This window comes from Drosophila nasuta, chromosome 2L (assembly GCF_023558535.2).
Source record: "Drosophila nasuta strain 15112-1781.00 chromosome 2L, ASM2355853v1, whole genome shotgun sequence".
Lineage (NCBI taxonomy): Eukaryota > Metazoa > Arthropoda > Insecta > Diptera > Drosophilidae > Drosophila > Drosophila nasuta.
Window position 1 is genome coordinate 11,854,591 of NC_083455.1, and position 121,896 is coordinate 11,976,486.

Genomic DNA, 121,896 nt, shown 5'->3' on the forward strand with positions numbered 1-121,896 from the left:
ATACATTTTTAATGGGCAACTTTTGCGTTCGTTCTTCGCTTTGTAGTTTGAGCTATAAAAACTTTACCTTTCTTATTACTCAACATTGAAACTGCTAAACAAAAAGGTAGAAAAACTCAGATATAGGAACGAGGGAGCTCGAAGGAAACATGGAAAATGACTTCAGACAAAAAAGTTGTGCTTATTTTCACACTTGTGGGTAAACGAAGTGGGAAAATAATTACAAACTTCAAGCAAGGTAGACGACGATGACGACGACAACGCCGACAAGGACATGACCAAAAGAAAAATAAAGCTGCACGAAATAAATAAGAATCATAATAGAGCAAAAGTACAACTAAACACATACCCTGTAAATATATATTTTGAACGAAAATCTATATATATCTTCGAAAAACTCGGAAAACGCTTCACCTCTAAAACAAGTGCGTTTTATCATCAATTACAGGGTATTCCAATCGTGAACTCTACTCTTTTTCTCGTTCATTCTTTAAAAAATGCATTCGTTTGAGGGGTGTGGAACACCCCAAAGATATGGCAAACAACTTGACAAAGTCATTTTAATTTAAGTTGTGCAGCATTTCAACACTTTGGTAAATAAATTTTCACAGACAGCCTTTAGGCGCTCTCATTGTCTCAGAACTGCAATTCCACACACAACAAGGTGTGCCTGTGTTGGTATATATACGTATGTATGCCAGCCACGCAGACAAATATTCCATTCGACAATTTGCATTTCGTGCCGAGTTCTTAATTTGAATGCTGCCTATTTTCGTGCCCATTTTGTGGCTTTTATTTGTAGCACTTAAGTGAATCTCGTCTATTTGAGTAGCTTCATTTATCCATTTTATGGACTGTGCAAAGCCACAATTTTCAATAAACTAGATAAAGGCATTAGTTAATTTTCGATTATTATTATCTCCTCATAACATATTTAGGCGATTTATGCAAGCAGATTTAGCTTGAATTCAATTTGCTTGTTGTTAAAGCAAATTTAGTAGACAATCGAATTGAGTTAAATTTCAATATGTCGATAAATTGTGAGTCAAATGACAATAATTTCGTATGTTCTAAATTGAAAATTTCATATGTCATCTCTAAAAATACCAACTTAATTCGTAGCATTTAGCTTTTGACACGAAGTAGCGATGGGAAAGGCATTTCTAAAATGATCATTGCATACTTTTAGGTGCAAATGACAAATGAAACCAAATGACACTATTCTACAATTATATTTAAATTCTAGCTTTTTGCGTTGGCAAACGCGGTAATTTTGGCCAATTTGCAGCAATTGGGATAAAGCTTTGCTGGTTTAGTTTGCTGTTGAAGCTGATATATGCGCTGATGGTGCCCGCATCATAATTTGAAGCTCATTAAAACACATTCGCCACCAAGTGAATGACAGCAACAGAGCAGAAGCAAAGGCAAAGGAAAAACTGCAGTACAAAGTGCAAACGCAGCATTCAAAACTATGTAACATACGGACAAACCTATATGTATGTGAGTGAACTTATACACTCATACTGATGTTTGGTATCTGCGCATTGTGCATTTTGTGAATAAAAATTTGCAGCGAACATAAAATTCGCAACGGAAGTTATTTCACGCTTGGAGCGTCCCGCAGCTCACTGTTCACAGCTCCACGTCAAAACTAACTAACGAAGTAGCAAACGAGGATAGTACATAGAATGAGCGAGGCATGGAGAGGGGAGGAGAGGCTTAACAGGGCTGAAGAAGTTGGTGAGTTGAGAGAGGAATTAAGCAGCGTAACAAACTGTCAGTATGTATGAGTCTCTCTGGGCAGCTCAGTGTGCGTATGCTTGCAACGTAATTGGTTTCAAGTAACGGCACTCACACACACATACACTCGCTACGCTACACCTGCTGCGGATAGAAGCACAACAAGTCGTTGCAACAAGTTTAATTAACATAAAATATGCAACGGCTGCAACGGCAACAACAAACAACAGAAATTGCATTTAAAATCGAATTACTGACTTTGTGTTCACTTCTTGGGAATCTTCATTTGTGTGAGTGTCCGTCTGTCTATGTGTGTGTCTGCAGTTAAATAATGCAATTTATTATAGCATACTTTTCAGGGCGCTTGGCTTTGGCAGCATACAAGCTTTTTCATAATTTCCGACGCGTACTTTTTTCTCCATCTCCGTCGCTTTTCACTCGCTTTTATTTTCGAAGCTGGCCACTACAGCTGCTGCTATTGTTGTTGTTGTTTCTGTAGACTCATTTATTAATTCCAATCCATTTGTACACATGATTTACGTGCCACATAAATACCGTAATAAATGGAGCTCTCCAAGGCTCTACAAGGCTTTTACTGGACAGCCCACTCAACCACCTAACGACTCACACCCACACCCTCTCACGCCTCCACACACACACACACACACACACACACACACACACACACAACACTCACACACTTGCACGGACATTTGAGCAATTTGCTGTTTTGCATTAATAATTGCTCTATGCTGCAGTGAAGCACAGCATTTGGCACAGTTTCATTGTGGCAGCATTCTGAAAATCAATTTCCAACTGAGATTTCTCTTTAAGTAAGCAGCTTTCAACTTCGCATCTTTGGCAAAGAGATTCTGCTTTAATCTAACATATAAACACCATATGAAGAGAATAATTTTCACTTTGAAAATTAATTTCCACTGAAGTTTTCACTTAGCATAAGCAGCTTTCAACTGATCGACTTAAGCAAACTTTTGTTTAAGCATTCATCTATTCGTTAAATACCCAACTAGTTTCTTGTTTATGAGAACACATTTGCGTGAGTTTGCAGTTCAAGAAACAGAGTTTGGCAATTAACTGAGAAAATTGTTGTCAAATGCAGCACAGAACACATTTTGGCTAACCTGATGATGCTCTATGTATTTTGTTCAACTGTCAGTTCTGTCTAATTGAGTGTACACCCACACACTGAGAAACCAAGAACACACACAGACACTTCAACACCTGAATGCATTGATGTTTTGCTTGCATAACTATGCTCCATATCCAATCCAATCAACTGTCTCTTTCGTGTGCAATCAATTTCAACTAAATACCGTCTTCATGCGTAATTGCTTGTCCATGTATGCGTACGCTTATGTGTGTGTCTGCGTGTATGTATGTGTGTGCTGTGCTGTGTACTTATATGGCGTCCTTAATACAGCAATTAAAAGATGATTCCAATTAATAGTAAACTGCGCATATTGCATGCTCGCTATCTATTTCTTCCCCTCTGCCCCTCTTGACGACTGCTTCCCAAATTGTATTACCATTTGCAACACAAAGCTGCTCCATTAATTGCCCTAATAAACTAGACCTGGCTCTTCAAATTAGTTTAATCAAGTATTGTAATACAATTTGTCGGCACAATGGGCGCTAAACAATGGCATTTAATAACGACTGTCGAAGGTTTGAATGCGCTTATAACTAGCAGATACTCTAAGTGAGATATTTTAAATAATCCTCTTTTAGAATATTCGGAAAATAATTAGGTTTTTAAGACAAAGATAATATAGGATTTCATAACCATATTAATCAATTTTATAGATAGATAATTATGTAGAAATTATTATTATTAGTCGCAATAATGTGCGCTAAGCAATAGCATCTAATAACAATTGTCAAAGGCTTGAATGCGTTTATAACAAGACAGATTTTAAAAAATCCTCTTTTAAAATATTCAGAAATTAATTAAGTTCGCTTTGGCTGGGATTTCTTAAACCTTTTAATTAGTTTCATAGACAGATTATGATCTCAAAATTATGCATTTAATAATAACAATAGAATTTGTTGACACAATGGACGCACAATCTAATATCAACAATCGAAGGCTCCACACAAGGCTTTAAATAATCCTCTTTTCGAATATTCCGAAATTAATTAGCTTTTTAAGACACTTTAGCTGTAACCCATTTAATCACTTTAACAAATAATGATCTAGATATTATGCATTGAATTCAGTAGCATGTTCCTAGTTCATGAATCGTTCATTCACAGGGTATTTAAAACTAAATACCAAATCTAATCTATAATTAAATCGTATAAACTGTCGCTAACATTTAAGCGAACACATTAATATTAATAGCTAATATTTTGGGTACCTTTTATATTGCCTAATTAAATTTCCACTTAAAATACGACGCAATGCGTTCTATTTTTTCCAGTATAAATTTAAACAAAAGCAGCGCAAGATAAATGGCAAAAAATGTGAGCAGCCGCAAAACAATTAATCAGAGCATGGCTGGGTGTAGTAAATGGGAGAAACAAGGGATTGGGAGTACTTTGGGAAGCAAACAATTTGCATAAATTAAATAAACTAAAAACGCTGTAAACATAATTAGAAATATGATACTCTCTCTCGCTTCAGCCCTCGTTGTCCGTCTCTTTCTTGCGTGCATAGAACATTCAATTGATTTATGCGAATTGCGAAACCGCAAAACAAAATGCAAATTTGTCAAACAATCGACAACAAATACAACAACAACAACAACGACAACAGGCAAAAACCACAACAAGTGCAGCAAAAAAAAAAAAATAAAATATGTGTAGTAAGTAAATAAATTAATGGGGAGTAAACGCATGTATTACAACTTTATGGACAATAATAAATAAATACTAGTACAACTTATGTGCATGTTATGTTTGTCAAGTTCTATCATGTTGCATGAAGCACATCACTTCTCCCTCTTTACATCTCCTTCTCTTTCGTTTGTGTTGACTAAATGCGACCAAGTGCAAAACCAAATCAACCAAAAATTACGTTATAAATATTAATTTCATTCAATTATTTTTTCTACTGTTTTCGTTGTCCATTTTTTTTTTTTTCATTTATTTTTATATGGAGTATTATAGTTGTTTACTGCGGCAGTTTAGCATGCCAAATTATTTACGAGCATTCAATTATGCACATATTTCGCTTTGGCATACATAATTTCGATAGTTGTTTGATTTCGATAGCCAATTGTTCGTAATAAAATAGATACCTGATAGTTGTTTCAACTACTAAATAAAATTCAAAGTTAATATTAGTCCGCCACTTATATTAAATAAAATCATATACATTCAATATATAGAGAACAAACTAAAGTGGGCGTGACAAGTATTTAAAATAAACTTTATCTCTGTGCAAACGTAGCAAGTGCTGTAGTAAAATAATTATTGCTCTAAGATTATGTGCTTCATATGGACGGACATGGCAAGTATATACATAAATACTTTATAGAATCGAAGATGACTCCTTCTTCCTGTTACATACATTTCCCTATAATTAACATTATCAACACAAAGTAGTCACAAAAGAAGTATGAATTTAGTTTGGCCTTAACACATTCACCTCTTAAGCAAATTGCTAATATCTAATAAAAGCTAATATAAATATAAATATTGATTACATTTAATACTAATTTATTTTACTCGAATAACTCATAATTCAATAAATATTAAAATAATAAATATAAATTTGAGTATTGGGTATTTAAAATTTATTTATTACAAGAAAACTAGCAGCAAAAAGTATTTTCTTTGTTTATTGACGGTTCTAATAAAAAATAAATCATTTAACTTTCTCTTTCCCAACGCGTTCTTCCGCATCTGAATTGAAATTCAGTTCACAAGCTGGTCTCTAATAAATAAAAGCCGTCACTCACCCGCGTTTTCAAGGCTTTTAATTTATAACAAGTGAATCGAGTCCACAAAGAAAATTATGCAAATTTATGTATTGCACATTTTTCATATTTTCATTCTTTTTTCAAATCTTGCTGTTGGACATTTTGAAGTCACAAGGTTACGTTATTTTTTTTCTTTTTATTTTATAATTTCTTTGTGGTTGCCACATACATTTCGAGTGCCCCATTTGGTGGCAGGCAAATATTAATTTCATAAATGTTGCGTGTATTTTAATGAGAAATGAGAACACTCGAAATTAATAACACAAAGCGCACATTTAATGCAAATTGCAGCCCCGAGACCGAAACTGTAGCTCTGCCATTTTGCTGTGCCTCAGGGGCAAAGCACAAAGTGGAAGCGGAGTCTGGGGCAGAGAGAAGAGTCGTGTACTGTCAACTCATTGGCCAGCGGAGCATCGAGCCAGCGCAGAGAACCTCAATTTCTGAGGCGTGTGTGCAGTAATTATGAGGGCATTATGTTGAATCCACAATCGTTATTGCATGGACATGCTGGGACAAGGATGCTGTCCTTCCATGGAGTTGTTGCTGCTGCTCCTTGCGGCGCTTAGCATTCCCAACATTTGCGTTATGCATGAACTGAGAACATGTAGACAGAGACTGCCCCCTCTCAGCATCTCCCTTTATCCGCTCGCTGTGTTCAGGATGTGGCAAGTGGCAGCAGGAGATGAGTGTGGTTGGTCCTGGGCTCCCTTTTTGGGGGGCAGTTGTCTGCTGTGTCTAAATTGCGACAACATTATTTAATTGAAACTAATTTGCCATTTTGTGGGCGCCATCAAAATATTTAATGCTGCTCGCATACAACCGAGCTGGAGCTGGGGCTGGGGGGCGTGGCAACAAACTGGAACAGCTGCTGAGCTGCTTGTCGTCGTCTGGTCAGCTTTTGCGGCTAATGTGGGTCAGCAGCAGTCTGCTGCCATTGAGTACTCAAAGCATTCTTGCTTAGCGACTTTAAGCAGTGCCCCAAAAAAATGTGGCAACATGTGGCAAGTGGAACATGATTGCTCATATGCTTGGGGCAAATAAGTAGAGTGCAAATTAAAGTAACATTTCCTCCCCACCTGTAAAGCTCTGCCATATTTTTCACCTTGTAGAAATTGCGCGCACGAAGAAAAAATTAAGCGCTTTATGGCATGCATGCAACTCGTGCAACGGTGGGTGGTTAGGCGAAAGGGGGGAATGAGAGGTAGCCACTGACACTGGAGTACAGCACATGCTCTGTTTACTTTTACGATTTTTCCCCAAAGAAGAAAAAACTAAAAAGGAACTGCATATAATACAGAGCAGAAGTGTGGCAGCTGCACTCATTGTTGACTAGCAGTAAAGGCTAGATTAAAGCCAACTGAAAAGCCAACCGAATATCCAACTTAACTATACTCGAAAAACTTCTAACTTTTATTCATCATATTACTATATATTATACCAAATAAAGAATAAGTTTTCCACTGAAATTAATAAAATAAATGCGTAAAAGATATATTGAAAATTAGTTTAGTTAAGTAATGCCAATTTATAAAGTCACGATGATCGCAAAAAGTAAAAAATTACATCATTTAAAAATAATCGCGAATAATGCCAAAAATTTAGCATAAAAGTACTAAGTATAATTGAAAATATAAATATACACAAATATAAAAAAAATTATGAATTCAAAATTGAATCTTAATATACAATAAAAACCGAGAAACAGAAATTTTTTTTTTATTAATTTACACATGCTTTCTATTTTTTAGTTTACAATATATAATATAATATCCCCTAATAATATAATTATTGTTGTCATCTTGATTACGCTCCATAAAAAATAGTACTTAAAATGTCTAGAAAAAATGGAACAATTGTCCTTAAAACCTTTAAACACGAATCCTTTAATTAAATAATTCTATTTGCATACATTTTAAGTTGATATCAAAAAAGTCAATAATGCCACAAAAAATAATATTTTGAATAAAATATATAGAAAAAATGCTGATTGAACAACGCCCCAAATAAAAAAGTATTTCTTTTTTCCACGAGTCTTTGAAAAATCCGAAGCAAAAAGCTAAATTACAAAGTTTTTTTAATTACCAAATTAAGCAATTCAAATTTCAAAATATTGGAAAAGCTGTGTCGAAAACCCGCTAAATTGGCAGTACTGACAGTAACAGAGCAGCACACCCACACTACTTACACGCATACACAAACACACCTAACACACACACACACATGGTGAACGACACCACCAGCTGCAGGCGTGGCAGAAAGTGAGCAAAACGCACGTGACGCTCATCAATTTGGCGCACTTTGCCTTCGCCGTTGTGTTTTTAATGCGCTCTGCCAACGACAACGATGAGAATGAGGATGAGCATGAGAATGTGGATGAGCATGTGGATGAGACAGAGCTTCAGGACAACGACAACGACAACGATGATGATGATAATCATGATGATGAGGAGACTACAACTGCCAGTGGATATTCGTTTACTGTTGCTGCACACGAACCTGAACCTGACTCTGAACCTGGCTGACTGCATCGTTCCGCACATGCTGTGCACGTCCAGCTCCTTACGCCCATACCCTACCCATCCCCATACAATGTCACGATTTTGCATATTAATTGCATTAAGTTATAGCCACCGACGGCAGCAAGCGGTGCGTCGCCTGGCGCCACATGTGCCTCATAGTCTCTCTCATAGTTTCTCTCTCTCTCTCATGGCTCCCACCTTCCACCCACACTCACACACATAAGGTTGGCTTGCGAAGTTCAGTGATAATTTCAGCTTGGTAAATCCACTTTGCTACACATGTTTGAGGCTTAGTTGTTGCCGTGTGCTTAACTGCCATTCGAACTGGGCGCCATCCTCCTCCTCGTCCTCCTCTTCTGGCTCTTGCTGTTGCTCGTACAGACTGTAAGTTCATATTTATATTATGTTTAACTAACGCACAAACATTTTGTCTGCTCGCCCACTTGAAATTTATTTATAAACACACAAATTCCAATAGATACAATGAAATGCGATACGCGAACGCATGTTAAGCAGACATCCACACATACAAACATTCATATACAGAAATACTTATCCCATGTGGAAATATTTGAAAATGTTTGCCGATCATTTCGCTATTTTTAACCTGCCAACAAAATATATGAAATATACTTATTCGAACACCCGGTACTACGTTGGTTAGCAGGGTATTATAGCTTTATGCCAACAGGAAATTTGTGTAACAGCTTAATGTATATATGTATAATATATGTATTCTTTCAGCCTTTACAGCTGTATGAACACCTAGTTAATAGACTTAAGAAATAAAACTTAGAAGTGACAAATTTTCCTTTGCTATAGGAAAAACTTGGCTATCATCCAAAAAACAACTTTATAAAAAAATTCAAATACATCTTCAAGCGATCAACTTTTTCGATTCGAAGTAATGAACAAGAGTTGTGAATTGTATTTTTTTGTTATCCGGCTGTGTTGTCTATTAACTATAACATTTTTCCTTTGAGTATAAATTGTAGTATATACATTTTTATACCTTTGCATGATTTTAGTATTGTTTTATTATTTTTAAACCACTGAGAACTATTTAAATTCAAACGTACTTCCAAGATTCCCAAAAAACTTTATACAAAATATATTTAGTTTCAGCTGTTCAACAAATTATTATTCATTACTTACAATACATTAATATATTTTGTTTCTTGTTTCGTAAAGTATAAGTTTTAGTACAAAATAAGTATTATATTTGAACCTCTTCCTACATCTCCAGAAAAGTCTCCACTTAAAGCTATTTAGTTTCAACTGTTTAACTAATTATTATTCAATACTCGATTTCAGCTTACTCCAGGGACAAGTTATCTGTTATCTTTTTTTAAATTAAAAAAAATTCGCGGAAATTTAAACAATATAATAACAATTTTAAAATAACATTATTATTTTATGTATTCGACACAATATTAAACTAAAAATAAATCCTTACTATTTAGTATTGTTAGTAGCACAACGTTTTACCGCCTCTTTGTTAATGAAAACTTAAAAATAATTGCACTTAAATACAGTTTACACACTGCACATTGCAGATTTTTATTGCTCTGTGGATTTTCATGATGTTTCGCCAGATTTCGCTCCATACTTCTTTACATTCCATATGATTGTTTATATACTATTGAATGCAAGGAAGCATGGAACTCACAAAGGCTATTTAAAAACCATTACCATTACCATAACATGCATCACATATTGTTGTTGTTATACTCCCTCTTAAATTGTTGTTGTCTGCTCTGTTCTGTTATGTTCTCTGCTGATTCACACATAAATAATGACAATGGCAAATGTAATTGCATCACAAAAAGTTGCCAAACTGTTGGCAAACCAAATGTTCCTAGTTGTCGCCTTTTTTGTCGACTGCTGGACGACAATTCTTAGCCCAAAGCTATCAGAACAAGAGTGTTTGCATTTATGGTCCTTGCATTGTTTTTGTTCATTTTATTATTTAGAACTAAATCCTTTGGATCCTCCTTTTGCATCTTGCAACCGCCATGACTCCGACTTTGCTTGTGGCTTGCAAAATTTTCCTGTTTTGCGTTGAATTTTCCGCTGGCCGTGTTGCGAGAGGGGGGGGACTCGGTGAGGTGAGTTGAGGTTTAATACTTTTTGCCGTGCGTTTTTATAGTCCAACTGCAATAAAGCAATTTTTAAGCGCACTGAAGTGTGTTTATATGTGACTGTGCGGCTGTTGAAGGGGGCGTGAAAGGGAAGCCAGGGGGCGGAAGTAGGGAACGCTGCCCTTCGTCGTGTATCTGCTTTTGTTTTTGTGTGTATTTCTTTTATTTCTCTTTATTTTTTTTGCATCTTTCACGCGCCTGCACAAAAAATTCATAAACTTTTTTGCTGCTGCTTTTTGTTGTGTTGCTCGACTTGCAGTTGCCACTACGAATGTGTGTATGTGTGTGTGTATGTGTTTGGGGCACGAAGTGGCGCCCGCAATAAAATTGCGCCCTTTTTGTTGTTGTAGTTGATGTTGTTGTTGCTCTTGTTGTTTTTCGACTTTGTTTTTTATGCGCATATTTTGCACCACATGGCCAAAGCCCGAACACCGAACACCGCGCATCGCTGCCCGCCTCCCCCCTCAAACACGCCATGGCCAGGGCTTTAGTTTTGCGCTTAAACGATTTTTTCCTTTACATTTCGAGTTTTTTGTGTGTATTTTTGATATAAGTCTTTTTTCTGGTCACATTCCGCACGCGAAATATGCGCTCAGCAAAACAAAATCCGCGACTGCAATTTCGATTTAGGAACACAACTCAAAGTCGAACTTAAAACCGATATTCACATATTCGAGATTCGAACAAAACTGTCAAAAAGACATTTGCAAATGGAAACTGAAGCTGAGCTGAGCTGCTGAGTCACAACTTAACGGCGCGCACTGACAAATGCGACTGTCATCTAAGCGCATTGTAAACAGACGTTTATATAGGTGCCTAAAATTAAATTCGAGGACCCACATGAAGCGTCGCAGTCGACCCGATCCGCTTTGCAGGTCAAGTCGCGGCCAAGCCAGGCACAATTACAACTACAATTACAACTACAACTGCCACCATGTGGTGCATCATCGCTGTAGTTTTTACCTACTTGAAGCACATTGTGGCAATACCCACGCGGACTGCAAATGCATCGCGAGTTCTCGAGTTTGAGTTCGAGTTCGACTTTGACTCTGAGTTGCAGCAGGATGTGGCACATGGATGCAATCTGCAGTCGCTGCAGGCGTTTTCCCATGTCCCCGTTGCCGCCTTAAGTGTACCAAAAGGCAGACAAACTCTGCCATGTGGTGTGCGTTCTTCTGTTTTACAACAAATAAACAGCACAGCAAGGAATGTCAAATGTTAATCATATGTGTTACAGCCCTCTCAATCCCAAAAACCGTTCGTCGCAACGGATATCAAATTGCATTCGCAATTTACACGCTTAGCACTAATTGCGACTACTTCAAGTCAAAGTTGTAAAATCTCTTAAAATATTGAATATTCGTTCTATACGTAGAAAATGTCCCCGAGATTGTCTGAAAGTATTGACAAATATTTCTGAGAAACTCTTTTATAATTTCTTTTTTTACAAATTTAATAATTTCCTACGAGTTAAATTTTAGTAAGTTATACATTTGTGATTTGTGTTCAATACTTTGCAAATGTTTACAAATATTTCTGAGAAACTATTTAAAATTTAAGTTCAGAAATATTTAATAATATCCTTTGAAACTCTTCATATAATTTTGATAATTTAATAAAGTTGAATACGCATGTAATTGGCTAAAAATATCTACAAGTATTTATGAGAAACTATTTGAATTTTTTTTTGTTAAATATATCACAAAAAAAATTATATGATTTAAATTTAATCATTTAATAAATTTTAGTATTTGTTTATTACATAGAAAATGTAACGTCCGCAAATATCTACAAATATATTTGAGAAATATTTTAAAATTTTAGTTCAGACAAATTTAATAATTTCCTATGAAACCTTTGATATCATTTCGATACGTTTAATTAATTAGAATATTTATTTTATATATAGAAATTGGCTGAAAATATCGACAAGTATTTCTGAAAAGCCATCTAAAATTTTCTATAAAATATTTTGAGATAAATTTGGTAACTTAATGGCAAACTAAATTTATAAACGATTTCTCATTTGGTTTAAATTTTTGAAGACATTCTTTAATTTATTTATTATATTTGAGACAAGTGATCTCAAGTCTTGCTTCAACTCTAAGAATATAGAAGCTGAGGAACAACAAAAGTCATTTTCATCTTTGGCAAGCAGCTCTAATTAATATTTAAATTGACAAGAAAATCAAATTGAAAATGAAATAAATTAAGTCAATTTAGGATCGGTAAGTTGTCAGTTGTTTAAAATTTTTAAAAGTATTAAATTCAAAAATGCAATCTGTTTTAAAGCTGACCAAGATCAGGTATCACAACACCGTTGTGAGTTTCAGGTCTTGGTGGTTGAGATTCAAATCGAGTGCTTTACACCAAATGTCGAGAACTAAGAGAGGAGCACATCACCAACCACAGACAACGGAGCAGCCGCCTCCGCCGCCGAAGGACAATGGCCCCATTGAAGTGTTGGTCTTTGGATCCATCAACATGGACTACATAACGTGAGTAAAGACTTGAGAGTTGATTTCATTTGCATGTTAAGCGATCGCAGTTATCTCAATGAGCTGCCCAAGCCGGGTGAAACACTCCAAGCCATGTACAGAGAGCAATGCTTTGGCGGCAAGGGGGCAAATCAATGTATGGCAGCTGCCAAATTGGGGGCCAACTGCGCTTTGATTGCCAAACTCGGACAGGATGATTTGGGCAGCATTTACTACGAGTACTTGCAACAAATGGGCATCAACACAGATTATGTAGAGCAACTGGAGGGCGTAGAGACGGGCATTGCCCAGATCAACGTGGATGACAATGCGGAGAACACAATCGTCGTGCTGCCCGGTGCTAATCAAAGGCTCAACAGTAAGGATGTCTCCGCGGCCAAGAAGCTGTTTAAGACGGCCAAAGTGTTGCTCTGTCAGCTGGAAACGAATCACAAAGCTGTGCTCTGTGCTCTGAAACTATTCAAAGGAGTTTCCATACTAAATGCAGCGCCTGCCATGAAGGATATGCCACCCGAACTGATCCAGGCAGCCAACATATTGTGTGTCAACGAGGTGGAGGCAGCCCAACTCACCGATCGCGAGGACATCAAGACGTTGCAGGATGCCAAAGCGGCAGCTGGCGAGTTGTTAGAGAAAGGTGCTCAAAGTGTCATTATAACGATGGGTGCTTTGGGTGCTGTGCATTTATCTCAAAGTGATCCGAAGTATTGCATTCATTGTCCGGCGGCACCGGTGCGCTACTTGGCGGACACTTCGGGGGCTGGAGATGCTTTTCTGGGCAGCCTGGCCTATCACATTCTTCGCTTTCCCAACCTAAATCCCGAGAGTCACATTTATGCGGCGAATATTTGTGCTGCCTACTCGGTTGGGCATCGTGGCACTCAGCCCAGTTTTCCCGGTTCGGAAATCGCACAAGATGATTTGTGTCATATTTATCCGAATTTTTGTGTGATTCCTGAAGAAACCGAAGAGGAGGCGGCGCTAAGGAAGAAACAAGAAGCAGAGACCGCAAAGGCAAAGGAAACCGAAGCGGTTGCCAAGCCAGAAGCTGCGCCTGCTCCAGTTGTTGCTGCCACTCCAGAACCAGAGCCAACTCCAGCTCCAGTGGCTGTGGCAGAGGAGCCACCAACAGCTGCCGCTCCAGTTCCCGCTCCTGCACTCGTTCCCACTCCCAATCCCATTCTTGCTGCCACCCCAGAGCAAGCGCCAATGCGCGGCTCAATCGCAACACCTCGCACCTCAAGCAATCAAACAGCGCAACCCAAACGTGTCTCACTGGATACACGAGAAGTGGCAGCAACTATGCCAGCAGCACGTGTTGCACAACGTGCCACAGAAGTGGCAGCAGCGATGGTCTCATCTCAAGCCACACAGCGGACCAAAGAGGTGACAGCTCATGAGGTGCCCGGACGCATAATGCACAAGCCTCGTAAGGTGCAAGTTCAAAAGAGACCGATCCCAAATCGTAAATGAGTCGCTGAAACATAATCATTTGGCAAAAGTATTTGGCAAATTAAATTTGTAAATCTTTTCGATTTTATCTGTCAATAAATAGACGCATAATTAAAACGACCATTTTATTGAAATGCGTCTGTCTGTGTGAATGTTTCACAATTAACGTTTTCCAGGCCCAATTTCGAATTTTCAAATGAAACTTAATCGAATTGTAATGAAAATTGTCAACGTGTTGTCAGCGCTGCGTGTTGACAAAAGGCAAAGTTGGCAAACGAGCAAAAAATGGCTTCACAATTGTGCATTTTAATTAGCAATTTGTGTGCTGTGTGAACTGTGATCATGATCAAATGAATACGCTGTAAAGGAAACAGGAATACAACAGATCAACTATCACTAGAAGACAAAAATATGAACAAATATTCACAAGTATATCTGAATTCCTTACAAGTAACTTTGAATCATGGAAATAAAGTTCGAAAGCAAAGAAACAAAAAAAAAGGATAAAAGTAGAGGCAGAAAAATTATTTATTTTTGACATATCAAATTCCAAAACACTTTTAACTTTGTTTCGATAAATGTTATTTGTATTTAAAATATCCTTTATTCGTATTATCCTTTGAAGGATAATTATCCTTATCCTAATAAAAGATATGTCATATGTAGTTCCACTACAAGGTATCTTTTAGTCTATCAAGCGCATTTATAAAACGCTCATTGCGTTTAATGTGCTTTTTTAATGCACTACGCATAAGTTATATGCTCTTTCATTAAATTATAATATCTGTATAATCGAAATGCATGAAAACTGGCAGTAAAATCGCAACATGGAAAGGGAGACTTGTGAAAAGAATATTAATAGCATTGAATTACAAAGCAAGAGATGATGCTCTGTGGTAGGGCGAGAATTCTACGGCTTGGGCCATGTAACTAATTATTTAAATGCTATTATAGCCATTAATGTGTCCATATTTTAATTGAAATTAATTAACGAGCTGTGCGCCAAATGGTTTGGTTAATGTTAACAATGCTGATAAGGCTTTTCGCATCTTCCCTATACATGGCATAAAGTTAAAACAAGGTCAACAATTAATGAGGATTTTGAAATATTTAAACAGAAAAATTAATGTCACTTGAGCTTATATAACTGATGAAAAAATACTTTCAGTTTCAGTATCAAATAAAAAAAATAAATGTGACTAGAATTTATATAATTCTGTCGGGGAACTTTCACTAAGTCACCTCCACTCAACCCGTAGCTATATTCATATATACATGAGTGTATTATATATATAGCATAAGCCGTTATATAGCTGAAGTATTTCCTATACATTTCCGCAACAAACACGAAAATAGCGATGAGCCAAGTGGGCTCCGCATTATTCACCATATGCATGCCACAGCTCTTCATATAGTATAGTCTTTCTCTTTATCCCTCTCACTCACACACACACACACTCACACACAACATATATGTATATGCATATATGCTGGCGATTTCTGTGCTGTTTTTCTGTTGTATTTATAGCAGTTTGCGGCATTCTCCATAAATAGCAACAGACGAGTTTGAAAGTGCACACCACCAAAAACTATAGCTGAACTTTTCTCAGCATTTTTATCAAGTTATTTCCATCGTTTCTCCGAATTTCCACATTGAACCGCACACTGACGCGTTTGCAATAAATTTCGGCAATGTTTTTTTTTTAAATGTACTTTTGCCTTTAATATTTATATTTTCATTTAAATTGTTTGTTGAATTTTTTCCAAATTTTTCATTTTTTTGTATCACAGAGATTGTTTTCAGTTTTATATTGCTCCTTTTTTTAGTTGTTTTTTATTGTATCAGATTGTCTTTGCTTTGCGTTGGTATTTATTATATAGTATAAACAAAGCGGCGAGCCCAGACCGAAATCGGGCGATCTGCACAGCTCGAGAACAGAATCGGTAATGCACTAAAGGATGCAAAAAATATTCTCAAATTAATTCTTGGGCTGTTTGGCGGCTGTCGAGGCGAGTCGCGATGCCCCCGGTTATAACTGTACCGGCGCTGCCCGACCGACCGAGCGAACGAACTCTATCCCAAAAAGATCCACAGAATCAAACGAAAAGAACATCTCCGCCTCCCTTCAGCCTGCCTGAGCAGAACTTTCATTTCGTACATAAACATATATGTATACATATATATATTTATTTCGTACATATTTATAGCTTTGTCTCGTCTTCTTGTCTTGCTATATACACAGATCTGTGTGTGTTGGGATATGTATATAAAGAGCATATAGCTAAAATCGGCCGCCCAAAATATACCAAAGACTTCGACGTTGTCGTCGTCGGGCTTTTGCCTCCACACTTTGCCGCAAATGATCCTCTTACGCAGGCGCATTCCACACACACACACACACACGCACATACACAGTCATAAGTAGCAACGTCTATACTTAGCCGTATATACGGAAGATCGGGCGATCGTCGAACTGTTTTAGCTGCTTCGATTCGGCCGCTTCTTCGTGCCAATGCAAACAGCATTCGTGCTATAAAAATAACATCCAGAAACACACACACACAAAACTATGTGAGAGTCTGTCTAGCCCCAAAGACGATCTAACATTACGATCACCAAACAGATCGGAGAGTTTCTGTTTCTGTTTCGGTTTCGGTTTTTTGGCAATCGAATCGAAATTGCCATATAACTGAAAACCGGCAGCAGCAGGCGGCATCAGTTTGCCATTTCGATTTGCCGATTTTCCATTTTCCGTTTTCCAAATTGTCTATAGCTCTTTTCTTTTGAGGGTTGACATATTTTTGGAAATGTCAAAATACGTTAGAATTGCTTAATTACTTTTTCTCTGCTCACAACACACATTTGGCACTGCTCCAATTTTGGCGATCGGTTTATCCCGATTTCTGTTTGGTATCGGTTCTATATACATACATATTTGTTGTTTATTGGAAAATGTGTTTTGGCCAGCCGACCAGATCGATTTCAGGCATGTAACGATCAATTTGCTCTCATGTAAAACAAGCTCAGCAACAAGGAATATTAAAGTGTGAACATCATACGTATATTTCCGTATTTATATTTGTGCTCTCTTGATTCGACATTAGCGTGGGCAATCGTCGCATTGCTCGTTTCGCATTTTCAATTTGGACTAGGCCTATTTTTAGCTAATCATTCTTATCTTGCTTCAGCTACAAATTCGATGAGTAAGCGCATGGGAATGTAATCGAATTAGCAAAATGAGCTAAGCATTCGGTGTTGTTTTTATGTACAATATGTTTCTTATATAATAACAAAACATCCGCTGAAGTAAATAAACAACTAGAATTGTGAATACGTTTTGGAATCTATTGCTAAAAAAAACTAAAAATTAATATTATATATTTGTTATTTTAATTTCTTATTTTGATTCAGGAATTATCCATAATACTTTAGAAAAATATACTAAAAACAAAATTGAATCTAATAAAACTTACTAAACTTTCTACTAATAATAAAAAGAAATTTAATATATTTAATACAAGTAACAAAGCTACAGTCGAGTAAAATATTTAATATACCACATTAATAAACCGAAAAATACTAAAATAGGACTGTATTAATATTGTATTTGGTATATTCTATTCGAAATATACCGTATTTTAGTATTTTTCAGTTTATTAGTTTCGGTATATTTGATATTTTATTCATATTATCAGAACTATTATTGTATTTGGTATATTGATATAGTACTTCATTCGAAACATACCGTAGAGTACTATACATACCAGATTGTCAGACAAAGCTGATAATATATTATATTTAGGAGTCATAAATACTGTAATAATTATTGTATGTACCGAAAATTAACTCTTGTTTCAAAATTACGCTTGTTATACGATTTCTCTGAAGCCCAGTCTTGTTATTAAAGTTGTTCGTTAAAATTACCTTATGCTATGAGTATGAGATTTAGCCAGAATGAGTTATTCCTAGAATACGTACATACGTTATATATATTCCTTTTGTCGTAACGCGTTAACAAGGCTTTTATAGACTGTGGAGCAGTCGTAACCGTAATCAGATGTACACCGCAGATCTTATTAAGCAAATGCATTTGGTTTAATCTACTTGCTCTACATTTATATGCAGAGATGCAATGCTTATTATGTGAATATATTTTTGTTAGCATCCAAAAAAATACTTGAAAAGCATTTTGCGCTTCTGCCGCATTCGTGAATTGGGCCCTTTTAAGAGCTTAGCAACATTTTGCAGTGCGAGAAAACGCACAAAACGCTCGAACACAATTCGCCTTTTAATGTGCAAATGTAAAGCTTAACTAATGCACACACACACACGCGCAGTAGATGCACACACACAATAGATGCAGCATCCAATAGATTCAACCAGCTTGAAGAAGAAGCTGCAATAGCAGAAAAGTAGAGGCAAAAGTAGAAGTACTACTCGTTGATGCCTCGTCTGCTTACATGCGAGCGAAACACACAAATGCAATTTAATTTTTTTTCTTTTTTCGTTTTTTTTTCTCAATGATTTTTTCTCTCGTTTCGAATTTTTTTGTTGTTTTGTGTGTGTTCATCTTTGGCCTGCATGAAATGTATTTTTGGGTGGCAATAATAGCTCCCAGAGACAAAGAGATGATTCTCGTCCTTGTCGTTAGGTTGATGAATTTCTCTGTTGTGGCTGTGTGCGCCATAAAAACATAGCCACCAACTGTTGTCTACAAATAAATCTCGTTAAGAAGTACATACACAAACACAAACCCCGACATACACATCTCTCTCTTATGCAGATACAAATACATTTAGCCCCAAAAGTATCGAAGGCAACATGACCATAAAAACGCATGGTCCAAATACATAATAAATAATACAAGCAAAAAAATATATATAGAAAAATAAAGATATCTTTGCCGTTTGGAATATGAAATACCCTTGAGTAATGTTGCTGTAGCTTAATCGAAAGTTGAAACTTGGTAAACAAAAGATCGCATAATCGAAATTCGCATTTGTTTTTGATTAGGTTTGATTAACAAAAGTAAGACAATTCAATCGTTCACTTCTTTACACATGAAATAAATATCAAAGAAGAGACAATGTTAAAATTAAAAAAAAAAATCTGTAAAGGGTTCTCAATGCTTAGTAACCCGATCTACTTGTCACTAATAATAACATTCAGATAATTATAAAGCCAACGACCATATCAGCACACCTAATAAGCTCTCAAAGGCATTACACAATTTTTCGCAAATATTAAAATGCCCTCGTGACAAACCCACACACCAATTTTATGAGCCAAAAAGAAACAGAGACAAAACATTGCACTTGACTGTGTTGTTGTGGCCATAAACAGCAGAGAATTAAAATACTTATAAAATCAAACGAGACCCAAAAACGAAAGAAAAAAATGTAGGCAAATTAAGAGTCGAATAGGTGACAGCGCTGCATTGATTCAAAAATCGAATCCGCGTATTCATTTTTATGAGCTTTGTACATGCCACATTCTGTGGCACTCTCTCATAATGCGGCACCCAGCCGCAAGACACGAAACGAATCCTCAGCAGTTTCTTGGAATACACTCGATTAGAGTATTGCTATTTCGAAACAAAATATGTCTGTGATGTTTTCATCTGTATTATATGTTACTTATTGTGAGATATGTAAATATGTATTGTAAATTTACTTGAACTATAAATTTGATTGAATTTCCATTATATATTCACCTATTTCTAGATCCTATGTGAAAGCTTTATCATAATGCCGTTTGAAGTGTATTAGAACTTCGTCAATTGCAACAGTATTCGGATTTTTTGTCGTATTTTGTCTTTGTTTTTTACGATGGCAATTAAATTGCAGAATTTGATTTAATTTATTTTATTGATAATAAAAAGCCAAAAACTCAAAATGCCGCCATCCTTGCCGTCTCCACCGCCCGCCTTGCATTATATAAAATTTGATTTTATTTCTCTTCACATTTGCAGAGTTTCCCGCCCCATGGCCACCCCACCCATGTCCACCCCTCGCCCCCTTCTTCTTGTGCAGAGAACCAACTTGAGTATGCAAATGGGGGAGGAGCATTGCACGCTCTTGTCACATTGGAAAATTGAAAATCCTTTTATGTGCAAAACGTGACAAACGATTTTAGATTTTATGCCCCTTGACGTCGCATAAATATCGAAACTTTAAGTGAGAACTTTAAAGTCATTGCCTGGCCCCAGAAAATGCATTAAATATATTATTGAAATGACAGCAAAATTCTGATATAATGGCAAATGTGGGAAATGTTAAAACAAAATTGTGCTGTGCTGGAGTTTACAATAGATTGGTCAAGGGTATTGCTGGATACCCAAACTTAAAATAGTTTGTATTTGAATTAAATTCAACTTTTCGTACAACTTTTGGTAACAATATATTATACAATTTTTCGCAAAGAGTTAGAGTATTAAAATTAAATTTATATTACACATTTCTCTCCTTTAAAATTTATTCAATTTTGCTACAAATATTTATGAAAAATATTTTAATTATATTCTCCTTGCTCATCAGAGTGTACACAAATTCACATATGCTCAATAATTTAATGCCACGCCCACTTGGCTAGTGTCTGCAACGGCTTACATGTGTAACACACTCATCGCTTCGGATCTGGGAAGTGGACAGCAAGCATATTGGACTTGCATTGGACTACCTACAACACAGCCCAGCTCAGTTCAGTTCAGCTCAGCTCTTCTCTCTCTCATCCAGAGCCATATGTGATATGGTGACGCAGCTCCCCATCCCAGGATTGTGTCTGCAATTGCCACAGTCGCTGCTTCTGCCTCTGCCTCTGCCTTATGTCTCTTGCCTCTACCCTTCTTGCCTTGGCCCCTCTTGCAACGTTTGTCTGGCTGTTTCGTAATTACGTGGAAGTCAGGCCCAGCAATCGGACACATGTAGAACATGCCACATGCCTCTGACTATACTTGGCATGTATTCACACTCACACTCACACTCACATTCACTTTGAATATTCGTACTCGCATTATTGCATATGGCCTTTCGAGTATGAATGAACTCAAGTGGCGGCAATTTCAATGTATTTACAATCCAAAAAAACAAGAAAAAAGTAAACGGATTTTAAAGCCAAACAAAGCAAATCTTTTAAATGCTCGCATATAAATTATAAATCAGACAAACTAAATGTATTAATATTTATAATGCGAGTTAAAAGCAGATGATGTTTACTTGAAATGCAATACCAATTAGTGCACAAAAGACTGTGCAAATAAATTATGCATATGTTCAAAAGTAAATGCAATAATAACAATAAAATAATGCATCCTCTTTGCTGTACTCTATTTTATGTAAATTTGATTGCATCGTTTGCAATATTCAAATTGCAGCTGCTAGTTGATAACAAAGTTGTCAAATTAAATAGCATGTAAATAGTTTACGTAAAATGTGAGACATGCAAATACTTTATGTATATTTTAGATACAGATACAATTACACACAGATTTACATTTATTTAGATTTAAATACATCAACAAGCAGCATAACAATGCAGGCTGATTTAATGAAAAGTTTAAAGTATTAGCAGTATTACATAAAAGGTTAAACAATTGCCTCGAGCCTTGGTGATTTAATAAGTTTGATTGCTTCACAGGTATCAATTGTAGTTGTTGGTTATTAAAACAGAAAGCAGGCTAGAAGGGTAGAAGTAGAAGAAGACATCTTGGAACCCATCTGTCTGTCTGTCCGAAGGAACATTTAGGTGTTCTCAGAGACAGTTACTCAAGAAACAATTTTATATGATAAAAAACTGCAGCTGTCGGATCCTAATTGATTGACCAAATATATAGACACATATATATGGTATATACTGTAGTCCATAGTATATTTTGCATGTACTACTGTAACTATATACCAAGCATATTTATGTATTTCTTATATTTTTATAAAATAAATATGTATATATACTAAGTACAGCATTTGCCATATTTTTGTATTTTTTCGATATTTTTATACCCGCTACCCATAGGGTAGAAGGGTATTATAACTTTGTGCCGACAGGAAATGTATGTAACAGGTAGAAGGAGGCATCTCCGACCCTATAAAGTATATATATTCTTGATCAGCGTCAACAGTCGAGACGATCTAACCATGTCCGTCTGTCCGTCTGTGTGTCTGTCCGTCTATGTGTCTGTCCGTCCGTCCGTATGAACACCTAGATCTCAGAGACTATAAGAGATAGAGCTATAATTTTTTTTCGACAGCATTTGTTATGTTTGCACGCAGATCAAGTTTGTTTCAATTTTTTGCCACGCCCACTTCCGCCCCCGCAAATCAAAAAAATCGAATAACAAGCGTAATTTTAAAGCTAAGGCTGTGAATTTTGGTATATATAATAATAACTATAGTAGTTATGATTCCTGAAAATTTGATTGCGATCAGATAAAAACTGTCGAAGTTATTAAAGAAATACTTTTGTATGGGCAAAAACCCCTTCTTACTAGGGGTATGAGTTGCTTTGGCTGACAATCTGGTATATTGAGCCGTCCATGGTATATTTTGAATGCGGTACTATATCGATATACCACATATACCATTTGGTATATTTTTAGTGTATTTGCAGTATATTTGGTATATTTTGAGAATAATACCGCAAAATATATTGGCTTTAATCAAATTGGGTAGCGGGTATCTCACAGTCGAGTACACTCGACTGTAGCTTTCTTACTTGTTTTTTTTTATACCCGCTACCCATAGGGTAGAAGGGTATTATAACTTTGTGCCGGCAGGAAATGTATGTAACAGGTAGAAGGAGGCATCTCCGACCCTATAAAGTATATATATTCTTGATCAGCGTCAACAGCCGAGACGATATAGCCATGTCCGTCTGTCCGTCTGTGTGTCTGTCCGTCTGTCCGTCTGTCCGTATGAAACACTGGATCTCAGAGACTATAAGAGATAGAGCTATAATTTTTTTTCGATAGCATTTGTTATGTTTGCACGCAGATCAAGTTTGTTTCAAATTTTTGCCACGCCCACTTCCGCCCCCGCAAATCAAAAAAATCGAATAACAAGCGTAATTTTAAAGCTAGAGTTACGAATTTTGGTATATACAATAATAACTTTAGTATTTATGATTTCTGAAAATTTGGTAGCGATCAGATAAAAATTGTCGAAGTTATTAAAGAAATACTTTTGTATGGGCAAAAACGCCTACTTACTAGGGGTCTTAGTTGCTTTGGCTGACAATCTGGTATATTGAGCCGTCTATGATATATTTTGAATGCGGTACTATATCGATATACCAAATATACCATTCGGTATATTTTTTTAGTATTTTTCAGTATATTTGGTATATTTTGATAAAATACCGCAAAATATATTTATTTTATTCAAAATGGGTAGCGGGTATCTCACAGTCGAGTACACTCGACTGTAGCTTTCTTACTTGTTTTGTTTTGCTTTTTATATCCGCTACCCATAGAGTAGAAGGGTATATATTATAACTTTATACCGGCAGGAAATGTATGTAACAGGTAGAAGGAGGCATCTCCGACCCTTTAAAGTACATACATATATTCTTGATCAGTGTCAACAGCCAAGTCGATCTAGCCATATCCGTCTGTCCGTCTGTCCGTATGAAACACTGAATCTCAGAGGCTATAATAGATAGAGCTATAATTTTTCGACAGAATTTGTTATTACAACTATACAATTGTGATTCCTAAAAATTTGGTTGCGATTAGATAAAAATTGTCGAAGTTATTAAAGACATACATTTATAAGGGCAAAAACGCCTACTTACCAAGAGTCTCAGTTAGTTTGGCTGACAATCTGGTATATTGTGCCGTCTATGGTATATTTTGAATGTGGTACTGTATCGATATACCAAATATACTGGTTTTCAGTATTTCAGTATTTTTTCAGTATTTTTGGTATACTTGCTACTCGACTATAGCTTTCTTACTTGTTTTGAAATAATTTAGTTGGTATAATGCATTCAAACATATTCACCTTACTCGATTTACTTGTTTAGTTAATGGATCTAGTTAGCTATTATTTTCTGCATATTCTTAATAGTTTTTCTATAAAATGCCAATTTGATTTTATCCCATTTTACAACGGAAGAAAACCAAGCAGACAACTTGAATGACAACTCAACTAATTTTGTTGTGCTCTTTCACAGCTTCGTTAGTTATAGCTTCCTTTACATTTTCCCACTCTTTCCAACATAAACATAATATGAAGGATATTAAAAAAAAACAACAAGAACAAAAGAATGAAAACTTTGGCGATATTTCGTGCCAGATTTTTGAGTTTTACAAAACTTTTGTGCCATATTTTGCAGAAATGTATGGGAGAGAGCGAGTGAGTGTGCACCCAATAAGCAGGCAACTCGCCAAGTATTGCAGCATAAACCCCTCACTATCTCTTCTTCTTCGTCCTCCTGCTCTTCCATCACCCACACATACATACATAAGATGCCTTCTGCTCTAGCATTGCAAACATGCTATCATCAGAGCCTCACAGCAAACATGGCACACAGCAAAAAGTTTACGCAATGTACCGTAAATTGTGTGTTAATTCAATTATGGCCAAGTTATCGCCTTCCCACTGCAGTCGTCTCACACTCACTTGCACACACACATAGGGAAGACAGCTGCGTAATTAAAATACCGAATGTTTATTCAGGTAAATAATTTCAAAGTGCAAGTTGAGAAACAACGGCAACTGCAATAACAAAATTGATACCATTTTACCAATTCTCGTTGTTCTTGTTGTTGTTGTTGTTTATAGCCAGGTTAGTGAGACGCGCTGACTTTCGGCAAACGCGCCTGCAAAAACAATCTAATGTCAAGCCCCCGCCCGCCTCCGCCCCTTTCAGCTAAAGGCAGCAGCGGTGGCGCCTTCATTCAACCGTTGAAATTTCCAGCGCGCAAAAGTTCTTAACAAAACTTTTCATTAAAGTTTGGCCAAGAGGAAGGACGACGCAACAGAGCCAAAAGACGTGAAAGCAGCGAGCGAAAAGCGCGCAAAACTTTTGCCCGCTGCTAAACGTCATTTGTGGGCGTGGCCGAAATGCAGCAGCAAAAACCAAGCAGCAAAAAAAAAATATATATATAATGTATAGTAAAAAATAAAATAAAATAGAAAAAATGTGGCTGCTAAGTATTTGTTTTTTCATCACAGTGTGTGTTTGTGTACATACGTGTGTGTGTGTTTATGTGTGTGTGTGCTAAGGTTTTTCTCAAGTTTTTAGTCGCCATCCGCAAAATGTTTTTCTCGCATTTCAATTCACCACAAAAACGTTTTGAGAAATTATTGCAAAAGTTTTTCATAAAATGAAAGCGCATAAATTTAGTAAAAAAAAAGAACCCTTTGGGATAGTTCTGGGAGGCAAAGAGGCAGCAAAATGGCTAGATAGTTGTAGAGCTGGTTAGAGCCAAATATCAAGCGGCAAGCAGGAAGTAGCAAGTAGCATTCGTTGCATGCGTCCGATATGCACACACACACACATACTTACACCGCACACTCACGTGCACTACATGTGCACCTTTGTGCGACACGTTAACAAAAACAAAAGCAACAGCAACAGCAACAGCAACGACAACAACAACAACAGCAACGACAACAACAAACAGCAGCAACAAAAGGCAACGAGTGCGAAAAAGTTTTTGGAGGGTAACGCAAAAAATGCAGCAAGCGTTTTTGGACAACAACAACGACAAGGGCTGGGCAACTTTTTATTTTGCCAGCAGAGCTGCATTTGTTAGACCCAGCAACAAATAGAGAAATAAGATACTATAACTAAAGCTAGCAGCTTAGAGCAGAAACCAACTGGAAAATGGAACCAAGGTAATGGGAAATTATTCAAGAGGAATATGTTCCTCGATTAAATTAAAAGTAAATTCATAAAATATAATGTCCAAAGTTTAAATGTATTTTGAAATCAAAAGCATTTCTAACTAAAAAAAAAAGAAATAATTCATTAAATAAAGAATAAAATATGCAAAATAATAATGTTTTAAAATACATAACTTTTAAAAGAAGCCAGTCACAATAGTTTGTATCTAAATTCTCTTTTATTAAACAAGTATTTAACTAAACGTTGCAACCCATAAACTATGCAAAACATTTTCCTAGCCAAGCGATAAATTTCATATTTTGTCCGAACTCTTCACGAATTTATTAGAATTTTGTATCCCAACTTAAAATAATGAGTATTTTGTTATTGACAACAAACCTAAAGCCAATAAATGTAATAATAAACAATTACCTAAGAATCAAAAGTAGTTATAAACTATCATATTAGTAAAATGTTGAATGAAGAGGAAAAGACTTGAACAGCTTCAGCTTGCCGAGCGAGAAATGAAAACAAATGAAGAATTGTGATTAACAAGCCGAAGGACTTTGCAGCCAGTGCTTTAGAAATAATATAACAAATAAATAAATTAGATTAAATATTCAAATAAATAATTAATTCCCTAGACAAGATCACTTTAAATGAAGCAGCTAATCTTCAAATTAAAGCGTAGTAAAAAAGTCTCTCAAGCATTTCCTTAGGGCATTCAATAGTTGCCTAGTTGCTCAACTCGCATTTATAAAATTTTCCGCATTCACACACACACACATGCTCTCTCTTTCGCACACACAGTAGCTATCTCATTCTCCTCCCTTTACACTCAGTGTGCTTGTATTTTTGTCGACTTTTCAACTTGGGCGCGACTGTGACGCGTCGGTGGCAACGGCGGTTAGAGATTGTAGAAAGCATTGGGAGGTGCTGGTCAGAGGGGGCGGCTGTGGCGGTGGCAGCGTGGCGGTGGCGGTGTGCGGTGTGCGGTGTGCATTTGAAATATGGTCGCTTGTGCCACAAATAAATAACGCTTTGAAATCGCTCGCAAGTGGATACAGGCAACATTTTGAGTGTGTGGGTGGTGCTGCTGCCTCTTCTCCTTGCCACCCCGTTGCCTCCTACTAGCGGCCATGGTGCCTTTGGTTCTGAATGTGGTTCTAAGTATGGTTAAGCACTTACATGCACACATACATAAATAGGAATTAAAATATAAAATGCTCTCGACGCTAACAGTCAGCTAGCACAGCCACTGCCAGAGATTCAGATACAAATACAACCACAGCTACACACAGATACAAATACAACAAATGCCGCTACAGATACAAATACTTAGATACAATTGCTCTCACATGGTATAGTACGCCTAGATTGTCTGTTTTCTGCGTCTGCGTTGGCAACTAATATTTATTTTTATTCTACGGGACGGAGACGGGGGCAACACCGACAGGTTGGTCAAACAAGGTGTGGAGACGGAGAAAGGGGGGTTGTGTCTTCTCTTGAATCTTCGAAGGTTAAACAGCCACAGAGGAAAAGACAAAATGATGCTAAGCTCCGCAAAAGGATGAAACTATTCATAGCCATAACTAAACTAAACTTTCAGCTTTACTTACATCGAAAGCACAAGTTTATAAGTTCATATAACTTCATATTAAAAGTATATAAATTAAGTGGTTAAAGCTTAATTTCTAAATTATAAAAAACTTGCGAGTCATAAAAATTCAAGATAATATTCAACAGTTATAAAAAAGTTAGTTTTATTTTATGTGATGTATAGTACATAATGCTTTGCGTTTTAAAACAGAACTGCTGATATAAGAAGGTGTTGCAGTTACAAACATAATTTCAATTTAATTTAAGTATACTTAAATATCATATTATTGTTGTCTTCACACGGAACACAACAACTAATTTACATTCCATTTGAGAAACACGCAGCCTGTCTCGCTATCGATATAGTCGAAACATACTGAATCAATATACCGAAAATAATATTAAAATATGCCGAAATGTACATTTGGTATATCTATATACTATTTAATATGCCGAAAATAATCAAATATATACCAAAATGTATATTTGATAGATATTCTACTACTTTTAAAATATACTAAAGAGTACGAAATATACCAGATTGTTAATCCAAGCAATTAACACCCAACAGCAACAGCATTTTTTCATATAAAATTTTGTCTTTCTACATTTTATATCTGGTCGCATCAAGAATTTCAAAATTTCATAAAAACTTAAGTTTTTATAATTTCTTTTAGCTTAAAGAAGATAAGTTTTTCAAAACTTAGAACCTTTTTTCCTTGAATATATAAACCAAACGCTCAAGTCTGCAATCTGAAAATTAAACCATATCATGGGAATCCTCAATTATTCCTAATATTCAAGGCACTCTTGCCCATCTTAAACTTAATATCTTTGTTGTTTCTAACACATTTGGAAATGCCTATTATCTAACAGCCTCCAAGGGAGCCATTTGACATGAGAGACAGAAAGAAGAGGCAACTGCCTCCCACGTTGACTGGCCACATGGCTGGCTGAAGAGCAAGTCACCAAGAGTGCTAAGCACATCCACTTTTAACAATTTGACAGGCAGCAGCATTTCAGTTGTAGACCATTTGCTACTTATTGAGCAATTAAAGTGATCTACTCAATGTTCATCGCTGAGATGCACGTGCACATGTTGGGCCTTTGAACTCGATGGTGATAAATTTGAAATCTCTTGCCTGGCAACCAAAATTGGGAGCACAAAAATATTTGTCAACGCGTTGGTAATTGAATGCCCCAGCCAACCAGCCAGCCAGACAGACAACTTGGGAGCAATAGCCTTTGTCTAGCTGAGTCGGAAGAGACCAACCCAAGGCGACATCTAATTACAGATGCAAATAGGGGGAAACGGAGAGGGAGCAGGGGATTCTGATCAACACGTAACTGAAGCTGCAACAACAACATGAAATGAAGCCGAAAAAAAATGCAACGAAAAAAAAAAACAAGACTCGTAGTATTTATAGAAACCAACGCGATGCGATCGAGCTGTGTAAGCAAAAAGCAAACGCAAAAGAGACAGACACAGAGAGAGAGAGAGAGAGAAAAGTTGTGTAGAGATCAGTTTATGATATTTTTAAACGATAAAATCGCAGCAGGCGAAGTCAAGTGCACACACTCCGAGCACACACATTGTGCATTGGCATCAAGTAACCAGCCAAGCAAGCAGCCAACGAATCGTCTGTTTGTCTGGCCTGTTCTCTGAAGTCTGATGGGGGGATAGTACCAAATGAAGCCATTAGTCTCCATCTACGTCTCCGGCCATCTATACGAAATTGTGGCCTAAAAATATAGTTTGCTTTTCTGTTGCTGCTTTTGTCTAACACTCGAATGGAGTTACTATATTTGGCCTGGCTGCCACATGGCGCTCTCGAGTTACGTTCGCTTTGGCTTTTTGGGCGTGTTTCTAATGTTTCATATTTTCTATCAAAGTGGAGGTAAAAATTCAATTGCCTAGCCCCCATTCATGTAGGCTTTGTATGGGGCCATGTGTCGCAAAAAAAAAAAGAAAAAGAAAGCAGCTGAAGTTGCAACTTTGGCTATGCAGCATTCACATATTCCAGTCACGATTTAGCATTTCTCATCAGCGCTGCGATTTTCATGTCACGTTCGCTGACAAAGTTTCTGGCCCGTAACCTTTAGCCGTGCCAAGGCGCGACAACTTTCCAACCATCGCGTCCTTTTGTGGCTATATAGTACCCATACATAGTACATACCAAAAGTATATCCCATATACACACAAACACACAGTCTTCTGTCTATCCTTTCTGATGTGCGGCATTGCTGCCGCCTTAGGCTGTCACTTCTTATGTATTTTGTTTGTTTGCTCTTCGACAAAACTTTCGCCAGTCTGATGTTTAATTGTTATTTTGTGTACCTCGCGTTGTGTGTGGCACGAAGCAACTTAAGTACGTCTGATCTCGTTTCAAAGTTGTTTCAAACTTGTCAGCCGGCATAACCAACAATTGTCCAACTCGAAGGCAAATTTAAACGACATATTTCAGTAGCAACGTTGCAAATTAGCTTGAACTTTATTTTAAACATTTGAATTCAAACATAATTTAAAATATTATTTATTTGGATTGGAAATCTTGATTTCAGATTTTTTCGATCTTCATATAAGATTTTTTGGTTGTGAAAAATTAGAACCAAGATGTTTAGGTTGTACGATTCTAATACTAAAATGTTTTGTCTAAATTTGCATTTTAAGATTAAAAACATCTTATTATAAAATTAAAATTTTGCTTCAACAATGTGTTTTTCTACAATATATTGAAAGATAGATTCCAAACTTTGATTTAAGAAATTTTCGATCGTAAAAATCTTAATGCATTTTAGGTTGAAAAAATATTAAAACAAGATTTTATTCTTGAATTATCGATTTGAAATTTAAAAATATATAAACTCTAATAAACTTTCATTCATTTTATTAATTTTATTTAATTTTTAAAGCATGTACTTAAGGATTCTATGTCAATTGTGACCAAAATTTGTAATTGGAGAGTCAAAGTTAAAGTTTCTAGTGTCTTTGTGCCATTAAAGTGAAATCAAATTATTAGTAAATTTTGGCAAATGCTGCCTCATTAAAACTAGATTTTCAGCAGAGTTTATTCAACAATTTGTTTGCAGCTTCACACATAAACTAAAGAGTAAGAACTGTATATGCATAAAATCGTAAAATATATGGAAAAGTTTCTGCAAACCGCCACTCATGGGGGCAGTGGAAACTGTTGAAGTAGTTCGTTTTATTCTATGCTTTTTGCCACTTTATTAATTTCAAAATAAAATGGTGCAACCATTAACAATGCAGCTGAGAGCAGAGAAAGCAGTCAACAGTCGACAACAGTAGCAACACAACTGTGTAAAGAAAACAACGAAATGTGAAATACACAATTTCCAGTCAAGCCACAATAAACAAGAGAAGAAGCGAGTGAAATGCAACCAAGAAATAAAAAATGTTCACTACTCGAGTACGTGTATTACATGTACTTAGAATGCGGTGGATACGCATACTTTTCCAGGGCAGTGTAAAACAGTGCGAGAGCGAGACAAAACGAATGAGCTCCGCTCTGGCAGCATCTTTGTCTAGTTCTTTTGGCTGCACGCTCCGCAGTCATTTGGAGCATATGTTTCGAACATTTTTCATAATCAAAAAGCTTTTAGTGGCGGACAGTGGCAATGATGGCCAGGACTTTAGGAGGACAACGATGCGGCTGCCACGCCCATATCCCATAGCCAGCAGCTATCACCCTCTGCTGCCTCTGCTGCTGCCGCATCCATTGGACAAAAAAGAGCTGCAAACTGACTAACTTATTGCCCACCAAGTGGAGCTTATTGTCCGTTTCATTTTCGAGTGCAGCAGCGTGTAAAATCGCAATAATGCACCAGATTCTAGATTCCACCAAAAATGTGTTGCACTGTGCCCATGTCCGCTTTCCGATGTGCGCGCAACTCGTGCTCAGTGTTTGTTACCGATTTGTGGCAGCATCAACAAAAATAAAACAACTTCAACAAATATTATCAGACTACGTTGTACAAGATGAACTATAAGATTCCCAGCAATTGAAAAACTGATAAAAATCATTAAAAAAAAATTCATAATAAACAAATATAATATTATAATTCGCAATGAAAAATAGAAATCATTCGATTTATTTAAATTTTGTCTCTTCGAATTTTTCAGCAATATTATTTTAATTTTTAAAAATATATTAGAAAAATTTGTATTTACTACAAATAATATAAAATATTGATTACCGACCAATTAAACCTATTTAAAGTCAACTTTAGAAAATATATAGAACAAATTATATGATTTATTTAAGTAAAAGGGTTTATAAGTATAAAGAACATATTATATGATTTATTTCAGTAAAAATCTTTAAAGGTACATATAAAGAACATATTATATGATTTATTTAAGTAAAAATCTTTATAAATCGAAACCAAACATTTCAAATCAAATTCCCAATTTTAAGTAAGAATAAGACAGATAAAATTATAATAATAATTCGCGTTTGTTTTCTATACTCACTTCCTACACAGAGTGAACAAAATCTAGATTGCAAATCTTGATTAAAAACAAAATCTTGAAATAAGATTTTCATGTTGAAAAAACTTAATTCAAACTTTTTATGATAAATTTCCATTTTAGCATTAAAAATTCTTATTTAAAGAGTAAAATCATGCTTCAAGAAAGTTTAATTCTTGATTTAAAAATAAATATAGCAATTTTATATATATATATTGTAATTTACTTTAATTTAATTTAATTTCATATATTAAAGAAAAACTTCTAAAAATATATAAATATAGTAATTATTATAATAATAAGCACTTTTATTTACTTTTATGTTATGTATTTTTTATAAAAACGTTTTTCTACAATTTTCACATATTCTAATACACCTCTTACCACATTTGTTTACTATACAGGGTATCTACAAAAAGCATGTTGCAACGACAAACAGCAATTGTCATGCCAATTGATTGCCGAAAACAACTAAAACCCGAAAACAAATTCAATTTAGCTTTTAACACTAAAACAAGTTGCACAATTGAATTCAATTTTCATAGGCATAAACATGTAGCCACAACACGCACACACACACACGAGCATATAACAAATTGCAATCAATTGAATAGCAACAAACGAACAGTACTTATCTATTGTTGCATGGAACACGTTACATGTTAAAGCTGGCCTGGCAGCCATCTTTACCGGCCGCAATTTAAAATTGTTTATTTATAGTTGACAGTTTTGTGCGTATCATATTTTATTTGCATTAAGCAAATAGCAGCTTCACAACAATAGCCAGCATTTAATTCTTCTTGTTGTAGCTGCTGGACATTTCGCTATGACGATGGTTGGTTGAGGCTGTGTGCACATTACGCATTTTATTACATTTCCGAATGCTTTTAATTGCCTTTCATTAATTTTTACGCAATGCCGGTCATCATATGCAAATAAATTGCGTATACGCCTCGTTGTCCGACAGCACAAGCCGAGAGAGACAGCAGCAACAAACAACACTCCGCATACAAAACAATAAAGCACAGTCGTGCACACACAGCGAGTAATGTAAAGCTACAGCTGAGCTGTCTCCCAGGCAACGGGACAACTTACTATCGTCAACTTCTCTTCTCTAAATTTACAGAATTATTTACAAACTTTATTCATTATTCAACTGTCAATAATTTTAAGGCTGTAGCAGATTTAATAATCTATTGCTATAAATCATGTCTCGCAAGTCGGCAGCCTTCAACGATGGTGTGTCCTTGTTGTGGAAAAATACAAAGTAGATCACAAGTCCAATAACTAGAAGCACTCCAACCACCGAACAAAGTATCATGCAAAGAATTTTCAGGCCACATCCCAAGCAGCTAAAAGGTTACACAGCTTTAACAAATACATAGAAGATCGTATCTATACACAGAAAGAAAAAAAATCTCAATTGAAAGGTAGATTGCAAATCTTCTTGGTTCAATTTTAAGATTTTTTCAGTCTTGAAACACGGTTGTAGTCTTGAATTTCAAGGTTGGGCAATCTAAATTTGTAGAATAATCCTTAATGGTTCAATTTTGACATCAAATAATTTTGATTCAAGGTTTTATACTTGATTTAAGCCCGTTTTTTCTTTCTGTGCATAGTAAAACACTCACCAACATATTGCATCTTTAATGGGCTTACACATTTTGCTCGAGACAAGTTAAAATTTTATTCAGAAGATGTAATTCGGAAAATGTACAGATATAAAATAAAAACAAGTAGCAAATGAGTGATATGACAAAGAACCCTTGAGCCGAATGAATTGAAATTGTCGGCAATATGTATACACAAAAGATATATAAACAAGCAGCAGGACAAGAGCATCGTCGACTTACGTCAGCGAGGATAATATGAAATTATGTCCCAGTGGCATATTTTGTGCGCTTTCAGGCAAATTATATTTTATTTTATTGTATTTTCTTTTATTTTATTTCACATTGTTGAGCAATTTTTTTATTACAACGCGTAAATTCGATTAACTTAAGCTACACCAGGCATACATTCATTCAATTGTTGTTAAGGGCTGCCTGAAAGCCAACTGTAAAGCGAATTTAAAAAACACGAAAAAAAAACAACTCACGGCACGCATAATCGAAATGTATTTTGGCTTTTTATTGCGCCAGCCAAAGCCAAGGGTATGTGGTTGTCCTGTTCTGTTCTTACCGGTTACTGAGTTTTTGAAGGGGGACTTATTTTTGGGTGGGTGGAGGAGCGATAACAACATTTTAACGCCTTATAGTCCATTTAGGTAAAAGTGCCATTTGCGTTGTGGGCTTAACAAGAAATTATGACCTCTGGGCGGCCCAGCCACCGGCTTCAAACCCAAAAGAAAGTACATAAAAAAGTGGGGCAAGCCACCAAATAAAAATGAGGCGAGCGAAAAAAAAAACAATGCCAAAAGGTGAATTCGCGGAGTCAAGGTAAGGAAACCGCAATGATTACAATTGTTAAAGAGTTGCTTTTATCGATTTCAATTGGTTGAAGTCGAGCTGCGAAAACAATCGAAATATATTTAGTTTTTTCCAATTGCCTTAATCTAGTTGGCACAAACATTTGCATCACGACTCAAGTAAAACTATTTGTAAAAATAAAAAAAAAACGGTATGAATAATTTTGAGAAACACATTTTGATCATCCTAATAACATGTGCTTACATGATCTTTTTACTATTTGTCATCAATATAGCTAGAATCATTTATCGAAGAATGCATTAAATTATTTTTTACAAAATTTTAACTATCAAAATTCGTTTGTAATTTTAACAAGATGTGCAAAATCGAAAATGCCTTTGAAAAATAGTTCGCCAATTGTGATATCTCTGTTAGCTCTTGTGATAATCGATAGTGCATTTAGCCACTGCATCGAGTCAATGCTGTTTACATCCAGCAAAGAAGGAATTTCAGAGAAAAGCCAGTCAACAAAATGTTTGGATTGAAATCAAAGGAAACGTAAAGACAATCATGCAGAAAATTAAATAAATACTATTTATAAATATCGCCAAGCGTATATAAATAAATATCAATATATTTAAAACTTGCAGTTGTACATTATTAAAATAAATTCAAAAGTTTGCCATAGTCATCGATTATAAGTACATACTATATACAGATCTTAATTTTCATTGAAGGCTGTACAAAACTTTCCAAGTACTTAAGGTTAACGATGAGCCAAAGTTATGACTGGGCCAAGAGCTGCGGCCAATCGGGCAAACTGTTGAGCTCAAATCTGTGGCTGATGGCTTTCAAGCCACGACCAAACGATGACTGCCTTCATTTTAGGCTCCCTCTCTGCCCCGATCGTCGCCCCCGCTCACACTACTTTTCTGGCGTAACATTTCAATGAAATTACCATAAGGAAACCATTTAAGAGCTGCCGAAATGCGAAGCGAAAAGAAATCTGTGAAAAACCGCAATGTCAGTGGGGGAAGAATGAGGAGAGAGTCCCGTGATTGTTGTGTGAGGCAAAACTGATGCTAGTAGTTAACGGTACTTTGTATGCAAAGTGCAAAAAACGGAAGTAAAGTGCCAAAAGCGCCGAATAGTCGAAGCAACTAGCCAAAGCCACATGAACGATGAATAGGAGAGGGGGAAAAGAGGGGGAACCCAGCTGGTGGAGGCCGCAAAGCGCTCAGCAGCTTGTGTTTGATTATTTTTTACGCTGGAGCTGCTTTTGGCTGTCTTGCTGTGTGCACTTTATTTTGTAGACTGTAAGCGTTTATACACAGCTAGCTGGACGATTGAAGAGGAGGCGGAGACAGCAGCGGCTGACAGCTGACTGAAATGTCGAAGGCAAATTCAAAATCGCTTGGGTGAAACGTTTTGGGTTCAGTTCGAAAGTACTCGAAACGTATCTTCTGCATCGACGTATCTACGTATCTATCGTGTGATTAAGAACGTTTCGTTGTATTTAAGTGTTGGCCCTAAGCTCTTTGTTACTCTTTACGCTCCATCGAGCAGCTGGGGGAGTGTTGGTCTTGCGGCTTCAAGGCTTTGCTTCTATGGCCATGGCCAGCTGTGTCTGGGTGTGTGTGCGAGTGTGGATTGAATGCTTCAGCATATCATTACCGCAGACTGTGGACCACTCGATGCCTGGGCTTTAGCTGGCAATTTGTCGATAAGCACTTAGTTTTCCAACTGATCAGAGACTTTGATTTATGCACATGCTAATTATATTATATAGTATAAAGAATAACGAGCAATCTGTTCACTGCAAAAGAATTTTGTGTACCTTAAAACTGAGAAAAAGTATCTTTTGGAAAGTAATTTGAAAAAGATTATCTTGTTGATATTCAGGTATGGAGTTTAAGATAATTTAAACTAAACTAATTTGCTAATACAAATTTAATATAAAAATAGTATTGTAATTATATTATAACTGAATGGTAATTCTTTGAAATTTCTTGAAAATTTGTTAATATTATTTCGTAAAATTTGTATCTTTTCGAAGGAATAAAATGATTGCTAAAAATAAGATTATTTCGATAAATACATATAAGAAAGAAATTCATGTAATAAGTTTATATCATTCTTCTCAAGCTACTCTTTTATTTACTAAATTTTGATTTTATAGTAAAACTTGAAATGACTTCTAAAAAATTTTTGTTTTCACTACATTAAGTAAAAACAAAGTCAAAGGAATTCTTGTGATACGTTAGTAAGATTCGAAAATTAAGATCTGCTTTGTAAAAAAGACTATACAAGTTTTATAATTGAATGCGAATAATGTCAATCTATTACCGAAATAAATCTCCAGTAAAAGTGACAAAAGATTGTCATTATGCTGGAACAAAATGATGGAAATCATTTGGGAATTCTGTAAGGAAACTGTTTTCCAGCTCTTGAGGGATATTGAGACAGTTCCGCTGTGATTGCCTATTGAGGATATCCTCGCTGCTCATAAATGAGATGAGATTTGTTTAAGAGGTAGGTGGGAAGATTGAAACTGGCAACCGAAATTCGAAAGCTCGCTGCACTCGCTGGCAACAGCATAATTTCATTAATGCCCTTTAATATGGTGCGTCGAACGCTTCAATGAATTCCATTTTGTAGGATATTCGGGTTCCTTTCTCTCTCTCTCTCTCTCATTTATTTTTTAATTTTTTCATTATGCCGATGGCTTCGCCTTCTTCAGCATCTTTTCTATAGTGGCTGCGCCCCCATCCAAACTCATTTTCTCTCTACTTTTTGATTGCCTTTTACTACATTGAACATTTGGCATTTGCTATCTACGCGCGCCTGTGGATCGAAGAGAATGAGGAAGAGCGTGGAACCATTACTTCGATTTGTTTCTTATTTAAATTTTGTATACGCTTGAAGCGACACTGAACCAGGGCAAAGCAGGGCGGTTGTTGCAGGCGACGGCAGCGACGGCAGCGGCTGCTGGCAGGGCTGCATTAAGTGCTTTTGCGGGTGCAAACGCGAATTAATGCGATCCAAAAAAAAAAAAACGCAAAACGGGGGGCAAAACAGCGAGAAAAAAAAAGAAATCGCTGTGGTTGCCAGCTGTAACGCGTTTAATTTATACGCTCGCCCTGGCAACGGCAACACAACAAAATAAAGAATTGCCAAAGAGAAGAAATAAAAATATATATTTATTTTACAGCTGCTTCTGCACTTAGAGAGGGAGCAAGCGATGTGTGTGTGTGTGTGTGTGTGGGGCAATAAAAAGCAGCAAGCGAGTGGCATTCAACACCTTTTTCTATTTTGGCCAAAAAGCTTAATAAACAAACGGCCAAATGGGGTGCGGATGCGAATGCGAATGCGAATACTCGTTGAATACTCGCCATACTAGTTGCAATGGCAGTTGGCGGTGACTCTGTGGGCTCAAACCAGCGCATAAACATTTAAGTCCACAATTTGCACAGCACGTAAAGGGCCAGAACACCACACACACCTACACACCCACACACACCACACACACATGCAACCAACCAACAGACTCACACACACACAGAGCAAGTGCTAGCCAAATGCAATTTTCACGTGCAACCACAACGAAATTTATGCCACACCAGTAACTACAGCAGCAACAGCAGCTGCTTCTGCTACTGCGACTTCAACTGCTACAGCTACAGCTACAGCTTCAGCTCTTGCAACAGCCACTGCTACATCCCCCTCGCACACACACACACACACATGCCACTGACAATGGTTGACACCGCCCGCCCGCAGCCACAGTTGCCGTTGCTGTTGCTGCTGCTTCTGATTCTGCTGCTTCTTTCAACAGCAGCATCGCATATGAGTTTGGAGTCGAAGAGTCGCCGTTGCCATTGCCGTTGCCATTGTCGTCGTCCTTGTCGTTCTCGACGTCGCGGCTTCATGCGTGCCCGGCTACGATGTGGCAACATAAACATAAAACCAACAACAGCAACAACAACGACAACTACTCCTACTTGCAACACCCAAAAGCAGCAGGCCGAATTGCCAACTTGCATGCCCTGTTGGCAATCTGTAGCTAAAGCGCAGCTTAAAGCTCCTTATGGCTGCACTTTAAGAAATTGTTGAAGAAAATTAACAAACTTCATGTTCAGTGTTAAAGAATAAATTAAGACAAAATACAGTCGTAAAAAACCTGCAACAATAGAGCATAAAGCTATAAGAAACTTTAATGAGCTTTTAATATTTTGGAGCAAAATCTAAATTAAAAACCATCTTCAGAAAAAACTACAACAATAGAGCTTAAAGCCAAAATAAACTTCAATAAGCTTTTAATATACCGGAGTAAAATCTTAATTAAAAACAACTTTCGACAAGCTATAAGAAATTGTAATGAGTTTTTAAGATTCTGGAGAAAAATCGAAATTATGAACAAGTTTCGAAAAAAAATTGGAACAATGCTTAAAGCTTATCAAGTGTTAATAAGCTTTTCAAGGAGCTTTCAAACTACGAATATTTAACAAAATTGTTACAATTTATAATGTATCCTTTTAAAATGTTAAATGAAATAAATCAATTAACTCGTAACACATAGCGAATTAGATAGAAACTCTCAAAGCATTTGAAGGCAACAAAAGCACAAAAATTATGAAAGTTTAAATGTTAACATGTAATAATGTAAATTTTTTAATTTTATTTTCTAGTAATAAAGAACATAGAAGGCAAATATTGTTTTAACAATCCCAAAACAAATTAAGGAACTACAACAAAAACAGGTTGTGAATTTAAGGAATTTATTTTTATCATATTAAATGAAACGTTACAAATCTACTAAAAACAGACCAATGTTAAATTCTGAAATATGCAAGTAATCAAAACTCTAGCACCTTTTCAATTTTGTATCACAATAGAAAGTGAGTGCAAAGATTCCTTTGAGAATCCCTGCGGATTTCTATTGCCAATGGTTGTTAACAAAAGGCCTTGCCAACATACGAATATTTCTTTTGCTGAATTGGGCATTGGTCATATGACAGTCAGCATGGCTCCACGTTTGAAGTGCTTTTGTTTTTGGCTTTGTTGTGTCTGAATTGTAATGCAGCACTATCACCTGGCGCTACATTTGCTCAGTAGCCAGCTTATTTATTGCAGTTGAATTCAAATGAAAAACGTTGCTGGGTGCTCTCAGTTCATGTTCATGAGAGAGAGCAAGAGAGAGAGAGAGAGAGAGATAGAGCGAGCGCGTCACTTGACGACAAGTCTCAATGGACGATGGCCCTCTGAGAATGCGCCGACAATGCAGCCAGCTTCCGTTTACTAACGACAATGAGGAACAGTGGGAGCAATAAGTGTGGGACCAATAAGTGTGGCAGCATCAGGAGGAGTTGACAATGTGGCCACGGTTGGACGCACAGGCAGCTCAAGCAGTCATAAGCACGTCTCCTGGACACCTGCAAGTGAGCGAGCAGCGAGCGAACTTTCAGGTTTCCGTTTCCGCTGCAATGTGTCGCCGCTATTATGCAAATGCTGCCCCTTCCCCCTCCTTCTCCACCTCTCTCTCACTCTCTGTAGTGGCCTGGGCATTCTACAGCTCATTGCAATCTGCATTTAAATGACCCAAGCTGAGATTTTACAGCGCCATCGCCTTGTCGCATCATTTGCAAAAATATTAAAGCAAAAATGTACGAGCAACTCAAACCACCAAGCTAGACTGCTTCGGCACCTGCAATTTATGCATAGAATGCGCCCTGGACCATGGCCATGACTTGAGGCCCCATCCCTCGCTTCACCCCAGGTGGCACCTCATTTTCGTTGCGTGCCTGGGACACTGAAATGAGTTTCTTGTTGGATAATTGAAATTCCTTTTTCCGTTTGATGCTAGGACTTCTCTATGACATCTGCAGCAAAGCCAGAGTCCAGTCAACTGCTCTTTTGATTGATTGGCAATTGCCAAAAGCTTTGACCATTTCGGCTCATAAATATGGCATTGCTATGTAAATCAATATTCAAATTTAAAAATATGTATGGTTTGATTTCTCCCAACAAATGATACAGCCTTGAATACTATTGAAATTCGACAACACTCAAAGATATCTTTTAATTTCGACAACTAAATGAAAGTAGGATAAAATAAAACCTCAATTTATGGGGAACGAAAACATATAAAATATTTCATTTCAAGCGAAAATAATTTATTTTAATTAAGAAAATAAAATGGAATAAATTATTGAATGCAGTCCAATTAAATATTAAAGAAAGCTGCTCCGCTACTCATTTTTAACAAAAACAAAACATATATTTCGAATGTAATAGTATCCGAATATACTCAAAAAAACCTTTGGTATATTTTAACACTTATTTTAGTATTTAATAAGGTATACTTTAAGAATAAGTGCAGTATTATTATAACAGTATTTCAATACACTATATAAGTATATAGTTATATACTGTAATTATATGTATACTATATACAGTATTGTTCTTAAAATATATGAAATAATTATTAAAACAAGTAAGAAAATTGCAAGTGAGTGTGCTCAAATGTGAAATATCCGCCACTTATTTTTAATAAAAGCAAAACATATATTTTTAATGTTATAGTATCCGAATATACTATGTAAATCTCTTTTTATATTTTAGCTCTTTTAATTCTAGTATTTAATAAGGTATACTTTAAGAATACGTGCAGTATTATTATAACAATTTTTCAATATAGTATATAAGTATAAAGTATATATAAAATATTGCATTATTATTCTTAAAATATTCCAAGTAATATACTATATTACAATATTATTATACTAATATTGTACTTATTCTAAAAACAAATTATTATTAAAAAATACTAAGATATACCAACACCTAATTGGTATATTGAAATACTATTACATAAAATATTCCAATAACTTCAACAAACATTTTTATTTGATGCAGGTGTTCAAGCGGATAGACGCCTCGGCTATTAACACTGATCAAGAATATATCGCCTATCCTGTCCTATTCTTCTGTCAGTTATTAAGGTTATAGTAGCCAGCTCCCCCATAATTAGCGGGTAGAATTAGTCAATCTCAAATGAAATACCACAAAAAAAGGAACAAATAAACCGAATGTAATAAAGTTTATTCGATTCTTACAGTTCCCCTCACTTTTTCTCATTCAACGCAATGGACAAATAGCAATTCCAAATGAGTAAAGTCAGCTGCACATACAACACCTGATAGCTGATGGGTATTAGAGTGAAATTAATCAATTGTGCCAAGGGCCACAGCATGTAGCCGCGTTGCAAGATCGTAAAATACTGTTCACGTATACGTTGCACAATATCTGCGTGCCGCTCGCCGTTCACCAATGGCACCAGATACGACAGCAACAAAGTAAATGGTGGAGCAAAGCACGTCTGATCCACAAACATTTTCTTGAGACTACGCTGCAAAGCGGGCTGATCCTTGGACACCAAAGTGTCCAGCTTGATGTACCAACGACGCAACAACGGTCCACAGACAAACAAACCAATCGCACTATAGCGAGCAGTCCTTGACAGATTGTAATCCTTGAACGATCGCTTCTCGATCGCCAGTTGCGCGATCATGTCGCTAATACCCATTATGATGGCAGCATTGAAGCCTTCGCGTGCGAGAATTGCCAGAGACATAATATAAATTGTCAATCGAACTATATTCAAAACTCTGTCACAATAACAACAAATTTAGTATTGATCGTTAAGACTTTACATTGGATTACTTTTTAAAATAATAAACTCAAAAACTAAAAGCCTTCTATATGACATACAATATATTTTCCCATTTATTAAAAGTGGATTTAATTTTATTGAATTTTCGAATTAAAGACTTAAAGTGGGATCAGCATTTTATTTGGGTGTGAGTTTGGCTTTGTTCACGTAGCCTAAACTAATTTCACACACGGCTAGATGGCATGGCATGTGGCATGTGGCATGCAGCATGTGGCACGAGAGACTGAAGAGACAGCAGGCGGTCCCCCGTCGTTTTCATAACTTTGACAAGGTAACACACAGAGCCAGGAGACTGCTAATAAAGTTACACGTGCTCACACACACACACAACGTTAGATAGTGAGATAAAGTGAGAAGGAGCGAGCGGGTTACACACACAGATTGTGTATGTAACGCGTTTTGTTACGATCCCAGCAACCAACATCAACCAACTCCACACACACATATACAGATATAGTACGATGCAAACCCAAGAGAGTTGTTAACGTTTTTTCATCGCAGTGTTTACTCTTTTTCATCTTGGCGCCAGGACTCTAATGACAGGACCCCTGTTGCAATCCTGTAAAAGAAGGCGGGCTGGCGATAAGCGACAATAAACATAAAAAAAAATGAAATACAAGCCTGCCCCTTTCCCCTCTGCTTTCTCTCTCTCTCTCTCTGCTGCTGTATTTTATGCAATGCTCGGCACAATTTTAACAACCACACGAGATTTTTGTCGAGCTTTATTGTTGCGCTCATCGTTGTTTTTTGTTTTTTTTTGCTGGATTTTCAACGCATCAACTTAATCATTTCCCTTCGTGTAGCACACGTGCAGCGACTCGCTAATGATGGGGGAATGTCGCACCTCATCCCTCTACCTTCCTTTTGGGTCTGCACAAATTAGTTCACAGCGCAAATTCATTAATTGAATTATAATTTACAAGCACAATTCCAGCGTCTACAACGAGCTCCCCGGTTGCCCCATGTGGCGGCGTCTGCTGCTGCTGCTTCGCCCTACGATTGCGGCAAATGTGGAGCAAGCAAATAATAAACATGTCATATTCATCTGCATTGTGGTGGGCGTGGCAGTGTGTGGCAGCCGTATCGGTTGTATTCAACCGCGTTGGCCTTGTTTATTCAAAAGTTGTATTCAAACAAAAATATGCCCGACATTTTTTTTCATAACCAGCTCACGAACAGCATTTCATTATACGCTTTAAATAAAATATTCACCACGGGAGGTAGCGAACAACATGTAAATGAACGAGTTTAAAACATACCTAGCCTAAATTTATTTTCTATTAATTCTTTCTCTTCTTCTGTAGATCTTATATTCTGGCATCTGGTATATTTTATACGCTATAGTAAATGTTTTATGTATTAATATTAAAAAATATAGCATTTGGTATATTTTAGTATTAGTGAAGTATAATAATTTAGTATATTTCAAAATTAAATATTTTATGTAGTACTATATCAATATTTTGCAAATATACCATTTGGTATATTTTAGTATTTTTCAGTATAATAATTTGATATATTTCAAAATTATTACCACACTGCTTTGTTTTAATACAAAATTGGTACCGGGTATCTCTTAGTCGAGCACATTCCACTGTAGCTTTCTTACTCGTTTGTTATAACAAATCGATTACAATAAACACTTCTTCACACTTCCCTTAATTGCAATTTCATTTAGTAATATGATCTATTTTTCATTTAACTAAAAGATATCTCCTAGCCATTCTTTTTCACACTGAAATGTTTTTCATATTGGTTTATATAACATTTCAAATATTTTTTATAGCAAATTTAATATAAAGAATCACCGCAAAAAACGGAATTTCGGAATTTGTTCCAAGTTTCTTGTTTGTTTTCATTTCGGGATTGAGTTTTATTAAAAATATGAAAAACTGTTTGTTATACAACTTTTTTTGTAATGCAATAAATTGCAGTTTTAACGAGGATATTGTAAAAATGTTTGATTTAATAAGGAATATGAGAGAGGACAGCAATCAAACAGAGCGAATCGCTTCATTTTTTCTCCATAAATACATAATTAATTAAAACTTGCATTAACAAATGTAAAAAAAAGATATATATATATTGCAGAGTTGTCAAACATATATTAATTTAAACGATGATTGAAATTGAATTTTTAATATTTTAACTTAAAAAAGGTTCGACGAGAAAAACCAATAAACTTTTACGTATACGGAATTTAAATAATAAAGCATAAACAGCAACATTATTTTTGCTGATGAATCAGTTGAAAGTCTTAAATTCTCAACAAGTCGTAATTAATTGAATTTATTGTGTAAGCTGACAGTTGACATTTTGCTCTCAAGGCAGAGGCTGCAGCTTCATAGATTCTAGCTAAGATTATTAATAAGTGCGTCAGATCTATTTCGATGCGTTTGTCAATTTGTCGCATCAGCAAAAGGAACAGAACGAAGGCGCAAGTTACAATCCCAATGGCATGTCAATACAATTGCAAAAAGGAATTGGCAACACGCACGCCACTCAACACACACACACACACATACAGACAACAAGACAGAGAGTCAAAGTTAACCAAGGATGTGCTGCATGCTGCGTTCTGCCTTGACTTCTGCTTCTGCTGCTGCTGCTGTTGTCATGTAGAACGTCAGCTTAACGGGCGATCAGCGACAGTGAACGACAGACACGACATGGCTGTAAGTCAGTTATATGTCTGTTCTGTGACACGCCCCACACTCCACACCCCACTTCTCATTCCCAATACTCGCTTCGAAGGCGTTGACAGCTAGCAATTTGCAATTGCTGAAAATTATTTCTCACAAATTTGTTTGTCGCCCACTTTTGACGAGAGTGTTAACTGCCAAATCAATCGATCCCAAAAACATCGTGTTGGCAAAAACGCATTGCATGCGTCGCCATTTCCATTTCCAACGCCATCTGTAGCCTTCCTTCTATCGTAGTATCGCCCATTAAAAAGCAATTTCATTTAGTAAAATACACACGCAAGCCGAAAAGTATGCTACACATTTTGAGTGCAACTAAATTTTACAGCCAGATAAATTCCAATTATTAAAATCGAATTTGCACAGCACGCATATTGATGCAGCGAGCGTGGAAGCGTTACTGCAACTAGAGATGACACCGAGACGTGTCACGCAAAAGTTAGAACTATCGTTTAAATAAAAGAGATTATTATTTATATAACAAATTAGATATAGTGGAGATGACACTAAGACGTGTCACGAGAAAGTAAATATTTTTTAATTCTTTAATATAAAATCTACAACAACAAATATTATAAATATATCGTAAATTAAGCTCACAAATATTAGATATATAGTTTAAATAAAATAAATGCTGGTAACTATTATTTATATATAGCAAATTAATAGCACTAGAGATGACATAAAACAATCAAGAGAGAGAGTAAATATTTTTCCATTCAATATAAAACATACGATAGTAAATATTATAAATATCTCACAAATTAAGTACTGCGCTTTTATGGATGCAGCAGATTTGGCATTACTTTCACTTAGTTATAATATGTACAAAATCGAGTTACGTTGGATAAATTTATAGCAAACATTCACATAAATATAAAAAAATATATAGAAGGTAATGGAAAGGACACATATCGTGTCACGGAAGTGAGATATATCGATTACATAAAATATGTGACAGAATATATTACTGTCACCTATCAAGTCGTGTCGTAAATATTTATTGCAAAAGTTCTTATATAAAAGTAATATAATTCTAGATAGTATTATTTATGTCTGATGAAAGCAAATCGTGTCACGAAGACTAAATATTTTGAAATTATAAAATATGGCAATAAATATTATTATTTATATCCCAAAATTTAGAAAAGCTCACATATTGATGCTTCAGACTCGACATCACATTCTCTTAGAGATGACATCAAGTCGTGTCACGAATGCTGAGAGTGTAGCAAATATTCAAAATACATTTTTTAACATATGAAAATATAAAGAAATTAATTTTATTTTTTATATACAAAACAGAACTTAATTCATACAGAAGAAGAATTTAATTAATCCACTATAAACGACACTAAACCATGTCACAAATTGCGATATTTATAGCAATAACTATCGATTACATACAACATGCGCATCTCTAACGCTTATATCAAACTCTAATTATGCAAATAAAGTGCAAAAAAGCAATTATTTCGGGTATTTCCGTTACCCAGCACCAAATGCTCAAATTATCAGATTGTTCGTTCTATTTTTGGTTTTTTTTTTGGTATGTGGGAGAAGTGAGAAGTGAGCATCTGTGCTGAACCAACTACGAACAACCAGTTGCAGATTGTTTTTGCAGCGTTTTCTTGATATGTTTTCCAATTAATTTCGCTGTCGTCCAGTGTTGTACAACACTGTTTGCGCATATGCAGCTGTCAAGTGTCTTGAACAAAAAATGCATAAATAAATAAAAGTAAAAATTACACAGCGGATGCTAACGTAAAACAACGCCCTCTGTCACGCCCACCGCCCGCCTTCAATGACCCAACAGCTTCCCACCAACATTTGCAGTGTCTCTGCAATAAATTTGTAAAATTGCGAATTTTCTGCTTCAATAAATTGTCAAATCTGCAAATCAACAATAACTTAATCTATGACGCTGCTAGTGCACTGTGAATACATATTGGTTGAATGTGTGTGTGAGTGTGTGTATGAGCGAGTGTGTGCACTGACTGCATGCAATACGTATACGTAATGTGTTGTTAACGGCTCATAAAATTGCACTTTAAAACGCGATACAGCAGTCGCGACTCGAGCACACACAGCAGCAGAGGACAAAACAAAAACAGGAAGTGTCAACGGGAACGTTGAGGGGGTGAAGAGCATCAACAACAACAACAACAGTGCAACAAACTGCAGAACGTTGCGGATGAGGCAACCATGTGACGTGGGGAGTTCTTTTACTTGCGATGGAGTTTTAAATGCAGCTCAAATGTGGGCCACGGAAAATGAAGCTAATAAACAAAAATAAATGGGTAAAGTGTGTGGAATATTTTGTATACCAATTATAATATAAACTACTAAATTATTTTGCTTCAATTCTCACAATAAATTCGGGTCTGTAATAAGGACCAAAATAAAATTGTTTAAATTGTGGAGTATTTTCTAAACGCATTAGTTTTCATTTTGTAGTTGAAAAGTTAAATATTTTGTATCTTAAAAAGATAATTACTAACTATAACATCTTAAATTGTGCAAAAGACTTTAAAACTGTGAAACCAACTTATAATAAAAAAGTAAACTATTTGGGAAGCTATTAATTAATTTCAATTCGAATCATTCAGAACCTGAAATTGGACCAAGGATATTGAAACAAAAGTAGCAAACTAAATTAGTAATAATAATAATAAAACAATTTAATATACAATATGCAGTTGAAATGGAAAATGTTTTGAATCCTAAATTGTACACATGAATGTTGTCCAAAATAAATTAGTATAAATTGTGGAATATATTTTATGCCAACAACAGAAAACCTATTAACTAATTTAAATGAGAATCTCTTGCTAACTGCCCTCGTACCATAAATAAACTGCAATCGAATGGCATTGTCGCTTTGTATCTGCCACAGTGTGAAATTTATTATTAAATGAAATACATGAAATGGAAAATTATGTGAAAACAATACACGAAACAAGTGCGAAACGTGTGAAACTGAGATCATCACTGTTGCTAGCCAAAAGCGTTAGTCAAGATGTATAAATCGAAAACCAATACAAAATTATTAGACATAATTGCTTTGCAATTTAATATAAATATTTCATGAAGTATTGAGTAAGCCTTTCCGCTAAATAAAAAGCATCAGGACATAAACAATAGGAATAACAAGCAACAAATTGAAGTGCTCCATTTAATTTTATACAAGCACATTTCCTCTCTTTCAATACACACACACACACACACACACATTGACAACATGGCGCATGACTCTTGGTTAAAAAAAAATCGTTGCATATGCACGGGCGCTGCGTAAAAATATTTGTTCGTCGTTGCATGTGTGCTGCAATTTTTCGCGCTGCGAACTTGTGCATAAATATAAATAAATATTTTTTAATATGTTCATAAATGGCAAATACAAAATAAGAATGAAATGAATGCAAAACAAAAATCGCTCACAGACACGGTCATAAAAACCGAGCTTTTTGAAAACAAATATAAATAATGCATAAATACAATGAGGAACGAAGCGAGACATAAAGACACGACCCATTTAAGTTAAACGCGCACTGGGGGCACATTTGTTGACGTTGCGACTGTTGTCATCCCTCGTTAACATCCCCGAATACAACAGGGTATCAACAAGTTGGGCAAACAAATGAAAAATTTGGATAAATTAAGAAGCGTTTACTTACATAGAGTGGTAAAATTTATTGAGAATACAAAGAATGATGAATACACCTCGATGTCATATTACAGGGTATTCACCAGTTGATCATACTTCCCTTGCAAGATGTTACCACATAATTGTTGATGTTTTTTTTGTTTGAAGCTTTGTCGCGTTGTCATGAAATATGCATGCCACACATTTACATGAGAGGCATTAATTTTGCAATTTCATTGGCTCTTGTTATTATTATCATTTCCCGTTATCTCTCTCTCACTTCTCTGATATGTATTTTACGTTTTTTGTGTAACGCTAAGCGATGTAAAATTGATATATGACACTCCTTCATCTCTTTCGGTCGTATGAATATGCAACAAATGGCATGGAATATCAAATGTGTTGTCTGCGAGCTAAGCTGTTGCTTAATATGAGATGTGCGCATACTTTTATCTCCCACTGCGAAATACACATATGTATATAATATAATAGACCATCAGCAGGTTTTACAACATACAAAATGTTTAAATATTTACTTTGTGTAAAATGAGCAGAAATAAAAAATAGTGATGTAAGTAAAGAGATAGTTGTAAAAAACAATTTAAACATCATGAAAGCAATCGCTTGACAAAAATTGAAAATAATTAATTAAATGGATGGCAATATCATTAAATAAACTATAAAATTCATTAATTAAAGCAATAAAATCAACTGGCTGCAATATAAAATTTCTTGCCATCAATTAATGAATTGGATTGGTATTCACAGTAAAATTCACTCAATATAAATAGAATTAACATTAAATCGATGTTAACGATTAGCAATTTCTTGTAATAATGTAAAATTCCATTCCTATTTTGTTGTATAATTTATTTTGGATATTTCTATACATTAATGAAATAATAATGATTTACGCTGATTTGTTGCCTGCATCCTGGCACAACATTTATTTATGCAATTTTAGTTCGCTTGCAACAACAACGCATAAATCAAACTGTAAAATCGGAAAAAGGCAAACGATTTTGAACGATATTTTTTGGGGCAACGCACAATTGCAATTAGTTGAATATTCCAATGCTAATTAGTTGAAGAGACCCCGGGGAATAATTATTATTGTTATTATAATTTTCTTTTACAATACTCTGCACAAGATTATTTAAATGGAAGATTACATAAAGCTATATAAATAAAAAAAAAACGAAAAAATAATATCATATAAAATAAATAAAGAATAAAACAAACATGCATCACATTCAACTCTAAATTTAAAGTTAACTTCCAAATTGTAAGCTCAACGTGCAGCTGGCGCCATCTATCGCTCATAGCTTGCAACCCGTTTTGTTATTATCTGATAATCTGTAACCTATTTACACGGTATATTCCCGTTATGCACTTTCCACATTTGCTATTCACAATTGTTCTTTTATTGCCATTTTTGCAAACGAAATCAATTAAGACCACGCACAAAATAAGCTCATCACGAGAATGATGGAACCCTGCTGATGATGATGATAATGATGATGATGATGATGATGATGATGATGATGATGATGATGATGATGATGATGATAATGATGTTGATGGATATTTGATATGTAGCCAGCTGACCAGCTCTATATATATATTTGGTAGATTATGACCTGAATGAGTTGTGGGAGGATTATGGGCAGATATTTTTGATGCTGCTTTGTTTCCGTTTCCGCTGTGAACCGCATGACATCTGCGCGTTTCAATTTATCCTTTTTTTGCTCTTTTAATATACAAAGCGCTTTTGTTATTGGCAATTGAATTGTCGAACAACATTTATTTATTGCATAAATACACATAGCGTAGCGAATTGCATTTGCTTTTTAATTTATGATCACAACAACTAACGAGAGAATTTTCATTACAATATTGCTTATAATCGCGACGTTAACAACATTAAACTAAAGACTGAAGCCCAACTCATTTCACGCGACAGTTGCGCGTAATGTTGGCATTAAAAACAGAAAACAAGGTACCCCAAAAAATACCAATTATGCATTTATGATGATGATCCACTTGAGTAGTTACCTCAAGCACACCTTATAAAGAGCAGCAAAAACACGATAGTATGACAGCTTTTATGCTGTTTCTTTTATCTTACACATGTGTGTGTGTGCGTTCAACTGGAACTGCATGTATGTGTGCATGGAAGACAACTTGTAACCAGATGGCACGCGTAAAACTTCAAATTCACTTTTGTTAATTCAGACAACAGCACCATCTATGGGACATTGCTAACAACTAGCCCAAGTTGGTTGCTTTGTAAATTGAGGGAACAGCACCATCTATGAGACATTTCTGGCAACTATCTATAAACGAGCTAAAGCTGCTTGCTACAATACTTAAAAAAAGCGCCATCTAGCTGGCTTGGTGGGCAACAGCACTGCTATAAACAATGACACTGAGCAATTTTAATATTCACCTTAGCTTTAAGTAATTGCAATATATGCAGATTTATTAAGAATTTTGAAAATTACTTACATGCAATCACAGCAGAGTTAGTGCAGAAATTAAGATATGAAATTTACTGAATTTATCATATAAACACATCGCACATTGTGGCTTTCCCAGTTTCACTAAGAACTTTTGCAATGCAGTTTTTTCCCTCTTCTTTTACTGCGTGCAAAGTACACTAGCCGAAGTTTCATTAACAGATGTATTTTAACAGCAACTATTGTAAATATTGTTCGTTCAATATAACTTGACACAATAACGAACTGTTTACCGAATTTTCTTAAACAATTTCAATAAAATAATTAAATTTCTCGAATTTCACAATGAGCGTCTAAACTTTTCAGAAAGCACCGTTACTTGTAAGCGTTGCCAGATATTTGCCATTGCAGCAAACATGGTTAACATAAGCCACAACTACAGAATTGCTCCTCAGCTGAGTGCGTCGTAATCGATGTTTTTGTAGCTCTCTCTACGACGCATTGCACTATCAGCTGTTTTCAGTTGTTTGCCGTCTGTTGTTTTTTTTTTCTTTCACGACTGATAAGAAGCGACGCAATTGTGAATTGTGAATTGTGTAAAACTATTAAAATAAAAATTGTGCATTTGCTGCGTGCAACAAAATGAGCGGCAACATACATGGCATAAGTTGGTTTCCCAACTTTCCCGACAAATTCGTCTCCTGGGGTCAGGAAATCAATTTATACGAGGTGCGCAGCAAAGAGGAAATCCAACAGACGCAACAACAAAAGAGTCGACTTCCCTACATACCCTGCAATTATCTATCCAATGAGTCGCGCTATCAATACGCACGCTGTGTGGCCGCCTCCTATCACAGTGATCAACCGATTATCGCTGTTGGTTTAGCAGATGGCAAAATTGGCATTTGCAATTTTCGCGACACTTTCGACAGCAGCTGGGAATACAGTAAGATTAGTTTATACTTCTCTTCTCTGCTGGAATTTCCCCTAACTGATTTCTTTTTTATTTTAGCGCCGCGTCAACAACGCATGTGCACTTGTCTTGCCTGGAATGAGTTGGATGCCAATATTTTGGCCATTGGCCATGACAAACATCGTTCGGACTCGTGCATCACCATCTGGGACATTGAACGCGGCGTCCCAAAGGAAACGGCGAATTTCTTTGGTCTCTCCGAGTCCGCCAATTCGCTGTGCTGGGATCACAATCATCGTGTTTTGATCGCTGGCATGAGTCAAAATCTGATTAAACTATTTGATCTGCGACGTAAATTGAATCTTACCTGAAGCTTTCTTACTTCAATTCTTTACTGACTTTCTCTCCTATTTCTAGAAAGCAACGCCACCTGCCAGTCCATCAAGACCAAGGCTGTCCAAGGCCTGGCCGTTGCCCCCAATGGCAACTATCTGTGCAGCTACGTGGACTCCATGATTATGCTGTGGGATCTGCGCGCCATTGAGCGGCCTCTGCGTCAAATCTCCTCATCGCGCAATCACATGCAGCTCGCCTGGTGTCCAACGCGCACTTCGCTGCTCTCCTCGCTGCAGCGGGACTCGCCTTATATCACTTTGTATGACATTCGCAGTGTGGACAACGAGTCGAGTCGCGAAGTCTATCATGTGAAGCGTCAGATTAGTCCGTTTCCTGCCAAGTATCAACACAGCAGCAAGTTTGCCGCCCTCAACGGATTGTCCTGGCATCCGCGTGACTTTGAGCGCATGCTGCTGCTTGCGGATGCTTTGAATATACTCGACTTTCGTCTGCCCGCCAGTTTGCATACGGCTTACAGCAATCGCCATAAGTTGCCGCTGCTCATGCAACGTCCTCTTTATACTGCTCCATCGCCAGCAATTGCTGCTGCGCCTGCCTCACCCTCAGCGCCGCCAACAAGCAGCTGCAGCACACACAGCACAGGCAGTTCTCTAACCGATTATCAAATGGGTCAAAATTCGCTGAGTTTTGATTTCCTAGAGCGTGAGTTGCTCGAAGAGGATCTGGTGGAGGAGACACGTCAACGGGCGCTGCAGGATTACGGCATGAATAAACCAGACAATAAGAGGTTCGCAGAGCTGCAGCTGACGCCGTATTTGCGCAATGTGTGGACCACGCTGGGGAATGTGTTTTGTGAGGAACGCTTGACGGGCTTGAAGTCAACGCTAGGCATTAACTTGGGACACACTTCAGAGGCGCTAATGGCGAGTTCACGCATTGAATCGCAGCTGCTCCAATGGCCGGATGGCATCAACAATTCCAACAAACTCGTGTGCTATAGGTAAGTTTGAGAAGGCTTGAGTGTGACTGAGGACTTTTTAAAGATTTTCATTCTGTGTAATTCGAAGATATCAACGCTTATTTTCTATAGGTAAAACTATCTATCCTTAATGACTTACTAAATTACTTACTGATAGTCCTAAAGTGAGCTATCAACTCACTGTCCAGACTGTAAGAGTTGGGAGGCTGTAATTCTTAGACATACTACATAGTACTCAACATTTTAACATATCCTATTCTAACTATTTAGTCCAAACAGTAAGAGCTAGGAGGCTGCAAGATGTTAGACCTACTAGTCCTTGAAACTTGAACATCCAATAATTCAGAATATTTAAGAATTCCTATTGTAAAAGTAATAAATCGTGCAATTAGTGCACACCGTAAGAGCTGGGGGGCTATAATTGTTTATTTAAAGAGAGAGCCGGATATCCTAACCCATATAATTGTTTAGAAAATTTGAGTTTAAGGAAAAGTTTCTTAAAATTCCTCTGCTCTAATATCTCATTTAAGTCGAATCGGTATAAGCTAGGAGGCTGCAATTTTGACACAAGATACATTCTGGATTTCTTAATATGTCCTTAATAAACTCACACTTAATTCTCCCTCTTTCTCCCTTATTAATTGCAGAAGCGAACAACGCGACTTGGCGCTGCAGCTGTGTGGCTGGTACTTTGACCAGGAGCTAGACAGATTCATCGAGCAACTCTATGCCAACAAGGAATTCAGTCGCGCTGCCATGATCTGTGTCTTCCACTTGAAAGTGCTGTCTGCCTGCAACATCCTCTCGCAAGCGGCGGATATGATGCGTGATCCCAGCATGTATCGCATCACAGCAATTGCGCTGTCCAGCTTCAATGCGGATCGTTGCAGTTCAACGTGGCGCAATCAACGCTCCACGGCGAATATGCAGATACAGGATCCACATTTGCGTGCCATTTTCTCGTTCCTCACCATGGAAAAGGATAACTTTGATGCCGTGCTCAAGGAAGAGGGCGTTTCTCTGGCGGATCGTGTTGCTTTCGCCTGCAAATATCTGTCGGAAACAAAGTTAGCCGACTACATAAAGCAACGCATTCAGCGTGCCATCGAATGTGGCGATTTAAATGGTCTGCTGCTCACTGGAGAATCGCTCGATGGCATCAACATATTGCAATCTTATATGGATGCCAGTTTCGATGTCCAAACTGTTGCCCTGGTGGCCATCAATTACTTTAGGAATGAGCATTTTACGGACAATCGCATACAGTACTGGATTGCCAGCTATTTGGATTATTTAAATAGCTGGGAACTGTGGGAGAAACGCGCCGAACTTGACATTAAGATTGAGAATATTCGCGCCTCATCGCGCAGTTCACGCACCGTTTATTTGAGCTGCAATTTCTGTGGCAAGTCCGTGTCGAATGCACTGCTGGATGAGCCGCGTCCCCGAAGCACAAGCACGAGTACGAATCGGTTGTCATCGTGTCCCAGCTGCCGCAAACCGTTGCCACGATGCTCGCTGTGTCTGATGCACATGGGCACCATGATCAACACAAGCGGTGGCAGCGGCGGAGCTGGAGATGCATCGACGGATCAGGCGGGCGGCTGGCAGCTGAAGCCGTTTGCCAAATGGTTCTCCTGGTGCCAGACGTGTCGTCATGGCGGTCACACCGAACACATTATGCAGTGGTTCAAGTGAGTACTCCAATCATTCATTCAATAAATAAATGTTTACTCTAATGTTTTCCGTTTGCAGACAAAATTCCGAGTGTCCCGTGTCGTCGTGCAACTGTCGCTGCTTTGACATGGATGGCACCAAACTAAACGCATTGCGTGACATTTCCTAGCTGCCTAAGGCAAGCCTTCAATGCTGCAACTGCTGCAGACTATATAGACATCCTACAACAACAACAACAAAACGCCCATGCCATATGGTTCGCCTTAAACTGAAAAGTGTTCATTGTACTTAGACAAAAACGATTAACGGTTGATGTGCCCATAGCTTTAGTTTATTATGACCTACAGCTGTTAGCTGCTCAAATTGCATTTTATACTTACAATAATTAAAATATCTACAACTACAACTTTATGACGAAATACAAAAATCAAAATTTAATTGTTTTCAAATTTCGCGCGCATGTAAATTGTCGATGTAACTTCGATAGCTTTAACAGGCACAAAAAGTTCTAACAGCGTCGATTATAGTTGAAGCTGTTAAGTTCAAATGCGCATTTATTTTTTAAGTTTCTTCGACTAACCGACATTTCGCTAGTTTAATGTTGCTAATGAAAATAGTTTTAAATAAATTAGCCTTATCAAGACGCTTTTTTATTAAAGAAAACTGAATTTATGTAAAAAAAAAAATTATTATCCAGCTGCTCAATAATCAAATATCAAAAAATGTGAAACATCGATAATGTCATCGATGTTTCTCCCTCCGCCACAACACACTACACACGTTGTTAGAAGAAGCAGCAGCGCAAAGCACACACAGCGCAGCTGAAATAAGAATTAAATTGTTTTTTATTAATTACAAAAAGACTGTGCTTCCAATTAAAAACTCATTTAAGGAACATATCTACTAAAATAAGCAAATTAAATGTACAACACAAAGTCACAAAACGTATATAACAACAAACCAAGTAAGTGAATCGAGTGCATGAGTGTGTGCAAATATTTGTGTAATAAATTGAAATGACAAAAAGGCCCAGCAGCACTTTTACTATCAGTTGCCGTTGTGTTTGCAAGTTTAGGACATAAAAAGTGAAACGTGCGTGCAACATGCGAAATAGCACTGAAATTTCAGTTCACGGTCAAATGTTGCCAAAAATACGCACAGAACAAAACTGTATATGAATATATTAATTATAGATTATAGAGTACGTTTGATGTTGTTGTTATCCAAAAAACAAATACCTGCTAAATCTATCTGCCTTTAAAATGACGTCGAAATCGTGTATTTGTTGTTTTTTGTTTCTGTTTTTGAAAATTGAAACTTTGCCAACAATTTTTGAAGTCACTTTCAGGCATTTTCACCGCGTGACCCTTTTTTGTTCATTGAATTTATGCGGAAAATGTGTGAAATATCTTTGCGTTACACAGTTTGTTTGATTAACTGCCATTCGTCTACAACTTCAAGTTTTGGAATAGTAAACACAGTCAACGAACCGCATATTATGTCATTTGACTAAATTTAGCGTTTAGCGCACGAAGCCAAGCACCATTCATTCTCTCTCCCTGTCTCTTTTGCTCTACCTCTCTCGCTCACACGTAATAATCGCATGCCGTTTTAATTGCCGTTGTTGTATTCATAATCCATTATTTCTTATGCTTCTGTGACCATTCAAAAACAGAGCCGGCAAAATAAACAAAGCAAAACGCAAGACAACTTGATGCGCCTGACAGCGCAACAAGAAAGTGAGAGAGAGAGCGAAAGTGTTCCAATCAGAGAGTGCGTCGCTTGCTCTCACAGGCGAGCGTAAAAACAGCTGACGCCATTTAACGAAGCTGATGCTCGGTAAAAATTCAAATAATTGCAACAGTTATGCACATCGAGCGAAGCGAAGCAGACGAATCGTTAGACTCACGCAGATGAATTAACAATAACTTCCCATTAAACGAAACGATTTCTCGAACGATGCAAATGAAATAATCATATAAATAAATCGCTTGATTGAGCTTAAGCGTTTGTTTATACGGCGAACAATAAAAAGATCTAATACAAGTGTAAATCGAAATCGAAGAACATTAATCACGCTCCAATATCAAGGTCGGCGGCATTATGTGAAAGTTTATTTTTATCGAAATACTGAGAATAGCTTTCTTTTTGTGATTATCAGTTGTTATTGTACAAAATAGATAACAGTGCATTGTTGTGTTTTGTTCTTGCAAGTAGCGGAAGAAGAGTAGTTAGCTTGTAAATAAACCGGTCTCATTGCTGCACACACTTAAACTTGTTTCAACTTGTCGAAGGACAAATGCAAAAAGCTTGAAACGAACTGTGATTTATGATACCAACAGAGAGAGGGAGAGCGAGCGCAGATCAAACTTCTCGGTTGAGTTTTTGTCTTAATGCGTTTTACTTTTCTTGACATTACGTGATCCATAATGTTGTAGAAGCTGAGAATATGTAGTTTTAATGAGTTTTGGGACACTGTGCTACACACTCAAAAGCAATTGCTGAAATTACAGTCATAAAGTCGCACACTTAAAAACAATACAGCAAGAGAGGGTGCAATATTTGTCTTGAAAGTTTGTAGCACGGTGTAAAATGTCTAAGCGTCACACTTTTATTTGTTTTGCTGCTGTCATTCTCAGTCGGTCTGTATATCTGTCTGCCAAAAACACAAAAAAAAAGAATTTATTTGAAATTTAAATTTGCTCTGCACATATTTTCATTAATAATTTTACGTGGACTGATAAGAGTAATAATTATTATATAAGTAGTGTGAGAGAAACAGCAATAGGTTTCTTTTAACATGACACACTTCACTTAACGCAACGACGTTCTTGTCGTTCAGCTTCATACTTAAGGGCAAACTAGCAGCAACCAGTAGAGGGAGGGAAAGAGAAAATCATATATCGATTTAAGCAGCGGTAAATCAATCCACAAAAATGCCAATAATAAATAAAGCTCTTATTTAATTTGTGATATCTTTGCAGTCTGACACAAAGCTGTATGATTCGCAGCAAAGGAGCAAGACGTTCAATTGACACAAAGCTGCATACTACGCAAGTGCAGCGCACAAGACCGAAAGGAAGAAGACACTAAATTGACTGACATAAAGCTGCGTGCTACGCAATTGCAGCGCACAAGCAAGAAGACGGTGACACAAATCAAAATAAAAACACAAATAAACAAACCCACATTGCAATGTTGCGCAATACGCCTTTCGCCGGCACGCCCACCTACAAATTGCTACTGGGCTTTGGCCTCTGCTCACTGGGCAGTGCAATGTTATATGCGTACTTTAAGTCGCGCAATGATGATAAAGATGAAAATGACAGCAACAACAAACGGCGATTAACAAATGGTGGGCAGCAACAACAACAACAGCAGCAACAGAAACAAAAGGAAATCTGCCAGAAAATCGTTGTGGACAACGACCATGTGCCATTGATAATTGGACGCGGCGGCGCCAACATTAAGCTAATTGAGGAGAAAACGGGCGCAAAGATAAGATTACGGTAATGCTGACAATAGCTTAGTCGAACCACAAATACTCTAACAATCTCTGCCATTACAGTGACAAGGACACTACACAAAAGTTCTGCGACATCAGTGGTCAACCGGATTCCGTGAAAGCGGCACGCGTCATGCTCATCAGGGAGATTGAGCGTGCGCCCATTGTGAAAGTGGAGCTGCTGGTGCCTCAACGCTTGGCCAACAAGATCAACGGACGTGGAGGTGAAATACTGCAAGACATTAGTCGCACTTCGTTGGCCAAGATCAACATCGATCCGAATGGGCGCAATGGCAAGGCAAAGGTCACAATTGTGGGCAACCAGAAGCAAGTGAACATTGCACGCAAACTGCTTGACGATCAGATCGAAGAGGATGAACAACTGCGTTTGGCTGTCGACGAGGTGGAACAACGTCGCGAACCTCGTCGATCGCCCACCAGCCTCAGTATCACCTCCTCGATGTACTCGTCACAAACGTCGCTCAGCTCGCAGCCGCCACGCGACAAATTGATGGCCGCCCGTGGTGATGACAAGCCGATGGAAGTATACGTTTCGGCGGTGGCATCACCCACCAAGTTCTGGGTGCAGCTGGTTGGGCCCCAGTCGAAGAAACTGGATGACATGGTGCAGGAAATGACCAGCTATTACAGTAGCGCAGAGAATCGCGCCAAGCATCAACTGACTACGCCGTACATAGGACAAATTGTGGCCGCCGTCTTCAAGTTTGATGAGAAATGGTATCGTGCCGAGATTGTGGACATCATGCCCAATCAGTACAATCCTAAGGAACAGGTGATTGATCTGTACTTTGTGGATTATGGAGACAGCGAGTATATATCGCCTGCCGATATCTGCGAACTGCGCACCGATTTCCTCACACTCAGGTGCGTTTTATGAGATTTGTATTTCTGATTATGCCCCGTTGACTTTTAAACGTAATATCTTTATTGAAATTATTACCGATTTGTCCCTTTAAGCTGAATTGTAATTATGCATATTTTGTTCAATAATGCATTATTTATTTTTTTTAGATTCCAAGCAGTTGAATGCTTCTTGGCTAACGTCAAGTCCACCATTACAGACGAGCCCAACACCTGGCAAAAGACATCCATCTCCAAGTTTGAGGAACTGACTGAGGGCAAGTCTTGAAATACCCGAAATCAACCTTTAAAATCTAATTATTTGCTTTTATAGTTGCACACTGGCGCAAACTGATTGCACGCGTGGTTACCTACAAGGAACGCCCGAAGATCAGTCAAAGCAAAGCTGTCAATGCCGCCACCAGGGACGGCACTCCACTTCCCGGCGTTGAGCTCTTCGATCCCACCGAGGGTATTGAACTGAATATTGCGGATCTGTTGATCACGCAGGGCTTTGCACTGCCCCTGGATGATGCATATCCTGTGCGGTCACGCTCAAGCACGCCCTCGAATCAAAGTGATTCCACCATCGAGGAGTTGTGTGCCACAAATACGCCATTGACACCCCATTCACCCATGTCCATGTCGATTATCAACGATGTGGAGGGCGCAGAGGATTCACATTTCGCGGATCAGCTGCAGCATCTGCAGCACAAACTTAATGGCAACGATTTAGCCAGCATTGATCCAATCAAACTAACCACAACGGCGGATGATTTGCAGAACAGCAATGTCTCGAGTAACTAAAAAAGAATTGAAATCATTTGTTCATCCACTTGTTTCACACTCATTTGTTAATCTTAAATGCGGCAGCTCAGCACTCTTGACATACATACATGTATGTATTCATATATATATATATATATATGTACATAATGCATATAAAAGCGTAGTCTGTAAGCAATTTACTATTTACTGTTTAGGAATTTTGCAATTGTTTAATTTATCACTAATTGCAAATTGGCTGTTTGTGGACATATCCATTGTGTGCCCTTCAACTTGAACAATTAATATATACATATATATATTGTAACTTTATGAATTCAGCATAATACTTTATTTCTTATTCCTTTTATTGTTTACTTAAAAGATATGCCATGTTACTTAAGCCGAGTTCAACTCCATGTTGATGAATGTTTCTCTCTGCTTTATTTGTTAGCTCGAAAATACAAGAAAAACACACACACTTATTAACTATTGCAGTCTCATTTTGTCTTGGGGAATTCCACAGAATATGAATCAAGGAACTCTTTTTTTTTTTTTTAGATGAGTATATCGTTGGTAGTGTTGATGGCTATTGGAGGCAGGTATATTGCACGTATTTGGCTGCGTAGACGTGCTATTTCCATATCATCGCGTTCCATTTCGCGAATTAGCTGCGAGAACTGCACGAGACCCTCGCGATTTCCAGGGGAAGCCATGCAACTTGATCACCTCCAACTGCAGCTGCATGACCAAGGGGAAAACATGCTGCATCATTAAAATCATCTCTTTGCCAGCTGATGCTTTAGCCTCGGATAGTTTCTTGGAGTTATCGGGCTGATTCACCGTACGTATGATATCCATTAGTATTTGCTTAGCGCTTTCATTATTAAAACTCGACAAATAGGACATGTCCAACAAGTTAATTGCTAATAAACAAAAGAGCACCACAAAAATGTTTCTATCTACTACACACAAACGCACCCCACACAGTCACTTAAGCAATGCCAATCACAAGGAATTAAAGCATTCACAGCGATAAGTAAAGAGCAGTGTTGCACACTGTCTGTTAACAGCTGATTGGATTGTACAATCAGATAAATGTTAAGTGTACTTTACATAAACAAAAAAATATGTTTTTTAGAATTAACTTACATAAGTTTTTAAGTCAACGACCGCAATCATGCAATAATTCTTGTATTTTTCGAGCCTTTATCGGCTGTTATTTACTATTCTGTGCTAATCGTTTTTCCATTTGACTTTCTACAAAATTGCAATTGTGTAACGAAAATCTGATCAGTTTGATGACAACACAAATAAAACGAAATAACATTTTCTAAACAACGTCTACATTTATATAAGACACCAAATAAAAAGTGTTTCTAAGAGGCGCACATATACGGACAATTTAAATGTAGAGTAACCAGATTACCCATATTGGGATTTCCCTATTATTCCATACTCATCAAATTCTGAATGGTCACACCCTAACACAGCTTTTAAAATAGAAGCAGCTTTCTGAAAGCTAATTTTAAACAATATAGACTGAATTTATGCATATGGAAATAGTTTAATAATAATGCATTTAAAATATTTTACTGCACAACAGATGTTTATGTACCTCTGACCAGTGTTAGAACATTCGCACACCACTCTATTCAATCGTGGCTTATGATTCAGTGTAGCGAACGCGACGCTTCCCAACACTAGACGGAAAATGTCACGTCGAAGAAACAGAAAAGACACAAAAAGAATACAATTATAAAGTCATCACAATAATGTGCAAGTTTTTTGAAACGCTGTAGTAATAAAACGAAAAATATGCAAATTGGGCATTTAGTCTGTGCAAACTAATTAAATTCGAGAAAATTGTCAACGTAAATTGTAAAGTTTTGAGTGCAAAAAAAAAATAATAGATTGATATAAACAACAAAAACAACGAAAGACGACGCAGTATTTTGTGTGTTGCATCTGCAAAGAGAGAAGTGGGAAAAGTGCAAAACGAGAACGAACACTCATAAGAAATAAAAAGCAGCAACACAGCAGTGTAATAATAAAACACAAAGTAACAACACACGCACACACACACTCGCAGATACACACACTCATACAGGAACATCACTGCGAGAGTTGTGTGAGAAAGAGGAGGCAGGTGGCAGAGACAGCAATTGTGCCACACATACAAAATTCTACAAAAAATAAAAATAATCTAAGAAAAAGAGCATTATAAACAAAATGAATCGCAGTGACGGCTTGGTTAGGCGCGCTGTCAAGCCTCGCGAGAACGGTGCGGAGGGCGGTGGCGGTGGCCTAAATGCAAATACGCCGGATGACAATCAGGACACGCTCGACAGCAACAAGGATCAAGAGGATAACATCGATGATGGCGACTCGAAAGAGACACGACTCACGCTCATGGAGGAAGTGTTGCTGCTGGGCCTCAAGGATAAAGAGGTTCGTTTGTCTCTGTGATAACGATAACTTTTTATCAGCTGTCAGCAGAGTTGCCAGCTAAAACAGCTATCGTTTTATCTTTAATTATTCGTATGGAACGCATGTACATGAATTCCACGTTGTATGTGTGTGTATTGGCACTCTTCGCACTTGCACAATGTACACAGAAACATACAAGCAAAGCTTAAACATTTAATAAGGAGCTTCCGTTATTGTTAGAGAGAGATGACCTGAGATCTCCAACTATCGCTCACTCATTCGCCTTAGGCAAGCATCAAATGGCCCAACAGTGCTTAACCCTAATGTTGTCGTTGTTGCTGCTGCTAGTCATTGAAGTGCATTGACGTTGCGTCGCAGCCAACGCCACCGTCAACTTTGGCTTCAGCTTCACCTTTTGCTGCTGTGCTTGTGCAATAAACCTTAAACTCACTCATCATTACAACGCCTTTGGCCAATAGAGAACGAGTTTATAATTTGTTGCTACCATAAATTCATGCTTTTGTCTTCTTCTTCACCTTGGCTGAATTTGAGCTTATCGCACTTTTTGGGTGTCTGAACACATTTAATGTTGCTTTTGTTGTGGTCAAGTGTATGAAACACTTTCATTTTTAAGTGGGGCGCATTTTAAAAACAAGCTACTCAACTTCTGATTAGTATTTCGGCTACCCAATGAAAGCTTTCTTTCTGAAAGATCAACGGCACCAAAAGCTTTTTGAAGCTGCGACTCCTGCTAAAAATAAAGGGCAGAACAAAAGCTAAGTTTACATAGAAACAAGTTTTGGCAGCACTTTGCGACGCTTTTTGCTTGCCAAGTGGCTGCTTAATTTACATAATATTGAAATACTCGTCAATCTCGCGCATGTTTGGGACACAAACTGGCGATTGCGATGGCTCTTCTCCATATGCCACATCTACGTGCCCGTATTGGGACTGCAATAGTATAATACTTTTTTCCGTCTTCTTCTTCTACTGCTGCTGCTGTATTGTGTGCTTTATCACTTGCAAGAGTATGAGTGTGTACATATTTGTTTTTATTTTTTGCCCGCAGTCTCGCGTCTGCTCCAAAACATTCCGCACTCCCCCTTGCTAAGTACATTTGCCTTGTAAAGTTTAACGTGTCATTTTTCTATTTTATTTTCGCTACGATCATTCTTCATATTGGGCTGCTTCAAATGTTCATTCTTGAGTCTTCCATTCATTTTTATCAAACGACATATTTCTCATTTAGCTAATTGTTTTGAGGAAGTTGTTCCTCCCTCCGTTGTTCTGCTTATCGTCCATAACGTCATTAACTATATTGTTTTTTATTCTCGAAAAGAAACCAAAAAAGAAAAGCGAAATGATAAGAAACAAGCAATTTTGTCAACGTAGCGTGATTCATTCGGTATTTCCAATAGGATTATCGATGATTTTACTTTATATACTCGCAGTTATATAATAAAGTTATCATTTTATGGTTCTAGTTACATTAGCTCAAGTTATCTACAGTCTTTAGACGTCATCGCGTAACGATATTCTTTTTAGCTTAAGCAAATTCAACTGTTCAAACTTTGAACAGTTGCCTGGGTCAGGTGTGAAGAATTGAACAATTCTTCGTTGTCTAGTTAAATATACCAGCTTTTAAGCTTTTCAACTAAAAGTCCATAATTTCAACATACACTAGGTAAACTATCCACGGTTTGTTGATATTCTTTTATATCTTACTTTAAAAAAGAATAAGCAATTAGTGGTGCAACGATCTTAATGTTTCATAAGCCGAAGCTTGATAAAATATGGAACACGCTATGGAAATTCTTTTCGCTTATATTTTTCTGTTAATATTTCATATGCTATTACTCATTATAAAATAATCATGTATGATTAATTTATCCTAATGTATAACCAACTGATATGAGTTAAAAATAGAAAGTGTTAAAGGGGATTTTTTGTTTATTTTAGTCGTCGTTTCGATTCGCATGTAATTATAACAATTCAGTTACATTTATTCAAATTTGTGGCATGCTATATTCCTTTTTTCTATAACTTTGTTATTATCATCAGGGATTAAACTATGTATTTTTGATTTCAGTTAAATTTTTTACGTGTTTAAAAATACTGGCGCAATAACTAATAAAATGTATTTAATTGAGAAAAGTAAATTAGAAAATCATTATATTATATATTCATCGTAATATGAATATCATTCTAAGAAAATAATCTTGTTTTATTTAGTTTTTTAAATTATACACATGAGTTTCAGTAAAAATTATGAAGAGTTCATTTATTGAATATAATTTTCATAATATTCTCGTTTCTTCGCAGGGATACACATCTTTCTGGAATGACTGCATATCAAGTGGCTTGCGAGGTTGCATCCTCATCGAGTTGGGACTGCGAGGACGTGTGATGATCGAAAAGTCGGGCATGCGACGACGTGGCTTGTGCACAAGGTGAGTGAGAACACATCGCAAGTAAATTCTAATAGAACAATATTTATTAATTATAAAAATGCAATTGTAGAAAACTGATATTGAAATCGGATCAGCAGACCGGAGATGTGCTGTTGGATGAAGCGTTGAAACACATTAAGGAAACAGATCCCCCAGAGACGGTGCAAAGTTGGATCGAATATCTCAGCGGTACTAACTACCAGACAACCCTTCAAATATGATATTAATGCATCACACACATTCATCTATTATTATAGGTGAAACTTGGAACCCATTGAAATTGCGCTACCAGCTGAAAAATGTGCGCGAACGTCTGGCCAAGAATCTGGTGGAGAAGGGTGTGCTCACAACGGAAAAGCAAAATTTTCTGCTTTTCGACATGACGACACATCCGCTCAACAACAATGTGGTCAAGTGCCGTCTGGTCAAGAAGGTAGTGAAAGAAGATTTGAATTAATATTATAAATTACTCATCATTTTGCATTGTAGATTCAGGATTCGGTGCTTTCAAAGTGGGTGAACGATCCGCAGCGCATGGACAAGCGTATGCTGGCGCTGATATTTTTGGCGCATGCCAGTGATGTCATCGAGAATGCCTTTGCGCCGCTCAACGACGATGACTACGAGGTGGCCATGAAGCGAGTGCGGGAGCTGCTCGATCTCGACTTTGAAACGGAGGCGGCCAAGCCGAATGCGAATGAAATACTTTGGGCTGTGTTTATGGCGTTTACGAAATAGATGATCATCATACCTAAACCCTCTCCTTTCCCCCTATATGCCGGCTAGCAGCACATACCACACACACACACACACACACATACACACAATCTAAGATCCATACACACACATAGTAAACTTTGGCTGCTTGTTTTAAGAAAACAAATGCGGGCAGTTTCGCAAACTCCCTTCAGTTCAACTTTGAAAAATGACAGTGTGTTGTATAGAGGCACCATTATCAGGAGGACCGCGAGATATATATGGCTCTTCATATGCATATATATTTTATATATATCTCTATATACATATGCGATAATTAAAAAACGCCGAGGCCTGATGTCAAGCAAAAGCTAAATCATTCGTTCTAATTCGTTCTTTTTATTTTACTTCAAATTCGATTCGCAATTTATTTTAAATAAACGAAATGTTAGAAAATAGTTCAATTTACAAAAAAATATACACAATAAATGCCGTATTATTCCATTAATTGTGTTCTACGTAATTTACAGCAATTTCGGCATGCGAATAAAACAATAAATCAAAATTAAATTCGATTCGATTTGTGAATGTTTAAACAATCTAAATTAAATACCAACAATAAAAATCAATGTTAAATTAAGTGCAACACGAACGCAAAAACGGATAACTATATTAAATATTTTGAACTGCGACAGGTCTTTTTTGTAATTATATAAACTAAACATTATTTATAAGAGCAAAACAGCTAAAAACAAAAAAAAAAAAAATTAATGAACTTTGATACATCCACAACAATGTTTATAAATCTGTTACACAAAACACTTAAAATGTTGAATCTGTTGATCTGTAATCAAGTATCTTGTGTGCAGTGCCGTTTGCTCAGCTCATGTTCCAACTTTTCGATTCAATTCTGCGTTTGTGATTTGCTTAAATAATTATAATAAACAAGGAAATATACACACACACACTCATACACACAGAGACAGATAGATAGAGCAAGAGAGGGGGCATCTTAGGCAATGTTTATTTAATTGTTATAAATTTCGGGAACATTGAAAAAACGAAGAAAATTTTTCTAAACGTAAAACAAAAAACAAATTAAATAAAATAAAAACAGAAAATGAAAACAATCTACAAATTTATGTAAATGTAAAATGTGCACGTCAAATAATAATAATTCTAGATATTTAAAGGCCTAATAAATACAATACAATATATATATACAAATACCTTATATACAACTGTGTTCCAATTGATTTTTAATTGACAAACCTCATGTGTAGTAATTATGACTATGCTGTCAAGTCGGGTTCGAAAATATAAATCCTTTATCCAATTATTTTTATCTATTATATCTTTTTATTTCTAATACCGACAAAGACTCCAAATTCTTAAAGACTTTCGCGGTATTATTATTAGACTCATTTGAAATAGTTTTGAAATATATAAAAAATGTATAACTTTAAATGGAAAAATCGTATTCTGAATTTTTATTTCGGAAAGCAAAACAATATACATTTCGTTTCTTTCGAAAATCCAATTAGTTGCCTATTATTGAACATATTGAATACAAAAAAACGATGCTGTTTAATTTTTTAATAAAGTTTTTTATTATTTATAATAATTAAATGATTTTGCACATGGGAGTAGTGAGGGGAGAGGGAATTGCATATACCAAATACAGTAAACATAACTCTCACAGGAAACACAAATAGTTAAGGTTACACAGGAGTAAAGTTAAGCCACAAAACTAACTTATAGTTCATGCAAATATCATTTTGTCTTGATTTTTGTTTTTTTCGTTTTCACTTTTATTATAATGATGGAATCTTTTGCTACATATCGTAAATGGGGATTGCTACAGATAAATATAGAACTTTCGACACCTTTTACAGGGTTTACAAACTTCAATGCCTCAGGCCTAATTCACTTTCGTTTTCAACTAAGGGGAATTTAATTTTTTAATTGCATTAAAAATATGTGGGAAATTTGAAGCCAAAAAGTGTGATGGAAACAAAATTGATATTGGTCTAATTGCAGTTGCTCGTTTAACAAATGTTTTCGCAGCGCAGAAATACACACAGCACACAAAGAAGAACAACAAATACACATATACTACAATATATAGAGTTTGATGATGATATCATATCGGTCAATCGAGTACTCTCAAGATTGATAGATAAAAACTAAAGAAAAAACATGCAAAATATGAAAAGTTTAATAAAAATAATGGAAGATTTGTAACGCTCGAAATGAAGTCGCAGCTATTATAAGTATGTATCTTTATAGATGTATATATATGTGTATATAATTAATTGAAGTGCTCTCTCTCCTCTCAGCTCTATCGCTCTGCACACACACAAACACACTATCTCCTTCTCTGTCTATCTTTTTCTCTGTTTTATGCTAAGAACTATGCTCATCTAAACCGCCGGCTGTTCAGCGAGAGGCGACGCATGCGTGCCCGATTCTGAGAGTAGCTCCTGGACCAGCGCTCCTCAGTGGCAGCGGCTGCTGATGTGTTTGCCGGCAGTTTGTACGTGTAGCCTACGTGCTAACTTAACAGATCCTTGATCTCCTTGTGCATGTGGCACAAGAAGTCCACATAGCTAGCCGAGCCGTCTGTGCCACGATCCTCGATCAGGAAATGACGGAATACGCTCTCCAGCTTATCGTTCTGCCTCACACAGGTAATCTGCGAAACGGTAAAATTAGTAATCAGAAATTATACAGTTCTCATCAAATCCCAAAAGCTTACCCTCATGTAGCGCGTACGCTCCTCCATAATCTGATCAATGATATCGGTAACGCGACGCGCCAACGGAGTATCGCCCGTGATGGCAAATCGCTCGGCATTAACCTGCTGCGTGCACTGGACACCAAACAGCGCCTGCACCACACTCTGCGACAGCGCTTGTCCCAGCCAGATGAACAAGTGCACACCGTTCTCTAATATGTAGGCACCATCCTCGGTTATCTTTTCGTGGGTGCAACGCACTGGCGTTGGCAACGACGTGTCGTCGGGCTCCACATTGTGGATGGGAATGAAGCGTGGATACAAATAGTTGACAGACATATTCAGATCCATGGCCAGCACAAATTGAATGACATACGAGCGATCATCCAATGTCATATCGGAGCCGCCAGAGATGGCATCGTTTTTCAGCAAACAAGACGCGTAGAGAGGCAACAGTTTGAGGCACTCGGGGAGAATCAGTTGACCCGCTGATGTGGGCGATGTGCAATGCTTGCGATAGCAGGCCAAAATCTGTGCCGAACGCTGTATCAGATTGTCCTTGACCTGTTTGGGCGTGTGCTCCATCAGTTTGAAGCACGCCTGCTTGGCAAAGAACAGCATTATGGCGTCCAGATCGCAGCTCTTGAACACATCCGCAATCGTGACTGTGACGCGCAGTGCCAGATTCAAAATACGCAATCTGCGCTGTCCGCTGCACGAGGTATACAACAGAGCAACCTGTATATAGACATTTTCCTCTGGCGGCAGCTTGTCGTCATGCTTAATCTCAATGCTGATCGATTTGGTGGCATCTAAAGTATAAAGAATGCAATTAGCATCATTTGAGAAAGGACACACTTCATTTATAACTTACCAATGCTGGCCAACTCCACGTCCGTGGTGTTTGTCATGAAGAAGTGGCCATAGAACTCAGTGGGTCGAACGCCCGCCGAGGTGCGCACTCGCATCACTGCATCGAAAGCAATGGGACGCGACACGTTCTTAATGATATCCTCGATCAGTCGCTTGCCATCAAGCTCTGCCTGGAAGTAGGTGTACTTGAAGACCTCGCCACCAGTTAGACGCGACACTTGGCCAATGGTTGCAATATCAATGTACGCGTTATTGAACAGAAACAGATCCACCGAGCAACCATGCTGCACACACTCCTGTCCCAGCGTATTGTAGGCCGTCGTCTGTGGCGTCAGCACCGTCTTTTCCTTGTCCGTGCCCAGCAATTTGCGATCATCGCGATTCTTCAGTTTGCCCGGCGCTTCGGCAATTGGCAGCGTTGAATTGAAGACCAACAGTTTGCCCGAAGTATTCGATGCCTTGAGCGCTTCGAGACCCGCCTGTATGGCCGGATAGAGTATGGTTTCTGTCTCCTTGGTGTCCACAAACATGCGTGGTATTTCCTCCATGAGTGCATCGATCACTGCTGCAGATTCCTCAGGATGGCAAAGGAAACCATCCAGCAGCGGCATAAACATCTCTTGCACATCGCCCACAACCATCATTTGAGGCTGGGCCAAGCTGCTCTTAATGTTGTAGAAATGCACGGTGCTGTTGTAGGTGATGAAACCGACGCGCACCTTTGATTTATCCTGTCCCTGATCCACCGGCAAATGCTTGAGTATATTCTTGATCTGTGAGCACAGCAAATGCACCAAACCCGATTTGATTGTATTATACGAGACGTCAATGACGAAAATAAACGCTGGCACCTCGGGAGGCACATTGTTCTACAAAGTAAATCATCAAATTAAAAGAGGGTTCTGTATATATATGCTTAAATTCACTTACGCGACAGTAATCCTTCGTGGCCAGAAATTCGTAGGTGCCCAGCAGCAGCTCTGGACGCTCCAGCTTGTCCACACGCTGTCCGGTGTGATCCAAATGCTGATAGTAGTCGGGATGAACTGCAAACAAAATTAAAAATATGTAGAAAGTTATTAAAATATTAAATTATAAAAGAAATACATTTTTTAAGCGAATATTTAAATGTAAAAAATAAACACTTGAATGGTTATTAAAATATGAAAAAATAAAATAAAACAAGAATTTTGTATCGACTAAAATTTGAAACCTACAATAGAATGTAATCGGAGGGTACAAGATAATTCTTGATGGAATATCTAAGTTATATGCATAAAAATTCTATATGAATACCAAAATTTTCAAGCAACCTATAATTTATGAACCTATTCGAAGAGTAATTCAAATTCCATATGCAACAAGGGCTATAATTTAATTCTAATTATAGAGTACTTTCAACTTTGAAACTTACCCTCAGTAGTCACCTTGCACATAAGGCACTGGAATCGTCGACCTGCGTCCACAAACTGCATGTTGGGCGACATGTAAGCCTTGCAGCGATTGCAACGAATGGGACCGATGTCACCAAAGTTGACAATCGGTGGCTCCATTTCACCCTGAGCGACAGCAGCAAACGGCGAAATGTTGAGGGTCAGCGGTAGCGCTGTTGTCTTCAGCAAATCACCCGTATTGGGTATGCAGTAGAGCGAAGAGCGCATGAAGCGTGGCGACGAGTTGCCTTGATCGTGAACCACAAACTTGGTGGTAACGAGCGGAGGCAAAAGTCCCGGCTGATTGGTGACAAATGGACCGCCTGCATTTGTTTGATTCTCGATCATCACTTGAATGGGATTCGGCATCTGATCGGGATCTAAACGACGCTGCGATGGCGCTTGTTGATAGCCACCAGGCATGGGAGGTTGCTGAAAAGTAGAGAAAAGGTAAAATGAGCAAATATTGGATGTTGTTTCAATATTAGTTGCTTACATTGTAGCCAGGACGTCCGGCACCTGGTTGGCCGGGATAGCTGCCCGGTTGTGGTGGATAACCGGGCATGGGCTGCTGTCCAGGCTGCGGCGGATAGCCCGGTATGGGCTGTTGTCCATAGCCAGGCACAAAGCCTTGAGCTTGCGGTGGTGCAGCGCCAAACTGTGACGGCGCTGGAGGCATACCAGGCTGTGGTGGCATGCCGGGCTGTGGTGGCATGCCGGGTTGTGGTGGCAGACCAGGCATACCCGGCTGTGGAGGCATTCCCGGATGGGGCGGCATGCCAGGTTGAGGCTGCATGCCTGGTAATGGAGGGAGACCAGGCTGTGGCGGTTGATGAGGCAGACCAGGCTGCGGCGGTTGATGAGGCATTCCTGGTTGAGGTGGCATGCCGGGTAATGGAGGCAGACCAGGCTGCAGGGGTTGATGAGGCTGTGGCGGCATGCCAGGTTGATGGGGCATGCCAGGTTGAGGCGGTAGACCAGGCTGTGCCGGTTGATGTGGCATGCCAGGCTGTGGTGGCAAACCAGGTTGCGTGAACGGAGTTGGGGCTCCGCTTACGGGCGGCTGCGCAGGTCTGCCAAAAGCTGCCGGAGCTGGAGGTTGTGCGCCACCTGCTGGACGTGGCAGCTGATGGTCGGGTGTCGCTGACTTTGGTGGCGGCATATGCGGCAAACCAGCCAAATTCGCGCTGTTCAATGTCATCTGGGAAATGCCACCGGGCACGCTCTGTGGCTGTAATCCGGGCGCTGCTGCTGCTGCGGACGTGGGCGGATACAGCGTAGCTGGCGGCGCAGCTGATACGGGTGGAGCCTGTGCTGGTGGAGGAGCAGCAGCCGGAGCAGGCGAGGGTGCCGTGGTTGAGCCGTTTGCATAAGCTGCCGCATAGGCATTGTTGTTGTTGTAGTTTGGCTGCGACGTTGGCGGCGGCTGCGCAGCGTTCGCATTGAATTGATTAAATGCAGCCGGCGGCGGTGGTCCTGCAACAGCAGCAGTTGCTGATCCAAGAGGCAGCGGCGGTTGTGCAGGCTTCAGGGGATTGCCACTCACACTTAAGCCGCTCATCGACGTGGCCAACTAAACAAATATACAGACAGAAAGAGATGGAGATATAGTGTACATGCTAAATCAATTCAATTATGTGTGCGTTCTTATCAGAAACATACATAACGAGTTGTCAGTTGACCTCTTTCTTATGCATAGAAAACAAAAACAAAACAATTATCAATGCTTTGGAGTTATGAATAAGATTTAGAGCGCAGCTGATAAATGACACATAAAATGAGAAACTCGATCGGGGAATTGCATTCCGTTTCCGTTGCCAAGCAGCTATATTATCCGCAGATCAATTACAATTGGACTCTCAAAGCTCTCTCGCAGGCTCAACAAATTAAGCTTTTATGTGCTCTCTCACTCACCTGCTGATAGTTGCCATTCACATAGGGCTGCTGTTGAGCGGACGTCACTGGAGCTCCATATTGTTGTTGTGGCAGCGACGTCGGCGGCTGCTGCTGTGGTGGCTGAAGCGGCGGCTGCTGCTGTTGTGGTGGCCAAGCTTGCTGCGGTGGCTGTGCATATTGTGGTTGTGGCTGCGGCTGGAATTGTTGCGTGGGCGGTGGGCCATACATATTCGGATTCATCGCTTTTGTGTTTTGTAATTTGCTTTCTCTCTCAAATTGAGCACATAAAACAACAAACGTAGCAACAACTTTCACACAACACACTCGAGATTTTGTTAGCTCAAAGTTCGGGGTTCGCCGTTTACCGTTCCCGTGTTCCCCTTGTTGCAACAAATACGAAACGATTGGCTAGCTGCACTTGTGCAATACTATTCGCTAAATGCAGTTAATTACACAAATACCAATCGCAAAACGAAAACGAACTTCCACGTCAGTCCGCTAATTCGATTTTTTTCTGCTGCTTATTTTTTTTGTTGCTTTGCCACGTAAAGTTGTCGCATATAGCGTAACCGTAGCTGCACTCTTCAAAACATACTAATTTACGACAATAAATACCGCAATATACGCACCAAGTTGATAGTTGAAGCTTTTATGAACCAAATACTTTAACTATGGTCACACAGCTTTCTTGACAAAACTGTTGTTTAAAATCAAATTTCAAAACATTTAGAAATTTAGATTGAGTTGAAGCTAAACTAAAAATGTATCTTAACTATTTAAATTGACAAACAACTCAATGCAGTTACATATATTAAAACAATTTATTAATACGATTATTTAAAAGAAAAGTTCACTCGTATGAAATTTATTATCAATATATCGATATTCTATCGAGCCCTACAGCTGAATTAACATTACGTACACTGTTAAGCAGCGCACAGTAATAACAGCGCGCGAGTTTTGTTAACAGTGTTATGTTAATATTGTTTTAAATAAAATTTATGTTTTATTTATTTTTTTATTAATTCACTTTATTTTCTTATGACTTCAGTTTGGTTTTCTTGTAGCGTTCTTGCTCGCATCTGCTCTAGAAGTGAGCTCAAAAGCTTTTTATGTGTGGTACGTGATTGAGAGAGCTTGTGATCTCTCTCTCTTGTTAGATGTCAAATGAAGAGAACGAAAGCTCTGAGTACATAACTTCCCATCGCTTAAGTTAAGACTCTCCTGAGTTTTACAAAAGAAAATATACTTAATTGTTAGGACTTAAATTAGATTACGTTACATTTGAAGTCTGATATTTCTTCTTTCTTTTTATGTTGGAGCTATGTACATTGTTTAAATTAAATTTTCTATATTTAGGTTCATTTTTGTGTCTTAACGATTTATAGTTTTTTATATATCCTTCATTTCTTGTTTCTTCAAAATTTTCTCTGGTTTGATTTAACGATGTAATGTAATTTTCCTTATATTTTAGAATGTTATCACGTATAATTTTTTTGTCACAATTTCCATATTCAATATTCATTGGCGTGTTTTGTATTGTTGAGTGATAACTGTTATTATAATATTCTATAGCTTTACTAACTTTATCTTTGATTGAGAGATCTTTGTTTTCAAGGTATATTATTCTTATCTTTTCTGTTAAAGTATTGTGGAATCTTTCAACGTCTGCATTGCCAGTGTGACTGTTCGGTTTTACAAAATGAACTTCTATATTTTCATTTCTTAAATATTCTTTTATATTTACACTATTAAATTCATTATCCGTTACTAATTTTTCAAAGTTTCCTCTTTGGGATTTGTACAAACGAATTTTTTCGATTATTGTTTGATTGTTGCGATCCTCAAGGTAGAAAGCAGTAGCAAATTTTGAAAATCGATCAATGAAAGTTAGAAAATTACACTTTGAGTTTGTATAGATATCCATATGAACAATTTTTTTTATATCGTTTGGTGTTTCTGTATACTTAAATTTTTCTTTTACCGGGTTCCTATCATATTTACATTGATTACAAATATCACAATTGTTAATATACTTTTGGATGTAATGTTGAAGTTTTGGAAAATAAATAATCTTTTTTAAGCTTTGGTAGTTTTCATTTATACCTGAATGACCAGTATCATATTTATGGAATCGTTCAATTTCTTTATACACTTCTTCTTCGTTTTCAATGTCTTTTGCGTGAAATGAGCATTTTACAAATTTTACATTTTTATTACCTTCAAAAATTTGGATAATTTTGTTTTGAAATTTATTGTACTGATGATCGTTATATTCACTGAATATTCCTACTTTGCCTTTTATGATGTGATGCTTCAAAATTTCTTCCATTTTATTATCGAGATCATTTAAACTTAAATAAATTTTCTTATTTTTATTCTTATATTCAAATTCAACTGTTTTTTTATCTGTCAGAATGATTTGTATCTTAAACCTATTAACAACTGTTTCTAAATTACCTAAAATAGTTGTGTCCACAAAGTCTTCAGCTTGTGTATGTTGTGTACCGATTTCATCAACATTGTTTTCTAAAGAGCTACAGGATTCAGCTGTATTTACGGCACAAATTTCATCGTTACTTATTCGACTTAAAAAATCAGCTACCCGGTTATCTTTTCCTTTTATGTACGATACGTTTATATTAAATTCACTGAGCCTAACAAGCCATCTATAAAGTATTTCATTTAGTTCTTTTCCGTTATACTTAATTAGCAGCCACTTAAGTGGTTGGTGATCGGACAAAATATCGAATTTAACTCCATAGAGATATGGGCGGAAATAAGCTGTTGCCCATACGATAGCTAGTAGTTCCTTTTGTATGGAAGAATAGTTTTTCTCATGATCATTCAATGTACGGCTTGCGTAACAAATTGGATGATTATCTTGTTGCAGAACCGCACCTAAAGCAATATTACTAGCATCAGTAATAAGCTGAAATTTCTTTTTGAAATCTGGATATTTAAGTACCGGTGCCTCAGTTATGATTCTTTTTAATTTTTCAAATGCAATTATGAAGTTGGGTTCGTTAACATCTATCTTGGCATCTTTTTTAAGGCATTTAATTAATGGATAAGCTACTTGAGAGAAATCCTTTATAAACTTTCTATAGTACCCTGTGATTCCTAGGAAAGCTCTAATTTGCTTAATATTTCTTGGAATTTTAATCTGAAGAATGCTGTTAACTTTTTCTGGGTTAGGCCTAACTCCTTCGGGGGTTAAAACATGACCTAAAAACTGAGTTTCTTTTGAAAAGAATTTGCATTTGTTGATTTGAATCTTAAGATTTGCTTCAGAGAGTTTTTTAAAAATTGTACGAATGTGGCCAACATGTTCTGATAAACTAGTAGAAAAAATAAGAACGTCGTCAAGATAGACTACACAAATTCTATTTATTTCTTCTTTTAAGACTGTGTTTATGAGGCGTTGAAATGTGGCAGGAGCGTTTTTGAGCCCGAATGGCATTCGATTAAACTCGTAATGCCCGTGAGGAGTAGAAAACGCTGTCTTTTCCCTGTCTTGTTCCTGAACAAGAATTTGGTGAAAGCCTTTCGCGAGATCTATGGTAGAAAAATATTGAGCTCTTCCTAACTTATCCAATATACCTTCTATATTAGGGATAGGAAACTTATCATCTACTGTGTTTTCGTTCAATTTGCGATAGTCAATAACTATACGCCACTTTTTCGTTCCACTATTATCGGCTTTTTTTGGGACAAGCCATAGAGGGGCATTATATGGAGAATTGCTCTTACGTATTATTCCTTGATGTAGCATTTCTTCAATTTGCTTATAAATTTCTTGTTCGTGTACTTGAGGATATCTATAAATCTTACAATATACAGGTTTATCAACTACTGTTTTTATCTGATGCTCGATAATGTTTGTATTGCTAAGACACTGACCTTCAAGAAATATTAATGTTTTAAATGTACTTAAAATTTTAGTTAAAGCATCGTTTTCCTCTTGATTTAAATCATTGAAAAGAAATTTTTGTATTTTATCATCTATTTCGATTGGTTCGATTTGGTTTACCTCATCAGAGTACGGTGAATTGTTTTGAAATTGGATAATATTATTATTAATTGTAATTGTATTGTGATAAAAATCAATAACAGCATTTAATGGCTTGAGAATATTCTGACCTATTATAGCATCGAACGATTTGTTATTAAATGTTGCCAATTTCCAACTCATTGTTGCATCTTCTTTGAATTCAAGAGGTAAATCCGTTATAATTTCTTGCGTTATTAGCGATTTTGAATTCAAAGATGAAAATGATATTGGATGCCGCAAAGTTCTTCGTGGATATTGTACTAATTTATTTCTATCTAATATGGAAGTTGTTGAACCAGTATCAATCAAGGCTGTGATTATTTCATTGTTTATCGTTACGTTAATTAAGGGAAGTGATTTTTCGAGGCAACTATATGAAAATTTGCATGGCAACAGCAGTTCTTTGGCTCTGACATTGATTCAGAAGTGATACTTTGATCTTCGTTATTATTTTTAAATTGGCTACAGTTAGTTTTATCTACCTCGACATGATCGATTTCCATTTTTGAAATATGGCTTTGTTGATTTGTACCGTTCTGATTTGAATTTAAATTTTGTATTCCTGATCGAAAGTTCCCTGAATAAGCTTTTACATTTTGGGAATTATTGTTGTGGTTTGCATTCTGATCTTGATTATTATAATTTACTTTGTTGAATCGGTCTCTTTGATTATTTGTATTATTTGCATTACTTTGAGAAAATTTTGTTTTAACATTTTGGGTTCTAATAAGACCTTCAGTTTCCAATAAATCAAAAGCTTCTCTTAAATTGTTTACATTTCTATTAATTATGACTGAAGCTAAATTTACATCAATATTTTTCAAGAATGTTCTTAACATAGCTTCTTCAACATTTTTGGGACTAAATTCAGAATGCTTTACGTTATCGTATTCGTATTTTTCATTAATTTTACACATTATACTTCTTAAAGACTTAAAATACTCTGTAATATTGTTATTGTTACTTAGCATAAACGCTTCTTGGTAAAGTTGATTGTAGGACTCCTTTACGCCAAAATTCCGAATAAGAATCTTCTTGATGTCATCCCACGACGGCTCGGAGTTCTCAATGGTTCTCACAACATGTAGAGCTCCGCCTTGGATTTTGTTGAGTACGACACGGTGAAACACGTAGGCTCCTGCAGTAGTTGTCGGAGGTAATACAGAAAATATCATCTCCACTTCACGAATGAATGATGATAGAGCTCTTGAATGGTCTCCTCTGTATTCGTGAATGTGGTGGGCATCCTTAAGAATATCCCCAAACGATAAAGTAAAATCGTTTGCCATTGTTCGTAGTCAAAATGAATAGCCGTTGAGTTCTTTGGAACTTATAATATTCTAACAGAATTAGTTCTGCTAGTTCTCGTCGATTATCGATACCGAAAGTTCTTATGATACGATACCAAACGTTCTTATGATACGATACCAAACGTTCTTATGATACGATACCAAACGTTCTTATGAACTTGTCATCGAACCACTTATGAACTGAATGAGTTCGCTCTGAGATGCTGGTGTGTGCAATTGTTGATTTATACATACAATCACATATACATACAAATACACGTACAGTTTCGAAATGCCGGCACGCTGCACAGAAAAAAAAAGTTGCTCCAGGTACTTTGTTGGTCTTTTTCTTTTCTGTTTCTCTTTTTGTACACACTTTTGCCAGTCTTTTTCTTTACTTTTCTTCCTTTTTTTTTTTTTTTTCTTTCTTTCTGAACACACTTTTGCCAGTCTTTCTTTACTTTTCTTCCTTTTTTTTTTTTTTTTTTCTTTCTTTCTGAACACACTTTTGCGAGTCTTTTTCTTTTCGTTAGCCGGTATGTTTTAAGAAAACGTGCCTTTTCAGGTTATGTGTCTTTTGCACAAGGTAAGTATGTATGTATGTAATTTGCACAAGCACCAATTCACTCAACACTGCACTTAAGTGGGTATTTTAATGTTTTTGGTTACTCCGTCGGCTGCGCCAGTTTTGTTAACAGTGTTATGTTAATATTGTTTTAAATAAAATTTATGTTTTATTTATTTTTTTATTAATTCACTTTATTTTCTTATGACTTCAGTTTGGTTTTCTTGTAGCGTTCTTGCTCGCATCTGCTCTAGAAGTGAGCTCAAAAGCTTTTTATGTGTGGTACGTGATTGAGAGAGCTTGTGATCTCTCTCTCTTGTTAGATGTCAAATGAAGAGAACGAAAGCTCTGAGTACATAACTCGCGCTTTTAATTTGAAGTTTTAGTTTGGAAACGACGCGTCGTGCAGCGAATCAAAAGATTCACTTAGATACTGAAATCGCGTTATCCTGTCAGCTTTACACTTTTCCTTCTCGAAACGCACTACCGACTGCATTCCCTCGAAAAATCGCAGACCCGTATGCCGCTCAATTTCCCCGATATCACACAAATGATGCTGCAGTTCGCAGCTGCTGCTCGTCGTAGTGTTCTTATTATCAATAATATAGCCCTCCATATACGGCGTACTATCCGGTATCTTGGGATCTATAATCAATATCTTGAAGAAGTGCGATGGCATTGGCAACGGTATCCAGTCGACAATTTGATATTCCAGCGACCAATTCTCTCCCGGCCGTCGAGTGGGCAAATACATTGGACCGGTGTAGGCATACACCGAATCATATTTCTCCGTCATTCGGGTGACGTGTTGTTCCAATTTGCGCCAGATCTCACGTTGAAAGGCCTTGCAATGCCGTGTACCTCCACAGCTCAGCACAAAGACATCATTGTAGCGCAGATGCAGTGAATCCCCCTCGGCATCGTCTGTGGTTAATCGGCGAAAGTTTCCCCTCAAATGCTCGCAAATCCATTTGGGAGCATTGGTACGCAGGTCCTGCGATACAATGTAATCCTTGTGCACATACAGATTCTCGTTGCTGGGCAATCCATATTTTATTAAATCCAAGAGATCAGGTGTATATACTGGTGGCTTCCTATCGAAAAGCAGTGAACTAATGCTATCATATAGCGAGAATATGAGACAATTTCGAATTTTATCCGAAACACATGTGGAACGCTTCCAGAGTCGCGCCTCATGATCGGTTCGAAATGTCGATAACTAAACAAGAAAATTTTACTTATTAAACTATTGAATATTGTTTAGCACGATGAGTACTTACAATAGGATATAGCTTTTGGCGCTGGTGAAAAATATTAGGATCGCTTCGGATCATGCCGAAGAGCTGACGTATCGACATCTCCTGTTGATAGTAGGCACCACAAACAAATCCCATAAAACCCGCCATCGCATAATAAAGACATTGCTGTGCACTCTCGTCTATTAAAGCCATTTGGTATTCATAAAACATCAATCTTAAAATAATGCAAATATATTGTCTGCTATTTATATAGTTTGAATCAAAATACCGCCTATTAACTTGTAATTTTGTCTTCAAAAGAATTTTCGCTCTTGACAAATTTCCTATAAATTAGAGATTATTAATGACATCGCCTACTTTTGGAAGCTGTTTTATATATATATATATTAATGCTCATTTAATTTAAATTTATAAACTTTAAATTATACCTATAGTATTATGTAACTAACTTAAGTATTTTAAATAACATATTTGGCTTATGATTATCAAGTTTAGTTTCATAATTTATATGACCATTTACTTCAATTAAAATTTTCCTAAACAAAAAAAAGTTGACTTAAGCTCAGTAAACTTACAATTATTTTTATTTACAACGTAGAATTCTAGGCAAAATCACGAAAGACTTGCGATTTACTGGGATAATTGCTGCCAAAGAGCATGCTCCGACGTAGCCCATCAAAGAACTTGAGTCCCGCGTAATGTTCGATCTCTCGGATGTCGCAGAGAAAAGCGCGTAACGTGAGTTGTGCCGGAATCGAAGCATTTGGGAGCACATAGGCCTCCATGTAGGGTTTGCCCAAAGGCAGACGCGACTCAATGGTGATGACTTTAAAGAAATGCGTGGGCACCGCAACCATATTGGACCCAATCATCTGATACTCCAGGCTCCACTTGCTGGAGTTCTGCGTCGGTCGTGGCTTGTACAGTGGTCCAGTACAAACGTAAACGGAGCCATAGCGCTGCGTTAATTGACGCACATAGTTCTCCAACTTGTTCCAGGCACCGCTATTGAAGCCCTGGTGTATTTGTGGTGCAATGTTGGTCAGAAAGAAAGTCTCATTGCAATGCAATTGCTGACTTCGATGATTGCCCGCTGCCGCCAGATGGCCTCGATCGAAACCCGAATGCCGATAATCGGCGAGCGAGGCGCGAAAAGTCGAAGGAACACTCAAATCAGGCCGATAGGTGGCGCTGGCGCGGCTAACACCAGGCACGCCCTCTAGTGTCGATTGCTGCAAGTGCTCGCAGACCCAGTGGGCAATGCGATTGCGACGATCGTAGGAGAGCACAAAGTCGCTATAGATGCGCACATCGTCCAGCCCTGGAAAGCCATACTTCATGATCCGTCGCACATGATGCATTTGCTCATTTTGCGTGGCAAAGAACGAGAACTGCAGTAGAAATTAAATATAATAAAAAAAGAAGGCAAGTTATGCTGCTATATCTTACTGCATCGAATATTTGGGGACTGATGTAGTAGGCGTATGCATCTTGTTGCACCAGTTGGCGCAACTGACGCGTTGCATGCCAGTGTTGAAAGTAAATGCCTGCCACAAAGCAGCCTAGAAGAGACACCGCCCATCCCAAAGTCAATCGCAGCCAAAGGCGGCTCATAAAGTTGACAAATACGATGAACTGTAATTTTAAAACGAATATTTTGAAGTGAACATCTTGCACAATGCTTGCTGGGTGGGATACAAGCAACGAACGCTAGGTGGCGCTGGGGATAGTTTCTTGTATATCTGTTGTAATTGAGTGATCCAAATTTTTTCAATTTGAATAAATGGTTAATCGGAATTTCAACTAATAAAGGATACATTAACTTGATGATTATAAGGATATTAGTGTTATTAATTAAATTCAACAATTATGAAGTGAATTGTCATCCTAATTGAAATTATAGCAGAGAATTATTCACCTAAGATTTTTTTATTTTCAATCATATTTTATAAATAATTTATAAATCCAATCAACCGAAAAGATGTTACATATAATAGCATGGCTCATAGAATAACTGATATTTTTGTTAATTTAATATTAATTATACAATTTACTTATTGCTAAAATACACACAAAATACATAAACGAGAGAATAAAAATAAAAATAATTTCATTATTATATAATATGTATTACATTTTTAGATTGCATTCAAGAGGAAAATATTAGGAAGGTAGATGTTGACTTCATTAAGATTAATAAATATCATAAGAAATAACACACAACAACTTAAATAATTGTCGAATTTATATTTGTCACTAACTTCGAGGCATTTACGAACGTTAAATAATACTAAGCTAGCGATAATAGTACGCGCAAAAAAAAAAACAATCCGCAGATCAAATAAAAATACTTAGGCGACAAACTTATGACATATCACATATCTCAGATTAATCGGTGATAGTTGCCAGGGCTGGCTCATGGCCCTGGTTGGTCACTTGCGTGTTGACAAAGTTGCGATCGAGACCCTCAAAGAATTTGAGGCCAGTTGCATTCTCGATATCACGGACATCGCTGAGCAGTGATCGCAGCTCGGTGTTATCGCTTATCGATGAATTGGGCACCACATAAGCCTCGGCATAAGGCGTGCTATGTAATTCCTTCGGATCGACAATGACGATCTTGAAGAAATGCGTGGGCACCGCAATGATGGCGTTATCTTCCGGTTGAAATTCCAAATACCAATTGTTGCTCTTCAATTCGCGCGGCAAGTAAATGGAACCAGTGTACACAAAAACATCGCCATAATTCTGTGACATCTCATGTATGTAGAGCAGTAATTTCTCCCAAACTCGTGCATTGAAGCCGCGATTTAAGAACGGTTTAATATTCGCCATGAAGAAGACACGCGCCGCCTCCGAGTGTTGAAATGACACATCCGCCATGTGATTCAAAGGTCGGGGTCGTACCGAGAGCCCGTAACGGGAGGATTGCGATAGGGGATTATTTGTATAGCTTGTGGGTTCGACACGTTCGCACATCCATTGTATGGCGGAGTTGCGACGATCAAATGAAGTCACAAAATTGTACGTCTCATTCAAGCTAATCTCATTCATGCTAGGAAATCCATACTTCATTATTCCGCCCATGCGATGGGATTCCGAGTCATCGCTTTCCTCATCGAAAAACTCAGTGCCAAATTGCACATAGAATATATCCAGCTGTAAAAGAAGGATTGCTATTGAATTTGTCGTATGATGAAGCCTAGACGACCTCTCGAGTAATTTCCCCAAATTTTGTAGCAATAGATCTTATAACCCCAGAGAGCGAAGTGTTTATATGAAAGGACAGACAGACTGGCTTCAAGGACATTTGCTTACCAACGCATACAGCTTACGCCTGATAAAATAGGCGTGTGGATTTCGCTGTTCCAACCTCTTGATGTTGCGTATCACATGCTGATGTTGATAATAAGCACCTAGGGCAAAAAAAGTTCCAGCTGTGGCTGCGACAATCGCTAATTTACCACTCAGGGGCATATCCATGTCCACATTTCCAATAGAGGTCACTCTGTAATTTTCCAATTAACTCACAAAAATTTCTATATTTTAATTTAAAAAGTATTTAAATTTGAATGAGGTTTGTTTTGTTTTGAGAACTGTGGCAAAGAAATCTTGTAAATAAACAAGAATTGAAATTAATCATAAAGAGCTTTTGATTACACTATTCTTACTGAAATAGAAAGTTTAGAAAGTTTTCAAAATTGTTCTATCATTACATTTTTATGAAATATAATTATATGTTTGTTTTCTCTGTTCTTTCAACTTTTAATTCACTATATATTAAAAATGTTGGATTAATTTTGTAATCCAGGCGCATCCACAATTTATGTATTTATTTCCATTTTAATTACGTATGTTTTTTTGACAGTTTTCTGTAACTTATTCTTTATTGCTGTTGATCTTTCAGATTTTCATATTCAGAAGCTTTCACAGAGCTTACAGTGATTAAACATTATAAAGTCTTGCTATTGTTTACATTAATTGAGTCAGTTGCTGGCAACGCGAAACACAAAACGAAAACGTTATCGCTTTTAGCCATTTTGAAAGTTTTCGTGTCTTGTGGCAAGTTCCTCGCTTCTTGCTGCGAGAATCTAGTGCCAAACACTTGCCAACTGCATTAAGTCAATAGGAAAAGTTGCAGTCATCGCTTCCTTTACCCTCCTTTCCCTTCTGCTCCCTGCTCCCTACAAAACTGACCCGACACAAGTTTATAATAAGCGCCGAGCTAGTCCAATGGCTGACTAAACCAAAAAAGCGGCGTTAAGATTTATTCGACGAAGCTCGTCGCACTTTGTTATGCTTAAAAATGTTAGTTGCGGATTTACAGTTTTCCGCTTTTCAAGTCAAAACTTTTGTGCCCATTGGGTATAGCGAGTTTCCATGAAAGTTCAGCCATTGACAACCACACAAAGCAGTCCAATTTCGAATTTTCTGGCCAGTTACAATCCGCTTGTGAGCATACTAAAAACATATCGATAGTGGATTTTGTGATCATTAGTTTATACATCAACAAACACAATTTTTGCAGTTTAAAGTTTTGATTGCCAAAATTCTGTAAGTATGAGGTATTGTTAAATTAGCGATAAAATGATTAATATTTTTAAATGTTTATTTAATTAAATCGAAAATATAATACAAAATAGGTGGAAAAATAAAAAAAATAAATGAAAAACAAAGATATTACTTTTAAATTTGTTTTAATTATATTTAGAACTTTAATTTATAGTTACATAATATTATATTTAAAACTTTTCTGAAACACTGTCTAGAAGACTTAAAAAATTAATCGATAGTAAATTACACTAGAACTTTATTAGGTACTTTTATAAAGGAATACATTTATTTCAATGTCTGGAACTTTTCGTAAAATTTCCCTTCATTCTTCCGTCAGTTTTTTTTTTTGCTTTGCTTCTCTTTCAAATTTATCGTTAGTTAATATTATATTTAAAACTTTTCTGAAATACTGCTTAGAAGACTTACAAAATTAATCGATAGTAAATTAAAATACAACTTTATTAGGTACTTTTTTAAGGTATATATTTTTTACAATGTCTGAAACTGTTCGAAAAATGTCCTTTATTCTTTCGTCAGTGTAAACTCTGCTTCTCATTCCCTTTCCCATTCATCGTTACTATCGATAGTTTTTTCAGTTAGAAAATTCGTTTTAAAACTTTTCCCCTTTCGTCATCTAGCACTTTTGCCGACATCTGTTCAAAATTTGTCGAGACTTTCTGTTTGAAAAATAAATTATAATAAAATGCCAAAATGACTTTCTTTTCGGATAAAAAGCAGTTGGGGTTAAGCTGAAGCACAAAGCTTGCAAAAAGTCCTCGGCAGTTAATTCAGAATTCTTTACCTTTAACATCCACCCCTCCTCCACATCCTTTAGAGTCCTGCTGTACTTGTCACTGGCACAAAGGAACTGTGGAAAAAGTTTTGTGACACTCGAGCGAACAAAGTTACGACTTGTCGAGCAAAATGCGCCGAAAGTGCAGTAAATTCTGCGTACGAAACAAATATTTTAATTCGCAGTTACAGAAAAATAATAGAAAGGATATAATCCACGAGTTTAAGAGGGTATTGAAGGGGGATCTGTAGGGATTGTTGTTGAGCGAGTCCTGTGAGGTCTGCCAATTAATTTCTCAACTCTAATTTGCGTTTTTGCCAATTCATTAGTGTGTGGGCGTGGCCAGCCTCCATTTTGCATATTGATTGACGTCTGCAAGAGGGGAGTGGGGACTGGAGTGGGGTGCTGTGCTCAAGGGTTTTTGCGGATTTTCTAATCAACGAGCCTCACGAAAATTTGCATAATTGAAATACCGCCTCACGTTCACATCGCCCGACTTGGCAGGTGTGGCATGCAAAGAACCCAGTGCCGACAAACTGTCAGGTGTGTGTCCGTGACCAAAGTGCTGCAAACTTGACACGCCCCAGCCTCAAAACGGGGTAGGCGGCATATCCTGGCAGCGTGTCCTGGCATCCGAGCCAGCTCCGTTAGGTGAGCGATTGACTTGCTAAGTGGCAGAAATTTGTCGCTTCATTTGGTAAACTCATAAATAAATTATGTGTTTCGGTCTGCATAATTAACTCAAGCTACAAATCCGATTTGAGCCAAGCAATTACCCGATAACTGAGCACCAACACAGCCTTTTTTTTGGTGCCTGTTGTGTCCTAATTATTACAGTTTAGCCCGCAGCTAAAAAAAACTCTTTGGACTCTTACAGGTGAATTTTAATTTGTTTGCGATTTTCGACAACGACAACGAAGGGAAACGTTAATAAATTTCTCCCAAATCAGTCGGGAATTGTCTAAATAAGAATTACAATTTGGTTAATTGGTCATGATTAATCGAGTTCCTTATTTATGTGCTAAAGTTTTGCTATGATTAACTACCGATTTTTATACCCGCTACCCATGGGGTAGAAGGGTATTATAACTTTGTGCCGGCAGGAAAGTTCAAATATGCAGAACAATAATTGATATAAGAATGATAATAGTAAAAACGATAAAAAAGCAAATGCTAACATTGATTAGCGCGTATTCCTTAAATAATCAAATAATCAACCAATAATGTAACGCAATTGTCTTTCTCAAACCAGAATGCAGCAGCAAAAGCATAATAGACATTGGGAAATCTTCCAAAGAGAACAAATTTATCTTAAAGAACACAAATTTATGCGTTACTTTGTTGCAGAAAACCCCCTTTTAGGGTATATACCAAACATATGTTCTGATAAATTACGAAGCTTTGAAGCCGTCAGCAAAATAATTAGTTGAGTGCAACATAGTTGTAATCAAATCAATAACTTATTATTTTTTAATTAAAACTCGCATTTTTTTTGAGCTGATAAACTTTCATAACAATTTAATGCAATTTTTCCGCAATGTTCCTTTTCTATAAAAACTCAAATGCTGCGGGTTTTGGTATTCACAAGACCATTGGAAATGTTGTCTACATTATTAGCCTTGCTCTCAGTGGCAACTTTCGGTTGCGCATTGCACTTGCCGGTTGACCCAGAATTTCTATTGAAAAAAGGACCAATCAACAATCGAATCATTGGCGGAATGGACACACCGATAGAGGCAATACCTTGGCAAGTGTTGCTGCTAAAACAAGGACGGCATTACTGTGGTGGCGTCGTCTACAGCAAAAACATCATTATAACAGCCGCCCACTGTGTTTGCGATAACTATGCTAATATTCTTGATCCCAAGATTTTTGATGTGCGCGTTGGCAGTAGTACGTCTAATAATGGTGGATCGGTTATTAAAGTTGCCAAGACAATCGTGCATGATCGTTTTACACTTTATCCAATAATTGAATATGACATCGCACTAATTTTGCTAAGTTCGCCCCTTGAAATGGGTCCAACTGTTAAGGCCATTCCACTAGCAGATTCAATTCCTAATGACGGAGCTTCAGCTATAGTCTCTGGATGGGGATATACGGAAACTGGAGAGGCTTCGCTCCATTTGAAAAGTGTGTCTGTGAACGTTGTCAGTCGCGAAGAGTGCGCCAGGGTTTATGGTGACAAAAGAATTACAAAAGTAACAGTCTGTGCTTCTTCCCCTGGTTCCTGTAATGGTGATTCTGGTGGCCCATTGGTTTTTAATGATGAGCTTGTAGGCATTGTTTCTTTTGGAAAAATTGGTTGTCCATCCAATTCTCCCAGTGTATATGCAAATGTTGTTGAGCTTCGAAAATGGATTGAAGAGGAAGCCAAAAACCTAAGCTCATTCTAAGACATTTGTGAATTAAATTGCAAAAATAAACGTAATAATGAACATTAAATTGATTGCATATTATTTTATTTTAAACTTATTTCTTGTAATCGTAAGAAAACTATAGTGTCTCATTGGGGAAAATAAATAAAAAAGCCGCAGTCAAACACACTCGAATGTGGAATATTCGTTACATATTTGAATAAAATCAAAACAGCGTCACATTATTCTATTATTATTATACGTTTGTACGTTTATTTCCTGCCTCCACAAAGTTTTAATATGGATAGCGGGAATAAAAACCAGCACAGTGCTGCGTAAACATTTTAGGTGCAAATATAAAAAGAAATAAATTATGTAAATTAATATTGACTAACATTAATATTGTTTTCAACTATCCAAAATACCTATGACTAACTCGTTGATTAAATTATTTAACTTTTTTCCAGTTTTCAAATTATGAAATTAAAGAAAAATACTAAAAAAGCTGAAATATACGACACAATAATTAATACTAACATTGATTAGCGCGTATTTCCTATCAAATAATCAACCATTAACCTTTTGCAAAAGCCGAAATTCTTCTTGGTCTTCGATTGAAAAAATGTATATGATACAAAAACCCCCTTTTAGGGTATATAACATACAAAGGTTCTGAGAAATTACGAAGCTTTTAAGCCGTCAGCAAAATAGTTAGTTGAGTGCAACAATAAATTATTATTTGTTATTACAACTCGCATATTTTTAACCTGATAAACTTTCGTAATTATTTGAATTTTGTTCTTATACAACTTTTCTATAAAAACTCAAATGCTTCTGGGTTTTCGTATTCACAACTAGAAATGTACTCTACATTGTTAGTCCTGCTCTCAGTGGCAACTTTAGGTTGCGCATTGCACTTGCCGATTGGACCTGAATTTCTATTGAAAAAAGGACTAATAAACAATCGCATCGTTGGAGGAAAGGACACATCAATAGAGAAAATACCTTGGCAAGTGTCGGTGCAATTACTAGGACGGCATCATTGTGGTGGCGCCATCTACAGCAAAAACATCATTATAACAGCCGCCCACTGTTTTTTCGATAAAAATGGCAATATTCTTGATCTCGAGATTTTTGATGTGCGCGTTGGCAGTAATACGTCTGAAAATGGTGGATGGGTGATTAAAGTTGACAAGAGAATCGTGCATGATCGTTATAGTCGTTATCCAATAACTCAATATGACATCGCTTTAATTTTGTTAAGTTCGCCCCTTCAAATGGGTCCAACTGTTAAGGCCATTCCACTGGCAGAATCAGTTCCTAATGAAGGGGCTGCTGTCCTTGTCTCTGGCTGGGGACAAACAGAGACCGAGCTTGATTCAAAATATCTAAAAAGTGTCTATGTGAACATTGTTAATCGCGAGGAGTGCGCCAGGATTGATGGAGTGCTTATAAAAGCAACAATATGTGCTGGTTCCCCTTGGAAAGATTCGTGCGGTGGAGATTCTGGTGGCCCATTGACTTACAGAGGTAAACTTGTGGGCATTGTTTCTTTTGGGTCTGAAAATTGCGGTACACCTGGTCAACCCGCTGTCTATACAGATGTCGTGGAGCTTCGCAAATGGATTGAAGGGGAAGCCACAAAACTAAGCTTAAATTGAGACTTTTGTGAATTAAATTGCAAAAATAAACGTACAAATGAATATTAATCTGACTGCATTATTATTTATATTTATTTCATGTGATATTTAAGAGATATTTATACTTATAATCAATATTAATTCATTGCTACACTCGATTGTGCTCGACTATGGAATCTCCGTTAAAATTTTAAATAACATATGCAAGACAATAAATAATTGTTTTCGACTAAAAAAATTTTAAGTAAATGATCAGATATTATGCCAAATAGTAAAATATGCACCTTAATTTTATAGCTGTCCTGTGAAACTCTTGTGAACTCCTTCCAAATTATTTTGAAAAAAATATATTTGAACATTTTGTTAACCTTGGAGAACTAATTTATGTTAATGAACACAAATATCTAATCCGCTTTAGAGTATACGGTATACATATGTTTTTAGAAAATACGAGGTTTTTAAGCCGTCAGCAAAATAATTAGTTGTGTGCAACATAGTTGTAATCAAAGCAATAAACATTTTGTATACTCGCTACCATAGGGTAGAAGGGTATTATAAATTTGTGCCGGCAGGAAATGTATGTAACAGGTAGAAGGAGGGATCCCTGACCCTATAAAGTATATATATTCTTGGTCAGCATAAATAGTATTTATGATTCCTAGTTGGTTGCGATCAGATAAAAATTGGGAAAGTTATTAAAGAAATACTTTTGTATGGGCAAAAACGCCAACTTACTAGGGGTCTTAGTTGCTTTGACCGTCAATCTAGTATATTGTACCGTCTTTGGTATATTTTGAATGTGGTACTATATCGATATACCAAATATATTATTTGGTATATATTTTTTTTAGTAATTTTGTAGTATTTTCGATATACTTTGAAAATAATACCGCAAGCAGGTATCTCACAGCCGAGCATACTCGACTATAGCTTTCTTACTTGTTTATAGCAGTTTTTATTTTTTTAGTTGTTTTAGTCATTAGCAACACTGTTAATTAGTTTTTGGTTTTAAATCAGAGTAATGTGTAACCGGAGGGGTCCAATGGCTCTATAACTGTTAAGAAGGATTATCAACTTTTTTAACATTCGCTTTACAGTGATGTTAATAATGTTATAGATCACATCTGTTAAGTAACACAACTTGAGAGCGAACGTTGTAAACTGTTAAGATAACATAAGAGCAAAAAAAGCTTTTTGCACAAATTGAATTTAAATATTCACATTACATTTTAAGAAAATTAATATATTTTTATTATCTTTATTTAATATTATTTTCTATCATTAAACAAAGTTAATACTTTTAATTATGTTTTACCTCAGATATCGAATTTTAATAGACTATTTTATCCAATTACATTCAATATTAAAAACTTGTTTGATTTAATTATACACTTATCATATAAGGTATTCACTTATTTTTGTTAGCTTTTATTACCCCAATTCAAGCAAATACATAATTCTATATTCAATTTAAACAATTTGTTCAATGCAATTAAGCCATTATCTGTATTCAACGCCATCCAATTAGATAGCAAATGTAATTGAATTTTATAAAATGTTATGAAATTAATTTATTGGCTCGATTAAGCCAATATCCGTATTTAATACTATGCCCATACTTCTCCATTAAATAAATAATTTAATATTTAATATATTTAATATATTTATTCTAATTCAATTAATTTTCTACAAATTTACTACGTCGTTTAACAGCAAAATAAACAAGTAAGAAAGCTACAGTCGAGTGTACTCGACTGTGAGATACCCGCTACCCATTTTGAATGAAAGCAATATATTTTGCGGTATTATTCTCAAAATATACCAAATATACTGCAAAAATACTAAAAATATATCAAATGGTATATGTGGTATATCGATAAAGTACCGCATTCAAAATATACCATAGACGGCTCAATATACCAGATTGTCAGCCAAAGTAACTAAGACCCCCCAGTAAGTAGGCGTTTTTGCCCATACAAAAGTATTTCTTTAATAACTTCGACAATTTTTGTCTGATCGCAACCAAATTTTCAGGAATTATAACTACTATAGTTATTATTATATATGCTAAAATTCGCAACTCCAGCTTTAAAACTACGCTTGTTATTCGATTTTTTTGATTTGCGGGGGCGGAAGTGGGCGTGGCAAAATTTGAAACAAACTTGATCTGCGTGCAAACATAACAAATGCTGTCGAAAAAAAAAATTATAGCTCTATCTCTTATAGTCTCTGAGATCTAGGTGTTCATACGGACAGACGGACAGACACACAGACGGACAGACGGACAGATGGACAGACAGACAGACGGACATGTCTAGATCGTCTCGGCTGTTGACGCTGATCAAGAATATATATACTTTATAGGGTCGGAGATGCCTCCTTCTACCTGTTACATACATTTCCTGCCGGCACAAAGTTATAATACCCTTCTACCCTATGGGTAGCGGGTATAAACATCAAATTAGATAAGCAATAAAAACAGAACATGCTTTCATGTGTTTTACATTCGCAAACAACAAAACCCAAGTTCAGCTATTTAGCTGAGAGATATTTTTCACATTTTGTCATGTTCTCACTCTCTCTTTTCGTCTTGCTCTCACGATCATTCTCTTGAAGATTAAATGTGTAACGGTTAATGGACATTGAATAATTAACGCCTCTGCCTAAATAGCCGGCGCCCGCGTTTTGTGGGCGCTTCTTATCGCGACTGAGCACCGAAGAGAGAGAGAGAGAGAGAGAGTGAGTAAAAGAGCGTAGACAATATGTCGCCATTGACAGATCTCAGCTGGAAGTGTCAATTCCAGTTGAATGCGCTTCGATCGTTCGTCTTGCTGTCGACAGTTAGTCAGTTGAGCACGCACCATTGAGCGAGGTGGAGTGTCTAAATTGGTTGCTGCTCCTCTGTGTGTGTTTGTTTGTGTTTGTGAGTGCGTCTTTGGGGCAACGAACGATTGGGAATCCATTAATTCAAGATGCGAATTACATACATCATTCTAGCTACGCTCAGCGTAACGCTAGGTAAGTCTATCAATTATTATTACAAAAAATTTAATATAGTATTTATTGTTTGCATTATCAGCGGCGCCTTCAACCGAAACTTCCGCTTCCTCAATGGAGGAGCTGAACAACAAATGTGATCACAAGTTGACGAAATCGAACAAATATTTGGATTATCCATTTTGGAAGAAGTTCTTCAAGCATTGGGTTCCATTCACAAGCAGCTCGCGTGTCAAAATGCAATTCTTTCTATTCAAAAAGGATTTCCCTGATTGCGGTCGTGAACTTTTCCCAGGCGACGATGAAACCTTGGAGAATTCTGGTTTCGATGCACGTCATCCCACACGGTAAGATTTCAATTTTCTATTTTTGTTATTCCCAGATCAATTCATTTTAGATTAGCAAATCAATCATTTTGGTGGTGGGAATTTATTTTGTAATTTACATATACGAAAAATTGTATAATTAAATAACACGTAATAATTATTGCTGAAAAACGGTTTGCTATATTTTTGCTGTTGTAAAAATTGAAGTTAAACATTAGTTGGGTTGTTATTGTCGATTCACATGCGAAAACTGGTTTTGTTTAAATTTTGTTTTATCAGCCGTTGTTGCCCTGTAGTACGAGAATGATAAGTGGGGTATATTGTAGCTTAGATGCAGTATGTAACAAGAGTAACGTAAAATAGAAAAATATTGAACAAAATTCAGCATCTAGAAAAATGCGTATATTAGTTATTGTTAAACTTTACTACAGGGTATTCTAAGTCAATAAGGTATATTTTACTGCTTTCTAAGTCGTTTTCGTTGTGTTCTTTATCAGCTATTCGTTAAATTAAAAAGTAGTAGGTAGTCTTAAGTCGATACGTTTTACTTCGTTAGCTTCTAAGTGGTTTCCGTTGTACTCTTTATCAATGAGTCACTTCACAATAAATACATCGTCAATGTTATGATCTTTCCAAATATTTGCCAAGCAAATTAGCAGACAACATTTGAATTTAAATAAATTTCAAGATTAGATAAGTTTACTGATCTATTTATGATATTCCAGCATTATAATACATGGCTGGATGAGTCAAGGCAAGGGATCGCTCAATCGAGACGTGAAGACCGCCTATCTGAGCTTGACAAAACCGCGACCCAAAGCTGAAGGTAATGAAGATAACGAAATTAAAATTCCTCTCTATGAAGACTTTAATATTGTTGTCTGCGATTGGAGTAAAATTTCCTCGAATGTGAATTACTTTGGGGTCGCCGATATGGTCGAAGATCTGGGATTCCTACTCGCCGAATTTGTGCGTCATCTTCACATGCGAGCGGGACTTAACTATGACGATGTCTACTTGATTGGTCATTCGCTGGGTGCCCAAATCGCCGGAAGTGCTGGAAAACAAATAAAACCCTATCGCTTCAATACGATCTATGCCCTGGATCCGGCTGGTCCTGCGTTCCGTGATCAGAGCGATGAATATCGCGTCGATGCCAGTGATGCGCACTATGTGGAATCGATACAGACGAGCACGGGATTAGGTTTTGAGCAGCCCGTCGGACATGCGTCGTTCTATCCGAACTTTGGCAAGGATCAGAAAAAGTGCTATATGTATGGCTGTTCGCATAAGCGAGCTCACGATTATTTTGCCGAGTCCATCAATAGCACCAAGGGCTTTTGGGGCATTCGCTGTGAACGCATGTCACGCAAGAATTGGATATTGCTGGATAATGACGGCGAGTTTCGCATGGGTGGCGAACCTTCGAATCCCAAGAACGGCACCTTCTATGTGAAGACCTACGATAAACCTCCTTATGCCATGGGCAAAAGAGAGGAGCTGGCCAAGGAACCGCTCAAGGAGGAAGCTACTACTATCGTTTATCATTAGGAAAGTATTACAAATAATATTTAATGTGCACAGCGAGTGAGATTGTCAGAGATATTTCTATAGATTTCTAGCCAAGCTACGAAATAGTTTCGAATATTATTCCTTTTTTTATAATTCTCAAAAATGTATAAATACATTTTAAATAAATATTATAATCAAAATCAAACATCAAAATCAAGGAATCTTTACTATCAACATTTAAATAAAATTATATTAACAAATATATATAAGAGTTTAAGGAAATAAATTGGAGGAAAACGACAGAAAAAATAAGGAAATTATAACAGGTAAAAAAAAACATAAGAATGATGAAGTTTCCTAAATATCTTATTTAATTTAGAAATACAGCTATAATTATTTCAGTTCACTTTAAATCCTTCAAGCCACAATTTCTGCCGTCTCAAACTTAAAAACTCTTCAAGGTTCTTTACTAAAAGTTGAGGGAATATTGAACGGCAGTCCAAATTTTGGAAGCTTCTTAAACTTTCAATTAAATTCCGGAATACTTAGAGCGTTGAAATTACTTATCTGTAAAATCAAGTTATTATGAAGCAATATTTGATATTAATTTCAATCAAAAATATAAAATCACACTCAATATTTACAATCTCGACTTTTACTACAAACTTAAAACTGATCTCAAATATAATATTTAAAGAAAAGTCAAAGGATTTTTCTTTGGAGTTGGAAAGCATGCAATTTCTTTGGCTTGGCATTTGTTGGTTCTATCTGTTGATGTTCATTAGAGCATTGCCTTTGCCAAATTGGAATCCCGACTACCTGGAGGATGGCTTGGACTTTCCGGACATACTCGATGATTGGCACTATGAGCTAATGCTGAAACGCAATCAGAAATATGCCCAGCTTTACATGTGAACTACTGCGAAATTGTTGTTTTCCGGCCCAGCTAAAAGTTTGTAGGAATTTTAATTAAAACAAACAATGTATTTTACACTCACACTCACACACACACACAAAAAGGAAAGGTGGAAAAGAAAAGTGTTGCAGTACAACGTTGTCAGACATGGCAAGTTGTCGGGGCAAGTTGTTAATGCATTTACTCGGCTTAATTAGTTGACATTTTACATTATTCATACGCCATGTGTGACCGTCCCAGTAAAGGTTTGCAACCGCAGTTGTGCCTTGCCATCACATCCCTGCCCTCTCCCTTCATCATAATTTTCACTTACATAATTAAAGTTGTCGTTTACGTGCTGAGGTTAGGATGCGACCCTACAACTAAACCCGAGTGCAAGAGCTGCAACAGAACAAGCTACAGGTGGGGCAACCATTTTGTTATGCGGTAGACTTTCCGCAGAGTCATCAAAGCCACGTGAAGGCAACAGCGACCTTATTCGAGGGTAGTTGTTGTTGTTGTGATGCCCGTTTTAGCAGCGAGGCAGTAAAGGGTATTAAAAGCGCGCCATATATCAAAGCAAACATGACGGCGCTTGCACATAATGACGATAGATGGCGCTGATAACACTATGAAAATGGAGTATAAATAAATATTACTGCAATGATTCCTATTAACAATTTTAAAATATATAATATTTAAATTAAACAATTAAAATAATAATTATACAATATTCATCATAATACAAAAAAAAATAATATATTATATTTCATACAAAATATAAAAACAAACATACAACATAAATTATGTATAAGAATAAAAACTTTTAAAAGATTTCAGAAAAATACAAATAAATAAATTATGTAATAGCTGACAAAGCAAGAAAAATTTAAGTTTTAGAGAAATTAAAAAGAATATTGACATAAATAAGAGAAAGCACAATAATAACTTCAAGTACACAGAAAAAACAAGTAAGAAAGCTACAGTCGATTGTGCTCGACTGTGTGATACCCGATACCCATTTTGAATAAAAGGAATATATTTTGCGGTATTATTCTGAATATATACAAAATATACTACAAAAATACTAAAAATATACAAAATGATATGTTTGGTATATCGATATAGTACACCATTCAAAATATACCATAGACCGCACAATGGACCAGATTGTCGGCCAAAGCAACTAAGACCCCTAGTATGTAAGTAGGCGTTTTTGCCCATACAAAACTATTTCTTTAATAACTTCGACAATTTTTATCTGATCGCAATCAAATTTTCAGAACTCATAAATACTATAAATATTATTGTGTATACCATTCGCAGCTGTAGCTTTAAAACTACGCTTGTTGTTCGATTTTATTGATTTGCGGGGGCGGAAGTGGGCGTGGCCAAAGTTTGAAACAAACTTGATCTGCGTGCAAACATAACAAATGCTGTCGAAAAAAAATATAGCTCTATCTCTTATAGTCTCTGAGATCTAGGTGTTCATACGGACAGACGGACATGGCTAGATCGATTTGGCGGCGATCAGATAAAAATTGTGGAAGTTATTAAAGAAATACAGTAGACGGTTATAGCAATTTTCAAGGGACCGACGACTTTACGTCGTTATACCCGGAAGACGCACTAACCGAAAGGAGCAAAACTAATTTTTGTTTTGTTTTTTTTATGGATGCCATGTTCGTAATAGGGTTTTAAGATAAAACAAATTAATTTTTAAACAAAACAAAAAATTTATAAATTCAATTTAATTTGGAAAAACCATGCTAGTTTTTCCATAATAAATCGTATACATCGTACCATATATGTATATCGTATATGGGCAAAAACGTCTAATTACTAGGAGTCTTAGTTGCTTTGGCCGATAATCTGGTATATTGTGCCGTCTTTGGTATATTTTGAATGTGGTATTATATCGATATAACAAATATACCATTTGGTATATTTTTAATATTTTTGTAGTATATTTGGTATATATTGAGAATAATACCGCAAAATATATTACTTTTACATAATATATTACATATAATATTACAAAATGGATATTGGGTATCTCACAATCGATCACACTCGACTGTAGCTTTCTTACTTGTTTTCAAAATAATTAGGCTTTTTTCATAATTTGGATAGTTTAAACCAATTAATTACAATAAATAAATCGAAGAATTAGTCACAGGAATTTCTCAGAACAGCTATAAAGTTAATGTGCATATTTTACTATTTGGCATAATATCTGATCATTTACTTAACATTTTTTTAGTCGAAAACAATTATTTATTGTTTTGCATATGTTATTTAAAATTTTAATAAAGATTCCATAGTCGAGCACAATGAATTAGCAATGAATTAATATTGAGTATAAATATAAATATCTCTTCATATCACAAGAAATAAATATAAAATAATATGCAGTCAGATTAATATTCATTTTATGTTTATTTTTTCAATTTAATTCACAAATGTCTCAATTTCAGCTTAGTTTTGTGGCTTCCCCTTCAATCCATTTGCGAAGCTCCACGACATCTGTATAGACAGCGGGTTGACCAGGTGTACCGCAATTTTCAGACCCAAAAGAAACAATGCCCACAAGTTTACCTCTGTAAGTCAATGGGCCACCAGAATCTCCACCGCACGAATCTTTCCAAGGGGAACCAGCACATATTGTTGCTTTTATAAGAACTCCATAAATCCTGGCGCACTCCTCGCGATTAACAATGTTCACATAGACACTTTTCAGATGGAGCGGAGACTCTCCAGTTTCCGTATATCCCCATCCAGAGACTATAGCTGAAGCTCCGTCATTAGGAACTGACTCTGCCAGTGGAATGGCCTTGACAGTTGGACCCATTTGAAGGGGCGAACTTAACAAAATTAAAGCGATGTCATATTCAATTATTGGATAAAGTGTAAAACGATCATGCACGATTGTCTTGGCAACTTTAATAACCGATCCACCATTATTAGACGTACTACTGCCAACGCGCACATCAAAAATCTCGAGATCAAGAATATTGCCATAGTCATCGAAAAAACAGTGGGCGGCTGTTATAATGATGTTTTTGCTGTAGATGACGCCACCACAGTGATGCCGTCCTAGTTGTTGCAGCGACACTTGCCAAGGTATTGTTTCTATTTGTGTATACTCTCCTCCAACGATGCGATTGTTGATTGGTCCTTTTTTTAATAGAAATTCTGGGTCAATCGGCAAGTGCAATGCGCAACCTAAAGTTGCCACTGAGAGCAGGACTAATAATGCAGGGAACATTTCTAGTTGTCTTGTGAATACTGAAAACCCGCAGCATTTGAGTTTTTATAGAAAACATTTCAAATAGTCACGAAAGTTTATCAGCTTAAAAATATGCGAGTTGTAATAACAAATAATAATTTATTGTTGCACCCAACTAATTATTTTGCTGACGGCTTAAAAACTTCGTTATTTCTCAGAAACTTTTAATATACCCTAAAAGGGGCTTTTTGTATAATATACATTTGTGTTGTCTGAGATAAATTTGTTCAATCGAAGATCAAGAAGGATTTTCGCTTTTGCGAATAGCGATCCAGTTACGTTAATGGTTGATTATTTAATAAGAAATACGCGCTAATCAATGTGAGCATTTGCATTTTCATCGTTTTTACTATTATCCTTGTATCCTTGAGTCGTATATTTCAGCTTTTACTTCAGTATTTTTCTTTAATTTCATAATTTGAATAGTGGAAAAAAGTTAAATTAATAAATCAACGAGTTAGTCATAGGGATTTTGGATTGTGGAAAACAATATTAATGTTAGTCAATATTAATTTACATAATTTATTCTTTTTTTATATTTTCACCAATAATGTTTACGCAGCTGGTTTTTATTCCCGCTATCTATAGGGTAGAAGAATATTAAAACTTTGTGTCGGCAGGAAATAAACGTACAAGGCAGAAGGAGGAATCTCCGGTCTTTAAAATTTTTTTATATTCTTGATCAGAGTCAACAGGCGAGACAATATACCAATGACCGTATAATCTTTGTAATTCCTGAAAATTTGGTTGCGATCAGATTAAAATTGTCGAATTTATTAAAGAAGTACTTTTGTATGTAAAAAAACGCCTACATACCAAGGGTATTACTATATAAATATACCAAATATACCATTTCAAATATTTATTTTAGTATTTTTACGGTATATTATTTGGGTATAATTTAAGAATAATGCCACGCTGTTTTGATTTTATATAAATATGTAGCGGAAATTCCACAATCGAGTGTGCTCGACTGCGACTTTTTTACATATTTTCCTTAATGATAGAATATAATTTTCTTACGATTACAAGATATAAGTATAAAATAAAATAATCAATTTAATGTTCATTATTACGTTTATTTTTGCAATTTAATTCACAAATGTCTCAAGTTGAGCCTAGTTTTGTGGCTTCATTTTCAATCCATTTGCGAAGCTCCACAACATTTGCATAAACACCAGGATACCCCGGTTCAGCGCATCCATAGCCATAAGAAACAATGCCCACAAGCTCACCTTCATAAACCAATGGGCCACCAGAATCACCACCACAGGAATCTTTTCCAGGGGCAGCAGCACAGATTGTTAGTTGTGTAATTCTTTTGTAACCATAAGCCCTGGCGCACTCTTCGCGACCGACAATGTCTACATAGACACTTTTCAAACGGAGCGAAGCCTCTCCAGTTTCCGTATATCCCCATCCAGAGACAAGCACAGTAGCTCCGTCATGAGGAACTGACTCTGCCAGTGGAATGGCCTTGATAGTTGGACCCATTTCAAGGGGCGAACTTAACAAAAGCAGGGCGATGTCGTATTCAGTTATTGGATCAAGTGTAAAACGATCATGCACGATTGTCTTGGCAACTTTAATCACCGATCCGCCATTGTTAGACGTACTACTGCCAACGCGCACATCAAAAATCTTGGGATCAAGAATATTGGCATCGTCATCGCAAACACAGTGGGCGGCTGTTATAATGATGTTTTTGCTGTAGACGACACCACCACAGTAATGCCGTCCTAGTTTTAGCAGCAACACTTGCCAAGGTATTGCCTCTATCGGTGTGTCCTTTCCGCCAATGATTCGATTGTTTCCATTTTTCAATAGAAGTTCTGGGTCAACCGGCAAGTGCAATGCGCAACCGAAAGTTGCCACTGAGAGCAGGGCTAATAATGTAAACAACATTTCTAATTGTCTAGTGAATACCAAAACCCGCATCATTTGAGTTTTTATAGGAAAGGGAACATGGCGGAAAAATGTCATTAAATTGTTATGAAAGTTTATCAACACAAAAATATGGGAGATTCAATTAAAAATAAATAATTTATTGACTTGATTACAACTATGTTGCACTCAACTAATTATTTTACTATGTATATACCCTAAAAGGGGGTTTTATATGCAACAAAGTATAATATACATTTGTATTCTTTAAGATAAATTAGTTCTCTAAGGCCATTTTCAAAGAACCCCAAAGAGGATTCCCCAATGTTTTTTTGTTGCATTTTACTTTTGCGAAAGGCAATTTAGTTACGTTACTGGTTGATTATTATTATTGATTAAACGCAACGCAAAATGCAATTAAAGGTTGGCCTAAAAGGTTGGCATCTTTATTGATTAATTGAAACGAATTAAGTGGACAGCTGTGGTTGAATTAATGTGTAAACAACAGCCAGCCAATATTCATACGTTCATCGGGTAGCTGTCAACAAAACGATATCCTGATAGCATTTGGCTTAATCATTTATAAAAGAACAATCTAAAATTGTACTTCATCCACTGTCAAGTGTAGATATATTATATATATTTATACAATATTCATCATAGTACAATAAAAAATAATAATGACAAAGCAAGAAAAACTTTAATTTTAGAGCAGTAAAAAAGAATATTCACATAAATAAGAGAAAGCACAATAATAACTTCAAGTACACAGAAATAAAAATAGTTTTACGCGCTATAAAAAAAAAATGCAGGCAACTTCAGTTCAGTTGGTAAGCATAAAAATTCGAATTTACACAAAATAATACAACTAAATTATATATGATTTGCCAAAGCAAGAACAAATCAATGTAATTAAATCTTCCATACAGCAAACCCAATATAATTTAATAATAATACAAGTTTATGAAAAGATTTTACTATATTTAGTTCGGCCAATTACTATTCATTTTGTGAATTGAATAAATATACATGTGTTAGATAGTTCAACTAACATAACCATTTAATATGGTTATGTGCACTAGAGAAATTCCCAATTAAGATATATAAATGCCTGGCAATTGGCCAAGTTATCGACGTATTCACAGTTTTCTAATCTCAATCTGATCAATATCGTTGAGAGTGACACTTTGAAATGAATGACTGAGTGGCATGCCACATTGCCACATTCGAGATACTACACATGGCAAAATGTGGGCTCAATTTATGCAAAATGATTTAACTTTGGGCCATGCGACATCTTCGACTGGTTTTTGCAGCAATTCGATTTCACAAACGGAGCCAGAGAGATATCTGAGCTGAGCATTTGATTATTTAAATTGCATGCTCATTGCGTATAAATAATTTATGAGCCATGGATCTGCAGCTGTGGCATTCTAATTAAGACATGAACATAATTTAGCTCAAATGTCTCCCCCCAAGCAGGGTGAACTAACCAACTAATGGTCATTATTACAGGACTACTAGGACACTATGCATATACTATATGTACGTCTGGCGTCGCCCAATGCAATTTACACTTTGAGCTGGCGAAAACCTTTGGCTACCAACTTGAGGACCAATTTGTCGTCCCTCTCCGCTCCTCTCTCCTCTTCATGTAACATAACTCACTTTATGTGTGCGTTGAGATTGTTCACCAAAAGGGTTCCACACAAAGAAGGGAAAAAATTCAAATAAAATCTGTAAAAGTAAAGCAAAAATAGAAGGTGATGTCGAGACTTTTGGGTAAAACAAGAACAAGAACAAGAACAATGACAATGGCAATGACAATGACTTGTCATCCAGTTTCGTATTTCAAAGAAGGGGAAGGAAGAGCACTTAAAGTTTTGGGATTGACAATGCGCCCACAGACTCGTAAAAGTTCATGTGAACACGCACTTAGGTCAGCAGATACTTAGATACTTATGTATCTCGTCGTAAGTTCTATATACATACATATATTGTATCTATGCTATTTGCACAATTTTATAGCATTTTTACGGTGCACAAGTTGCCCAGTCACAGGCAGGCATGCCATTGCTTTAAAATATTTAAATTCGATATCTACGCTGTGCCAAAAAGGGTTTCTGCTTTCCATTTCGGCATCGCCTTTAAACTTTGCTTTCATGTGTGCGCTCTCAGCTGTGTAATGTGTTGTCTTGTATGGTGCCAAGTAAGGTGTATGCCAGGGATACATTCAAATCTGAAGTTAAATTTTAGTTTAAAAATTCAAAACTTATCGATGAAAATTAACATCACATTAGTGATCAGCTTGGCATATGTGACAAAAGCTGAGTGCCTTGCCGCTTGCAAGTGTGCAGCCCTGGGCGTAGACATAGATTCCCTGCTGACCCAACATGGTATGCATGTGAATGTATGTGTAAATAGTAAGTTCACTTGTAGTCCCGTCGCCTACTTTTGCGGTGTGATTTTATGTGCAAACTTAAATTATACAATTTGAGGGCCATGAATACATTTTTAGTCCTCATCTTTGTTGTTGCTAGTGCCGAAAAGGGACAATGAGTTGCTAAATGCTTTGAATATTCTTCTGGCCATTGCTTGAGCTGCATGCATAATATAAGCACACACTCACATACACATGTAATATACCAGATATGTATGTAAGTTTGCTTAGAATTGGGCACACCCACACTCACTGCCACACGCACACTTGACTGTGTTGACAGGTTGAGCGTGTCATGCGGTTTGCAAAAATTGTTGTATACATCTGTCTTGCTCTGACTGTAACTGTTATGGAGAAACCAAGAGATTTTGGTTTTATTCTTTCATTTTTGTTGTCCAGATACCCAGATACTGCAGAATATTTTCTACATTTCGACTATTAATTACATTTGCTTTGCATAGTTTTGCGAGTTCGTTTTATCCACTTGCCAAGCCACAAAACAACATTCGAGATCACTCAAAATTTTAAAGTCACTCAAGTCAAAGTCGCTGTGCGAAAGTTGCATTGCAAAAATAACACTTTCCAATAAATGCCGCCTATTTACAGTTACATGTTGTTTTTGGCAATTGCCGCGTACAATAATTCTTTTCAGTTCGCTTAGCGCGCGTGGATTGTTGAAAGCTTCGCGAGTGTTGTTAACGATATGAGTTTTTTAATTGTGAGTTTGCGTTGTGTAGTGAAATGTGCAGTTAATGTAATAAATAAAGCACTTGTGGTGAATATCTCTTCATGTAAGTACTTAATGTTACTTTTTGGATGTGTTATTAAATAAGACTATCTGCTGTTTTACTTTCTCGCTCCTGCCTCCACTCTTTGTATCTCTGCCTCTTATTAATTGTAATGCTCTTTAAGCGCATAACAAAGTACACACTTTGTTAACATGCAAATAGTGAAACATAAAGTCAGCAATAAAGCGAAAGGAGTCTGCAGCAAAATGGCTGCTGTAGTCCACCCAATATTGTTGTTGCAACTTTATGCTTTATGCGTGCGAGGGCTTGTGTGTGTACATATGTGTGCGCTTGTTTGCATGTGTGTTTTGCATTGCATTGCACTCAAAATAGCGTTAAGCTCTCACAACAAAAGCCAACGCAAAACGGAAAAAATCCCAAGAGAGTGAGAGAAACCAAAAGCTTTGCCTTAATTCAATTATGTATGGTGTGTACACACTGGCCAGACGTGTAAGTGTAAACAATGAACGCAACGCCTGCGCGGCGGTCGCCCCCTTGGCAACTCTTCTCACGTCTCACCTCTTGCTCTGTTATCACATTGTTTTACTTTATTTTTTCGCGCCACGCATTTGTACAAATTAAATGCGATGGCAACTCTGGAACTCCCTGAGTCGCCATTTAACTCGACTGCAGCTTTGCCTTAATCCCAATCCCATTATCATTGTCGCCACTGCTGTGGCGCTGCTGCTGTTGTCATTTGTGCTTTATGCTACCGCAAAATGTTGCCATTGTTGCTATGCACAAGTTGCAGCAACACATTTATGAAAACTATTTGCAAATGCAAACGGCATTAAAAGCAAAGGCAAAAAAAAACTACACTCGGGCCACACTGCAAGATGCTGTTTTCAAAAGGCGAGACTCTGAGCACGTTTCATGTTATGCCATGTATATTATACATACTCATACATGCATATACAAACATCAGCAGAAACGGAACTGGACATTTCTCCCATAGAGAAGGACAACTGTAGGGCAGGTCAGGATGTGCTGCAAAAAGAAAACAGAGCAAACAAATCGCAAATTGAAACAAGCAACGAAGGAGTGCAGCAATAGTCGAACGTGAGCAGCTACGTAAACACCCTGTAGCATTAAGAGTTTCGTAGCAAGCAGCTAATTGCAAACTGCAATGCACAAGTTAAGCAAGTCAATCTCTGCTTGGCACGATCGTTGATGCACACTGTTAACAACATCGGATCGATAACAGAAGTCAGTTACTGCCAATCGCAGTGTTTTCAAGTTGCAAGGGTATAAAAAAAGAAATCAGATAAGTAGCAGCAGCAGCTGGCGCAGTCTTGGACAGCCGCTTTGCCTCATCAGAGGCGCAAAGAGAATGGCAAATAAAAATCAGAGTCAGTAGCAGAGCAAAGGAGAAGAAGAAGAAGAATATGAAAAGAAGGGAAAAGGGAGGGCCACGGCAATTGGCTGACTGCCGTCTGACGTTGTTAACCCTGCAAGTTATGCATTCTTAATTTAATCGCTGGAAATTGACTCTCCAGAGTGCGATGGTACCCAAGACTTAGCGTGTCTCGTCTGTTGCCTACTTCAAGGGACCAAGACGCACAGAGAAGGAGGAAAAGCAATTTTGAAAACTTTGCTGCAGAGATGGGCGCATATATCATGCGATTATGATTATATTGCATAGTTTGCATTATCCAATGGCTTGGAAATCTTTTCTAGTCCAAACAGACATTAAGCTCTCAGTTTTCTTTCACACTCACACAAACGCTTATAAAAAGCCATGCAAATAGTTTGCCAGACGTTGGCCAAACTTTGTTTTTGGGCCGCCAGAGGGCGCAAGTGTCTGTATAACTTGCACAACTGGATTATTGGACAACGAAAATGAATAAAATGAAATTTGCACACATCTCTCTAGAACAAGAACTTTAATTAAGTTTCATAAATTTTGCTATGTATAAAACGCAAACACTATTGGGCAATTGGCATTTGATTGATTAACATATTTTGCATTGCAACGTTGACTTCACTTCGATTCTCTTTTGCTTCTCCTTCATTTCGATTTGTCTGCATCTCGGATTTTTTGAAAGTTTCTTTTCCTTCTTGGGGACAGCTGTTGATTCGTTGCGTTGACGTCTTTTAATTTATAATGCAATCGCTTGGCTTATCGCCTTCTGAAGCCCCTACGGCCCGCATTTCGACTCGAGTGTCACACCTCTCACTCTTTCTCTTGCCCTCTCTTTTGCACACACAAGCAAGCAGACAGACTTTGTATGTAAATGGATATGGGAATATGGCTAAGCACGCGTGTTGTGTCGCCGACTGTCGCCCTTGTGTTGTCTCTGCTCCGTGCTCTGTGCTCGGTGTTCGGTTCGGTGTTTGCTCTCACGAGATTTACAACGTGACAGCGCACAAGGCAGATGCAGGTTGACCTAGGGACACGCTCCAAGCACACACACCTGCAGCATCTTTTCCAAGTGAAAGGGTGGGGGAAGTCGGAAAATGCCATCGACGACGTTGGCGACACGTGCCAAGGACACTGATTTATATGTTTTCCATTTTTGTTTTATTAGCGCTTGGTGTATCTTTCATCTCTTCTGTCCCTTCCCCAACGGCAACGTGCGTGGCATTAATGAGCTACCCCACAATCCCTCCCAGAAGCCATTTCGCAATCCCAACTCTAGCCTCAACTATTACGAGTGCTCATTTTAAAGTGGTCGAGCAACGAGTTGCTGACTGTGCAAATTAAAATGGCATGAAATAGTCATAAATTGCGCATTGGCGCATTAAAATTTTCTCCACCAAAACGCTTAAAGTCCGCACTCGGCGAGTGGCTTCATTTCATTTCAGCGAAATTGAGAGAGAGAGAGAGAGTTAGATAATCGGGGGTTTGGTGGTATGTGGGGAAGCGACGACGAGTCCATAAACCGACAGCTGCGGCCATCTCCAAGCGGAGCGGATGTTGCTGGCAACGGAAATGGCTGCGTACTATATCCAGGGGGCATCCCAATAGTTTGCGGTGCTTTGAATGCGTTGCATTTGCGTTTTACGAAATGAATGAATGAATTTCTATGTGCTCTTGCAATCACATTTTGCCTCGATATTGTATTGCGCACGGTGTTTGTGTTCCAGAAAGAGAATTCCATTGGAAATCGCTTACTGAAAAGGTGAAAGAGAATTTGATATAATTGTTTGTCAATGTCAGTTAATTGAATTGAGGGTTTTTTATTCATACAATTAAACAAAAATTTAATTAACAGTCAAACTTCATTGTCGATAATTACACCTGGATGCAATTGCACATAAGTACATGCAAATCAGATAAGTGCATAAAATTCAATGTAAACCGCAATAAGCAATTCATTAACACTACATCTTAAATGTCAACTACATTATTTGTAATTTGACATTTTGCAAATATTTTTGAGTCATCACATTTTGTGTTTTGTGCGAAAAATTCAATTTAAATAATAATTCACACTTTATTCATTCTAAATCGTTTAACCTTAATGCATTAATAAAATAATATCACATTATTACATTTTGAATTTTTCACTTAAACGTACTAGTATACAGATTGCAGATAATTGTACAACAGTATATACACTATTTATTTAGTTGAGTATTTCCACTGCTTTTTCAATCCACTGTCGCATCTTCACCACATCGACATAGACACTAGAACCCCCACAATTCAGCTGTCCAAAACTAACGATGCCTACCAGCCTGCCATCGAGGACCAAAGGGTCCCCAGAGTCACCTTGGCAGGCATGACTGTACACATTGTACGCACAAAACTTATCGTCAAATATTACTGGGTAGTACTCCAACAAACACCAGAAATGACTCAGGACTTGCAATTGCGCCACTTGCAATGTTGTCGATGGACTCAAATTATTACTGCGACGTCCCCAGCCTGTGATCGTTGCCCAACTCCACGGATCGGGACTTTTTTCAGCCAGCCGAATTGCTTGAATGCTTTCGCTGAACTTTAGAGGTTTCTTTAGAAGTAGCATTGCAATATCATTTATTTTTCGCGTGCTGTTGTAATCCTCGTTGCAGAGAGTTTTAGCTATGCTTATCAACGATCCTCCATCGTTGTAGTTTGTAGAACCCGCTCGAATTTGAAATTGTTGTTCGGGTTTCTCTACAACACAATGTGCAGCCGTTATTACAAATAGTTCACTGTAAATGCTGCCACCGCAAATAAATTCATTATTAAGGAGCAAAGCGATCTGCCAAGGTGCTTCCTCAATTGTTACGTCTTGGCCACCAATAATGCGATTATCCACATAATAACTATCCACGGAAATTGTTAAAATATTTAGGAACAGTAGCGGGATACACTTGCGAAACATTGTAAATATTTAAAATGGAGTTTTTCGCTTTGAATTCTCTTTCTTTTATAGCCCAAGAGCTGCAGGTCGTTGGCAATAAATCACAAATATTATTGATAGTTTATCTTTATTTTAAGTCCAAGTTGATGAAGTCTTTGCTCTATCTTTTGTTTTAAATACTTGAGGTATTTTTCATTTAAATGTTCTAGGTAGGTATTTATAAGTGAAAAGTGACACATTGAAAGATGTCATTAGCTAAGCTAAGCGTCATACAAGTATTATTTAATTTGGGGAAAAATATTGCATATTGCATGTAACTATTCATCAAACTTACATTCATCGAACTTACAATTTCATATTAATTGTGACTTTTTATATTTTGAATAATTTTTTAAATTTGGAATTTGAGAAATATATTGAAATTTTCTTAAATCTTCTTTAACTTCTTATTGTTGTTTGGAATGAAAGGAATCAAAGGAAATTTTTCGCAATATTTTTAAATGTAGGAAATTATTCACTCAACTAAAATATTATTAATTTTTCATATTTAAGAATTAAAGCTAATAAAATAAAATTAAAATATATATTGAAAATATGCAGGCAATTTACATTTCGTATTTAATTATAGAATTAAAATTGTTGAGATTTTTTCTATGAATTGAATTTATAAGACTGAATATCGGTAGATACATAAGTATCTTTTTTTCAATACTGTATGCTGCTCGCTTTCGTTGCTAATAATTTGCCATAAGCGTTAATTTATTGCTAAGAACGAAACTGGATTTGGGAACGTTTCAATCTACGTGGTTTGCATATTGCGGTCATATCTTTATCAGCGAGCTGGCAACTTTGCTAACCAGGGAACAAAGCGGCGGCGGTGGCTTTTTCATTTCAATTTCCCGGCGAATTGCCGTCGGCTGAGAGGGAGAGAGAGAGAAGTTTTGAGAGGAAGGTGGCGGAGGAGAGATCGTTGCACAGATTGGATTGGCAGACTGCGCGTAGACATTCAGGCATTTGGCCAATTTAGTTTAACGCGCCGTTTTTCAAATGCAAAAAGGCAAAGCGGAGAGGCAAAAATGAAGCAACGCAGCTGCTGCTGCTGCTTCTGTTATCATTCAATTGCCGCCACGCCCACTTGAGCATTTTGAATGCCAAGTACGAGGAGCATTGAATGATGCTTGCTTGGTTCTCCGTTTTCTGATTTAATTGGCCGCACGCAATGTCCGCTTTTGAGTCCGAAAAGTCAGAGAATGGAGTTGGCTTTTTGGCACGAGGGGTGCCAGCGAAATTAGCTTAACAAGCCGCTGGCCACAAAAGTCTGACATTGCGACCAAAAACGAACATTGTCACCTCGAGGACAGATGCCAGCTGACAAGGGAGATGGCGAGGGCGAGGAGTGCTGTTGAAATCGATTGGATTGGATTGAAACTGTTGACCAGCCACGCGGCATGGCCTCGGGTTAGTTGCATGACCATCTGATTGCATTGTATCCGTGTCTGTGTGTGTGTATGGGATTGAATAGCGTTTAAAGCGTTGCTCAGCATCGAGGGTTGCGATTACGTGTTTGGAATAATTTGTAGTGAGGCAGCAAAGCAATGAAAAAATAGAAAATAATAGGAAAAAACATGCATAGCAAATTGGTTTAATTCAATAAAATCTTCAAAGGTTAAAAAGAAGTTATGAGTCAGCATCAGTTTGTGCTGGCATTTTAAATTTGCTGTCGATGAAAGAGGCAGCCAACAGGCAGCACTTGCAACAACCATTAGCCACGGGCCATTTTGCAGTTTTGTTGCGCACAAGTCTGGAAAGTAATTCTATTAAAACAAACAGCGTTACAGCAAACAATCAACTCGCAACGCAAGTCGATAACATTTTAGCTGCATAAACAAAATGCATGTTGGGCGTCGGAGTCTTGGCAAATATGAAATTCCATTAATTTGATGCATGTTCATCGCTTGTGTTTGGCATGCGCTCTCAAGGTGCATCGCAAACAGACCATGGGGCGTATGATTAATGCATTCTGCTCTTCTTTCTTGCTAATGAAGTCAATAACTTGGCAAAAACTGTAAAATGTAAACTTGTTTAGAATTCAAATGAAATTTAAATGCTTCTCATACCATTTAAATGTAGTAAATTGATAGTTAAGCATTGAATATAATAGCTAACGATTTAAATTGAACTGAGCTCAGTAATTTAAAATGCACTCAATTATTGTCAATGCATTAACGACCTTCAAACGGTTTGTTATTGTTCTTGTTGCTGGCAATAAAGTTATTAACTGATTACAGAAAACCCAAACCCAAGGGCCAGACATTTTCAAACTTGCCCCAAAAAATTTAATGGCCATAAAAGTTGTTGCCCCTTTTGTTTGGCCACTCACAAAATTTGTTTGGGTCAAAACTTTTGATTTTTAATTAAATGCAAGCAAAAGCGTTGGGAGAAGGAAACGGGAAACGGAAATGGAAATGGAAATGTGGCAGAGAGTTGATTCGCCGTTGAGTTCAGTTCTTCATTGCAATTAATAGGTTAAAAAGCAAACAAACAAAATGAATGCGCGCTCACAAAGCGAATCAACTCAAATTGTATGTTTACTTCTCCCATTCCCGCTTCAGTGCTTCGCTTTCAGACAGGGAACGGATCCACAGTCAAAGGAAAAGGAAACGTGGATACTTTTACCAACGATGTATTTAATTGCATCCCAATGGAGCGCATTCGACAAACTGCAGCAACAAACAGCACAGCAGGGAGTAACAACAAAAAAGCGAAAAGAACTTTATCGAAATGTTTTTCTTTTGCTTTCTTTTTTTAACATGTGCAATGAAAGTAGGAATTTGCCCAAAAGAGTTGACGAGTTCTCTGTGTATCTGTGTGCAGGTATCTAAAGGTGGGGCAGACACTCCTCAAAGGGAACGAACGCAGTTGAGTGTCGGGTAACATCTTGCATCGCTCCTTGGGGAAAAATCATTTTGCATAAAGTTTAACAAATATGTTTTCATGTGTAAGCTTACATTCCCATGCTTGGCTGAGCTTTTTTTATTTTTCTTTGTGATTTTCGTGTTGCAAATTATTCATTGGCCAAATTAGAGGAAGAAATAACTGCAGAGCTGAATTTTGCATCTTCTTTCATTCATAGCAATTGAATAGAGTTTTTGTATCAATTTCTGTACAACATGAAATGTAAATGTAACTACAGAAATTATTAATAAATTGAGTAAACACATAAAGAAATAAATATCTTAGAGATGTTAAAGCATATATTATTATTTTATTAAAATTGAATTCAACATTATCGTGAATTTTTTTGTCTTTTATTTTAGGCCAACTAAATGGTTGCTTTGAACAAAAGATTTTAAAGAGAGAATGTAAGTACTAAACATGTCAAATTAAGTATAACAAAATTAATTTACGGAATACCAAACAATGATGAAAGACCTTCAAGTCAAGAAAATGCAATTTACAAATTTATTCAATTGTATTAAATGTCAAAGCTTGAAACACTGTTCACTGTTAATTGTAGAGCATTCATCGGTCGAGCTGAGATAAATTGCCACAAATCTTAGTTGAAATAAATCCAGCTGAGTTTTATCTCCATCTCCATCTTCATCTTCATCATCATTTCGTTGTTACATTTAATTTCTCGAGGAAAGCTTAATAAAAATGTATTCATTTCGCATTTGTGTCAAGTTTTGCAGCTTTAATTTGTTGTGCACAAACTTAGTTACGAGTTTGTCAGCTTAGGAAATTGTAAAATAAATTGAAATATGAGACGGGCATTTATCATTTGCCACATATTTCATGTAACTGCTTTTCCCTCTCCATCTTTTTGTGAACATAGTAAATACTCCGTTTTTGCATGTATTTTGCGGGTAATCCGAATATTTGCGACAGCAGCAGCTGAGTCCTTGGAATGCATAAAACTATCAACGAAATGCAGGCTGAATTAAAATATTTATGCATGGTACGTGAGGCACATGTTTATGCTGCCTCATGTTGTGTGTGTGGCAACTTTTTGTGGCAACATTTTGATTGCTGCTGAAGAAGAAAAACGGAATGAGAATTGCGTGCAAATTTGTTTATTGTTTTAATAAATGTCAACAGTCTGCAATTGCCGGCAATTAAAGACATGCTCGGCAGTAGTTGATTCTGTTGCATGCAACGCCATGTGTTGCAGTGCGTATGATAAATGTCGGCTGTCAAACAAATGAAATTCTGCCCATCGACTGCATAAAACTTGCCAAACTCCTTTTGTGGCCTGGCATGGAAGCAAACCAAAAACTTGCGAGCCGCAAAATGCAATGACATAATTTATGACCAATCCGTTGGGGGGCGGCAAGTTTTACCAACGGACAAATGGGCGTGGCAAGGAGATCAGAGGTCACGGGGCGTTGCTTATGGCCTGCCATTTATTTAACCGTATGCGCAATTTTTTGTTGGTTTGGTTTCGCGTCCGTTTCAGTTTGGTTTGATTTCATTTCACAGCATGCTGCGATTTGTTCGATTGGAAAAATTGAATTATATAATTTTGATGAGCATAATAAAAAGCGGCAGTTGCATTGGGGCGTTGCAAACGCTATAATTTACCACTTACAGCGATAGAGGAAGGCAAAGAGAACAAAAGGGAGAGAAAGAGGATGGATTACTTTTTCCATTTAATGAATAACGCGCAGAATTCAATTGAATATAATTTTAAACCAAGTTACATTATATTAGTTTTTATGGTAATTTGTTGATACGAATTAAATCTAGGAATAACAATATTTTTGTAATACGTTTTTTAACTATCTAAAGTACATTACCTTTACTTATAATTTTATAAAATGTGTATGAATTTAATCTATAAATATATATCTATTTTTGGTTCCTGAAAATTTGATTGTGCTTAGACCAAAATAGAAGTTAAAAGTTATTTAAGAAGTAACTTTATAATTTTTTAGTGGCTTTGGTTGACAATTTTGTATATTTTATACTTTATATTTCTATAAATTTAAAAAGTAATAGTATATTTTTATCCCAAGTATAGCCTTCGGTATATTTTAGTATTTTTCGGTATATTAATTTAATTTATAATATGGTTTTATAGAAAATGGGTTCTCACAATCCGACCGATTGTAGCTGTTTTACATGTTATTGATAAATTCATTACAACTTTGCTTCTAGAGGAAATATATTTATTATTGATCAGCGTGCTAAGTCGAATTGCTTGGCATATTTCTCATATTTTCCTCTATATACTTTAGTATATTAAAGTTTTTTTCAGTATATATTATTAAAAGCCCTTTGGTATTGTTTTTTTTGTAATTGAAATTCAGTTGGCGGTATTTCACGGTTAAGCATACTCTGACTAAAGCTTTCTAAGTAATTCAAATTGTAGATTCAATTCTAGTTATGCTTTTTATAAGTTTCGCCATTTCAAATCGTAATCTGATTGCATTTCTTTTTACATTTGTCTAATCCAATTGCCAACTTTTGATAATCTGCCAAATGTTACTCGAACTGATAATTCCCAATCATTGCACAACATGCAGCATATTTGCTTGCCACATGTTTAACTTGTGGCTCAAGTTATTTTAACTGCTGTAGCCTTTTCGGCCAAAGGGACTCGACTGCCGATTTGGGGAAAGCGACTGGAATAGCCAACTAGCTTTTAGTGCTATCGAAAAACGGAATAAACTTGTTTCAAAACGTTTACGACAACTAAAAGTTTTTGTGGCACAAAACCCAAAAAGAAATCTACAACATTGGTTGTGAATGTATTTAGCGCCGCATTTTCCATTTGCACATGTGAAAAAAGAAACATACAGAAATATAGAAACCAACTTTACGTATTCGAAGCGTTTTTCCATCGAGTTAGTTTTCACAAAAAAAAAAAAATAAAGAAATGAAAGAAATGTTGGGGAAAAACGGAAACGCCGCTGCCTAAAAACTACAACAAATTTTCATGTGCCATGTTCGACGTTTTCATAGACGACTTTTTGGCGCTGCACACAAAATTTTTGGAAATTGCATTTGCGCCATTTCAGTAGAAGAGAGGAGAGGAAGCGAGAAAAAAGGATATCGGGGGAGACACACTGTATGTGTATTGCCATATTTTTGGCCCTTTGGGCTGTAAAAGCTAAAATGTTTGGCGGATCAAAAACGAAAACGCGGCAAGAACCGAATGCCGCCAAAGTGGATTGCCAACTGCTGTTGCTGCTGCCACGCTCCCTCTCCCTCTCTCCACGTGCTGCCCATCACTTTGGCCACTTAAAAAGGTGTTGGTATACCTGTTATTGCCTCTCTCTCTCAAAGCTCTATGCTCTGTGAGCCTTTTCAAATCGCGGCCAGCTGACGTTGGTCACGGATTTTGTGGGCATGGTTTTGTGGGCGTCTACGTATGCCTGACTGGCCTGACCTGAGTGCAGCACTCTCTTTGTCTATTCAATTGAACTGGTTAACAAGTGCAGCGCACGCTACACGAGTCTACGGTCTACGGTCCACGGTACATACTCTGCTTAATATCCGGCTTGAAATCGCCGAACGTCTGGCCCTGCTTCTAAGTGGCTGGCCTCGTCTTATTGGCTTTCAGTGCTGATGCAATAAACTTGCGTAAAAGTTCGCGTCCCGTCAATCGCTATGCGTTTCAATTTCCATATTCACAGTTTCTCATATGCGTTGCCATGAATTTGTTAAAGTGATTGCCACTTGATAAGCCGGAAAAGTTCCTCAGCCAAAGCATGGATTTCTAAGTGCAGTGAAAGAATTAAATTTAAATGTATATGATGAAACGTACGGAAAATATCAAGAGCGAACAATGGAGATAAGTCTAGAGACTGAGATGTACAAAACTATAGTTTACTTCAGAGTTTGAACTTTACTAGTGATTTATGCTTTATACTTTGATATTCAACAATAAGTTAAAAACGTATCGTTTTTTGTTTAGGTTTTTTGTCATCAATTATACTATTTTGTACTACAAATTAGCAAGGAAACATACGTGACAAGTCTAGAGATGGAGTTGAGTAATAATATATAATAATGTATAGAAATATATTTCGATAAGGATGTATAAATGATCTACATATATAAAGATTCACTTATATACATATATAGAAAGATATATGTGGAGTTTTAGATTGAGATTCAGAAATATATGTAGGTGAAGATGTAAGTAATGATGTAGATATATAAAACGTCACATATAGATTTATATGCTACATATAGATAATAATACAGATAGTATTATAGATAAAGATACAGATATAGGTATAGATCGAGATATACAGGGAAGGAGATAAAGATATTGATGAAATGTATAGAGATACAGATAAAGATTCGGATATATAGAGCTGTAGATTGTAGATAAAGATAGATTTTAGGAGCAACAACAATACACCAATCTCCATCCTTCGTGAATAAAGTTTAGCTTAACAACTTCACAATATTGAATTTTTTTCCATTTCTCATTCCATTTTTCTTTGCTCTCCTGGCGATCACAGTGTCTGCCAATAGCTTTAAGCTCGTGCGTCTGTCTACTATGTGATTGTGAACTTCCATGTGACCAATATGAACATACATACTATGTACATATTTTTTAACAAAAGACCGCCAGTTGAGTCGTATAATGCGCGTGGATTGCACAGGAATTCCTTGCTGATTTATTTATGGCACTTTAGTGTGCGTGTCACACCACTCAATTTGGTTATTCATTAAAAAAACCAAATGGAATATGCTCTACGAGTGTGATTGTGTGCGTGTGAGGTGTGAGTGTGAATGTGCGTGTGCTTTAATTGCTGGGCATTTTTAATGGGCGAACACGCCCGTACAATCGACACATACAATCGTCATATAATACAATTCCCCTACAATGTGCAATCGAGCGCATCCGGCAACAGATGCTGCGGTTGTCATTAAAACACAACAACGCTCAACCGCTCAATGTTTGCCCACACACACACACTCTTGCATACATTTGCCATATAATATCATTCAAATAAACGATATACCGAATTTGCGAAATTAATTAAATCGACAGAAAGTAACGGCACATTTTGGTTGTGGCATTTCGCGAATGTGAATGTGAATGCGATTCCGATTCCGATTGCGAATGTGAATGCGAATGTGAATAACGTTGGGAGTCACGTTTGTTGCGTCGCCATCGATGCGTAAAATCAATTGAATAACTTTAAGCTGCAACGGTTGACAGGTGTGAGCTTAAACCTGAATACCTCGCTGTCAAATGGATAAAGCGAATAAACTGATCAACTTAATGAACGTCGACACTGCGCAACCCAACCACAGGAGAGAAATGCCATAAGATATTGAAAATGCATTTCATTTTTTTGCTCTGAGATTTAATTAAATTGATTTCGACATCAGATTAACTGAGGTGAATTTCAGTTATAGCCGGAAACTCAACTCGTTGAGATTCATGTTGTGCAGTGTAGTTGCATAAATCATTTAGTTGTTGCTTTTGCTTGGTCAAAGGACATTAGCGTGGAAGCTGTATAAGTCGTGCAGTTCGAATGTAGCTATTTAATCCGTGTCTGCATTGATTTGCATTTGCACTTGTCACACCTTTGGCTATACTCTACTTATTAAATAATTTAAATTCGTCAAAAGAGAGTGCTTGCATATGTGTCTGGTATTTCTGTCAATGCCACTCGATTCAATTGTCAATTAATGTCGCCCAGATGTGACTCTGCTCAAGTTGTTTTGTGTTGCTCCTTTTTTGTGAAGGGATGGAAAGAAAAGGGCATTTCATTAATAACCGTAGAACCAGCAAACTCAATGCAAATGTTCATACATCACTCATACGTCATGTGGGTTAATCCAATCATTAGATGCCTGCTTTGCTGCTGCCGTTTCTACTCCTGCTGCTGCGGCCTGTGAGTGACTGAGATCCAAGTTGGATACGCTTTCGCATACGCCACTGACAGCTCATCACCCGTCGCCCATCACTCGGCGATGGTTAAATGTCTAATCTATGGTTGACGGCTATGTTGGGCCTCAATTCCAGTTTGTGGATATCAATCACAATGCTAAGCTCCTGCTTGCTTCATCCCTTTGCCTTCGGGTCAGCTGCTGGTAGCATTAGTTGGCAAATGCCTCATTATGCCCACTAGATGTCCAAGCTTTAACCCCATCAGTCGGATAATCAGCAGCAGCAGTAACAACTTCCTCAATGAACACCTTCGTAAGCTGTGCACTTAAATAATTAAATTGATGGCATTAAGAAAAGTTTTCCAAACGCGCCAATTAGTTGTTAGTGAAGTTGTCAACTTGACGAGAGCGAAAGCGGCAAAAAAGAAAACTCGATTGGAATTCAATAAACTAGGAAATGATTTGCATAAACTTTTTGCTAATATCATTTATTTCTTTTATATGGCAATTGCAAATGAAAAAAAGTGCAGTTGGTGTCCGTGTGCTTAAAAACTTGCGAATGATAAGGTGAAATAGATATCAGAGCTTTTAATTTGAAAATAATCTATTTATTATTAGTTGTAGTAGTAGTTTGTTAGATTTCCATCAAAATTCGAAAATAATGTTTAAAAAAACAAAACATTTAGTTGAAATTCGCTATTGAGTTGTTTTCTGGACCCAGGCCCATCGGATGCTTCACAAATGTCCCGCCAACCGCCGCCGATACCCAAGACAGCTGAGCGTACGCCGGGTCCGCTGGGCAAGGATACCAAGAGCAACAATGAAAAGTTCCTGCAGGATTTGTATTCCAACACAAATCGGTTTCGCAAGATGCACGGTTCTCCCGAGCTCAAAGTGAATGCTGCACTCAGCAAATATGCTCAGGAATGGGCAAATGTATGCAATGTAAAATTTTTGTATTCCATTATTTTTAATATCTTTAAACTGTTCCTTAGCATTTGCGGGATAAGAACATAATGCAGCATCGGCCGAAGCCCAAGTACGGTGAGAATATCTTTCTCTCAGGCGGCATGGATGTAACTGGTGATTTGCCAGTAGAGATGTGGTATCGAGAGATAAACGCCTTCAATTTCGATAAGCCAGACTTTACGCCCACTTCGGGGCATTTTACGCAGCTCATCTGGAAATCATGCACAGAAATGGGCGCGGGTGTGGCACGCAAGTTCGTCAAACAGATTTGTTTTTGGTTTACACTTATGATAATATGCGATTATCTTTTAGGGCGGATCGTACTTGGGTTGTTTGCAATTATAATCCACCTGGCAATGTTATGGGTCAGTTCAAGGAGAATGTGCCAAGAAAACTATAGAGCTATAGAACTATGTAAACATTTGATAAAGCTCCAGAATTTAAAATTTTAATAGCGAAAAAACTAAAAATTCTCTTAATTTAAATATAGTATTGGTGGGAATTTTAAAGATAATTTTCTTAAATACCAAAGCAGGTTCATTTCATAATAAGAAGACTAGATTTTAAGTTAACATCATAGTACAATATTTCATTTTATGTTTTTATAACAAAATTCTAAGAATATTTATCTTTTGGGTTTATCAAAATGATAGGATACCTTTCGATCGGCATATTCTTGGGTGCGTCAAGTCAAATTTGCAAGATTTCGAGATAGAAACATTTCAATTCAAGAGTCCAATAATTTTCGTATGAACCACAGAATAGACTTTATTGTTGAGAACATAACAAATTTCTTCAAAACAATAAAAAAAAACAAGTAAGAAAGCTACAGTCGAGTGTGCTCGGCTGTGAGATACCCGCTTGCGGTATTATTTTCAAAATATATCGAAAAGACTATTACTATATTTGGAATATCGACGGCACAATATTGACAATATACCAGATTGTCGGCCAAGGCAACTAAGACCCCTAGTAAGTAGGCGTTTGTGCTTATACAAAGTATTACTTTAATAACTTTCACAATTTTTATCTGATCGCAACCAACCAGGAATCATAAATACTATTTATGCTGATCCAGAATATATATAGGTTATAGGGTCGGGGATCCCTCCTTCTACCTGTTACATACATTTCCTGCCGGCACAAAGTTATAATACCCTTCTACCCTATGATAGCGGGTATAAAAAATGTTTATTGCTTTGATTACAACTATGTTGCACACAACTAATTATTTTGCTGACTGCTAAAAAACTTCGTATTTTCTAAGAACATATTTTTTGTCATTTTTTTTTTTGGATAGTTGAATTACAATAAAAAATCGAAGAATTAATCACAGGAATTTCACAGAAGAGCTATAAACTTAATGCACATATTTTATTATTTGGCATAATATCTGATCATTTAGTAAACATTTTTTTAGTCGAAAACAATTATTTATTGTCTTGCATATGTTATTTAAAATTTTAATGGAGATTCCACAGTCGAGCACAATCGAGTGTAGCAATGAATTAATATTGAGTATAAATATAAATATACCAGGATGTCCGGGATAAGCCCAAAAGAAACAATGCCCATAAGTTTACTTCTGTAAGTCAATGGTCCACCAGAATCTCCATTGCACGAAGCTTTCCCAGGGGAACCAGCACAGATTTTCGTACTTTCTATTTTATTAACCCTAGCGCACTCCTCGCGGTTTACAATGTTCACATAGACACTTTTCAGATGGAGCGGAGCCTCTCCAGTTTTCGTCCATCCCCATCCAGAGATTAGAACTGGAGCTCCGTCATTAGGAACTGACTCTGCCAATGGAATGGCCTTGAAAGCTGGACCGATTTCAAGGGGCGAAATTAACAAAAGCAGGGCGATGTCATATTGAGATTTTGGTGTGTCATTTTATATACATAATGTATATAACGATCATGCACGGTTATCTTGGCAACTTTAATCACCGATCCACCATTGTTAGACGTACTACTGCCAAAAAACTCGGAATCAAGAAGCTTGGAATCGTTATTGTGAACACAGTGGGCGGCTGTTATAATGATGTCTTTGCTGTAAATGACGCCTCCACAATAATGCCATCCTTGTTTTTGCACCGACACTTGCCAAGGTATTCTCTCTATTGGTGTGTACTCTCCTCCAACGATGCGATTGTTTATTGGTCCTTTTTTCAATAGAAATTCAGGTCCAATCGGCAAGTGCAATGCGCAACCTAAAGTTGCCACTGAGAGCAGGACTAATAATGTAGGGAACATTTCAACAATCCAGTTAGGTTAATGGTTGATTATTTAAAAAGGACTATGAGGTTATCAATGTGAGCATTTGCATTTTCATCGTTTTTACTATTATCATCCTTGTGTTATTTATTGTATCATATATTTCAGACTTTACTTTAGTATTTTTTTTTAATTTCATAATTTGAATAGTGGAAAAAGTTAAATAAATAAATTGTTGAAAACAATATTAATGCTAGTCAGTATTAATTTACATAATTTATTCTTTTTTTATATTTCACCAATAATGTTTACGCAGCACTGTGCTGGTTTTTATTCCCACTATCCATAGGGTAGAAGGATATTAAAACTTAATGGAGGCAGGAAATAAAGGTACAAGGCAGAAGGAGGCATCTCCGATCTTTAAAATATATTTATATTCTTGGTCAGCGTCAACAGGCGAGACGATATACCAATGACCGAATAATCTTTGTAATTCCTGAAAATTTCGGTTGCAATCAGATAAAAATTGTATAACTTATTAAAGAAATACTTTTGCGTGGAAAAAAACGCCTACTTACTAAGGGTATTACTATATAAATATACCAAATATACCATTTCGAATATTAGTTTTAGTATTTTTTGGTATATTATTTTGGAATAATTTAATAACAATGCCGCGCTGTTTTGATTTCATTCAAATATGTAGCGGATATTCCACATTCAAGTGTGTTCGACTGCGGCTTTTTTTTACATATTTTCCCCAATGGTAGAATATAGTTTTCTTATGATTACAAGAAATAAGTATAAAATAAAATAATATGCAATTAATTTAATGTTCATTATTACGTTTATTTTTGCAATTTAATTCACAAATGTCTCAAGTTGAGCCTAGTTTTGTGGCTTCCTTTTCAATCCATTTGCGAAGCTCCACAACATTTGCATATACACCGGGAATATTGGGTGGAAAACAACCCCCGACTCCATAAGAAACAATGCCTACAAGCTTATCATTGGAAACCAATGGGCCACCAGAATCACCATGACAGGAACCAGGGGAAGAAGCACAGACTGTTACTTTTGTAATACTTTCGTCACCATGAACCCTGGCGCACTTCTCGCGACTTAAAATTGTCACGTTGCCACTTTGCAGATAGAGAGGATTTGTTTCCGTTGCCGTCCATCCCCATCCAGAGACTATAGCTGAAGCTCCGTCATTAGGAACTGACTCTGCCAGTGGAATGGCCTTGACAGTTGAACCCATTTCAAGGGGCGAACTTAGCAAAATTAGTGCGATGTCATATTCAATTATTGGATCAAGTGTAAAACGATCGTGTGCGATTGTTTTGGCAACTTTAATAACCGATCCACCATTGTTACGCGTACTACTGCCAACGCGCACATCAAAAATCTTGGGATCAAGAATATTGGCATTGACATCGCAAACACAGTGGGCGGCTGTTATTATGATGTTTTTGCTGTAAATGACGCCACCACAATAATGCGATCCTTGTCTTTGCAGCGACACTTGCCAAGGTCTTGTCTCTATCGGTGTGTCCACTCCTCCAATAACGCGATTGTTTATTGGTCCTTTTTTCAATAGAAATTTTGGATCAACTGGCAAGTGCAATGCGCAACTGAAAGTTGCCACTGAGAGCAGGACTAATAATGTAGAGAACATTTCTAATTGTCTTGTGAATACCAAAACCCGCAGCATTTGAGTTTTTATAGGAAAGGAACATTGCGAAAAAATTGCATGAAATTGTTTTGAAAGTTTATCAGCTCAAAAAAAATGCGAATTTTAATTAAAAATTAAAAAGTTATTGATTTGATTACAACTATGTTGCACTCAACTAATTATTTTGCTGACGGCTTAAAAGCTTCGCAATTTATCAGACATATGTTTGGTATATACCCTAAAAGGGGGTTTTCTGCAACAAAGTAACGCATAAATTTGTGTTCTTTAAGATAAATTTGTTCTCTTTGGAAGATTTCCCAATGTCTATTATGCTGCTGCATTCTGTTTTGAGAATAATAATTGTGTTACATTATTGGTTGGTTATTTGAAAAGAAATACGCGCTAATTAATGTGAGCATTTCCATTTTTATCGTTTTTACTATTATCATTCTTATATCAGTTATTGTCCTGAATATCTGAATTTTAACTTTAAGATTTTTCTTTAATTTCAA

General features: G+C 36.9%; 19 protein-coding genes and 1 long non-coding RNA gene across 23 annotated transcripts; 9 read left to right on the forward strand and 11 right to left on the reverse strand.

The window, feature by feature from the left end:
* The first annotated feature begins 12,477 nt into the window (after nucleotides 1-12,477).
* On the forward strand, nucleotides 12,478-14,411 carry LOC132798411 (ribokinase). 2 transcript variants are annotated; one of them, XM_060810263.1, is made up of 3 exons: nucleotides 12,478-12,572; nucleotides 12,637-12,842; nucleotides 12,893-14,411. In XM_060810263.1, the coding sequence occupies exons 2-3, from the start codon at nucleotides 12,718-12,720 to the stop codon at nucleotides 14,313-14,315; spliced, it is 1,548 nt and encodes a 515-aa protein (XP_060666246.1). In that variant the 5' UTR covers nucleotides 12,478-12,572; nucleotides 12,637-12,717; the 3' UTR covers nucleotides 14,316-14,411. The 2 variants fall into 2 exon arrangements, with proteins under 2 accessions (XP_060666246.1, XP_060666245.1); XM_060810262.1 differs by lacking the exon at nucleotides 12,478-12,572 and having other exon boundaries at nucleotides 12,594-12,842.
* Nucleotides 14,412-33,331: 18,920 nt separating this feature from the next.
* LOC132796562 (protein midgut expression 1-like) lies at nucleotides 33,332-33,979 on the reverse strand. Its single transcript, XM_060807783.1, has 2 exons — nucleotides 33,844-33,979; nucleotides 33,332-33,564 (listed from the first exon to the last, which is right to left on the reverse strand). The coding sequence occupies exons 1-2, from the start codon at nucleotides 33,873-33,875 to the stop codon at nucleotides 33,381-33,383; spliced, it is 216 nt and encodes a 71-aa protein (XP_060663766.1). The 5' UTR covers nucleotides 33,876-33,979; the 3' UTR covers nucleotides 33,332-33,380.
* A 455-nt stretch (nucleotides 33,980-34,434) lies between these two features.
* LOC132798305 (uncharacterized) lies at nucleotides 34,435-35,263 on the forward strand. Its single transcript, XR_009633928.1, has 2 exons — nucleotides 34,435-34,650; nucleotides 34,771-35,263. It is a non-coding gene; the product is annotated as an uncharacterized LOC132798305 (long non-coding RNA).
* Nucleotides 35,264-41,743: 6,480 nt separating this feature from the next.
* LOC132786095 (mpv17-like protein) lies at nucleotides 41,744-42,205 on the reverse strand. The gene has a single exon (XM_060792493.1). The coding sequence runs from the start codon at nucleotides 42,203-42,205 to the stop codon at nucleotides 41,744-41,746; it is 462 nt and encodes a 153-aa protein (XP_060648476.1).
* A 9,230-nt stretch (nucleotides 42,206-51,435) lies between these two features.
* On the forward strand, nucleotides 51,436-55,491 carry LOC132796762 (GATOR complex protein MIOS). The gene is made up of 5 exons (XM_060808037.1): nucleotides 51,436-52,105; nucleotides 52,172-52,423; nucleotides 52,490-53,429; nucleotides 54,056-55,102; nucleotides 55,164-55,491. Exons 1-5 carry the CDS (start codon nucleotides 51,802-51,804, stop codon nucleotides 55,252-55,254), a joined length of 2,634 nt encoding a protein of 877 aa, XP_060664020.1. The 5' UTR covers nucleotides 51,436-51,801; the 3' UTR covers nucleotides 55,255-55,491.
* A 408-nt stretch (nucleotides 55,492-55,899) lies between these two features.
* On the forward strand, nucleotides 55,900-60,703 carry LOC132796770 (tudor and KH domain-containing protein homolog). 3 transcript variants are annotated; one of them, XM_060808049.1, is made up of 5 exons: nucleotides 55,900-56,049; nucleotides 58,070-58,594; nucleotides 58,654-59,475; nucleotides 59,623-59,729; nucleotides 59,786-60,703. In XM_060808049.1, exons 2-5 carry the CDS (start codon nucleotides 58,281-58,283, stop codon nucleotides 60,256-60,258), a joined length of 1,716 nt encoding a protein of 571 aa, XP_060664032.1. In that variant the 5' UTR covers nucleotides 55,900-56,049; nucleotides 58,070-58,280; the 3' UTR covers nucleotides 60,259-60,703. The 3 variants fall into 3 exon arrangements, with proteins under 3 accessions (XP_060664032.1, XP_060664049.1, XP_060664040.1); XM_060808066.1 differs by lacking the exon at nucleotides 55,900-56,049 and adding an exon at nucleotides 56,977-57,176; XM_060808057.1 differs by lacking the exon at nucleotides 55,900-56,049 and adding an exon at nucleotides 57,718-58,003.
* On the reverse strand, nucleotides 60,567-61,219 carry LOC132796805 (protein C10). Its single transcript, XM_060808116.1, is given in 2 exon segments — nucleotides 60,567-60,923; nucleotides 60,925-61,219. Coding segments are annotated over 2 exon segments (351 nt in total). The 5' UTR covers nucleotides 61,126-61,219; the 3' UTR covers nucleotides 60,567-60,773.
* A 698-nt stretch (nucleotides 61,220-61,917) lies between these two features.
* On the forward strand, nucleotides 61,918-66,300 carry LOC132796801 (Golgi phosphoprotein 3 homolog sauron). Its single transcript, XM_060808102.1, has 5 exons — nucleotides 61,918-62,667; nucleotides 64,969-65,096; nucleotides 65,167-65,285; nucleotides 65,354-65,529; nucleotides 65,586-66,300. The coding sequence occupies exons 1-5, from the start codon at nucleotides 62,449-62,451 to the stop codon at nucleotides 65,832-65,834; spliced, it is 891 nt and encodes a 296-aa protein (XP_060664085.1). The 5' UTR covers nucleotides 61,918-62,448; the 3' UTR covers nucleotides 65,835-66,300.
* A 1,692-nt stretch (nucleotides 66,301-67,992) lies between these two features.
* On the reverse strand, nucleotides 67,993-73,447 carry LOC132796758 (protein transport protein Sec24C). The gene is made up of 7 exons (XM_060808025.1): nucleotides 72,750-73,447; nucleotides 71,332-72,408; nucleotides 70,817-71,267; nucleotides 70,333-70,448; nucleotides 69,404-70,271; nucleotides 68,551-69,341; nucleotides 67,993-68,487 (listed from the first exon to the last, which is right to left on the reverse strand). The coding sequence occupies exons 1-7, from the start codon at nucleotides 72,969-72,971 to the stop codon at nucleotides 68,347-68,349; spliced, it is 3,666 nt and encodes a 1,221-aa protein (XP_060664008.1). The 5' UTR covers nucleotides 72,972-73,447; the 3' UTR covers nucleotides 67,993-68,346.
* Nucleotides 73,448-73,533: 86 nt separating this feature from the next.
* Nucleotides 73,534-80,218, reverse strand: LOC132796789 (endonuclease G, mitochondrial). The gene is made up of 3 exons (XM_060808081.1): nucleotides 80,167-80,218; nucleotides 79,920-80,112; nucleotides 73,534-79,858 (listed from the first exon to the last, which is right to left on the reverse strand). Exons 2-3 carry the CDS (start codon nucleotides 80,106-80,108, stop codon nucleotides 79,022-79,024), a joined length of 1,026 nt encoding a protein of 341 aa, XP_060664064.1. The 5' UTR covers nucleotides 80,109-80,112; nucleotides 80,167-80,218; the 3' UTR covers nucleotides 73,534-79,021.
* A 255-nt stretch (nucleotides 80,219-80,473) lies between these two features.
* LOC132796794 (endonuclease G, mitochondrial) lies at nucleotides 80,474-81,577 on the reverse strand. The gene is made up of 2 exons (XM_060808094.1): nucleotides 81,348-81,577; nucleotides 80,474-81,289 (listed from the first exon to the last, which is right to left on the reverse strand). Exons 1-2 carry the CDS (start codon nucleotides 81,510-81,512, stop codon nucleotides 80,501-80,503), a joined length of 954 nt encoding a protein of 317 aa, XP_060664077.1. The 5' UTR covers nucleotides 81,513-81,577; the 3' UTR covers nucleotides 80,474-80,500.
* Nucleotides 81,578-82,125: 548 nt separating this feature from the next.
* LOC132790716 (endonuclease G, mitochondrial) lies at nucleotides 82,126-83,509 on the reverse strand. The gene is made up of 2 exons (XM_060799361.1): nucleotides 83,217-83,509; nucleotides 82,126-83,057 (listed from the first exon to the last, which is right to left on the reverse strand). The coding sequence occupies exons 1-2, from the start codon at nucleotides 83,379-83,381 to the stop codon at nucleotides 82,287-82,289; spliced, it is 936 nt and encodes a 311-aa protein (XP_060655344.1). The 5' UTR covers nucleotides 83,382-83,509; the 3' UTR covers nucleotides 82,126-82,286.
* Nucleotides 83,510-86,844: 3,335 nt separating this feature from the next.
* Nucleotides 86,845-87,678, forward strand: LOC132798240 (trypsin iota-like). Its single transcript, XM_060810026.1, has one exon. It carries the CDS (start codon nucleotides 86,964-86,966, stop codon nucleotides 87,639-87,641), a length of 678 nt encoding a protein of 225 aa, XP_060666009.1. The 5' UTR covers nucleotides 86,845-86,963; the 3' UTR covers nucleotides 87,642-87,678.
* Nucleotides 87,679-88,451: 773 nt separating this feature from the next.
* Nucleotides 88,452-89,311, forward strand: LOC132796162 (hypodermin-A-like). Its single transcript, XM_060807232.1, has one exon. It carries the CDS (start codon nucleotides 88,463-88,465, stop codon nucleotides 89,261-89,263), a length of 801 nt encoding a protein of 266 aa, XP_060663215.1. The 5' UTR covers nucleotides 88,452-88,462; the 3' UTR covers nucleotides 89,264-89,311.
* Nucleotides 89,312-92,094: 2,783 nt separating this feature from the next.
* On the forward strand, nucleotides 92,095-94,300 carry LOC132798386 (phospholipase A1). Its single transcript, XM_060810233.1, has 3 exons — nucleotides 92,095-92,260; nucleotides 92,322-92,586; nucleotides 93,291-94,300. The coding sequence occupies exons 1-3, from the start codon at nucleotides 92,215-92,217 to the stop codon at nucleotides 94,114-94,116; spliced, it is 1,137 nt and encodes a 378-aa protein (XP_060666216.1). The 5' UTR covers nucleotides 92,095-92,214; the 3' UTR covers nucleotides 94,117-94,300.
* A 3,092-nt stretch (nucleotides 94,301-97,392) lies between these two features.
* Nucleotides 97,393-98,253, reverse strand: LOC132797094 (trypsin alpha-like). The gene has a single exon (XM_060808593.1). The coding sequence runs from the start codon at nucleotides 98,238-98,240 to the stop codon at nucleotides 97,446-97,448; it is 795 nt and encodes a 264-aa protein (XP_060664576.1). The 5' UTR covers nucleotides 98,241-98,253; the 3' UTR covers nucleotides 97,393-97,445.
* A 1,081-nt stretch (nucleotides 98,254-99,334) lies between these two features.
* Nucleotides 99,335-100,166, reverse strand: LOC132797043 (trypsin alpha-3-like). Its single transcript, XM_060808477.1, has one exon. The coding sequence runs from the start codon at nucleotides 100,164-100,166 to the stop codon at nucleotides 99,369-99,371; it is 798 nt and encodes a 265-aa protein (XP_060664460.1). The 3' UTR covers nucleotides 99,335-99,368.
* A 6,353-nt stretch (nucleotides 100,167-106,519) lies between these two features.
* On the reverse strand, nucleotides 106,520-107,686 carry LOC132798197 (trypsin-like). The gene has a single exon (XM_060809964.1). The coding sequence runs from the start codon at nucleotides 107,684-107,686 to the stop codon at nucleotides 106,943-106,945; it is 744 nt and encodes a 247-aa protein (XP_060665947.1). The 3' UTR covers nucleotides 106,520-106,942.
* A 9,449-nt stretch (nucleotides 107,687-117,135) lies between these two features.
* On the forward strand, nucleotides 117,136-117,995 carry LOC132783526 (Golgi-associated plant pathogenesis-related protein 1). Its single transcript, XM_060788742.1, has 3 exons — nucleotides 117,136-117,460; nucleotides 117,520-117,746; nucleotides 117,806-117,995. The coding sequence occupies exons 1-3, from the start codon at nucleotides 117,266-117,268 to the stop codon at nucleotides 117,891-117,893; spliced, it is 510 nt and encodes a 169-aa protein (XP_060644725.1). The 5' UTR covers nucleotides 117,136-117,265; the 3' UTR covers nucleotides 117,894-117,995.
* Nucleotides 117,996-120,547: 2,552 nt separating this feature from the next.
* On the reverse strand, nucleotides 120,548-121,387 carry LOC132783532 (trypsin alpha-like). The gene has a single exon (XM_060788752.1). It carries the CDS (start codon nucleotides 121,385-121,387, stop codon nucleotides 120,587-120,589), a length of 801 nt encoding a protein of 266 aa, XP_060644735.1. The 3' UTR covers nucleotides 120,548-120,586.
* Between the last annotated feature and the right edge of the window lie 509 nt (nucleotides 121,388-121,896).

Coding starts and splice junctions, on each gene's coding strand:
- LOC132798411 (XM_060810262.1), top strand. CDS start 12,619: ATGCAATCTGTTTTAAAGCTGACCAAGATCAGGTATCACAACACCGTT. Junction 12,843..12,892: donor ATCAACATGGACTACATAAC/GTGAGTAAAGAC, acceptor AAGCGATCGCAG/TTATCTCAATGAGCTGCCCA.
- LOC132796562 (XM_060807783.1), bottom strand. CDS start 33,875: ATGTGTAAGCCCATTAAAGATGCAATATGTTG. Junction 33,565..33,843: donor ATTAAAGATGCAATATGTTG/GTGAGTGTTTTA, acceptor GTAACCTTTTAG/CTGCTTGGGATGTGGCCTGA.
- LOC132786095 (XM_060792493.1), bottom strand. CDS start 42,205: ATGGGTATTAGCGACATGATCGCGCAACTGGCGATCGAGAAGCGATCG.
- LOC132796762 (XM_060808037.1), top strand. CDS start 51,802: ATGAGCGGCAACATACATGGCATAAGTTGGTTTCCCAACTTTCCCGAC. Junction 52,424..52,489: donor TAAACTATTTGATCTGCGAC/GTAAATTGAATC, acceptor TCCTATTTCTAG/AAAGCAACGCCACCTGCCAG. Junction 53,430..54,055: donor AACAAACTCGTGTGCTATAG/GTAAGTTTGAGA, acceptor TATTAATTGCAG/AAGCGAACAACGCGACTTGG.
- LOC132796770 (XM_060808049.1), top strand. CDS start 58,281: ATGTTGCGCAATACGCCTTTCGCCGGCACGCCCACCTACAAATTGCTA. Junction 59,476..59,622: donor ACCGATTTCCTCACACTCAG/GTGCGTTTTATG, acceptor TATTTTTTTTAG/ATTCCAAGCAGTTGAATGCT. Junction 59,730..59,785: donor GTTTGAGGAACTGACTGAGG/GCAAGTCTTGAA, acceptor TTGCTTTTATAG/TTGCACACTGGCGCAAACTG.
- LOC132796801 (XM_060808102.1), top strand. CDS start 62,449: ATGAATCGCAGTGACGGCTTGGTTAGGCGCGCTGTCAAGCCTCGCGAG. Junction 62,668..64,968: donor TGGGCCTCAAGGATAAAGAG/GTTCGTTTGTCT, acceptor GTTTCTTCGCAG/GGATACACATCTTTCTGGAA. Junction 65,530..65,585: donor AGTGCCGTCTGGTCAAGAAG/GTAGTGAAAGAA, acceptor TTTGCATTGTAG/ATTCAGGATTCGGTGCTTTC.
- LOC132796758 (XM_060808025.1), bottom strand. CDS start 72,971: ATGAATCCGAATATGTATGGCCCACCGCCCACGCAACAATTCCAGCCG. Junction 70,449..70,816: donor GTGCAAGGTGACTACTGAGG/GTAAGTTTCAAA, acceptor TTTTGTTTGCAG/TTCATCCCGACTACTATCAG. Junction 70,272..70,332: donor CCACGAAGGATTACTGTCGC/GTAAGTGAATTT, acceptor TTTACTTTGTAG/AACAATGTGCCTCCCGAGGT.
- LOC132796789 (XM_060808081.1), bottom strand. CDS start 80,108: ATGTTTTATGAATACCAAATGGCTTTAATAGACGAGAGTGCACAGCAA. Junction 79,859..79,919: donor GCCAAAAGCTATATCCTATT/GTAAGTACTCAT, acceptor TTTCTTGTTTAG/TTATCGACATTTCGAACCGA.
- LOC132796794 (XM_060808094.1), bottom strand. CDS start 81,512: ATGAGCCGCCTTTGGCTGCGATTGACTTTGGGATGGGCGGTGTCTCTT. Junction 81,290..81,347: donor GTCCCCAAATATTCGATGCA/GTAAGATATAGC, acceptor TTTCTACTGCAG/TTCTCGTTCTTTGCCACGCA.
- LOC132790716 (XM_060799361.1), bottom strand. CDS start 83,381: ATGGATATGCCCCTGAGTGGTAAATTAGCGATTGTCGCAGCCACAGCT. Junction 83,058..83,216: donor GGCGTAAGCTGTATGCGTTG/GTAAGCAAATGT, acceptor CTTCTTTTACAG/CTGGATATATTCTATGTGCA.
- LOC132798240 (XM_060810026.1), top strand. CDS start 86,964: ATGGACACACCGATAGAGGCAATACCTTGGCAAGTGTTGCTGCTAAAA.
- LOC132796162 (XM_060807232.1), top strand. CDS start 88,463: ATGTACTCTACATTGTTAGTCCTGCTCTCAGTGGCAACTTTAGGTTGC.
- LOC132798386 (XM_060810233.1), top strand. CDS start 92,215: ATGCGAATTACATACATCATTCTAGCTACGCTCAGCGTAACGCTAG. Junction 92,261..92,321: donor TACGCTCAGCGTAACGCTAG/GTAAGTCTATCA, acceptor TTGCATTATCAG/CGGCGCCTTCAACCGAAACT. Junction 92,587..93,290: donor GATGCACGTCATCCCACACG/GTAAGATTTCAA, acceptor ATGATATTCCAG/CATTATAATACATGGCTGGA.
- LOC132797094 (XM_060808593.1), bottom strand. CDS start 98,240: ATGTTCCCTGCATTATTAGTCCTGCTCTCAGTGGCAACTTTAGGTTGC.
- LOC132797043 (XM_060808477.1), bottom strand. CDS start 100,166: ATGTTGTTTACATTATTAGCCCTGCTCTCAGTGGCAACTTTCGGTTGC.
- LOC132798197 (XM_060809964.1), bottom strand. CDS start 107,686: ATGTTTCGCAAGTGTATCCCGCTACTGTTCCTAAATATTTTAACAATT.
- LOC132783526 (XM_060788742.1), top strand. CDS start 117,266: ATGTCCCGCCAACCGCCGCCGATACCCAAGACAGCTGAGCGTACGCCG. Junction 117,461..117,519: donor ATGCTCAGGAATGGGCAAAT/GTATGCAATGTA, acceptor ACTGTTCCTTAG/CATTTGCGGGATAAGAACAT. Junction 117,747..117,805: donor GGCGCGGGTGTGGCACGCAA/GTTCGTCAAACA, acceptor ATTATCTTTTAG/GGCGGATCGTACTTGGGTTG.
- LOC132783532 (XM_060788752.1), bottom strand. CDS start 121,387: ATGTTCTCTACATTATTAGTCCTGCTCTCAGTGGCAACTTTCAGTTGC.